The sequence below is a fragment of the Sorex fumeus genome, unplaced genomic scaffold, assembly GCF_029834395.1.
Source record: "Sorex fumeus unplaced genomic scaffold, SorFum_2.1 ptg000043l, whole genome shotgun sequence".
In the NCBI taxonomy this organism is placed as follows: Eukaryota; Metazoa; Chordata; class Mammalia; order Eulipotyphla; family Soricidae; genus Sorex; species Sorex fumeus.
In genome coordinates this window covers 46,877,839-47,022,017 of record NW_026606100.1, presented here as the reverse complement: position 1 = coordinate 47,022,017, position 144,179 = coordinate 46,877,839, and the positions used below count along the sequence as shown (strand labels likewise).

At 41.3% G+C, this 144,179-nt stretch overlaps 1 protein-coding gene and 1 non-coding gene across 2 annotated transcripts; one reads left to right on the top strand and one right to left on the bottom strand.

Moving 5' to 3' along the window:
• The first annotated feature begins 65,357 nt into the window (after positions 1-65,357).
• On the top strand, positions 65,358-108,523 carry RAB11FIP2 (RAB11 family interacting protein 2). The gene is made up of 5 exons (XM_056120527.1): positions 65,358-65,753; positions 71,837-72,279; positions 73,016-73,484; positions 98,307-98,352; positions 104,380-108,523. The coding sequence occupies exons 1-5, from the start codon at positions 65,401-65,403 to the stop codon at positions 104,605-104,607; spliced, it is 1,539 nt and encodes a 512-aa protein (XP_055976502.1). The 5' UTR covers positions 65,358-65,400; the 3' UTR covers positions 104,608-108,523.
• LOC130029958 (small nucleolar RNA SNORA5) lies at positions 101,865-102,001 on the bottom strand. The gene has a single exon (XR_008793407.1). It is a non-coding gene; the product is annotated as a small nucleolar RNA SNORA5 (small nucleolar RNA).
• Positions 108,524-144,179: the final 35,656 nt, after the last annotated feature.

Below are 144,179 nucleotides of genomic sequence, written 5' to 3'. Positions count from 1 at the left end.
GATTGATTTTTCCTTTTAGTGCTTCCACTTGCTTGTTTTGTTTTATTTTTTCAGCCATGTCCGTTGGTGCTCAGGGTCTACTTCTAGCTTTGTGCTCAGAGCTCTCTCCTGATAGTGATGCTTGGGGGACCACGTGATGCAGACCATGTGGGTCAGCTGCCTTCAAGGCAAGTGCCTTAACTCCCATACTGCATCTCAGAGCACCCTATGATGTTTTCCAGTTATTTGATATGACTATCTCCAATGGTTATTTCCAAAATCTAACTCTATATTAGTCTTTGTTGTTTGTTAAATATTTTTACTTTATTTTATAAGTTGATTTTTGATATATGTCAATTTAATTTGTTCCTAAAGAAAACCATTGTCTTCTGGAAAATTTTTCTTTTGGAATTAATTAGTATAAGGGAAGGAATGAGTAATTAGAAAAAAAACAAGAGCTACAAGTGGAAAAGATATTAGTGGGAGACAGGATTTCCCTCCCTTTTTAATATATATGTCTTACATAACAGGAAATCCTCCCATTTATTTTTATAAGGATGTAACATACATGCCTAAAGGAATAACCATAATCTGCTCTTTCATGAGGGTGAGATAAAACCTACTGAAATTCCTAAATACTACATTTTTCTGGAAAGTTCCCAGTAATCACAAAGATAGCCTTGTATGAACAAAACTAACACCATCACTGAATATAGCTACCAGGATCTCTAACTTCAATAATCACCACACTGTCTGTTATTTGAAATTTCTGAAGAGAGGAACAGTCCTTAAATTTAAATGATCCTTATTTTCTAGTTTTTATATCTAACTCCAAGGTGATGATTGCCCAAGTTCATTGATTTCTGTTGCCCCATGCACTCTACTGTAGCATTTGGCACCTTTCCTAATATTTCTTCTGCCTCCCCCTCTATCTAAGCTTTGAGGACTAACTTCCTCCCTTTCCTCCCTCTATTATTCCCTCATTATTAAACATTTATTAACTCTCTGGGGGGGAAACCCAGCATGGCTCCATCCAAAATTATTGATATGTTTTGATATGGCCAAAATGAATGTGAATACGTTTTGCTCCTGCAAAGAATAGAGAACAGCTAGATGATGTGACTAAGTAGAAATTAGACTAGAGCGTCATCATGTTTGATAGTCAACAAATGTTAGCTGTTATTATACGTTACCAAAAAATCATTATTAGAGTATTCGATATGCCAAACACTGTAACAACAAAATCTCCAATGGAGACGTTACTGGGCCCGCTCGAGCAAATCAACGATCAACGGGAGGGCCTGATGATGATGATGATGCCTTTTTTTACTAAATGCTCCAAGAAAGGCAATCTTTCTAGAGCTCATACATCACACATTCTAAACTTTGCGTATGTTATTACTATTACCTAGGGAAATGTAAAACCCACAATCCAATTTACATAGATACATTACCAAAATAAGTTCTGATGGAGAGATGACTGAAGAAACAATTATGGAATAAGTGCCTCTATTGATTTAACAATGTCATGATATAAGAACACTATAAGTCACGTAAGGTCATGGCTTTCATTTCCACTAGGTAGCAAGGCAAAAAAATGTGTGTGTGTGTTTTACACACACACACACACACACACACACACACACACACACACACACACAATTGGTACAAAGTCTGGAGGTCTAGGCCCTAAATCTGACAGTATGATTAACTAGAACTACAACGTTAGGCAAATAATTTTAAATCTGTTTGATTCCATTTTCTTATTTGCAAAATAAATGTATTAATAATCCCTAAATAATTACCTCTGGTGTTAATGTTTACAATGAACAAGAGAGTTTCTGTTTATATATTTATGTGTGTCAAGGCCTCTCCTTTCCTTCTTTACAAAAATTAGTTAAAGGCCTTTTCCCCATTGTCAACAAACATTAAGTGAGCAAGTAACCAATAACATTTTTCAATTTGTCCAATTGAATGACAAAGAAACACTGTGCAGGTATTTATTGTTACCCAAGAAATGCCTGAGAGGTGTAGGAACAGGAAATTTAGGTTTCTCCCTTTCTCAGTCAAACCAAACCCATGAGTAACATTAGATTGACATTATGATAGTGATCTTGGAGTGCTTATTCAGAAAGCTTTGGCAGGAAGAAACAGGAACTATGTGCTTTCCCTTGGGGATCCTTTGCAACAACAGCAGTTTGTTTTGAAAAATTTCTTTTACATTATATACAACCAAGTGAAAATATACAGAAGTGCTCTAGCTACAGAAAGAAATTACACGGGCAATGGAGTAACTTTTCCTGACCCAGGTCAGAGAGAATAGAAATGGAGGCCTCCTTACTCAGAACTGGGTCTTCCTACTGAATGGCACACTGACTCAGTTTCTTGCTGCAAAAGGAAAAGGCTTTTGTAGAGTCTTAGTATATGCTTTATTTTTTTTTAAAAAAAGGCTCTAATAGCCAATAACTTATATTAAAATGCAATGGTTTATGCTGGTGATAGCACAGGGCTTAAGCGCTTACTTTGCCTATGTGAGGTCCTGGATTCAATTCCCAGCTCACCTCACAAAAACTAGTAAGAAAATTAAATCCAAACAAGTATTTAAAGTATAATGAATTTTCCTCTTAAACCAAATGTGTGTAAGAACTTGTCCACACAGATACACCATTGCTGAAATAATCTATATTATTCTGAGCTTCACACATGAGTGAAATCCCATGGAATCCAGGTAATGTGGAACTTTGTGACCTTGGACTCTGGGCTCAATAGGACCCGGGAGCAGAGATCCTCTGCTTGTTTCCTCTAGTCTCCACAACTCAGGGGTCACACCCATAAACTACTTCCTGCCAGCACCAGATAATGTCCTCATTGGTCACCCTCCAGAAATCATGGCTGCTTCTCCCAGAAGGGAGTATAAAATAAGGCCTCCATAACCATGCCACTGAACTCTGCACTAGGCTGTTTTCAATTGTGGCACCCCAGAGGGGGAGTGGGTGAGAGCCCTTCCTGCCCCACCCCCTCCCCATGGCACCAAGCACTGGCAGTGACCTCCACTACCCCATTGCCCCCACACTCTAGGCCGCTTTCCACATGCTTGGGCCGAGCCTCACATATGAGTGAACGTATTCCTGGACCGACACATCATAAGACACTCCCTACCCATTTTCCATAATTACCACACCATATTTGATGGGGTTCGAACAGTAGGCTGGAGCAATAGCACAGTGGTACGGCGTTTGCCTTGCATGCAGCCAGCCCAGCCGAGCCGGGTTCGATTCCTCCGCCCCTCTTGGAGAGCCCGGCAAGCTACTGAGAGTATCTCACTCGCATGGCAAAGCCTGGCAAGCTACCATGATGTATTCAATATGCCAAACACAGTAACAGCAAGTATCATGATGGAGACATTACTGGGCCCGCTCGAACAAATCGATGAACAATGGGAGGACAGTGACACTGATGTCGGAGAGCCCGGCAAGCTACTGAGAGTATCCCGCCTGCACAGCAGAGCCTGGCAAGCTCCCTGTGGCGTATTCAATATGCTGAAAACAGTAACAATAACGGGTTTCATTCCTCTGACCCTGAAAGAGCCTCCAATATGGCAGCATTGGGAAAAACTAGTAAGGAGAGGCTGCTAAAATCTCAGGGCTGGGATGAATGGAGACATTACTGGAGTCCGCTCGAGTAAATCGATGAACAACAGGATGACAGTGATACAGTGATTCTTTGTCATAAGAATGTATAACAGGATTTTTACTCCATTGGAAAAAACATTAAGTTTTTCATTATTATTAAGGGTCACCATCCTTGCTATTTCCTATTTTTCCATACTTCAACTCAACAAGGATTCTCAAGATCTCAGAAGTTTCCACCTAGATTTTTAAGCCTTTTTTTAGGGGAAGGGCAGGGGATTGTTACACCCAGATAAGGTCAGGGCTTACTCCTTGTTCTATGCTTAGGGACCACTTCTAGTAGGGCTTACGGGACTATATACAGTCTGAGGATTGGACTTGGGTTGGCTGTATGCCAGGCAAACACTATTCCTATTACACTATCTCTCTTATTCCACTACAGATTTTCTTATTGAAAAGTGCCTGAGTCAGGTCATGAATTAAGTAAGGTTCCTGTTCCAAAGCTACAGATATGGTAATTATCTATTACAACATAAAAAATTATCCAATCAGCCTATTGTATACTTTAAATTTATACAATGCCATTGTCAACTCTATAGCTGTGAAAAATTTAAGAGTTAAGTAACTTGGGACTGGAGTGATAGCACAGCAGGTAGGGCGTTTGGCTAGCATGTAGCTGACCAGGGTTTGATCCCTGGCATCTCATATGGTCCCCCAAACACTGTCAGAAATAATTCCTGAGTGAAGAGTAAGGAGTGAGCATCACTGGATGTGACCCAAAAAGACCAATAAAAAGAATTAAGTAGCTCTAGTATTTAGAGAATGTGTTGACTTGACTTTTCTGACTTTGCGAGATGGTTAGTGGAAGGAAGATGAGTCTTCCCAAGATGCCCTACAAGTTAACTTACAATCACTGAACTGAGGTTGGTTGGGTAAGGGGAAGGGAAAATGAGAAACGTGGGAAAATGGAGAAGCAAGTCCAGTGGCAGAGGTATGGGAGGCCAGGGGAGGTGAGCTGTCACATCCTTCTCCAAGATGAGCAGCGTGCTTTCAAGCTCCTGCAACATCACCCAATCAGGCAGAATTTGCCTCTTAGTGGATGATTGAGCTTCAGCCAAAGTGTTTAATTCTTGAACGAAATGCAGCCCTACAAAGCATGCGAGTTGGCTTTGTACTTCTGAGCCATATCAAAGATGAGATAGTCCCTGAGTGAAAACAAATACAAGACGTATTTGTTCCAAGGCAGTAGAGAGATTTGACAGACATGGTCACAGAAGCATTTGCTGTGACTGATCACATCTGCCATTTGTAGGGCTTTGGGAAAACAGCTAGGAGCTATCCAAGCTTGGGCTTTCTCTACATTATTCATTTCTTAAAACCTTAAAAATGTGTATCACTCAGTAACGTTCAATAAGTAGTATTAGGAATTGTTAAAAAAAAGGGCAATGAGAAATAAATGGTTTGTTTGGCAAAGTAATAGTAAACAATCTGGTGGATCTAGACAAAGGCTCTATCTCCCTTAATAGTAGGGAATTTGTTCAATGCACTCATCTAATTTTGTCCTGCTTTCAACACAAGTGGACAATTATTTGGGAAGTGTGACCATCTTTACTGCTTGCAAAGATAGTTTGGCTATGGTTTGTAAAGTCATTATTTCCAAGGGCTTTATTCTACCTTGTTTTCTTTGAAAATGTTCAAATTATAAGTCAGTTAATAATAAAGTTCATTAAAAGTTCTATATAAAAAGCAGTTCTTTTTTTTTTGGGGGGGGAGGGTCACTCCCGGCTATGCTCAGGTATTACTCCTGGCTCTTCACTCTGGAATTACTCTTGGCGGTGCTCGGGGGACCATATGGGATGCTGTGGATCGAACTCTGTTTGGCCATGTGCAAGGCAAACGCCCTACCCGCTGTACTATCACTCCAGCTCTTAAAAAGCAGTTCTACAACAAGGAGATAGCACAAAGGTCTGTATCCTGCATGGTATACAGGAGACTCAGGTTCTATCCCTGGCAGTGATCCCTAAACTCCTCTGGGAGCTGCCAGCATCAAGCCTGGAGTAGCCCAGGAATGCTGAAACCAAAATAAAAAGTAGCTCACTTAATCACTTAATCACTTAACTTCCCGTTAGTGGTCGATTTGCTCGAGCAGCGCCAGTAACGTCTCCATTTGTCCCTGTCGCGTGCTAGTGTAGCCCAATGGCATCTGTTCGTTCCGGGAACATGAAGAGCCTCAAACCGATTGTTCATGATCTTGACGAAGAAGTCTGACCATCTGGTAGGTGGGCGGCCACGCCGTCTTTTGACATCCCGTGGAATCCAGTCCGTAACAGCTCTAGTCCAACGGTCGTCTTTAAATCTCATTACGTGACCAGCCCATCTGATTTTCGACACCTTGGCAAATGAGACAGCGCCCCTGATCCTTGATCGTCGACGGATGTCAGAACCTCGGATTCTTTCTCTCATTTGAGTGAAACGTGATATTCCAAGCATAGCTCTTTCTATTCTTCTTTGGGAGACCTGAATAGCTTTCTCATCTTGTTTGCGTAGGGCCCAGGTCTCTGAGGCATATGTTAATGCAGGAAGAACAGTGGAATCAAAGAGATGTGCCCGGAGCCGGAGCTTCTTCGTCCTCTTATTTATTTCTTCGACGTTCTTGAAGGCGTTCCAAGCCGCTCTCTTCCTCCTGCGCAGCTCGGGTGCCAGGTCATTTGTCATGTTGACTTCTCGACCTAGGTACACATAGCTGTTGCATTTGGAGATGGTCGTTCCATTGAAAGCGAATGGGGCGTCAGGAACAAGGCTGTTTCTCATAAACATTGTCTTCGTAAGATTCAGCTGTAGTCCTACATTTCCACACTCATGGTCAAAGTCGGCCAGCATTTGTGCCGCTTGGCTGATGTTTGGTGTTATTAAAACAATGTCATCAGCAACGCGGAGGTGGTGTAATTGCCGACCATCTATCTCAGTAGCTCAAAGATTTATTTATTGTAAACAGAACAACTATTTCTTAAATGAAACCGGAAAATTCTGTCTCCTGGCCCTGGCTTAGATGTTTCTCCTCCTTGACTGCCCACTTGGTACTTAGAGCAGCATAAGCAAATCAGACCAGTGGTCAATGCATTTATTTGTTGGACAAGCATTAGTTGAAATCCTACTAAGTGTAAGTCTAGCTCAAGATGAAAACAAATCGCAAGCTTGCCCTCAGGGAGCTTACATTGCAGGGAAAGCAATGAATCACATGCGTGGATGCAAGCAGCTAGAGAAAGCTGGCTGGCAGGGAGAGAAGACCAGATGTGTGCCCTTGCTTTGGGCTCCATATCTGCCACTGTAGGACCCCCTCACTTTTCGCTGACCCCTGGGACCAACCCTAAGTAACCCGAAAAGGAGGCTGTGTGCCCATCTGGAACCAGCATTTTGTCAACTTCTCTCTTTCCTCTACAGTGAATTTTTTTGGTGGTGATCGATATAAGACACAAAGGTACCTACTCCAAAAGCATCTCCCCAAACCCCTCCAGATGTCCTAGTCTACTCTCTTCTAATCTTCTTCACAAAAGGGCCCCAAACAACAGTGAATCCACTTGCTCCTGCTTTGAAGCTTGTATGTAACCTTTCCCCCTTTTTAATTTAATTTTTATTAGTGAAACACCATGAGGTACAGTTGTAGACTTACAAATTTTTGTGCTTGGGTTTCAATTATACAATGATCAAATACCCATCCCTCCAACATCGCCTATTTTCCACCACCACAGGTCCCAGTATCCCTCCTATCCCCCATTCCCCCAACCCTGCCTCTGTGGCAGGGCGTTCCCTTTTGTTCTCTCTCTCCTTTTGGGTGTTGTGGTTTGCAAAAGAGGCATTGAGTGGTAACCATCTCTTGGGCCAACTCTTTCTCCATGAAAACTGAGCAGTCAAACCCTGTTTACACAACTGTGGCCTCTTAAAGTACCCTGGATGATTTCAGGGCCACCCTTGTTTGGAAGTTATTTCTTTACAGGCCGCTTTACCACCATGGGCCAACCCATCTTTGAACTAAGTCTGACATTTTTTTCTCACAAGTCAGTTGGGTATTCCCCCATCCCTCCATGATGTCATAGGTAAACCTATTTTGTAACAAAATGAAATGGCATGGAGTCTAGAAAATCTGTTTACATAAAATTATTGTGTTGTTTAAGCCTACCTGACCTGATCCCAAAAATGGTCCGTTTCCATCACACAATGAATGGCCTGTGCCCTCCCCACTTGATGACACAGGAGGTCCTGACTATGAAGGACAGTTCCAGTTACACTGTCCCTCCATGTTCCACAGTCAGAGCCTCAGTTTCTACTCAGATTGTGTAGCATCACCAAGAGCTAGTTTGCAAAATACAAGTAGTTCTTATTCAGACAAGCAAGGCCTTGCCCTTAAACCTCAGGCATCTGCAACTACAGCCTCCAAAGAGATTTTCAAAGATGCCAAAGAGATACCTAAATACTGCAGAAGCCTTTCCCTCTGACATGCCTACTCATTCAGCCAGACTAGGGAGAAGTTACACAATGCTTAGGATGGGAAGCAAGGAGAAATCCTCAGCTATTTCAAGCCCTCATCATTTATAGCTAACACCATCTTATCTAACCTAGATAGTCCTCCAAAGAACTGAAGTCTCTAGGGGGCGGGAGCAAGAGTACATTGGTTAGGGCATTTGTCTTGTACTTGGCCGACCCAGGTTTGATCCCTGGCATCCCATATGGTCCTTCAAACACTGTCAGGAATAATAGCTGAGTGCAGAGCTAGGAGTAACCCTTGAGTATTGCTGGATGTGACCCTAAAAGAAATAGATAACTGAAGTCTCTGGGCGTTAGAAGCAAAAGCTTCTGAAAAATAGGCTAGGGGATGTTCAAAAGCAGAGAACTTGAATATTGTGGGAGAGGGGTCAGGGGAGGGCAAGTCAAGCATCTACATGGTCTAACATGTTCCTATAATCCATAAAGTTTGCAAAACAGGCAAAGTGCACAAGGATAGACTAGAGACCATGATCCCTACAAGCTTCAGTCTTTGAAGGTGATTTAGCCACTGCCCCATAAGACGTAGTATTGCTTCTGACTTCCTGTCTTCCTACCACATAAGTCTTACTCCAAAGGTTAGAGAATCTAGGGGAGACTTCTTCATGTTTATTTATTATTTAAGTTTTGGTTTGGAGGTCATAGCTCGTGGTTCTTATGAGTGTTCAGGGATTACTCCTGATGGTGCTTCGTACCATGAGTGGTTCTGGGGATTATACCTGGGCCGCCTGAATGCAAGGCATGTGCTCAGTCATTGACCTGTTTCTTGACTCCCAGGTAAGACTTCTGTCAGCAACTAAGTACTATCCAGTAGCCGGAGGAGAATACTAGAGCCACTGGGCCGTGCAGAGAATTTGGGGCTAAACTCTGTTTTTCACTGAAACTCCATAAGCTCCTCCTTCAAGAGAAGGTTCGTGAGGAGATTTCTCATTGCCAGATATTAGTCTCAGATCATTTTTCCTACCCAAGATCTCAGAAAAGTCTGATTATTCTTCTTTCCCCGTGGCATCTTCTAAAAAGGATTTGGGGAATATTTATCATTTATCTGTGTATATTGCTGTGGCATGGCAGGGACCTTAATGAAGAGCCAAGTTCTCAGCCTCTGCAAGTCTAGGTTTCCATGGTTCCCAGGACCCCAGTTTCACAAATTCTCTCCTTTTATCTTTCCAGCCTACAATGATGGGAAGCTCCTTCCCTCTTCCCTGAGCGAATAGTTTGAAGCCACATTTTGGAAGACTTGGTGATGATCCTGTTCAATTGTATGACCTAGAGTGTTTTTTTCCCCTCCCTCTTCTTGCTTCACTCTTGCCCCATACTCCTGGCTCCTGGGGAACTTATTTCAAAGTAAACTACCTGGATATGGACTTTTGTTTTTGTCTTTTCTTGCTGGAATCCTAGACTTAGATTCTTGGGATCAAGTATGACCGTAGGAAGCTGTCCTCAGAATAGGATGTTGAAGCCTGTTCTCTCTCCTACAACTGAGGATGACAAGATTCCACTGCCAATGCTAAGGGGGGTGTGATCATCTTTGGCATGTAGACACAGGTGCAATGTATCTGCAGTCTCAGTTCTGAGTTTTCAAATTTGGAACACAAGGTTAGGAAGCATTAAACTTACACATGGAAATTCCACCTTCCTTTCTAGGTAGAAACTTTCCTTTCCTTCTCCGATTTTATCTCCTGCCTTCAATAGCTCTGTTCTCAACTCCTTTGCAAACTGATTTCCATCTTGCCCCAACATTGCAGTTACTGCTGCCAAGCTTATTGATGACCTCATGGTTGTTCATGCCAAAGAACATTCTCCTTTCCCTGAACCTCTTTGCAGCATGGGATTCTTTGGTCATTTTCTCCATTCAACAGACTTTCTTTCCATTGTTTCTTTGACATTGTAGTTCCAATCTTTCTCTCCCTCTCTGCATATCCCCCACTTCACCTTCAATGTTTTCTTCCTCCTCTGCCTATTCAAAAAGGTGTTTATAGGCCCCCTTCTCCCTTACTTCTGACTCTGGGTTTCACCTGGAGATCTCAGTCACTCTCCTGAGTTCCATGACTATTTCTCTATGCTATAATCTCCAAATCCATATCTCTAGCCCAGACCTTCCCATGACCCAGTTGGTACCTGCACATACATGTTTTAATTTTTCCTTAAATTTATATGATTCCAAACTGAACTCAAAGTTTGCGTTCAGATGGGTCTGAACCACCACGATTCATCAATCTCACTTTCCCTGCTAAGTTACTTACCTCACTAAGGAACACCACAGTCACTTTCTGGTATTATCTTTGGTCTCTTTCTCTCTCATTTCTCTCATCCAAGCAATGAGCGAAGTAGGCAACTCTAACCTGTTAAATGTCCTGAGATCTATCTGTTCCTTGCCATGTCATAAGAAGAAAATATTTCTGCAGGTATGTGCCAGTATGCCATCTATTTTGATAGGGTTAGTGTCCTTCAGTCATGATATCAACTATCACTATCTAGATGATCCCTGGATACCTCCTCTTTCCTACTCCAGGATGCCACCAGTGGTCGCCATGACTGGAGCTTCTCTCCCTGCCCTTTCTACCAGTCTCAGATTTGTCCGTCATTCACTGGTGAGGTAATTTTTATGAAATGCAGACTTATTTCTGCCACTTTGTTGGTGGTTTCTTATGCTTTCTATGTCTAGAAAAAATTTCTTCCTTCCTTCCTCCTTTCCTTCCCCTCTCCTTCCCTTTCTCCCTCTCTCCTTCCCTTCCTCCCTATCTCTTTCCTTCTTTTCTTTCTTATCCTTCCTTCCTTCTTCTTCTCTTTCTTTCTTTCTTTCTTTCTTTCTTTCTTTCTTTCTTTTTTACTTTCTTTCTTTCTAAGCTACCTTGCATTTAACTTTCAGGCTCAGTTTAGATAAATGTATATTTCTCTTCCTTGAACCCCACTCTAACTTCTTCTTGATTAAGAAAATTCAGACTAAAGCTCTCCCCTTCATATATGATTGGTAATCCATGTTGATAAGACTTTCAGCACCAACATACCAGTGAAATGTTCATTAGACATCATCTTGCCAAACCCTGTGATAAAGCTGCTATTCTCACTTGCCTGGGTTCGCAGTAACTCTCACCATACTTAGACACACTTGTACCTCGAAGCACTTTGCTCTTTTGTTTTCTCTGACACTACACCTGACAGAGTCTTCCCTCCCCTCCCCAAGCAGAGCCCCGGCAGCCAAAGACCTCCAGAACCAGCCACAGCCATGCTGAGACCATTCTCCACACATCCGCATAAGCCTCATGCATGAAGGAACCGGCAGAGGAACCCAGGCATGCTGGTCCCGGGGCTGAGATCTCCAAGCCTGCTTGGATTGGGACTGGGCCTTCTCCACCCAGATCCCCCATCTTCCAGTAGGTAGGCATTACACCCACCAGAGCTGCCGCTGGTGCCAGGTGGTCCCATCAACGGTCAAGACCCAGAGACTATAAAACCCAGCTCCCGAAAGACATCCTATTATCTCGTTTTTACTTTGGAGAACCCGGGAGGCCACCAAAAGTATCCTGCCCGCACGGCAGAGTCTGGCAAACTTCCCGTGTCATACTCAATATGCCAAATACCAGTAACAATGATAGGTCTCATTCTCCTAGCCCTGAAAGAGCATTGAATATGGCTCTTTTAAAATCTCAGGGCTAGGTAGGAGACATTATCGGTGCCTGCTTGAGGCAATCGATGAACAACAGGATAATAATGATTGTGATCATGACACTACACCATCTCAAATTTCTTCCTTCTCACCTCCTTAACTCCCCTATCATAACCTCAAAGTGGTGTTGCCCTCATTCTTCTCATCTCTGTGTTCCTCTCCCTCCAGGCAATGTCATCGATCCCTATGCCTTTAAATACATGAATATGAGAATAACTTTGAAAATATCCATCTCCAGACATGATTTCTCAGCTGAGTTCTAGATATATTAGCCAATTGGTATTTGGCATTTCAATCTGGATGTCTAATAGGCTTCTTTGACTTAATATGTCTATAGTGGGTTAAAAATACAATCCCTCCAAGATATGTCCACATTCTAACCTTCTCTGAAGTTCTAAATATGGATGCGTGGGCAGATTTTATAATTATAAATACATATTTAAAAATTCAAGGTGTGATCATCCTGATTGAACAAAGGCCCTTGTAAGAGAGAGGAGAGACAGAAAGGGGAAGGTTGCACGAAGACAGAGCAGAGGTTGGCATGAGAGAGTCACACACAGTACAGGAACACCAGCCAGTCACCACTGTCACCAGGAGCTGGGAGAGGCCAGGCCCACTCTCCCTCTGGAGTCTCCAGTGAGAACTCCCTCTGGAGTCTCTGCTGCTATCTTCATTTCTAACTGTGGCCTCCAAAACTGGCGGAGTCAAGCTCTGTTTTTGTAAGGGACCAAGTAGGAGGCAATTGTTTGGCTATCTCTAGAAAAGTAATCAAATGTCTAAACAGAGTTTGAGACTTTTCTCCCCCTGATTTCCTTGGTTCAGCCAAGCATAATGGGTACTGGTGGAGGGATGGATATTTGATCATTGTATAATTGAAACCCAAGCACAAAAATTTGTAAGTCTACAACTGTACCTCATGATGTTCACTAATAAAAATTTAAAAAAAAACTATCCAGTTCGGGGCTGAAGCTATAGTACAGCTAATAGGGCATTTGCCTTGCATGTGGCCAACCCAGGTTCGGTCCCCAGCATCTCATACGGTCCCCTAAGCACCACCAGCAGTAATTTCTGAGTACAAAGCCAGGAATAACCCCTGTGCATCGCTGGGTGTAACCCAAGATGAAAAAAATATATCCAGTTCCTTGGATTCCAAACCACAGGCATTCCTGTGCTTCTCTTTCTCTCCCACCTTGTACCTGAGCCATAGACTTTCTCCTCTATTTTAAACAATGACGTGGACCCTATTCAGTCCTCATCAAAGTAATTCTTCTAACATGAGTTTAGACTGCTGTTGATATTTCTCTAGTCTGTCCTATACCCTGATAAAAGGATTTGCTTTCTCCACTGTATAAAAAAATTACATGATTATGTGCTTACTCATTTAAAATATCCCCTACTAGACTATAGGCTTCATGAGAGAAAATACTTATTCCCAGAGGCCAGGACAACACTTGACCTACAGTAGAACCACAATAGTGATCTAGTCCAGGCATTTTAACAGCATTATACCTGCCTCTTGCTCACAGTAGCCTTGAAGGATCTGAGTATAATCAATGAATTCATGAATAAATGAATATTTCCCAGATAACCCCAGCTGGAGGAAATCTCTTCTCTGAACTCATATATGGAGTCACATTATGTGGCAATATACTTTTATTCTCTTTGAGAAATTCCTTTCGACCTGCCAGTCAGGACTCTGATTCTTAGGCTCAACATCAGAATCTCCTTCACGTTTATCTCCCACATCATATATTGTGTCCTATCTGCATATTCGACAGATTTGTGGTAACTGGTCAACTACATATAGAAATACGTGAATGACAAAAATCATAAAGACTCTGTAACTTGAAAACTTCTACAGACCCAAAACTATTGAGTCCTTGATTTTTTTTTCTTTTTGGGTCACACCCAATGATGCTCAGGGGTTACTCCTGGCTCTGCACATAGGAATTACTCCTGGCAGTGCTTGGGGGATCATATGGGATGCCAGGGATTGAACCCATGTCAGCCGTGTGCAAAGCAAATGCCCTACCCGCTGTACTATCACTCCAGCCCCGAGTCCTTGATTCTTATGCCATATCTCCAATAGCTCTCCCCCAAATCCACCACTTGAGGTATTAAAGGATCAAAAACTTTATTTCTTCCCACTGAGCAGTGAACGTAAGAGGCAAGTAGCAGAACACTTATTATACCCAGGGGCCTGTTGGATTGTTTTTTTGGCCACTAACTCACTTAATTTGGTGTCGTTTAGCACATTACAAGACTGTTCAAGAGTACTATAAATGATGTCAGACCTCATCAGACACCACTTCAGAAAAACATTGCCTGTAGCTGGATCAAAAAGGTGAACATCTGTAAGCTAGCAATGGTAGAAAACAAGAATAAATCATTTTTTCTCCTCTATCTCTCAGGGATTCTCACCTTTTACCCTAAAAATGTTAATATTTTTTTAAATGGCAAGCTTCTGAATATATTTATGAAGCATTTGTACAATGATAAAACATCCTGGTACCTGATTAACGAGGAATTATCTGGGATTCTCTCACTCTTCATTGCAATTACTCTGGGTGATGTTGTTCGGGTCATTCTATTTGTTCAGGTTATTTTGTTTTGGTATGATTTTCAGGCAGCAAATTAAACATCAAAATTAAAAATTGAACAAAGCCAGTTATCTGTTATCTCAATCAATGTCTTCATGATCATCCTGAATTTTCATTCCAGAAACTGTATTGGACTTAACTATTCTAGGTTGCCTTGACAAAACAAACGGTACTGTTTGACTACGTTGCCCACAACAATTTTGGCAAAGTGCAGAACTCAGAAGATGGTACTCTTGAATGTTGATTACTTTTGCTTTTCATCTCAGAAGAGAGTTGGGTGGGGGAAAACAGGGGAAGCCAGAAAGTTTGGTCAAACAGAGCTGTTTTATGAAGGATCGTTAGAGCACCCCGAGTTTAGATCCATCACTTATTTATTGGAGAGCTCGGCTACTCAGTGACGTCTCAGATGCTCTTGCCTCAGCGGCCAGGGTGCCAGGGGTGGGTCACTCACCCTACATTGAAAAGATTCAGCTGGCACGCAGGACTGTGGGTATCTGTAGCAGTTTCCCAAGAGACACCAAAGCCAGGCTTTCTTAAAGTAGTGTGGGAAAAGGAAATGAGATGTGGGAAAAATTAAGACTTTTTTCAGTCGTTTTTATAGCATGAACGTGGTCTATCTGAAATTTTGTGAACTTGATATGCTATTGTGTTAATGCATCAAGGCTGCAGAGTTCAAAAAGAGATGGTTTGTTTGAAATTATGGCGCCCAAATGTGTTTCCACTTAGGATTTTACAAAACGAATGCTTTGGAGATTCTGAGAAGGGTACCGCACGGAGAGAAAGAACTTTCCAATTTTATTTTAACATTCAGTTCTCAGCACTCAGAGGAATTTGGGCCCAGCACACCACGACAATCACATCTGTCAAGTCCCTTTTAGATTCATCTCAGCCTTGAATGGGACATTGAAAAATGCACAGGAGGGTTTTGTTCCTGGGGGGCAGGGGGCTCTTCAGCCTGTTTTGCTCTTTGCTCTCTACACTTAAAAGATTGCTCCTTTCTTGAAATATTACTGGACTAAAATATATTATCAAGAATGCATTCGGTTCCTTCGCTCGAAAAAACCGAAAACAACAGAACTAACCAACTGATCAAAAATGTGTTTCCAAGGGGGCAGTTTGAGTTCAACATTTTCTTTCAACTTTTATATTGAGAGGTCAGCAATATAATGAACAAGAAAGACATGTATGGGATGTGTGTGTGTATGTATATGTGTATGAGTGCGCGTGCATGTGTTTATGAGAGGATGTTTTGTGTGGGTAGCATTTCCCACTCTTTCTTGGACCTGAATTTAATAGAATTCATTCATTTGCCATTCTACAACCACGCCATTTGGGGAAGAGTCTAGCCAGAATGTTAACTGTGGAGAGGGGAGGAGAGCACATGAACATGTTAAAGGAACTGGTGCTACACTTTGGATCCAGGACCCCTCACTCCTCTCCAGAATCACTCTCCTACATTATTAAACTTTTAAAAAATCGTGTTGGTGAGCATATAGAGACTCTTATAAAGAGTGAGTCCCTGTAGAGTAGTAGAGATAAGGACCAGGAGGTCTGCTACACAGCTTGGAAACCGTCCTCACACGCTGGGGGAAAAGGCAGCTCAGATAGAGAAGGAAACACCAAGTAAAGGATGTTGGGAGGACCCATTCGGGTTGAAAGATGCGTGCCAAAAGTAGACTATAGACCCAACACGATGGCCGCTCAATACCTCTATTACAAACCACAATACCCAAAAGGAGAGAGAATAAAAGGGAATGCACTGCCGCTGAGGTGGGGTGGGGTGGTGGGTGGTGGGGAATGGGGTGGGGGTGATGGGAGGGATGCTGGGAACATTGGTGGGGAAGAATGGGCACTGGTGGGGAGATGGGTAAATGATCATTGTATGACTGTAATGCAAACATGAAAGTTTGTAAGTTTGTAACTGTACCCCACGGTGATTCACACACACACACACACACACACACACACACACACACACACACACACACATATATATATAGAGAGAGAGGGGGAAAGAGAGAGAGTGCCCCTGAATTTAATCATTCACATACAATTTTCAGACTTCTTGGCATTTTCAAGTCTCACTCTCTGGTACATTGCTAGAAAAATTGATGCTATTTTTTTAAAGTAAAATAAATTAGTTTTGTGAAGGGGAAATTTTTTAAACTACCATTCATAGGTGTGCTGCTAGCACTTTTGGTTTTTTATCCTTCTATATTTCTAAATTTTGCACTTTACATCAGGGATCATAAAATGATTATATATGCTACTAGCATCCTTACATGTGATAGCAAACAATATTGACTCTATCATATGACATGCAGCACACATTTTGACAATTACTATGAAATATACAAATATTCCCCCAAAATTTGTCACCAAAGGCTCTGAGATTTGTTTTCAAAGGCAGTGAGGATATCAATCCCATCAAATGTGGGGAGCACCCAGACTGCTGACTGCTGGGGGGTGTTTTCCAGCACCCCTTCAGTATCCCACCTTCCCTTCCTCCAATTTCTTTCCTTCGAGACCCCACCCAGATTGTTCATGGTCTTGGCTTTTCCCAGAACACAGGTGTGATCCTTTCAGCAATCATTAAGTCTCCCATTCATTTCCTTACCTCCCAATAATTTACATGCCTCCCATGGTATGGCATGTAAATTATACATCACTGTATCACTGTATCACTGTCATCCCATTGTTCATCAATTTACTTGAGCAGGCACCAGTAATGCCTTCGTTCGTCCCAGCCCTGAGATTTTAGCAGCCTCTCCTTATTCGTCTTTCCCAATGCTGCCATATTGGAGGCTCTTTCAGAGTCAGGGGAATGACCCTGAAAGAATTTGATATGCCAAAAGCAGTAACAATAACAGGTCTCATTCCCCTGACCCTTAATTATACATGAAAATCAAAATACTAGAATCAAGAATCATATTTTACAATTAGAGCTAAAATTTAAACCATGGACAAAAATAATGAAAGAAGACAAACTGTTTGATAAAGTGCCTTAGAACTATATCTTGAGATGAAAAGTTTCAAGTCTCAATTTTATTGCAGAAGAACTGATGGACTGACCGAGACTATTTCATGTCAGTGAAGTATGCCGAAGATATGGCTAAGTTTAGAAATATAGTGCTTCCTGAGTATGGAACTTTAAAAAAAATAAAAATCACCAGTTCTATTTCCTTTGAATTCCTCTAGAGAGTGAGTATTCAATAACACAAATAATTTTTGCTTTTTAAAAAAATTTTTATTAGTGAAACACCATGAGGTACAGTTGTAGACTTACAAATTTTTGTGCTTGGGTTTCAATTATACAATGATGAAATACCCATCCCTCCATCAGTGCCCATTTTCCACCACCACGGATCCCAGTATCCCTCCCAACCCCCATCTCCCCTGTCCCACCCTGCCTCTGTGGGACAGAGCCCTTTTGTTCTCTCTCTCCTTTTCGGTGATAATTTTTGCTTTGATTGGATTTGTCTTTAAGATATAGGTCAGACCTAAAAACATGTCAAAGAAAAGCAGCTCTAAAGAACTTTAAACTGGAATACTACTGCACATAATATTTATTTTGTTTTCCAAGCTCACAGAAACTTGGATAATTTGATGCATCACACAGGAAGGGTTGCCAGGATTCCATTTTAAGTAGACACTCGAGAGTATATTCTGCTTATTTTTAAAAAATTCTGGTTCAGTCAGAAGACAACTGACTCTTGTGTTCATTTCCTCATTTGCAAAAGGAGTGGGTCCAATAAATATTCTCCAAACCCCTTTCTCATTTCCAAAACTTCAGCGACCCTCTAAAGTATGCCAAATACTATATTTCAATATTGATAAAGAAGCAGACAAAAGTTAAAATATTAGAAAATCCTATACTACACAATTTATAATGCATTGTAAACCCTAATTATGTAGTTATACATTCACAATTTTCTGCCTTAATAATCCCCAAATCCTGTCACTCTTCAAACCTCTGTTCTCCCCAAGACACATATTTCACCTGCTTATCTCTGTGTGTCTTTGCTTATTTCTACTCTGGAAAAGACTGTGTTCTTTCTTGAGCACATCTTTTTTCTCTTCCTCTCCTCTCACATATTTCTAAGCAACTTTCATTCAATGAAGACTTCATTGCTTCACTTAAAAAAAAAAAAAACCAAAGTCCAGTTACCAGTCCAATTATGTGTCAGACGCTGAAAGTGCATTCTCGGAAGACTGTGGGAGCCAGTTCAAGTGTTGCATCTCCCAAATTTCCATGTAGAACTTGATTCTAGAGATACAAAGGCCTCATACTTCTTTCTTTTTTTTCCGCTTTTTGGGTCACACCTGGCCATGCATAGGGGTTACTCCTGGCTCTTCACTCAGGAATTACTCCTGGTGGTGCTCAGGGGACCATATAGGATGCTGGGAATCGAACCCCGGTCGGCCATGTGCAAGGCAAACACACTACATGCTGTGCTATCGCCCCAGCCCCAGGCCTCATACTTCAAACTAAAAAATAAATTGTAACTCTGCCTCTGTCTGATCTGATTTAAGGTTTTAATGTTAATAGAATATTTTGTAGACAACTTACACTCTAAAATTTAGTCTAACTTTATTTGTCTATTTCTTTGGAGGAAGAGGGACTTGCTTACTTTGTCTCTGTGCTCTGGGATTACGCCTTGTGGTACTTGGCGGGCGGGGCTGGGTGGGGGGAGGGTTTGCATATGTGGTGCAGGGATTAAACCCAGGTCGTATTTATGCAATGTGAGGTGCTAGCTCTCTGACCTCTAGAAAATTTAGTCTAAATAAAATAAAAACTACCAGTCTAGGTGGCTTATCCTGAACAAAAGCAGAGAAGGAAATCATAGTTTGGTCTGGGAAAGGGTAGGCAAGTTGTGTCTGTGTTATGTAAGACAGTCACTTAGTACATGTTTGAGGTGGGACAGAGAGCGGAATGATGTGGATCCCTTATGGCCCAATCCAGGGCCTCAAATTTTTCCTCTAGTGGTTATTTCTCAGACAAAGTCAACAGACTGGATGCACTGTAGCACTGTCCTTCCATTGTTCATCAATTTGCTTGAGCGGACACAGACTGGATAATAAGTACTAATTCATTAAGTAGCACTGTAACACTGTCCTCTGTTGTTCATTGATTTGCTCGAGCGGGCACCAGTTATGTCTCCATTGTGAGACTTGTTGTTACTGTTTTTGGCATATCGAATATGCCACACGGGAAGCTTGCCAAACTCTGCAGTGCAGGTGGGATACTCCCGGGCTCTCCGGAATCGAATCCGGGTTGACCGCATGCAAGACAAATGCCCTACCCTATGTATGATAATTTAAAAGGCACTGGAAGTTAGGAGAAAGGATTTCATCATTTTTATATAATCAGGAAGTTTGGAGAAATGCAAGTGACTTTGGTTGTGGCTTTATTATGGTCTCCTGAATATCTATAGGCCAGTGATGCCCAGAATTCAAGCTCTTGTGAGCTGGGAATGAAGGGAATGAATATATTTGCAAATTCTTATTCTCCAACTATCTATGGAGAGGCAGAAAAGGAGACAAAGTGTGAGAGGTAGAGAGAAGTTTGGGGGCCTCTTTAGGCAGTAATTAACAGTGTTCTTTTAGTCTTTCTATAGGACTACCTATCACAGGGTATTCTGCATTTATTTTTTAAGCAGCAAAAAATTAATTAGCTTATACTCAATAAAGTGAGGCCACAACTGAGATTGCGAAGATAAATGAGGACGCATTTATTTCTCTTAGCTAGTTAACTCTCAAAATCTTTCTCATTTTCAAGACTATTTGTAATAGTAGAAGAAAATTAATGAACATATGAATTTAAGTAAGAAAAACTTTTTTACCTCCCCATCAGTATTATAATAACCGATATGTAAAAGTTGTTGGTTGTGTCCAGTTCATTTCTAAAGATTTCATATGCATCAACTCTAGTAATTCTCACAAGAAACCTGAGAGATTTGCCCTGTTTCTAGATCTATTTGTAATACAGGAAAACTGAGGTACAGGAATGTTATGTGAGTTGATAACTAGCCAGTGATGGAGTCAGGAGTTAAGCCAAAAAGGAGTTTCAGAATTTGTTCTTCAAACCATTCCCTCTACTGCCTGAAACTCAGCAAGGAAATTGTGGCTATTGGTCCTGCTGTCCCTCCCCAAACTTATTTGATCATCAGAGACTTACCAATCCATCTCCAATATAATCTGGGAAGTCATTGATTAGAATGCTCCGTTGGTTCTTTACAAGTCAAAATGTTATAATATGAAAATTAATTATCATAAATGATGTGTTACTTCCAAGCCAAAAGTCTTTAAAGGCTTTTAACAGAGTTTCAAACCCTCTCTCCACTGCCCTGCCACAGAACTTATCTGTCAAACAGGGAAAGGGGAAAGTTATTCTTTTCTTTCTGACAAAAACAACTGAAAAACTTAACTTCTTTGACAGACCTTTGAGTGATACAACTCAAACAGTACAATTAAAATAATTTATTTCTAGTAGAACATGACCAAGGATACCCTCAAGTAGCCATTCCTTTACCTTTCAGACTTGGGGGTGGGTGGGCACCTGGGGACATTGGTGGAGAGAAGGTCACACTGTTGGTAGGATTAGTGTTGGAATATTGTGTGCCTGAAATAACTCTATTATGAACTTTGTAAATCACAGTGTTTTAGTAAAAGAATTTTTTTTTGGTTTTTGTGTCATACCCAGTGGTGCTCAGGGATAACTCCTGGCTCTTCACTCACGAATCACTTCTGGCAGGCTCAGAGACCATATGGGATGTCAGGAACCCAGGTTGAATTGGCTGCATTCAAGGAAAGCACCTTACCCACTGAACGATCTCTTCCATCCCAAAATAATTTTTTTAACTAAAAGAACAAAACAAATGCAAATGTTAACATAGGGGGGAAAATCATTTCTCCAAAGTCATTGGAAGCTAAATTTTTAAAGATGCCTATGAGCCCTGGTCCAGACAGAGCACAGGGCACTTGACCTTTGTAGGTGCAGGAAGTTTGGCTAGGTTTCAGCCCTTCTGAGAGCTATGTGGAGCACACAGCTCATCTATACCGGGCAAAGTGTTTTTGAGAAGACTTAGTTACACTTTAAATTCCTGCTTCCAACTACTAAGGTCAAGTTTCAGGTGGAGAAAGTTAGCGGGCGGGAATGATGCAAGTGCAAGGTGGCCCAGCTGAGAAAGAAGATGCCAAGTCACTGTGTCATCATACCCTGGCATCTGAGATGGATATTGGCTTGGCATCCTCAAGCCAAGCCCTCTTACCACTGCAATAGCACTACTTTCATTTCACTGTTGAGTGGGATGTGGATTTAATATGCTCTCAAAACGAAAGGACACGCACTGGGAACTAAGGCTGTCAGAATTTTCCTTGGAGCTTTTTTTTATTAAAATTCTGATTATTGCTGATCTAAAAATCAGATAGTACCAGAATCCAGAAGTTATGGGCATGCTTTGTAATGCACAGCATGTGAACTCTTCTGCAAACCAAGCTCTTTCACATAATGAATGGGGCAAACTGGGCTTTCATTATTTCACCACTAAGCTTTAAGGTTTATTGGACTAAATAGCACTTTTAATGTTAAGAGTTGACAGAACTTTCAAACAAAGGAAATATCTTACTACGATGACCGTGAAGAATCCCACACACCCCCATTCACATACGTCACCCAAAGTTAAAGGTGCAGTGTGAGATGTATCATTGGAAAAACCATGATGGAATCTTTGAGTGGTCCAATGGATGGCTTGAATTAATAAAAGCATAGGGAAATTATTCTTTAAAACCATGAATTCACAACTACAAAGCCTATTTTTGCTTTGCTATTATTAATACAATAAGAGGTTTGACTTTGACCTTGGAATCACAAACGTGGAAAACATTAGCAGTATTATAGTGACATGCTCTGAGACTCTCTCTTTCTGTATTAAACTGAGGCTTCTGATAAGTTTAGAGGAGTCCCCATGGCACCAAATAAAACTAAACAATTCATACAGGCTGAGATCAAGGAGATCTAGCAAACCAAAAGATTCCCTCTCCTTGATAAAAGGAAGTCTGCTTAAAACTACTGGCAATTATTAATGTCTTAAAACTATGATTTTAGAACTCACTCTTGGTAAAAAATAAACATTAACAGTTTGGAAAACACGTACTTTATAGTAAGCTATATAAGCAGAGTTTTCAAAGGCATTTCAAACTCCTGTTAATAAAAATGTCTTTGTAATCTTAACCCAGTCTTTTCCCATGAATTTGAAGGCAGCAATTGTCTTGAATGTCAGTCATTTAACTTCCTCTGGGATAATAGAGTGACAGTTGATTGCAGCCTGAGTTTTTTTTTTTTTTTTGCAAGGTGCCGCTGTAACACTGTGACAAAGCTGCGAGCCATGTCACAGATGGCACAGGAAGACCTCATGCTGTCATCCCCCTGTTTTTCCATCTAAACAAGCTAAAAGACACGAGTCATGCTTGGGACGGTGCACACTCCAGAGACATGCATGTAACTAAGAACAATGGTGAGGAGCAATTGTCACTGGTCCTCTGGTCATGGACTCTTAAGCAAATATTCAACACTAATTTCTGTCACAATAGGGCAACAGGGTGGAGGCGTGGTGTTCAGCTTTTCACAGCCTGAAAGGCCTTGCAGGAATCCAAGTGCCTGCAACTCCTATTGGCTGCAGGTCAGTGGCTCTTTAGAAGCCCGTTTTGTAGACTTCCGGTCACATGACCTCTCCGGGTGCACTGAATCCTATTTTTTAAAATTAGTTGTCAAAAAATAAGGCAAGGAAATCATTCTTTCAATGTAAAAGTAGATGTGATTCTAAAATAGTATAACATAGTGTGATTCACTCATTATCTAGTGGGCTTTAGGTCTCTCTGATCTTTAGTTATAATACAGAGGCAGCAAGCATGCCAGTAAGGGAGGGCAAATGTTTAGCTTATTTTTTATTTCTAAGCTAAAAATATTGGTAAATGTTTGGTTTCTGGTTTCTTGATGGCCAAGGAGAGCTGTCTCCTTAAAAATAACAACGAAAGAGGCTGGAGTGACAGTGCAGAAGGTAGGGCGTTTGCCTTGCACGTGGCTGACCCGGGTTTGATTCCCAGCATCCCATATGGTCCCCCGAGCATGCCAGGAGCAACTCCTGAGTGCATGAGCTAGGAGTAATCCCTGTGCATCTCTGGGTGTGACCAAAAATGCAAAAAAAAGAAAAAAAACAAATTAAAGACACTCCAACTTCATCTCCTCAAACTCAAAAGGGTTCTAATCCCCCAAATGTGTGCATTTTTCCCAGCTGTTTGGGTGTTCTATTCATTTATTTGGCAAATGTTCATGGACACACTGCCATCAGGATCATTGTATTTCCCATGCTCCCTTAATGAATATGTTTTCAGATAGCCTGGATTTAGTTGATTCAATTTGGGGTCCTCTAGATAAACTTAATAAACCCAAAGTACTCTCTCTACACTTGTTTTTGGTTTGAGCAATTGATATCTACTTCACTTATGAAAAACATTAAATTAAATATTGGCCATGTCAATGCCAATGATATCCGTCTTCCAGATCATTGACTGCTCTTTTCTATGGTAATAAACCCTATGTTCAGGGCTGGAGAAATAGATCAAAGGGTTGAGTGAACATTTGCATACAAGAGGTCAGAAAGCAATAGCCAGCACTATAAGGAGCCCCCAAGGACTGCAAAGAGTGCCCACCCACTATTGCTGGGTATTTCCCCTCCTTAAAATATCATAAACATAAAAAGGACTGAAAAGTTACAATGGCTAAGGCAAGTTGCATGTGGCTAACCCTAGTTCAGTCCCCAGCACTGTATTATTTCTCCCCTAGCCTCAACCCAGCAGAACCAGGAGGAAACCTTGAGCACTGTTAGATCTGACCTACCACCACGCACACACACACACACACACACACACACACACGCACGCACGCACGCACGCACGTGCACACACACGCATGTACAAATTAACTTTATATTCTGCTCACACATCTCCTTAGCCTATAAGTAAATATAGAAAATGTTTTTTTAAAAAAAATTTTTAAGAGAGGGGCTTGAACAATAGCACAGAGGGTAGGGCATTTGTTTTACAGCTTCCCATCCAGGTTCGATTCCCAGCATCCCATATGGTCCCCCAAGCATTGCCAGGAGCAATTCCTGAGTGCAGAAGGAGGAGTAACTCCTGAGCATCGCCAGGTGTGACCCAAAAAGCAAAAAATATATATATCTTTAAGAGAACTGTGGAAATATTTTGTCTCACTCAACACCTTCAAACATTTTAAAGCTTTGTTTATAAATATAATATCTGTTTTAATTACTTACTTTGGTGAGCTGAGCTATACAAATGCCAGTATATGCTAACGTAGCTTTTTACAAACCTACTGCATTGATTTTTAACACCAGCAAAGAGGAGCAATGGCCCCTTGAAAATGCAGACCACCGGTGGCAGATGCCGAAGCAGGCAAGCAGATAGAATAAAGGGACCCCAGGGCCATGGAAATGAATTCTTGGGAAGTAATAAAACCAATTGGCCCTAAGGCTGCTAAAAAACCCACCTGGCAGATACACAGGAACTAAGGCCTAATAAGACCTTTACCTTTACAGAGACAGAGGGTTGGCTGGACTCCTATCTGAGAGAAGCTCCAGCAGGAACAAAGGCCTGAAAAGAAATATCAAAGAATATCAACTGCTCCCAGCTCTACCCCTTGCCAACCACCTGAGCAATGGGCTCTTGCCTAGGAAGAAAGCCCCACATGGAACAGGTTGTGGAAAATCCCAATAAAAGCCAACTTCAGCTAAGAAAACGGTCCCTATGCTTCGGAGCCTATGTGCTTCGGAGCCTATGTGCTGCACAGCGCAGGTGGTGTTCAGGCATGCGTCACCCCTATCTCCTGTCTTGAGAGGTTATGTCATCCTTCAATGCTGGAATATGTAATGGGGCTCTCTCTCCACTTCCAAGAAGCTCGTGTTCACTCTCAGCACTTTCTCTCTCACTCTCTCTCCCCACCTTCCTCAGGACTTCCAGATAAAACCTGTTCTTTTTTTTTTTTCTTCACTGTTCATCTCCTCCTGAAATTCTTTCCTGAGACACAAAGGTAAAGGACCTGGGGCTGGAGTGACAGGACAATGGGTAGGGTGTTTGCCTTGCATGAGGTTGACCCGGCTTCGATTCCCAGCATCCCAGGTGGGCCCCCGAGCACCGCCAGGAATGATTCCCAAGTGCATGAGCCAAAAGTAAACCCCTGTGCATTGCCGGGTGTGACCCAAAATGCAAAAAAAAAAAAAAAAAAAAAAAAAAAAGGCAAAGGACCTGAATGGCCTGAGTAAGGTCTAGGACTGACTTTCCTTTCCTGCAAAGAGCAAGGCTCACCACTGACTCTAATCAGTCCTAGATTCCCAAGACAATCCTGGGTGGCAAAGAGATAGAGAGAAATAGGCAGACTCCCTTCTCCAGGCCACTGCCTTTCTCTTTCACACTTCACCTAAGTGACCCAGAGGACCCTCACCAACATTAACACAGAGCATTACAGTTGCTGAGAGCAGAAACTGAGGCAGGTACAGCCTTCTCTGCAGGAACCAGGGAAAGGTCAAAAACCTGCACCTTCTGTCTCAAACTGCAGAGGCTCAGCGGAGGGTTAAAAACTCTTGATGGCTAGTTTCAGACAGGTAAGCTCACACCTTTATGAGTTGTACCTCCAGAAGCTCTGCCTATTTCTCACAATGCAAATCAGCATTTTTTGTTTCTGGCAGGGGAATAAGGAGAAGAAAAGTTACCATTGGGGACTATGCTAAAACAACTTGTTCTTTCTTCCTCACAATGGCAGATCTCAAGAGAAACTACTAGAATCTAACCAACCAGAGTATTAGCAGAGCCTTGCTGAGCTGGGGACAAAGAAATACCCCAGCCTGTTCTAGTTTTGCTTTGAAGGAAGGGACATGCCCAACTCCAGCCCCCTCTCATCATCCTTTGACACCTCAAGGTGGAAAAACGTAAATGCACACATGAAACTCCAGCCCAGGGCCACAGACTCCCCAGATGACGCGTATTCATGGACTAAAGTACACTCCCTTTCCTGCTGTCACATCTTCATCTTATGTTACTAAACACAGTTCCTTTCACCCAGTGCATAGTATCTGGTATTTAATCAAGAAAAAAACGTTTGAAGAGTTTGAGCAAATGTGAGAACTTGACACAAATACGGAGAAACTGGACTTCATCAGATCAAGAATTAAAACAACTACAATTCATGTGTTCACATGGAAAAGAAAATAAAATAAAAAGAGAGAGATGGGCCCAAAGAGATAGTACATCTGGCAAGATGCCTGCCTTGCATAGTCAACTGGGTTCAATCCCTGGCACCACCTATGGTCCACTGAGCATAACTAGGAGTGAGCCTTGAGCACAGAGCCAGAAGTAAACCTTGAGCACCACTGGGTATGACCTTAAGACAACTGAAAAAGAGAATGAGGAAAGAGAGATAAAGAGAGAATGAGAGAGATTAAAATTTTAAAGATGAATTAAAAGAGATATTTAGAGTTCAAAACCACTGAAAGAATATAAAAAATGTCTTTGATGGAGTCTCCAATTAGGAGTCTGGACATGGTTGAGGAAAGGCCCTCTGAGCTTGAGGGTATATCAATAGAACCTTCTACAACTAAAAAGCAAAGACACGGAACAGAAAATTTACGGATTGAGGGACAACTGCAGAGGAGATAATTTATGCATCCTGGGAATTCCAGAAGAAGAAAGTAAAGAAGGAATTTTTAAACAATCTGACTTAGAATTTCCCCAAATTAATGTCAGACACCAAAGCACAGATACAGAAAGCTCAGAGAACAGAAAGCATGATAAATGCTGACAACACACCTAGGCATGGCATCCCCAACTGCAGAAATCAAAGATAAAGGGGAAAACTCTTGAAAGAAAAAAAAAAACAGGGGGAAAAAAGAAGCACTGATTCATTTATGTGGTAGCATATTTAATATGAAAACATCATGTTAAAAGGGAGAATTCAGTCACAAAAGACTACTTATTTGATGGTTCTATTCATCTGGAAGTCTAGAACATATAAAGACAGAAAATAGGTTACTTAGAACTGAGAGGGGGTGATGGGAAGATAGGGAGTTAGTGGCTAAAAGCCTTGAGTTTCTTTTAGCTTGCTTATAAATTTCCCCCTTTTCACTTCATATAAACACTGTGGTTTACAAAGTTGTTTGTGATGATTTGTTATAGACATTCAATATTCCAATACCAATTCCACCACCATTCTACCTACCCTCCGTCACTGTCTCCAATTTTCCCAACTTCTCCTTAAACCTGTCCCCATAGCAGGCCCTCAATAATTTATTTTATATTGCTTGTTATAAATAATTTGCTAGCAGAAGAATCAACAAATATTTTCTTAGAAGATAGTGAAGATGATTGTATCTCACCATGGTCCCATTAAGTCCTTGTATAAGAGGTTACTAAGATGTTGTTGCAGTATAAGCCTCCTGTGTTTGTATTTTCTTTTTTTTTTTTTTTTTTTTTTTTATTTATTGAATCACTGTGGGAAAGGTTACAAAGCTTTCAGGTTTATGTCTCAGTCATGCAAATATCAAACACATTTCCCTTTACCAATACCCACCTTTTCCCATGAAGAACCCCAATAAAACCCCACCCCCCACCCCTCCCCGTCCCTGTGAGGCAGATGAATTCTAGTTAACACTCTATCCGCTTTGATTAGATTGTTTCAATAAAAGATTCACCACTATTATTTAGAGTTTACCCCCCCCCCCAAATCAGACATGCTGAAAAAGCATTGTGAAGTGATTTGCTTTCTCCAGCTGGGTTCAAGAATTAAATGTTGGTTTTGGATTTCTGCTATTTTACTTATTGACCCTGGAAGTATTTCTACTGAAAGTCAGATAGTTAAGAAATTGGTTTCTGTGTTCTGGAGTCGTGGCCGTGCTGGAGAGCCGCTCGTGGGGGGCAACTGGTGGCCTCGGTAGGGCGTGAAGGGCGGAGCGAAACGCCCCCCTTCCCATGAGGTTTTAGTCGCCCCCACACTCCCGGCTCATACCTGCTGTCCACAAGGCTCCCATGTGGCCGCCATCTTTCTTTCCAGAGAGGAGAGGGCAAATGGGGCAACACCCTTTCCCCTCCGGCAGACTTGATGGGCTGGATCAACGCATAGTCCATTCACTTTTCTGCTCCAAGCTGCTGGGTTCTGCATTAAGTCCTTGTGCTTCTGGGGCCATGGCCGTGCTGGAGAGCCGCTCGTGGGGGGCAACTGGTGACCTCGGTAGGGCATGAAGGACGGACCGGAACGCCCCCCGACCCATGAGGTTTTAGTCGCCCCCACTCCCCCGGCTCATACCTGCTGTCCACAAGGCTCCCATGTGGCCGCCATCTTTCTTTCCAGAGAGGAGAGGGCGAATGGGGCAACACCCTTTCCCCTCCGGCAGACTTGATGGCCTGGATCAATGCATAGTCCGTTCACTTTTCTGCTCCAAGCTGCTGGGTTCTGCATTAAGTCCTTGTGCTTCTGGGGCCGTGGCTGTGCTGGAGAGCCGCTCGTGGGGGGCAACTGGTGACCTCGGTAGGGCGTGAAGGACGGACCGGAACGCCCCCCTTCCCATGAAGTTTTAGTCGCCCCCACACCCCCGGCTCATACCTGCTGTCCACAAGGCTCCCATGTGGCCGCCATCTTTCTTTCCAGAGGGAGGAGGGCGGAAGGGACCAACACCCTTTCCCCTCTGGGCAGAAATGATTGCCTGGATTAACGCATAGTCCTTTCACTTTTCTGCTCCAAGCTGCTGGGTTCTGCATTAAGCCCTTGTGATTCTGGGGCTGTGGCCGTGCTGGAGAGCCGCTCGTGGGGGGCAACTGGTGACCTCGGTAGGGCGTGAAGGACGGACCGGAACGCCCCCCTGCCCATGAGGTTTTAGTCGCCCCCACACCCCCGGCTCATACCTGCTGTCCACAAGGCTCCCATGTGGCCGCCATCTTTCTTTCCAGAGAGGAGAGGGCGAATGGGGCAACACCCTTTCCCCTCCGGCAGACTTGATGGCCTGGGTCAATGCATAGTCCGTTCACTTTTCTGCTCCAAGCTGCTGGGTTCTGCATTAAGTCCTTGTGCTTCTGGGGCCGTGGCTGTGCTGGAGAGCCGCTCGTGGGGGGTGACTGGTGACCTCGGTAGGGCGTGAAGGACGGACCGGAACGCCCCCCTTCCCATGAGGTTTTAGTCGCCCCCACACCCCCGGCCCATACCTGCTGTCCACAAGGCTCCCATGTGGCCGCCATCTTTCTTTCCAGAGGGAGGAGGGCGGAAGGGAGCAACACCCTTTCCCCTCTGGGCAGAAATGATTGCCTGGATTAACGCATAGTCCTTTCACTTTTCTGCTCCAAGCTGCTGGGTTCTGCATTAAGCCCTTGTGCTTCTGGGGCTGTGGCCGTGCTGGAGAGCCGCTCGTGGGGGGCAACTGGTGGCCTCGGTAGGGCGTGAAGGACAGACCGGAACGCCCCCCTTCCCATGAGGTTTTAGTCGCCCCCACACCCCCGGCTCATACCTGCTGTCCACAAGGCTCCCATGCGGCCGCCATCCTTCTTTCCAGAGAAGAGAGGGCGAATGGGGCAACACCCTTTCCCCTCCGGCAGACTTGATGGCCTGGATTAACGCATAGTCCTTTCACTTTTCTGCTCTAAGCTGCTGGGTTCTGCATTAAGTCCTTGTGTTTCTGGGGCTGTGGCCGTGCTCCAAACTTAACTCTGACTTTCAGGGAGAAAGATTGGGTGGTTTACTTCTCATTGATCACTTTGTATATAGAGAGATGTCGCGCGGCCGCATAAGCGGCCGCGCGGTTTTGAGAAAAAGTCCTCGTTCCCGCATACTCGAGCTGTGTTTGTAGAGGCTTCTGGTCACCGGGGTTCCATCTGGGGGAGGCGAGATGCGGCGCCTACCCCATCTGGAACTTGCGGGTGAACTTGGCTCTTTTTGGAACCTGTTTTTTCTTTTTTTTTTTTTTTTTTTCCTCCGGGATCCCGCACTCTCCATGTGTTCTTTCTCTTATGCTTAAGGCTTCAAAGATGGCGCTGGGGGGCGGGCTGTGGGCATGACTTCCGGAATCAGAGGTTACCTGGGAGGTGTAGTTCGGCAGATTTGAGAAAAAGTCCTCGTTCCCGCATACTCGAGCTGTGTTTGTAGAGGCTTCTGGTCACCGGGGTTCCATCTGGGGGAGGCGAGATGCGGCGCCTACCCCATCTGGAACTTGCGGGTGAACTTGGCTCTTTTTGGAACCTGTTTTTTCTTTTTTTTTTTTTTTTTTTCCTCCGGGATCCCGCACTCTCCATGTGTTCTTTCTCTTATGCTGTATTTTCTTAATTGAGATTGATTGCCTTCTACATTACATCCCATCCAACCTGATGTGCCACTGGCCCTGAGATTCTTTTTTGAGACCATGGAAATAAGTACTCTAAAGTTGTCTTTGGTGACAGATGCATATACTCGCAAATATATCCAATGCCACTGGATTGCACATTTAATTTTTGTTTGTTTGTTTGTTTGTTTGGGGGCCACACTCAGTGGTGCTCAGGGATTACTCCTGGCTCTGTGGTCAGGAGTCATTCCTGGTGGTGTTCAGGGGAACAATACAGAGAGCCGGAGATGAAACCCAGGTATAAGACAAGTACCCTACCAGTTATACAATTTCTCCAGCCCTTTTCTACCTCACCAGATGAAATCTCATATTCTTTACTCTTCTCGGATCCGTACAATTATTAGGCATATTTACCATATCATGCATAAAAATAAGAGACCTCCCCTTGCTTGCTGCCACCACAAAGAACCCTAATTCTACCATCAACTGTCATACTGATGTGAATATTTATTCTGAATCATCAATGGCAAAATATATAAAATTTACCAAAATGCTTATTTTAATTATTATTAATTAAAATTAATATTATTAATAATTAAATTAATAATTAATAATTATTAAATTAATTATTAATTATTATTAAATTTACACAAATTGGTAATAGGGAGGACTACTTCTATCACTTAAACAGGAATGTTAAGTTATAATTTAATAACGGATAGTTTTAAAATTGGTCAAAAATTAGAGACTAGAGGATGACTGAGTGTTATGGACATACTCATTAGTTGGCAGAGGAAGCAGACTTTCAGCAATTCATAATGCTGTAATAAATGAATACATGTGACTATGGAATTTCTTAAGTTTGAGTCATATTGAAAATTTGCAGTTCATATTTTTTTATTATAGGCGGAATTATATCCCCCAATTCATGTGCTAACGTTTGATACCTACCTCTAACCCCCTCTCTGTGTAACTAGTTTTGGAGATGGAAGTTTTAAGATGTGGGGAGGTATAACTAAGTTTAGATGAGGTAGTAAAGAAGGAATTCAAATCCAGTTGCATTTGAATCCTTTACTAAAGCACAAGGAATGTCCTATCCAGAGGAGAGATCAAGTGAGAAGGTAGCATCTGCAAGCCCAGAACAAAGGTTTCATCAGAAACCAATCCTGCAGGCACCATGATCCAAAATTCTAGCACCTGGTTCTATGCTCAGGGAATATTCCTGGTGCTGCTAAGAGGACCATATGGGGTGCAGGGGATCAAACTGGGCCAGCTTCATGAAAGGAAACACCTTCCTCCCTGTATTATTTCTCTGCCCCAACACCAATTTTTAGTAATCATGTTGATGACTTTTGATGGTGGTTGGAGGGTGGGGGTGGGTGGACCCACACCCAGCAGTGCTCAGGGCTTACTCCTGGCTCTGTAATCAAGGACTATGTGTGGGTGCTGGAGATTGAATGAATCCAGGATGGCCACATGCAAGACAAGCATTGTAATCATTGTACTATAACTCCAGCATCTTGATGCCCTTTTTCCTATTTTGATAAACATTTTAGTTTTGTAAAAATGATTCTTTTTCCAATTTCCCATCACATAGCAAGTTCAACTTGCTATTCTTATCAGGAATTCAAATGTTAATGAGCAGTACAGTGACCCCTATTGTTTTATCCTATTTCCTACTTGTTTTATGTGATATCACACATATTTAACCTTATTTATTTTATCTTTTAGCATTCTTTACAAATTGGTTACCAGCATGCACTATTTCTATCATAATTCTTTCCTGGCAAAAATATTTAAAGTTTAAGATTCTGCTCACAGTGATTGAAACCCTTTCTCAGATTTTTCACCTCACTACATTCTGCACAAAAACTTACTCTCCAAAGGATGAAACCCAATAGTTCCTGTTAGAAAGCAAGATTCCAGAAGGAGTTAACAGGGTTATCAAAGTCTGAGTTTTAGTTTTGCCTTAGTTTTTCTATATTCCCTTTGCCCTGGCCTTGTCAGTACAATTCAGTTATAAACCAAGTTTATGTGTGTCTGATATGCGGCATTGAGTATTATATTCAAAGTTTGAAACACCTGCAAAATCTTCAGGCTACGTTGGGCTGGTTAATGAATTGGGCTAATCAGCAAATGAATAGACAGGTGGACTGAAAATATGTTCAAAGAATAACTCATCCCATTGTTGTAAAGTCCCAAGACAGTCAATACAAGTGTATTTGCAATTTGAAATCTACAAGATTATTTTTATGCCCTAAAGTCAGAGAATGGTAATACCTATGACATTCTTATTTGGCTAACCAATTCAGTTATAGAAAAACTAAAGCTAAAAGGAAGGTTAGAAAAAACCCAAATCCCTAGGAGCAGTACAGCAAGCCCAAGCCTCATGGTTACTGATAGTATTAGACAAAGTTAATGGAAACTATTTGATTTTCAGCAAATTGCTCATTCGACAAATTGGTTTTCCAGCAAGTTGATTTTCTCCTCTCTATTCTGAACGTGTGAGCCACAAATGCCCAGCTATATAGAAGTTTAAGCAGAAAGGTAAACACGGTCAAATACTGAGTTTTCCATTGTGTATCTTCTCTGCAGTCAAAATCATGGGGCACAAACTCTTCCCTAAGCAAAAAGCAACAAGACTCGTTCGCCATCGAAGAGACAACTTGCCAGACTGAAAAGCTTTTTAAACTTTGCTGAGGCTCCTAGCTACATCAAATTTAATCTCAGTGGAAACATTTGTATGTTATATACTAACCAGAAAGATAGCTTTATTCAGCTGGACTTTTTACAGCACTTAGTAAAACAGCTACTTGACATTTTACTTTTCCCCCTTTTTCAAAACAAATTTATCTTTATAAGGGTTTGAAGTGATAAATACACTGAGTGTAAATGAATACCTCCCCAGGACTTCACAGGGCTATCAACCCTGCACCATTAATGTGTAATAAATAGATGTTTTAAATATTTGCTCCTAGAGGTCTCTTCTTGAACTTAGGCAAAGTTATCTAAACAGTTGAAAAAAGATTTATAGTTATGAAGAGGCCTATATGTCAAGGAAAGTTTTATGATATGTTCCATAATAAATTAGCAATAAATGGATACAGGTGACTGTGGAATTTATGACCTTTAATGCTTTAATACTGCACTAAAGAAAAACTAATTATTAAGGTCCTAGAGGGTAATATAAGAATACCATCTACAAATTGTCAAATTAAGCCGTTAGAGCAAGTTATTTGAGGTAGGTGCTTTTTTTGTGGCTTAACCCAAGAGGCAGATGCATATTATAAATACAAGGAAATCCAGTGTCTTCAAGAATAAAAAAGCAACAGTGGGGCCTTCTAGCTAAAATTAAAGGATTGGTTCTAATTTTTTTTTGCCCTTCTGCTTCAAAATAATCATTCTCTCAGCACTTCTCTGAAGTGCTACTTATACTGTAAAAAAAATACTAATTTCACTAGATTCTCTTAGGTCATTTATTACCCCTTTCTCACATCCTCCAAGGGTCGATGAAGAAGTTTGAAGGCAAGAGGTCCCAGAAAAAAAAGTGATCTGGCTGAAAAATCAAATTTAAGCTACTTGTAGGGTTTTAACTGTCCTTTTCATACGGAATTTCAATTAAAGCGCTCCTTGTGGCGAGGCATCTCCACTTTCATCTTTAGTTTTTATAAGAAAAAAAGAACTCACCCTTTTATTCCTAATTTGAACCTCACCAGGAGGTAGATGAGTTTATTTCCTAGAGGGAAGAGGCTATTGTAAGAGTCCAGGCCTCTAAAGTGATCCTCCAGCTTCCAATCTCTCACCCTTTTAATCCATTCTCCACACTAGTACCAGAATGGTCTTATTTTGAGGGAACCATGTGATTCTATCACATCTCTACTTAAAATCCTTTGACAGGCTCCAACTGCTTAGCCCAGCTCCCCGGCAAGGGGGTCGGCTTTGTGATCTAGTCCTTACCTCTCTCTCCAGTATTATTCCCTTCTGGAACCTTCCGTTCTAGTGCATGGGCTCTGTCTGGCCACAACTCTGAGCCTGAGTCTTTGTCTCTGCACCCTGTTCTTTCTGTCCTTTCTGGAACCAAGTACAATGCCACTTCCCATCACAAATGTAACAATTGTCCTGTCAAAAGCCATTGCTTTTGCCAACTTGCTGTGTCATTACAACCCTTTCTGTTGTACTGTGGTTAATTGTGTAGGTGTCTGCCTTGTCTCCGAATTGGAAGTAGCAGGAGGCAGAGCCCTTATCTGACTTTGCTTCATTTCAGAAAAGGGTCATTTGGCTGAGACACAGGCCAGTCAACTTCCCCACTGGTCGGGTGAAAAGGATAAGCTTGGAGAGAAACAAAGCTAGTCTTCTCCTAAACTCCACAATTTTCTTAAGAGGCTACCAGATGACAGAGTTTGAGAGATGCTTTTGCAAGGGAAAAGTTAAAACGGAGGTTCGAACATTAATAATAAGGAAATGAGAATATACGAGTTCTGTCTCTGGGAGATTGTGTGTTGCAGGGATAGGTGCTTAAAACTCAAATCAGAACTTTAAAGTCAACTTCCACCTCACTTGAATCTAATGAAAAGTGTTTTCTTTTCCTTGTCTTGCTTTCACCTTAGTAAAAATGGAGAGAATACTTACCAGTGTTTTCATTGGGGGAAGGGAGGTATGAAAAAAATATGATAGAAATGAGATGCTGGTAATACCTACCATGTACTGAAGGTCAATGATTTGATAGTTTTGAGTTTGAGATATATTGTCTTTCATTTCACTGGGTAGGTGGACAACATACTTATGCCCATCCTATTCACCAGACAGACATTGGCACTCTTTTCCAAATGGCCATGAGTGGCTCCATTTCTTCAGACTTGTAATTACAGGTTCTTAGCCAGGAGACATGCTTGTGGGATGAACTTAGCTTAGACAGAATCATTCTAAAATGTTTCCAGTGTGTGCTAACAGTTAAGGCTCAGTTAACAGTTCATGGTCATGATCCTCCCGTTGTTCATCGATTTGCTCAAGCGGGCCCAGTAACGTCTCCATCGTGAGACTTGTTTTTCTGTGTTTGGCATATTGAATACCTCAAGGGTAGCTTGCCAGGTCTTGCCATGTGGGCGAGATACTCTCAGTAGCTTGCTGGGCTCTCCGAGAGGGGCAGAGGAATCAAACCCTGCTCAGCCCGGTCAAGTGAGCACAAGGCAAATGCCCTACCGCTGTGCTATTGCTCCATCTAACAGTTAACACTCAGCATTTCTACCTTGTGCTTCCTTAAAAACAAGGCCAAGCAGCTGTTTCCCTGTGGGATCCGGCATTGGAAAGACTGTTGCTTTTTGCCCCAGAATCCTACACAAGGGTATCATGCTGCCTGATGCTTCAAAAATGACCCTTTATACTCCCCTACACCCAGTAAACTCCTGATTCTGGTAAACTCTTGGAACTGAATTCATCCCAAGGCAAGTTGTGGGATGTCTGTTTCATTTGTGAGGTCTCTGTGGACGGGGATTTATGACTTCAAAGTAGGATGCAAATTAATGAGTCTATTTTGTCAAGAGTTCTTTGTTGACAGCCAATCCAGTAGCAGATTCACCATCAATTGATGAAACTTAAACTCTAAAGCTTCTCGTTTGCTTGATTTCCCAAATTGATGCTGTAGGCCCCACAAAACTTGGAATACACTCTAAACAAGCCCTGTTTCAAAGGTTCTGTCATAATTGCTCTCTGCCTGTGGTTTTGCCTCTGGGATTTCTCATGCTCCTGATGTATTTACCTTTGGTGGGTCTGTGCATGGATAGTCTAATAGGGTTGCCACCAAAAATTCCCAATGTTACACTTGCTCTCTAGGACTCAGAGTATACTTCCCTGACCCCCTGCTTCCAACTCAGAAAATTCCCTCCCTCAGTGTATAAGCACACATGTTTATAATCACTCTGTGCTAATTGCACACATTATTTAAAATGTATAACGTAAAGAAGAATTTTGAGTATGCTCTTGTGGTCAGAGAAGAGCTATAGATCGAATAGTGAGGGCAGTTACATGGATCTTTGTCATACAATTTCATGATATATATGTCAAAAAAAAGAGATTGAACATATAAACATCAAATCTGAATGGACCAATAATGTAGTTAGTGGTATTACATCAATATTAGTTTCATAAGAAATTGGGTCATAGAAAAGGCTATACAGTAATTCTACTTTTGAAATTTTTTATGATTTTTAAGTTATTTCAAGATAAGATCTCAAAAACACACAATGAACTCATTCTAAACTCATCTCGGTGACCTTTTCCACTTGAAAACATAGTTTGAAATACTGGTAGAAATGTAGAAACCAGCTTTAGTGCACCAACTCCACAGCTGCACTCTTCCCCAAATGGAAGAATGGAGTAACAGCGTAGAAAAATCTTGGTTTGCCATAGAAACTTACTTTAACATATATATTCAGCACAGAATAAAAAGACAAGCTTTCAAGCCGATTTCATCCAAGGTAGTTTAAAGAGGATGCCCTCATAAATTCCTAAGATAAACTCACTGTGCTAGTACAATAAAGATTTCCATGGTCTAATGCCCAGTGAGAAAAGCAAGAATAATTAACCACATAGGTCACTTTGAAGTTGATGCATCCACTTTGAGAAAGCACCAATCTTTTATCCTAAAATTATATCCTTTCATTTAAAATTAAAAGAAAATTTTGTTCAGGCACTGTGATTAATAAAATCATCCTTTGAATTTTGCTTGCACACTTTAAACTTTATTAAGAAAACCTATTTTGTTTTTTTATACCATTTTATTAAATAATGATGATAGTAGATAATTATTTAAAATTCTTGACAGAATTGAGAGCTGGTGATTCAAAGTCATCCTTCCAATTTTGTCCCTTCTAATTTCTCCAGTTTGTGAAATCCAGCATCCAAGAACTGCTGGATTAAAGTCTCTAAAGTCTCTATAAATTCTAACGGTTTCTCATTCACATATTGATTACTAGCAAAGCACATTCCAAAGGCATTATGGGATTCCGCTCTCCCAAGTCTAAAGACGATGGGGTGCAGAAATAATATTAATACCAGGTCAAGAAGCGAAAAGTGTCGTGCAAAGTTTGGAAAATGAGTTGGAAATTTATTCTGACACCTATAAGCACAGGCCAAAGTGGAAAAGGTGAGAAACGAGATGTCAAGTGGCACGAAATTCATTGGCTAGGCCTTTCACTAGTGAGGGAGTCTCCTAGCAAGACTGACAGGGGGAAAGCTGGAGAAAAGCAAGGACGGTTAAGCTTGAAATAATCATGTACTATCCTAGAGCAAGTTTAAAGGGTCTCAGACATGAACCAGAACACAGACCTCCGGGGTCTCCCCTCAGCACGAAGGAAATATCATTTGTCTCTCTACCCGTAAGCAGTTTAGTCATGACACATTTTTTACATGCTGAATCTGAAAAAAAATCTGAGTCTAACCAGAGAATTATGTGATATAAGATTTTTTAAAGCCTTTGATTTTTTTTTAAACTGCAGTATCCCTATATATAGAGAGAGATTTATAAAAAAATCATGAGGAAAAGAAGAAACATAAGAAAGCGACGGAGGGTCTGGAAAAAAAGAGAAGCCACAGAAGGTTCTTCTGCAAGTTTCTTCTGTCTTCAGGAACAGAGGAAGCAAAGAGAGCCTCGTGATGAAAAGCAGAAATTCCTCCATTGAACACGAGTGTTTGTTTTTGTATTTGGGTAACACCTGGCAGTGCTCAGGGCTTACTTTTTGGCTCTGTGCTCAGGAATCACTCCTGAAGTGCTCGGGGACCAAGAATTGAACTGGTGTTGGCCATATTCAGGGCCAGTGTCTTACCTGCCCTTCTCCAACCCTAACAAGGGTTCGTTTTTTCACTTCTTATTTTCACTTATAGCTTTGTTCATGAAACATAAGCATAGCCGAGAGTTTGAAAGTTCCATTGTCATGGCTGGTTTTGTTTTAACATCTTCAGAGGGGAAATACCAATTATCAAATTAATGGTTATTTATGTGAGGCATCTTGACTAGTATATTTTCTGGACTAAAGTATATTTAAGAGTCTATTCATTTCCCCCATTTCTAAGTATTATTCTCTTACATTAATAATATGAGACCATGTCAATGTGGTGATATCAATAAGGTTACCTTAATACCTTAGTATCAATAAGGTTATGTCAATAATGCTACCACTGTGCTATCGCTCCAGCCCAATAATCTTATAGCAATAAGAAAAGCATAACCATTTCCTATATGTCCAGATATTGTACAGACATCTTTCTATAGATTATTTATAGTGACATAGAATTAATATTTCAATTTTTCTTGTCATTACCACTTAGATGACACGTATCTTCTTACATGCCCAACCCCCACATGACTTAAAAGGTGAAAGTGATATGACAAAATATTTTAATTGCAAGGGAACAGTCACAGAGAAAAAGCAGGCACTTTTTAGCAAACTCAGAAGATAGAAAAGTTTAAGTTTGCACAGCAACAATGCCTTAAATTATATTCTACAGGGGCTGGAGCAATAGCACAGCAGGTAGGGCGTTTGCCTTGCACACAGCCAACCCAGATTTGATTCCCAGAATCCCATAGGGTCTCCCTGAGCACCGCCATGAGTAATTCCTGAATGCAGAGCCAGATGTAACCCCTGAGCATCACCGAGTGTGATTCAAAAAAGAAAAAAGAAAAAGTGATGTCCTACAGAGATTAAGGCACTTGCCTTACATGCTACTGACCTTAGTTCGGTTCCCTGCACCAAATATGGTCTCCTGTGCTTCTCCAGGAGTGATCTTTGAAAAGAGAGGCAGGAATAAGCCCTGAGTACTGCAAGATGTGACCTCCAAAAAGCAAACAAAAATTATGCAAGTAATAATCATGTGGAAAAACAGTAGATAACTGATTCCTCGGAATGTTTGTGTATCAGTTATAATTTTACAGACTCAAATAAGATTCAGAGATATATTAAATTAGAAAAGAAAGCACCACACTGGGAGAAAATATTAACAGCACATAGAATAGAAAGGATTAATGCCTAAGATATATATATGTACATATATATGCTTGGTATATAAAGATATATAAAACCAAAATCCTTCAACCAATCACTAAAGTAAACAATCCCAAAGAAAAATGAATAAAATTCTATATTTTTCAAATTTTTATTTATTTATTTTAACTGAATCACAGTGAGATTCATAATTACAAGGTTGTTCACGACTGAGTCTCCATCATACAATGCTCCAAAATGAACAAAATTGAGTAAGCAGTTTTCAAAGAATATATTCAGTAAGTAGAGACATTGCTCAATTGTCCTTGTAGTTAAGTAGATAGATTATCAAGCCAATAATAAAGTGTAAATGTTCATGCACACAATTCAGTAGAAAGAACAAAAATCATTTGCAATTTCCAGAGCTTTTTTAAAAATTTTTATTAGTGAAACACCATGAAGTACAGTTGTAGACTTACAAATTTTTGTGCCTGGGTTTCAGTTATACAATGTTCAAGTACACATCCCTCCACCAGTGCCCATTCTCCACCACCACTGATCCCAGTATCCCTCCCACCCCACATCCCCCCATCTCGCCCTGCCTCTGTGGCAGGGCATTCCCTTTTGTTCTCTCTCTCCTTTTGGGTGCTGTGGTTTGCAAAAAGAGGCATTGTCCAGAGCTTTTAAGGACATGAGAAAATAGTCACTTGTACATTTAGTGAAAATATAAGCTTTTTAGAAACCAATCTAGCAAAATGATACAATTTTGGAAAGACGATTTGTACCAATATTTTTATTTCTTGGAAACTATCATAAAAAACAATACTCCCACTTCAAAAACAATTAATGCATGAGGATAGTAATTGAAGAATTTTATTACAGTAAACTTCAGGAAATCACTTAATTGACAATAATGAACAACAGAAAGACATTTTACTCATGCTGTGAAATTCTTTGTAGACAATACAAGAAAAATTGCCTTACTTCCCTTAAAAGAGTATCATGACACATTCAGTGAAAAAGCAAAAACAACTATAAAGCGTGTGCACTTGCCTTGCGCAGGGCTGACCTGGGCTTAGTTCTTGGCACAATGTATGGTCCTCAGAGTACTGCCAGGAATGATCCCTGAGTCCTAAGTAACACCCAGTATGGTCCCAAAACAAACAAAAAGAGTGGTGTATATTATGAATCATGTTTGTAAACCATAACATATTTATAGTCAGGTAAATACATGAGAGAAACAGAAAGGGAGCTGAAAAATGTACATTCAACTCTGACCCACTCACACCTTTAACCCTTGGAGATAAGGCAGCTGGACATAGTGATCAGACAGATTCATGGCTTGCTTAGTGAAATGGGGCTTCTCTCTCATGTTCCTGGAGAAGGCAGAAAGAGAACAGAAATAACTGTAGTGCTACCACTTCTACCTTTGCCATTGTAAACTTAAAAAACACACGCACATTTGTCATTAAAAACTAATTTTAAATCAACCATTTAAATGTATTGTTCTTCTTTATGATCCTTTTGTTATCTACTGTATGTGCAAGTCTATGTTATAAAGAGATTTAAAAGAAGTGTAAACCCAAGAATAGCCGAGATAAGTACCAGCAGGTTTACTCCATGGCTTGGAGGCCAGCCGCACAAGCTAGGGGAAAAGGCAGCTCAGATAGAGAAGGGAGCACCAAATAAAGGGTGTTGGGAGGATCCTCCCAGGATGGGAGAAGCATGCTGAAAGTAGACTCTAGACCAAACATGATTGCCACTCAATGCCTCTTTTGCAAACCACAACACCCAAAAGGAGAGAGAGAACAAAAGGGAATGCCCTGCCACAGAGGCAGGGTGGGATTGGGGAGATGGGGGGTGGGAGGGATACTGGGATCCGTGGTGGTGGGAAATGGGCACTGGTGGAGGGATGGGTACTCAATCATTGTATAACTGAAACCCAAGCACAAAAATTTGTAAGTTTACCACTGTACCTCATGGTGTTTCACTAATAAATTTTTTTTTAAAAAGTGTAGAGTTATCACAAGTGGGACTAGAGCAATAGCACAGTGGGTAGGGCATTTGCATTGCACACGAGTGACCTGGGTTCGATTCCCAGCATCCCATATGGTCCCCTGAGCACTGCCAGGGGTATTTCCTGAGTGCAGAGCAAGGAGTAACTCCTGTGCATCACCAGGTGTGACCCAAAAAACAAAGCAAAACAAAAAAAGAGTTATCACAAGTCTACATTTTATTTATCTATCCAAATATATCACAAAAGTCACAAAATCACAAATCATCCTGTTAATCGTCGATTGCCTCGAGCAGGCCCCAGTAACGTCTCCTTCATCCTAGCCCTGAGATTATATTCAAGGCTCTTTAGGAGAATGAGACCCATCATTGTTACTGGTATTTGGCATATTGGGTACGCCATGGGGAGTTGCCTGAGTTAATGAGGTTAATAAACCAAGGTCAAAGGCAGACTCTGCCGTGTGGGCCGGCTACATTCGGTAGCCTGCCAGTTTGTCCAGAGTAGGAATGAGATAATAAGATGTCATAATAGGATGTCGCGCGGCAGCGGGAGCTGGTTTTAAAAAACCAGCTGGCTATAAAAACCAGCTCCAAATATATATTCCATCCTTATTAATCATATTCTCTATTTTACCTAGTTTGCACTCATCTTCATGCAAGTCCTAAAATGTATACCTTCCCCTTCAAAAAAAAGTTTATTTTTCAAAAGACAAGGAATAGCAACAAGAATTACGAGGAGTACGCAACAAAACAAGTTAAGATTGCTGTCAAAGTGCAGCTTTAGAATTTTGCTATACCTAACTGCGTTCAGGACTTACTTCTGTCTCTGTGCTCAGGGATCACTCCTAGAGAGGCTTGGGAGGAACCATTGTGGTGCTGGGTAGCAGGCCTAGTTTAACTGTGCACAAGGTAAATACCTTACTCGCCATATTATCTCTTTGGCTTTCACTTTTTTTTTTCTGGGTCTCACCTAGTGATACCTTAGGGGCTTTCCTGGCTCTACTCTTGTTGGACCATGAGGTACTAAGGGCTAAACTATGTCTTTCCACAAGCGAAGCATATCCTCAGTCCTTTGAGTCATCTCCCCAAACGAACAAGTTTTTAATGTGATTGCATGTCTCATGTGCCTATATGAGTGTTTGTTTTCAAGAGTTGGTATATTTTGTTATAACACCATCTTGACAGCAGCATTAAAAAAATTTAATCCCATGTTTTTACATAAAAAAAGCCAACAACTAAAGAGCTTAAAAATTAAACCAAATATTAAAAACATACGGCTTTGGTCCTTTGCATTTGATTGAGGAAATGTGTATATAAATTATAGTTGGCCCTGGTGATACTCATTGCCCATTCTTCCTTTGTGATTACCTCAAGTCATTGTCGTGGCTTGTAAAACTGTACCTGCACTGCAGTCATTCCATAAACTTTATGAAATAAAACACATCTTTCTGGCTCAGTGAGGTTTGGAAAATCTGGGTCTTTGCTCCTATAAATGTATCATATTGCATTTACTGGCTAATAAAGTCTCAAAGAACAAGCTTGCCCTTCTTTTCACAACTTGATCCTTTACAAATTTACAAATGTAATGCTTTAACCTACTTGAACCCGGCTCTGGCTCCCTGAGGGAAGATGCTGGCTGGAGAAAGTGTCTGTTCTGGGTTAGCTGGACCCAGGCTACCAGCGGCCGATCAGGAGGGGCAGCTGTGAGCTAGAGGGGTACAGCTGGCTTGCAATAGTGGGGTGTGTTGCCTGAGTTAATGAGGTTAATAAACCAAGGTCAAAGCAAGAAGACCAAGGAAGCGCCTGGGCACGGAGAAAGTATGAAACAAGAAACGGCTATCAGAAGGTTAGGTCACCAGGCAAAGAGTCTTGTTATCAGGCTCAAAGCCACCTCCCTGAAACCCAAACAGAACTAAAGTTGAAGTCTAGGTGACGGCAGTTTTTAGGACTCAAAGCATCCACGCGTCCTCAGCTGTCAAGTGCAGAGAGAAAGTTTTCTCTGTATAGTTTCTAGATGCAGATGATCTCAGGCAGTTTGGCTGACTGAATATCACAGGGAATGACCCCTGGTCTCCCTGGGCATTGCTTCAGAGCGAAATGTAATAACCTCACAGAGGGTCAATAAGTTCTGAATGTCTTGAACATTTGATATTAAGCCCATTGACTGAAGATAGTGGATTAACACAGTTATCGGATAAATAACTGGATAAATAACATAAAAAATGATCCATTTTCAACATTACAATGCAGTATGCACATTATCTGAGTTATTTCAAATCAAAGCATTTGTATCTAAAATGATTACTAGTTTTCCATTCCACTTTGCTTCTTGACCTTCACTGGGAAAAGAACAAGTGTATGTGTTTATAGGGGGCAGAGTATAAAATGTAAATAAAATAAATATAGCATACACATTCAATTGTGATGAAGAAGTTTTCAAGGGGGGAAAGGCAGTTATCCATTACTAGTCATTAAAGCCTGCTCTAATTACCTGGAAGAAAAAGGCGACCCGTGGTTGCCAACAAAATTCTGACTTGACATGAAATTTGCCTATAAATGGATGGACATGGAGAGTATCATGCTGAGTGAAATGAGTCAGAAGAGAAGGGACAGATATAGAATGACTGCATTCATTTATGGTGTATAAAATATATATGTATATATATTAGAAGAACATCATATATATATATATATTAGAAGAATAATATCCATGGCCAGGGTAAACAAGGATTAGGAAGACGGAAGACTAGTCAATGGTTGGAACTAAACACAAGTGTATGTGAGACTGATGGTAGGTAAGAGAGAGAAGAGACTGCAATGACAATAATAGCTCTCTCTCTGTCCTCCCTCCCTCTCTCCCTCCCTTCCTCCCTCCCTCCCTCCCTTCCTCACTTCCTCTCTCCCTCTCTCCCTCTCTCCCTTCCTTCCTTCCTTCCTTCCTTCCTTCCTTCCTTCCTTCCTTCCTTCCTTCCTTCCCTTCCTCCCTCCCTCCCTCCCTCCCTCCCTCCCTCCTTCCTTCCTTCTTTCCTTCCTTCCTTTCTTCCCTCCTATTTTTCTTCCCTCCTCCCTCTCTCCCTGACTTCAGAGAGATTTAGGCATAAAATGCAGAATGTTTCTTTCCTCTCTCCCTTCCTTTCTTCTTTATATCCTTTTCCTCTCTTTTATGCCTCTCTCATTCTCTTGGTTTATTTCTTTCACTTTTTTCATTCTTTCTCCGTAAGATTTTGAGCATAAGAGAAAAGCTTTCCAATGGCAAGTCTGTTTGCAGTGGTAATGTGCTTGTTTGAACATTTTGGAAAATATTTGCTTATTCATCACAACAAATATTTGGAACAACTGTGACTTAAATGGCAGCTCAAACTCTGTAGTCGAGTGGTAAACATTTCAATTCTAAGTAATATTAAATCCCTACTCTATGCTTAGCACCCACCAGGTGTTGGAAGATTCTAAAGTGTAAGAAGCAGTTCTAGCTTTTTTTCAAGAGAAAAGTAAATAAGTAAATAAATAAATAAAGGCAGGCTGTGCAAGATGGCCTGTGATTAAGTACCACATTGTGTCATGCCAAGGTTGTACTCCTGTTTTAAGTATTGAAGGAAACAAATAAATGGCATTAAAACTTGGCTAAGAAAAATTGCTAAATCCTACTTTTCTTGGAGGCAGTATGGAACCATGGTGGGTGGGGAAGACATTAAAGCCAGACAGAACAAATGCACATCATCAGCAGGATGAGGGAGATCTTGGCCACGTGAGTTGTATAGATTCTTCACTTAATAGTTTTGTGATTTTAAACCTACTGGAATTCACAGTTCCAAATGAGGATCAAAACATTCTGCAATTCACTCCTAAATCTCTCTGAAGTCAGGTATAGAGAGGAAATAGCTTTGCTTTCTCCCCCCAAACAATGTTTTAAATCTTGTTTTTAGAGAAGTATACCTCTCATTTGAGAATGGAGAACCTGATCATTGGTCCCTAGGTTGAATATTAATAAGATGAGGAGTGATGCTCCGGCATTAAACCATATTGAGACCCAGAGGCTGGAGATGAATCAGAGATGTTACACCTTCCCTGCAGGACTGCCACTCTGTGAGTGTTATCCCTGATTGAGGATCAGCCTTGTAACAAACACATGTTACTTCCTGAAAAACTAGTTGTGTGTGAGCACCACACTGAAGTATACAACAACACTGCCACCAATAATGGGGAGGGACCAATTCATATAACTCTGCTGCTGCATGCAGAAAACAATCTTTCTGGAAGATAAACCCATTATGGAAGATAAGACTCAACTGAACAGTTTGCTGATCAAGATTACCAGCTTGCTCAACAAGATCTGGAGGCAGTATGGAACCATGGTGGGTGGGGAAGACATTAAAGCCAGACAGAACAAATGCACATCATCAGCAGGATGAGGGAGATCTTGGCCACGTGAGTTGTATAGATTCTTCACTTAATAGTTTTGTGACCCTAGTCTTGCTCTGCAAGAATTCAAAGAAATTAGGTCACAAACTTTCCATTTCTCTTGGTGACCCCTGATGCTGCCTTGCAATATCCCTTCAAAACCACAAGCCCAGGTTCTAATACTCTTTCCCATTTTCCCCAAATCAAGATAGCACTGATGTTTTGTTCTGGTGATGTTTTCCTTGAGCATAATAATCCAGTAAACTTAGCCTAACTAGTAGCTTTTTCATATGTGTGTGCGTGTGCGTGCATTTGTGAAGACATTAATGGATTAGTGATTGACATACCCTTTGGCAATGTCTTCAGTAGATTCCATGATATCTTGGCCACTCTAAAATGAAAATGACTGCCTATCTCATCTGGCTAACAAAGTTTCATACTCATCCTCTTCGAAGCACTTGTTCAGCCTTACTCCCCCACCCCCACCCGACACCAAGATTTGTGAGTCAAGGGATTGGGGCACGGAGCCAGCTTGACTTTCTCTTTAAATGGGGGTGGGAGAGGTGAGAGAGGGTATCAGTAGTGAAAAGTGACCCTACATTACTTTAAGGACCTAACCATCTCTGGGAGAAGAATCTTCTTGGTTAACTATCATAAGCAGTGAGGAGAGGTTCTTTCCCATTTTGCCACTCTGGTTAGCTACATATGGTCACAAATTTACCCATATAGTGGCTTCATATAGATGAGGCACATGGAATTCTCTGGGCACAGATGGCATAACTTCAACCCCTCCAGTACTATAATCCCAATAAAAAAGGATCATCTTCCCCATCAATAATTGCTTCCTAAACACCTTTCTTGGTGTCATATTGCACTGTTCTGCCCTCTCATGAACATTGTGCTCCTTTGTATAAATTCCCCAAAACTAAAAAGGAAAAATAAGAATATAATATCATCATAAAAACAAACATCTTTCTAAAAAATGTGGCCCATGAACAATATTTAGCAATTTTTCTTCCCTCCTACCTGTAATGTATTGTTTTGATATTACTACATTTATAATTAAAGAAACATACCAATATTGTATAAATTTATCATTTTGAAGGATATTAATTAAGATTACCAGACATTTTTACTTTTGTGTGTGTGCATGTTAAGAATTTTATTAAAGTATGTGTATTTCTATGTTTGTGCACATACATAAAAAAGACACAAATACGAGTTGTAGAAAGTTCAAATTGTCTACTAACATACTTTTGTATACCAGCAAACATAGGAAACAAAAATCAGAATATTATTAAAACTCAACCCACAATATTGTGCCCCACTAACAATTTGAAAGGAACTTTTAGACCCCTCATGAACATGTAAGTTAGTTTCGCTTAGAAATTTGCTTACATGTAAATTTCAATCTCAGATTTCAATCTCTAGATCTTGTAATCTGAAGTCACCCAGATACAAATTTTGTCAAGCGAAAACCTTTAGCAAACTATGGTGTACTTTTCAGAGACTCCAGAGCACAGTCAGAAACAGCATGAATGTGGGCTTTGGGGTGAACAAAAAATAATATTAAGCTTTTTGTGCCTTGGTGTCTACTTGAGAGACTGAGGTTTTAAATTATCCTCCCTATGATATCTGAGTCTTCTGCCCCCGCGCCTGGCTGTTCCTCGCCGGGGCCCGTTTGAGGGGAGTGGGTTGAGCTTTCCTCCCCGCCCCGACCAGGGCTCCAGCAGCCGAAGACCTCCAGAACCAGCCACCACCATGCTGAGACCACTCTCCACACACATGAAGGTACTGGCAGAGGGACACATCCACGCGGGTTCCGGGGCTGAGATCTCCCAGCCTACTCGGATTGGAGTCGAGCATCCTCCACCCAGATCCTCCAAATTCCAGTAGGCGGGGTTACACCCACCACCTGGCCCCCTGGCGCCGTGTAATCCCATCAGTGACTATAAAATTCAGCTCCCGGAACTGCGTGGCCACGACATCTTATCAAGACATCTTTTTATGACATCTTATTATCTCATCCCTACTTTGACAAACTTGCAGGCTATCGAATGTAGCCTGCCCACAGGGCAGAGTCTGGCAAATTCCCCGTGGCGTACCAAATATGCCAAATACCAGTAACAATGATGGGTCTCATTCTCCTAAAGAGCCTTGAATATAATCTCAGGGTTAGGATGAAAGAGACATTACTGGGGCCTGCTCGAGGCAATCGACGAATAACAGGATGATGAAATGAAATGAAAATGAAAATGATATCTGTAAAATTTGAATAGAGACATTTTCACTTTATTTATTTATTTATTTATTTTATTTATTTTTGCGTTGTGCCTGGGGATGCACAGGGATTACTCCTGTCTATGCACTCAGGAATCACTCCTGGTGGTGCTTGGCGGACCATATGGGATGCTGGGAATTGAACCCGGGTCGGCGTTTGCAAGGCAAATGCCCTACCCGCTGTACTATGGTTCCAGACCTAACATTTTCACTTTAGAACCAAAAAGCAACTTACTTCCAATTTCTCATTGGGACTAGAGTTTTTAAATAAAATGATATTGATGGTTTGCATGTTTACCATCAATATCATGTTATTTAAAAACTCTAGTCCCAATGAGAATAAAGACTATTTTAAGGAAAGAGACACTCTGATTGGACTTGATATTATTGTTATTTTTAAACAGATAATCTTTAATTCGGTGTCTTAACAGTAGATCCTTCATTGTTGATGTGGTTAAGCTCTATTCAAGGTGTGAAATTAATATGTGCCCATACAATAAAGGGATAGTTCTCTTAGCGCATTTTCCATGACAGTCCTGGAAGACTATTGCTATTTGGGACCATTCCAAAAGAGCAGAGTGAGAAATATTTATAGCATATGAGTGTAATAAAAAATGTAATCATGAACAAACAATACATTAAACTGGTAGGACATTGTTTACATTAGATCACAGGAATGAATATCAAAAAATACAGGCAATGTTTTTGAAAAAACAACCAGCAGTGAAAAATTTATTTATAATACAAACCAGACACTCCAAAATAATTTGTGGTTTACTTAATTCTTACCGTTCATCCTATATTCTTTTGAGTAAGCTGAAGGAAGGCACCCGAGTAACTACCTCAGCTGTTTTTGATTTTGATTCTGAATTTTCAGTGAGATGAAAACTCTAGTCTATATAACAAAAAGAGATGGCATGTCAGCTTTAGAAATTTAGATGCTCTTACCCCTCAATGCAGATAACATATGAAAAAGAAATGTATTACAATAGGTTACTATATTTTCAAATTGTCTCATTATTTCTGGAAAAACAATAATTGCATATAAATTCTGAATAAAGGACGATCACATTGCATCTTATGTGTTCTGCAATGTGCACTCAGAGAAAATCATTACAGTACCCAAACCAGCTGCATGTAATAGAAAGCAAATGATTTACAATGTTACTATGTGAAACTACTTTATTTCATATTATCATAAAAAGAGCAGAACTGAGTATTTGCATGACAAACAGAGGAATCCTGGAAATTCAAAATGCAACTCAGTTGTTTTTAAATAGGTATTAATTCTGGAAGGTGATTTGTAAAGCCTTCTACTCTAGAGACTATTAGCAATTATAATTTGCAGTCACTGTTAGTCCAACAACTGAAAGGAAAAAGAAACTACACACATTAATAGAAAATAGAAGTACTTGGGAATAATTTGTGCTTCTATCATATAACATCTACATTACAAGAGTTCATATTTAGTGATTCTGAACACTTATTTCACTTAAACTCAGCAACATACACTTTTGTTCCTACCAAAAGTCTTCAATGTTTGTGGTTTAGGATGTTTTACATGTCAATTATCTCCTAGACCTGCCTAACAGGTGATTGGCACTCCCCATATCCATAATAAAATATACAAAGACCAGGATCTCAGCTCTCTCTCTCTCTCTCTCTCTCTCTCTCTCTCTCTCTCTCCTCAGAAATGACAACCCTAGGTAAAGTAGCTGAACTGAACTCATAGGAGAGAGTCCGACTCAAGGAAAGTTAAACTGCACCAGTAAGACTCCCTCACTCATGGAAGTTAAGTCCTGCTAAAGAGAGAGTGCATTGCCAGGCATGAGTAGACAGAGTCCAGAGGAAGATTGACTGGGAAGATAAATGACTCAAGGAGAAGCCAATGGAGCTGAGTCAGAGACAAATCAATGGTGGAGACACAATACATGAATCCCTGTAGCTGAGAATCCCCAAACCCAAACACAAACTCTGGTCTCCGGGACACCTAAGATAGGACTGGCTCCATCATAAATACCCATGAAATACCATATTACTCACACTGTTCTCCCATTGTTCATTGATTTGCTCACATGGGCCCAGTAATGTCTCCATTTTTTTGAGACTTCTTGTTACTGTGTTTGACATATTGAATACGTCACGGGTAGCTTGCCAGGCTTTGCCGTGCAGGCAAGATACTCTTGATAGCTTGCAGGGCTCTCTGAGAGGGGCAAAGGAATCGAACCTGACTCAGCCGGGCGGGCTGCATGCAAGGCAAACGCCCTACCCACTGTGCTATCGCTCCAGCCCCGTGTTGTTCACATATGTCAATAAAAATAAAAACCATTTCAAGAAAATTAACTGTTAAGAGTCTCAGTTTCCTGCAGCCAAAAAAATCCATAGATTACATATATGTGATTAACATATATTAAGAATGTATAAATTAGCATATAATATTACATAGAATTTAACGTTTTATACTTGTGACATGGCATAGGGCAATATTTATAGATATAATAGGTAAAGGTAAAGGTAAAGGCCCTCCCGTTGTTGGTCGATTTGCTCGAGCGGGCCCAGTAACGTCTCCATTGGAGACTTTGTTGTTACTGTGTTTAGCATATCGAATACTTCACGGGGAGCTTGCCAGGCTCTGCCGTGCGGGCGAAATACTCTCGGTAGCTTGCCGGGCTCTCCGAGAGGGGCAGAGGAATCGAACTCGGGTCGGCCATGTGGGCTGCGTGCAAGGCAAACGCCCTACCGCTGTGCTATCGCTCCAGCACATAGATATAATATATAAACTAAATATATAGCAATCACATGGACGTTATATATCACATTTATAACATTTAAGCTCTTTAATATAGACCACTAAACTAGAGAAAGTCCCAAGTTCTAAAGTATTTATACCGAGAGTCCAAATTCCAAGTCTTTATTAAACTTCTCATAGTGGTATTTTGAATTTAGTTCTCAGTGATAATGATTTTTGGAGAAGGGTGAATACTATATATAAGGGTGTGTGTGTGTGTGTGTGTGTGTGTGTGTGTGTGTGTGTGTGTAAAATGTATCTATCTTATTTTTCTTCTTGGTGCTGGTCTCAAGCACCAAGTGTGTGAACCCAGGGGCTCACACATTCCAAGCAGGAATTCTACCACCGAGATCCATCCCTTATCCTTAAATACACTTTAAATATATCTGAAGAAATACAATAAATAAGTAACTTAGTGCTTGAATTATGCTTTCATAACTTATCACATGTCACAAAGACAAACCCTATAACACAGTGAAACTTTGGGTTCTTCTAAGATGTATTTGCTTTATAAACCTGAGCATCAATTTCACCTAATGGATGAGAAATACAAGAGATTAACTCTATCAAGTGCTGTTAATTGGCCACAGAAGATGAGAACTGGAAATTAACTCTGGCAAGACATTAGGTGCAAAATGGTGAAGGCAAAAACAGAGTTGGTATATGATAACAGAAAACCGGGAAAGCCTGAGAGTGGAAAAATCTTTAAAGAGGCTTTTCTCCAAAAATGAACAGAGAGAATGGTCACAGTAGAGGATGTAGGGCCAAATGAGTGGTACTTTTGTTGTTGATGTTAGTGGTACTATTGTTGTTGATGTTGTAATATGAGAATGTTAGAGAGCACTTTTATGTTGATGAGATTGATCCAGTGGAGGAAAAAATGACCCAATGTTCATGGGGAGAAGAGATAACAGCACATGCTAAATCTTAAGAGGAAAACTAGGGAAGAGCTTTATATTTATGCAGTGACTATTCTCGGAGGGAAACAGCATAGGAGAGAAGAGAGGAGAGGACTGGAACACCTTCCCAAAGTATATTTCCACAACGTATTTTATATTTTCATTAACTTTGCAAGAAGCCACACTACCATGTCAATTTCCACTGTAGTTGGAATCAACCAAGAACTTCTTTTTCTTGTACTTTATTGGTAGGTTATTGACCTCACACAAGACAATTTCTGGGACCAAGTTCACTAGAGTCATCGCTTCAGCTTAGTGCATTTGCAATATATTTTTATAAATGTTAACACATCTTGGCATAAGTTATAATGTACCACCATAAGCTAATAGAATAAACTAACACCATCTCAAAATGTCTTGAAACGGCTTCTCAAAAATCCTCAGATTCTGGCATTCACCCCACTTTTTTATAGTATATTGTTCCTCATAGCAAGTATAGTATTTCTGGCCACACACTCAGGTGACACATGAGAAACATAACTCTGTTTTCCTGCTATTCAAGTTAATCTCTTTTGATCCCCGCAGTTCTGATCCTGTCAAAATTTATTCACAAAACATCATCAGTTGATGCATCCAGTCACTCAGGTGTTAAATGAAGGTGGGGATTTCTGTCTTCATAGCTTGAGAGGAACTGAAACAGAACTGAAGTTTTAAGGGATTTCACGAGGCATACCAGTGTCTACCCCACCTCCTTGTACAGATTGACATGCAGGTCCACAGTGGACAGTCAACCGTCTCTGCCTCTCAGGCCATGGACTACAGTTCTTCCCACCTCTAATTTGGAGGATTACGTATGCCTACCATGGTTTCTTTGTTTTCTTCACACCTTTGGGAGTAAAAAGAAATTCTCCCATGACCGGAGGCTCTGGCTGCTCTGTCAGAGCTTCTTCTGCTGCCCCCTGAAGGCAAGTGTCCCATACCCAACTAATGGTCATGTCCCATGACCATTACTAACACTACTCCCCCAAGCCAGTAAGGCACATTGAATTGCAGAGTTCTCGTGACTTCCCTCATTTTCGAAACTCCTCTTGGGAAACAAGAGATATGTGATCACTGCCTTTGGATGCTCAAATTGATCTGGAGGCCTGGCCAACAGTTTGCCCAATGTCCATGTCCAACAGGGGGTAAGGAGACACAAAAAAGTAGAAAGATTTAGAAACATTCAAAAATATTCAACACTTTCAATCTTTTCTACATCTCTATTTTTTCCTTCTCCCTCATAGGAAAATCTTTGTCAAATGTAGCTCTTGTATCAATTCCAATCTTCCAAAATTATTTATCTATTGGGTGGTGGTTGGTTTTGATTACTGCTTCCCTTATTGTCTTTGAAATAAAGACAAAGCTGAGAAGGAATCCCAGAAAAGGTAGTCTAGCTTTTACAGTTGCTGTGTGAAACTTGGAGAAAGATCATCATGGGGCTTGGATTATTAGGCAAGAGGAACAGTAACTTACTCACATAGGATCAATCTTTCAATCACATCAACTTTGTTAAGGCAAGTTTTTTCAAGAAGTTACTTTTTTTAAATTCTATAATAAATTGAAATTTTGTCTCTTAAATTTATTTAAGAGTAATCAGCAGTCACAGGAGAGTCTGCAATAATCAATCAGTTCTGACCCATCACATGTATTTACCTACTTAGTTATCATGTTCTAGTTTATTCACGACCTTGCCAGGGTGATTGGATTTCACAACCTGAATGACAGAAAACTACAATGTTGTTGCTTTTAAATCCATTTAGCAGCAACCATTGATGTTATAGGGAGATGTGTGAATGTTAATGGTTATACATTGAATAGACATGAGCCTAAAAAAAAGGGTAAGATGTCATATCTGTACAGTCTACAAAAAATACATTCCATAAAAATTGTTTAACAAATGTCATTGGCAGGTTGAGGAGATATGTGAAGCGTGGTCTCTTGCAATTTTCTACAGGAGACAGACAAACACTTGGTTCTCTTGTTATGAAAGATGACAAATTTGGTGACGCCAAAGGTGACTTTTCCTCTACTACTTAAAATACCTACATCAAATCCCTTTGCAGTTTGTCAATGCTGAACTCCACAGTTCTGGTTCTGTAGTCCTGAGTATGCCCTGAGTTACAAACAGATCAATTGTCTTTTGTTTGTCTCTATACTTTCACGAAAGCAGTGATAGTCTCTGGGATTGTATCAAGAATACTGTGATAATGCTTCAAACCAATTGAAGTACAAGAGCCATTCAAAGTAGATGAAGGATAGATCGCCAAGAGTCCTACCACATCTTGAGGTGAACTGAGCTCAGAGAGGAGTCTACTACAAAAGCTTTTGTCATTATTTGGGGTTGTACTGAAAGGACAGATGGGGTGTTGGTGCTTGTAGTGACTTTCCTCTTCCAAACTAAATGAGATTGTTTAGTATAAGGAGAGTACTCAGAAAATGATAGCTATTGTTGTTGTTAAAATGCAGCCAACATGCTTAAAATAGAAGGGGTACTTGACAGTTAGAAAACACTGAATAGACCAGAGGATATTACAGTTTTTTTTTGAAAATCATCATGATTTTCTCCTAAATAAAATAACTAGTATAGTATATTAAAATATTGTTTAGCATGTGATCTATATATTATGTTTCTATTTTAGCTGCTTCTGGATAAAACACTTATCATTAAGAGTCCCATTTCTGCAACTGTAGAATCTGATCCTTATGAAAAGGCTAGAATGATTCCTGATTCATTATTCAATTTTAAGGGAAGATTTGAAGTGTTAGTGGGGGGGGGGGGGGCGGTTAATTTTTGTTTAGGAAAAATGTGCCTAAGAATGTTGTGTGTGAAAACAAAATCAGCTCACTTGCTGGCTTTCACAGTCCCAGAGTCCTACTTAAAAGAACACCCAATGACTGGATAAAGAAACTATGGTATATATACACATGGACACTACTTGGCTATAAGAAAAGAAGAAACCATGCAATTTGCTGCTAAGAACATGGAGCTAGAATGTGTCGTGCTGAGTGAAATAGTCAGGAGAGGTCACAAAAGAAATGATCTCTCTCTTACCTGGGATATAAAGAAACATAGTCACTGTCACTGTCTCTGTCATCCTGTTGTTCATCAATTTGCTCGAGTGGGCACCAGTAACGTCTCCATTCATCCCTTGTCACGTGCTAGTGTAGCCAGATGGTTTATTGGGGGCTCTTTCAGGGTCAGGGGAATGAGACCCATCATTGTCACTGCTTTTGGCATATCAAATACGCCATGGGTAGCTTGCCAGGCTCTGCCATGCGGGGGGTGGAGGGGGAGATACTCTCAGTAGCTTGCCAGTTTCTCTGAGAGGGATGGAGGCTTTTGGGGCAGCCTCTAATCACCTTTACAGGTGTTCCCAGTCCAGGCATATATGTAGGCAGAAAACTTTCGGTAGCCTGCTGGGTTCTCTGAGAGCGAAAAGTAGATAATAAGAGGTCACGTGGCCTCATAGTAAGAAAGAAAGAAAGAAAGAAAGAAAGAAAGAAAGAAAGAAGGAAGGAAGGAAGGAAGGAAGGAAGGAAGGGAAAAAAGAAAGGAAGAAAGTAAGAAACATAGAAAGAAACATAAGAAGAACATAAAATGCGTAATTAAATGCAAAAAAATTAGTAAGAACATAAGAAATGCAACAGAAGCTGAGTATTTGTCTTTAGTAGGAATCTTGCCACAAGGCTGGAGGAAGGATGGGGGGATGGGGACACTGGGACAATGATAGAAGGAAGTTAGGTGGAGGGTGCGGCGCTGAAACGTTTTATGCACTAAACCCTACATCAATGGTATTATAATCCTAGCCCCTAAATAAAAATAAGTTAAACAATAATAAAAATAACAGCCAAGAACAAACTGCCGTTTTGACTTTGCCTTCAGATAGGAGAAAAACATTAAAATTGAAGTAAAATTATGCCAGTGCCCCAGCAGTGACAAATACCTCTTGATATTCAATATGCCAAACACAGTAACAACAAGTCTCACAATGGAGACGTTACTGGGCCCGCTTGAGCAAATAGATGAACAATGGGAGGACAGTGCTACATTGCGGCGCTACTCCCTATGTGCACTCAAAGCAGTGCACTGACTTTTACCTGACCCTTCATTTAATTCTTCCAACAGCCATTTGCAGATGGATAAACCTATGTGCTGCATGTTTCCACAATTTGTCCAAGGTCACATAGGGAGTTATGCCTCAGGATTAAAACTTGTTCTAGGAGGAGGTGAACAACAGCCAAATGAGGATCTCAACCCCAGGAAATTCAGAAAAGATCTTGTTTAAGAAAAATGGTGTGAACTGGTACTTCATGCACCTATTCACTACACTTCACCTATTCACTACAATAACATAAGCTGTTTCCTCCATTCCTTTGTGGTGTCCAAGTGTTAGGAGAAAGGAAAGCACCCTCACACCAAGACAGAAAGTTTACATAGGCTAAACTTCACCTTAGGGGGCTGGAGTGATAGAACAGCAGGTAGGGCATTTGTCTTGAACATGGCCGACCTGGGTTTGATCCCTGGCAACCCATATGGTCCCCCAAGCACCGCCAGGAGTAATTCCTGAGTGCAGAGCCAGGGGTAACTCCTGAGCATCAATGGGTGTCACCCAAAAGCAAAAGATAACAAAAGTAAACAAAAAAAAACCTTCACCTTAGAAGTCATAGAATACATTTCACATTTTGGATAGGAATTTTTTAAGATAACTTTTTCTTATGATCACAAGTTGCAAGAGCACATTTATACAACAAACTACACAACTGACACAGATGTTATTCTTCTACATAAATGACAGTAAGAAAGTTGGTCGTTTATTTCATAGATCTGAGATCTGAGTTTGGAGATAGAGGAAATCACTTCTTTTACTGAGGAAGAACTTAAGTTGCTCAATGTTATTCACACCATAAATTAGTTGAATCAGATGATTTAGCTCAAATTTCCTTCCCTTATACGACTTAACTTACTGGCAGCAGCAAACATTTCTGTTAGTATATTGTCAAGCTGAGTTCTACACTTAGTGTTGGCTATATAGATCATGATTATTCTAATAACTAGAAAATTGTTAACAGTTTCAATACTTTTTCTCTTATCATAACTTACAAATAGTCTGAAGGTGACCTAAGTCAGATGAAACACTCAGGTCTAAGCCAACAATACTTCTATTATAAGATATTCAGATATGAATTAAAACATTGGCAGTCCAGTAGGAAATTGTTTAGGAGAAATGATTTGAAATCTGACCTTGTGTCAGGAGTATAGTTCAGTGGTAGAGTATTTGCAATGCATATGCAAATGTGAAAGTGTAAGGTCTTGGGTTTGATCCCCAGAAACACATGCACACATGAACACACACACACACACACACACACACACACACGCATTCACACACACACACTCACTTTGGTACTGGGATCAATCACAATCACAACCATCCTGTTATTTGTCGATTGCCTCGAGCAGGCCCCAGTAACGTCTCCTTCGTCCTAGCCCTGAGATTTTTTTAAAAAGTGCCATATTCAAGGCTCTTTCAGAATTAGGAGAATGAGACCCTTCATTGTTACTGGTATTTGGCATATTGGGTATGCCACGGGGAGTTTGCCAGACTCTGCCGTGTGGGCAGGTTACATTCGGTAGCCTGCCAGTTTGTCCAAAGTAGGAATGAGATGATAAGATGTCGCGCAGCCGCGAACATACATATACACACATACACACACACACACACACACACATACACATACACATACACACACACACTCTCACTTTGGTACTGGGATAAGAGAAGTTTATGTGCCAAATATCATGTCAAGCACATAAAATTTAGCAAATACTTAAAAAATCTTTTTTTTCCTGTTTAACTCTGCTTATATAAGAAAAAAGAAGAGGTGGTGCACTCATCCTAACAAAGAGAAAAAGCACCACAACAAAAATATACCATTTTCATGCTTTTTGGATACAGATGTATCAGCTGGAATATTGAAATCTGACCTTTGATTTTCATTTAAAAATACTCATCTTGATGTTTAATGGAACATAACTATATATTAGCATATTTTAAAAGGCTCAACGTTTATGTCATTCTAACAAGCATTTCAATAAGTGATAATAAAAATTATTTAGTCTTTGTAAATTTCCACATAAATTCATGCAAGAAGCAGCGGTGTGATGAAACCATTGACACTTGAACATAACTTAAGTATGTGCAAAACCTCCCAGTAACAAAAATAGCTACTTTTCAGTAATTATATCTTTTACATACAAATATATTTTATATAGGAATAAATTATCTTAAATCTTTTCATATTATAGTATACATTATTGTATTTTTCTGTGCTATATATTTAAACTTACATAATTTATATGACATCTGTCATATATACATAGCATATATGAGATAGAATTCATTTATATTAAAGTACTTTTCCAGTTTAGAAAGATGACTTATCAGATTTCCAGCTACTTAGTGGCAGAGTTAGTTAGAACTCAGGTTTCCTAATACTCAGGCCCATAAGTTTATCAAACCCTCACTAAGAAACTTCAAATAATTTCATCGCCATTTGTCAAACAAGATGTGGTTACTCCACCTCCCCCAAATTTCCTTGCTCATGTGCTTAGGATACACACCTACTATCTCTGCTGCATTATGAGTGGAAAACTAGAAATTATGTCAAGGTTCTATGGAGGGAGAAAATGGGGCTTTTTCATGGGTTCCAAAACTATCTCGCGGTTAAAATCAATTTATCTCTATGCATGAAACGTGTTGGTTTTTGTTGTTGGACGAAAAATAGCAAGATATTATAGTATGATACCCATGAGGAGGCAATGAAAAGATTTCCACACAAAGCATTCTTATGTGCAAATATGTATCCTGCTCTATAAATTCCTCTCTTCCCCAGCATGTCTTAATAGTTTGAAATTTTCCACATGGGCCCTTCTTTGATGGTGGTGGGTTGCAGTATCTTTGTATTAATGCTATTATAACCATATCACCTAAACTATATATTTTTAAAAACCTAGGAGCCAGAGAGATAGTACAGGGATTCAGGTACTTGCCTTGCATGTGACTGGCCATGGTTTGATTCTCAGCATCACTTGTGGTCCTCCAAGCACTACTAAGCATTGCCCCTGGAAACAGAACCAGGAGTAAGCCCTGAGCACTGGCAGATGTGCTCCAAACTCCCTCCTTTAAGGTTTTAAAAAGAAATATTTTTCCACATAATATGCATAAAAGTTTTAAGTGAAAATTTTAAGACTTTTCAAAACCTTTTACATTTATATATAGTTTCTTTCTATTCTTGAACTATCAACTATCAATTTCCTCATGAAAATGACTAATAAAAGTTATACCTACTTCCGTTCAGTGATGATCATTTTCGTTCAGGAATGAGAGCTTTCCAAATACTTTATTTTTTAACTGGATAATAAGGCCCCTCCCGTTGATCATCGATTTGCTCAAGCGGGCCCAGTAACGTCTCCATTGGAGACATTGTTGGTACTGTGTTTGGCATATCGAATATATCACAGGTGGCTTGCCAGGCTCTGTCGTGCGGGCGAGATACTCTCGGTAGCTAGCCGGGCTCTCCGAGAGGGGCGGAGGAATCGAACTCAGGTGGGTCATGTTGGCTGTGTGAAAGGCAAACGCCCTACTGCTGTGCTAGAGATTAATCTGATTATGTACTAGTTATCGCCAACTTGACTGGTGCTTTGCCATATGTATGTGTAAATTCTTACATACATTTTAGTATTATATATATGTATATTTGAGGGATATTTTCACGTGTATTTGAACTCTGAAGATCATAAAGGTACTTTGGGAAAGCTTCTTGTCTCTGAACCTCCTCTGAAAAATAATTAATATCTCTTACGTAATGTAACTGGGAGCATTAGCACCTTTGACCCAGTGGGCTACTTAAACACTAAGTGCACTATAATTGTCCTACGATACATTGGCAAGTTGTGTTTGTAGAGATGCTGATACCCAAAGGAACACATCTTTCAAAGAGTTGGAATGAGTCTCCCCGGGGGACTTTGCTTAAAGAGGCAGCACCATTGTAGAAGAAATATTGACTAATTTCACTTCCTGATCAAATCATTCTCATTCACTTACAGGAGGCATTATAACGTTTAAACTTTTGGGAGGGGCAATATTGTCTCCTTTAAAGATACATCATCTTTAACAAGCCGTGGGTGTGCAAATTACATACATATTTCTAGGCATATCAAGTCATAAAATGTTTTTTCAAAAGGAATGCTCTTCAATTTGGTATGTTATCCTGTCCTCAGGCAGGCAATTCTTATTTCCTTTTAAAATCACTACTCATGTATAAGTCACCATTTGCAGAATTTATTTTGGGCCACAGCCAGTGCTGCTGGGCCAGGAAACCTTGTTGTGCTTTGGGAGACAAAGCAATGCCAGGGACTGAACGCAGGGCCCCCACGTGCAAAACACGAGTTCCAGCCCTTTGAACCAGCATTCTCCCCCTGTGAAAGGAATTTTTAAACCGGAAGGCAGTAAACATTTTGTAAAAACCTCTTTGATCCCAGGTCTTACATACTTTCCATTCTTATTCAGTATGAGGCAACCATGTATTTGACACAACTAACATGCTTTCACTCCCTTAATTCAAATAATCAGAAAAGGAAAATGCTCTCTGGAAGGAAATCACTTCATTTTGGTATTGTAATTCTGGATTCTATTTAGCTCATTTATTTTTGTTGTTTGCTCTTATATTTATTTCTCCAGAGGCAAAAACATGCCTTGCTCTCACCAACACGCATTAAGTCATCACTTGATTTTCCAGATAGTGAAACTTAACAATTTTGGCTCTAGCTGGGTTTTGGGAAATCTCAAAAGAAATTCAGGCGCTATAGGATGACATATTAGTAATGCCAGTTGTTCAGCTCTGCCTTTAGAACATTTCCTGAATTGTGCGGGACTGGTGTCACTGCTCTGCTCCTGACTCCGATTGCCAACTCCCACCCTGAAGATGGCAAAATTTCAAGTGAGCGAAAGACTTATAAGCAAATTTATAATCATTCATAAATTTTACAAAATAATTTAATTTTTTTGGAAACAGACATCCACTACTACAATTGCCCCTGCTTTAAAGAGACATGAGGCTTTTTCAAAATGCAATATACAAAAGGTTCTAAACTTAATTACCTTGGCTTTTATGATGCTTTATTTATTTATTTATTGAATCACTGTGGGAAAAGTTAGAAAGCTTTCAGGTTTAAGTCTCGGTCATGCAATCGCTTAATCACTTAATCACTTAACTTCCTGTTAGTCGTCGAGCGGGCGCCAGTAACGTCTCCATTTGCCCCTGTCGCGTGCTAGTGTAGCCCAATGGCATCTGTTCGCTCCGGGAACACGAAGGGCCTCAAACCGATCGTTCATGATCTTGACGAAGAAGTCTGACCATCTGGTAGGTGGGTGGCCACGCGGTCTTTTGACATCCTGTGGAATCCAGTCGGTAACAGCTCTAGTCCAGCGGTCGTCTTTAAATCTCATTATGTGACCAGCCCATCTGATTTTCGACACCTTGGCAAATGAGACAGCCATTTGGCAAATGAGATCAGCTGATTCTTGATCATCGACGGATGTCAGAACTCCGGATTCTTTCTCCGGATTCATGCAATCATCAAACACATTTCCCTTCACCAGTACTTATTTTTCACCACCAAGAACGATGCTTATTTTTTTTAAATTTCAGGAGCCATATTATTTCTCCCTGAAGATACTTGTGTCACTCCGAAGAATGTTTCAATGCTTTAAAAATTCCCGAGAACAGTTTTCTTTAAAGTTGACACACAGTATAATGAATTGTTCTGTTAACACACATGGCCTTTTCTGAGAGCTGAAAAATCACTGTATCACTGTCATCTTGTTGTTCATCCGTTTGTTCGAGTGGGCGCCAGTAACGTCTCCATTCGTCCCTGTCATGTGCTAGTGTAGCCCAATGGCATAGTGGGGGCTCTTTAGGGTCAGGGGAATGAGAACCATCATTGTTATTGTTTTTGGCATATCGAATACGCCACAGGTAGCTTGCCAGGCTCTGCCATGCGGGCAGGATACTCTCAGTAGCTTGCCAGTTTCTCTGAGAGGGATGGAGGCTTTGGGGGCAGCCTCTAATCACCTTTACAGGTGTTCCCAGGCAGGCATATATGCGGGCAGGATACTTTTGGTAGCCTGCCAGGTTCTCTGAGAGCAAAAACTAGACAATAATAAGTCGCGTGGCTGCAAATGCAATATTTCCTTAAAAAAAATCTTTAAGCTTTCATTGGAATGATCTAAATCACGTCTTTTATTGTACATGGTTATCTTGTTATTATGAGTTCTCTATTAGTTCTGCTGAAATAATAGAGAGATATGAGTTGGTAAACTCATACCAACCACAGTGTTGTAAAACTGTTTTTAACCAATGAAAGGAAATCTGCAGATATTGCAAGTGTTATTGTTCCCGAAAGAATGTACTGGAATCTGAGTGGTCTTTGAAATTTGTAGTGTTGTCCTCCAGAGTTGAGAAAATCTCTTCTTTCCATGAGATTAAAAATATGGGGGCTGAAGTGACAGTACACTGGTAGGGCACTTGCCTTGTATGAGGAAGACCTGTGTTCGATCCTGGGCATCCCATATGGTCCCCTGAGCACCGCCAGGAGAGACTCCTGAGTGCAGAGCCAGGAAAAACTCCTTAGCAGTGCCAGGTGTGGCCCAAAAAACTAAAAACCAAAACCAAAACCAAAAAAATCTATAAAGCTATTCTCTGTCCACTAAGGGTTTTCAATTCTGTTTGTTCTGATACAAATATTGGACTCTCAGATACTTCCTTATAAAATATTTCAATGAAAGGACACTCTTCGTTTTCGTTTTTAAGTGTTGCAGTTGGTATCCTGGAAACTTGGAAACACTGAGAAAATCTGGAGAACAGGCTGTCGCCAATGAAAGGTTTTAAACCTAATCCAAAACCAACGAACACAATACCTTCAAGTTTTATGGCCACTTTAAATTGGAAAGGTGTATGTGAACCTATCATATTGTTCACTCTCGAAATTGGTGTAGTAAAGGCACAAAAGGCATGCAGTTGTTCAATAAGTCGAGTGCCCACTGCATACTAAGGCACTGTGGGGGATAATCTATTATCCACAAGGCAAGTCAAAGAGCTTAAGAGTGTCCTTGGCACGCGGGGACAGGAACAGCAACAAATATCACAAAGGCACGATATGCCTCTCTTCGCTGAGAAATCAAGGGACAAAGACTTAGAATTGCGTGCCACACTACACTAGGTCCCACAAAAGACTTCATGGAGAAGGTAACCGAGGCTGCCCCAATATAGCACAGTGGTAGGGCGTTTGCCTTGCATGAGGCCTACTGGGCTGACCTGGGTTCGATTCCTCCGGCCAGGTCGGAGAGCCTGGCAAGTTACTGAGAGTACCTTGCCCACACGGCAAAGCCTGGCAAGCTACCCCGTGACATATTCTATATGCCAAACACAGTAACAAGTCTCACAATGGAGACATTACTGGGCCCGCTCGTGCAAATCGATGAACAACGGGAGGACAGTGCTACAGTGGCAGTGATACAGTGCCTCAGGAAGGAGTTTGGGGCAAAGCCAGGACTTTAAGCAAGGCTTCTGGAGACTTGTCCACCATCACCTGTATTTTCCCACTACATCTGGGCATCCCTGTGTGATTTGCGCAGATGCGCATCTGTGTGTAAGAGTGCTGTACATCCCTTGGCGAAGATCTCTTCCAACAGTTGGGGGGGGGGGGCATCAGACCTTATCCTCAGAGGGGCAGGTGAGGTCACTGTGTGGGTGGCCGTGGTGAAGTGGGTTGTTGGTTTTTCTGTCGAATCAAGGGCAGTTAATCAGTTATTTCTGGGGGCTGCCTTCCACGTGGAGGGGGGCCCAGGGACACCTTTGAACGATGAGCAGCTATCTGACCTCAGACACCCGTGTGAATAAACTGGGTTTCAGGGAGGGGGCTCCATCAGAGGCCCGCGCATGATGGGGAGAGACCAGGGCGCAGGTCCAGAGCCCCTTTGGACCCTCAATTGCTCATTCCCCACTCCTCCGGAGCAGGGTAGGGCATTCCAAGGCCCGCAGGTGATGGGGTCAGAGCAGGGGTCAGGTCCACAACCTCTTTGGAGCCCTCTATTGCTCACTTCTCCCTCCTCCGAGCAGGGTAGGGCATTCCAAGGACCGCCGGTGATGGGGACAGAGCAGGGGGCATTCCAAACCCTCTTCTCCAAACCAGGCGCGGACACGGGCTGGGGAGAGCGTGCTTTGGGGTCAAAGGACCCGAACGCATCCCGCCAGCGCTGTCACCACGCCCGCTCCGGGCCAGATCCAGGCATCCAAGATCCAGCGCCGAACCGGCTCCCGAAATCCGCCACCGGGCAGGTCCCGGAGCCCGAGCGGCGCGTCTCCCCGCAGCCCCCCGCCCGGGTCTGGGCCGAGCCGCCGGCGCTCCAGCGGCCCGCGCGGCCCCCGCCCCGCCCCGCCGCGGCCACGCCCGCGCCGCGCGCCCGCCGTCGCCACGGCAACCGGGGAGGTGCTGACCTCTGACCCCGAGGCCCCGCCCCCTGGCGGTCCCGTGCTCCGCTCGGCGGCCAACCCGGAAGTGCCGCCGCCGCCGCCGCCGCTGCCCGGTGCTAGGAGCCGCCGGCCCGGCCAGGCCGAGCCCCGCGCCCGCCGCCCGCCCCGCGGCCTGAGCCGGCGTCGGGGCGAACGACGCCCCCGCCCGAGAGGAGGAGCCGAGGCCCGGGGGAGGAGGGCGAGGCTGGAGCGCGGGAGCGAGGCCGCGCGAGCCGCCGGCGGTTCGTAGTACCGGGGTCGGGAGGAGGAGCCGGGCCGGCGGGCGGCGCGGAGGCGGCGGCGGCGGCGGCGGGGAGGGAGGCCGAGCGCGGCCCCCCGGGGACCCGCGCGCGTTCGGGGGGGTCGCACCGCGCCCGCGCCCGGGCCCGGTAGGCGCGGCTGACCGGGTGGGGGTCGGGCCCCGGCGCCCCTCGAGAGGAACGGGGACCCCCTCCCCGCCCCGCGGCGGCCTGACAGCGGCCCGGGAGAAGTTGAGCGGCAGCTTGGGACACCCGGCCCGGCCCGGCACCCCCCGAGGATGCTGTGATTGAGGCATCAGGCTCCCCCCTCCCCCCCACCTCCCCGACCCCTCTGACTCCCCCCCTCCACCGGCTGCAACTGCCCGGCTCCGGGGCCGCGACGAGGGGCAGGATGATGCTGTCGGAACAAGCCCAAAAGTGGTTCCCCACCCACGTGCAGGTGACAGTGCTCCAAGCCAAAGACCTGCGGCCCAAAGGCAAAAGTGGCACCAATGACACATACACGATCATTCAGCTGGGCAAGGAGAAGTACTCCACCTCGGTGGCGGAGAAAACCCTGCAGCCAGTCTGGAAGGAAGAGGCCTCTTTCGAGCTCCCCGGCTTGCTCATGCAGGGGAACCCCGAGAAATATATCCTCTTCCTCATAGTGATGCACAGGTCCCTGGTGGGCCTGGATAAGTTTTTAGGGCAGGTGGCAATCAATCTCAATGACATCTTTGAGGACAAAGAAAGAAGGAAAACAGAGTAAGTCATTTATTTTAATTTGGGGTGGGGGGCTTCACGGACAGTTTGACATCTTATTTCTGGTTTTTATTTGTTTTTTTTCTTTATTCTTTATTTTTCCTGGGCTTGGAAATAATCTGTCGAACCGGGCCATTGGTTTTTGCATGGAAAGATATACCCAGTTTGAAGCACCATGTTTGTTTGCATGGATCCGAAGTTTAAACAAAATAATAACCCTCGCGAAGAAACGTTTTAAAAAATGGATCAGCGATCTGTTTTCACGCCTGTTGGAATTAAGCACGTTAAATGATTGGATAGTTTGCGCTGGATTTGTTGTACAAGTTTCACTAACTAGAGGAGGCCATCCAGGCGATTACTTCGTTGACCAGCTAAAGTTGGTGCAGGTAGTTAGGATCTTGAAACATTGTAGTTTTAGGAGACATTTGGTAGATACACACATGTATGTATCTACCTGTGTATATCAACATCTGTATGGGGCACTTAGAATCTCTCCAAGTGAAAGTAACCCCCACTCTTGACGCCAGCCGGGACAAAAATAAGCTTAAAATGTTTTTTTGTTGCATTCTGTATCTTCAGCAACATCATAATTGCAATGCATTTGACTTTTAATATTTTTCTTTTCCCTATTGAAATTCTTCGTACAGAATTGAGTAAAATGACTTTGGGTAGATGCTTACGTGTTCCACAGAAGCTGTTAAAGGATGAAAAACCAAACTAGAACTTAGTTCATTTTACCGAATTATAGTTGGTTGGCCTGTATTTTAGCTCAACCTTTTTTTTTTTTTTAGGTCAGTACATCTTGATAGAGTCTAATGCAATTCAAAGAATGAAAAAGAGTGGGTTGGGTAATGGTAAGAGTACAGCAAACATTATTCACTTTGTCCACACTGACTTTTTCCCTTGAGTCTACAATAATATCGAAACTGGTATATTACTTCAGAAGTAGCCTGTGTGTTTTGACCTTATTAAATGCTGCCAGAATGGACACTGATTAAATTGTGATCAAATGATTTCTCGACACCTTCAATTAAAACATGTCCTTACTAGTAGAACTTTCAAGCAGAGGATACATGTCTTCTACTTGCAAAGTTGTAATGTAGATTAATGCTAGAATATTATGTCTTATGTTGAGAAATACTCTCAGAGATATCCCTTTTAAAACTTTCCAGTTTCTCTAGGCTGAGGGAACTTTAATAGTGATGGAATTTATAAGAAAAATATAGGTGAATTAATAAGAGTACTTCAGTTTTCAAAAATGATGACTTTGGTTTGTTTAATTTATTTTTTTAAGTCATACCTGAAATTTATTTGCCCTTTGAGAAACTTTTTAAATAATGACGACTTTCTTGACATTCATATTCATTTTATCTCTTTTAAAACAACCATCTTACTCTTTTCTGTGTATCTCTTTCTGCAAACTTCTCTTTATTGGAGTTTATGGTTACTTTTTATTTTTAAAAAGTACTTTCATAGAACTTTAATTTCATTTGTTCATTGTCCTTGAATGACATTGGATCTTTTATAGGAATTAAATTGAATCTGTATAAATTCTTTAGGTAAACTGGCCATTTGTTGTGTTTAAAGATGAGTCGTTATGTTTTATTTAATACCAAAACCATGCCTAAAAGGTTACAAAGTATTATTATTTTTTTTAATTGAATCACGGTGAGATACAAATTTACATTACTTTTTAAAATCAGGTCTTTACTGAAGGTTTAATATCATGTAGGGTGAAAAATTCGATGAGAAACAAAGGCTGCCAGAGGAAAATCAGTAAATACTTAAGCTAGTTGAGGAAATGAAAATATTTTGAGGAAAAGGAGAGAAAGTTTTTTAAGTATAAGGTGACTATATCTCAGATTAAATGAAATGTTCCAAGAGTGATGTTTGGTTTCCGCTCGGTTCTTAAGTTAAAATTAAAATTTTGCTTTAAAATGTGAAAAATGGATAATTACCAAAAAATTTGTTTTAAATGACCAGTTTTGGATATAATTTTTAAAGTTTTTTAAAATGTAAACTTTTCAGTTTATTATAGCATCAGATTCCGTGCTACTATAGTTAGTTTTAATGTGTCCTGTATCACACATAGGCCTCTGCAATAGAACCTCTCCAAGTGAAAATAGTTCCAACTGTTGACTCCAGCCGGGACAAAATAAGCTTAAAATGTTTTTTTTTCTTGCATTCTGTATCTTCAGCAACATCATAATTGCAATGCATTTGACTTTTAATATTTTTGTTTTCCCTATTGGAATTCTCCATACAGAATCGAGTAAAATGATTTTGGGTAGATGCTTACGTGTTCCACAGGACTTGTGGCATTATTACAGTCAAAGCTATTTTTTTTTTATTTTATTAAATCCTCAACCTTTTCTTTCTTTGTGGATAAATGGGGACCATATATTTGATGAGATAGCTTTATTGGTAATATTTCTAGTTTTTTAATATATTTAATAGCTTCCTTTTCCAGCACAGCTGTACATGTGGCACTGGAAGAGACACACTCTAGCCACGGGTATATTGCGAGAAAGGTATTAATATTCTGCACGTTGCTGGGCCTCGTAAGCTTATTCCCAAGTGCTTTTCGGAAAGCCAGTAAAAGTGATGAAGGCTTCCAGCTGATTTTGAAGGTCCATGAAAGTGTGGGGAGTGACACTTCTTACTTTTGACACCGAAGACAACTATTTATAGCCTGTCTTCCACCGGGGTCCTGGTGGGCAAAGAAGTGTGCCGACTAAAATGAATATTTCACTTTTACCTTGAAATCAAATCCTCCCCCCCCTTTTTTTTAAAGAAGGGGCCCCCAGGGAAGGACCTGAGCCAGAACACTCTAGAGTGGGGTTGGGAAGGCGACTTCTGTATCTCCCACTTTAATGGCTGTCTGGGTTGCTTTTGGCACGAGATTTAAGGAAATAATACAATGTTTAATAATAGAATGGTAAAATTGTTCATGCTGTTAGGTAATATCTATTGAATTTTTTTTTTTTACTATATAAGTGATGTTGATTGTGTGTGTGTGTGTGTGTGTTTAATGTTCATGAAATGTAATAACCCTCCAAGTCCGCGGAGTTAAGGAGTGACTCAAACGTAGGCCATTTTTAAGACTTCTGTGTGCGTTGCTGTCATGCACCTGCGTCCTGCCCTCTGGCACCCTCAATGCCAATCTTGTCCCATTTCTGACCACACAGCACCAATTGCTTGGGAATAGTTCCCACATGTGTGGTGGTTTTGGAGCATGGACCCGTGCCCACTAAAATCAAGCAGAGGCCGTCGATAGTTAAAATCCAGCACTACCAGAGGCGGGAAAAAAACAAGAACCGAACACACAGCATTCATCCATTAAGCCACCAATGCTGTGTCTTCATTTTTATCTTTCTGAAGTCTGAGAAAACAAGACTATTTCTGGAGTGATTCTTGAAGGTCTCATTAAGACTTCCTGATTATATCACTTTCAAATAAAGCAGCAAAAGCTACTTGTCCTGTCTCTGTATTTTACACCAGTATATTTGCTAAAGACCTTCAGGATTTTACTTTGGGGGGGGGGGGAGAGTAAAATAGATAAAAGCAGTATTTACCGATTGCACTCCAACACTGACTTGCTTTATTCTTTTGAGCTCGTGTCTTCACCTCTTCCAAATCAAAGCAGCACCACACACACACACATACACACCCACCCCCCCCCCCCCCCCACACACACACACAGAAAGAGAGAGTGAGTTGTGGCTCAGTTATTTTAAGAGTATAACTCTAGAAGTATAAATGCTTTCGCCCCCCTGCCTTCAAGGGGCCTGCACTCTAGCAATGGAAAACTGGCGTTACCTTCTGCGTTGGTGTTGCCCGATGAACAGCCTGGAATACTTGGCTGGCACTGGGCTTAACCTTATTAGCACATGTGCTTCACCAATATGAAAGCATCGTTCCTGTGCAGGTGTTACTCATCAGCTTTGGATGTTTTTTTCCCTTATTGGCTTTAATCTGACATCGGGAAGTTAGTTATGCGCTGTTCCTCAATTTCCTCACATTCATATAAAATAAGAACGTTAGCGTAGATGATGTGTTTGGTTTTAGTTTGAAGATTCAATAAATTTTGATGACTCTCTTTCCATTTATTGGATTATTGGTTTAAGATTTTCAGAGATTTCCTTTGATTTGTCATGCGCATGGGTGTTCCACAAGCTTGTGGTGTTTTTTTGTTGTTGTTGTTATTGTTGTTGGTTTTTGTTTAGGTTCTGGTATAGTTTCTTACAAAGTGCATTTGCCTACCTCTGTGCAACTTGAAGTGTTACAGAGTATTTCTGAGGTGCCATTCCTGGGAAGTCTTCCTCCCCATCACGAAAATGGCCATTTTCCAAAACTGAGTTAATAATTAGGTACCTGACCTTTCATTCCCAGGCTTTCGGGATGTTCAGTCTGACATCACAGTTGCCAAAATTTGACTATGAACTGTATTCTTAGTATTGACTCCCAATAAATTTAATAAACTCTCCGGCAGAGTTCATTGCTGTCACTTCCTATTTCTATTCCCTGCATCTTCAGTTTCTGTCATCTGCCCCTGTAAGGGATCTTCTCAGTTAGAGTCTCAGTTTAGTGCTTTCTGTTATAAAATATCTTAGTGTGTCTTCAGTTTTTTTGTTTTGATGCCACTAGATTTTAGATTTGATTGACGGCATACAAATATCCAGACAGCATTTTTCTGTGTATTTGCTGCTAAGATGTAACTGGTGTACTTATTTTGCCATTTTCCCCTCCTGCCGTGAAGGACCCATGACCTACCTTCCACATGACACTTAGTAAAAATGTAAGCTGCTCTGGCCTCTCTGACTGGCAATGATGAGAGAAAGGACTAACTTAAAATTAGATCAGAGTTTCTTTGTAGCTGGAAATTTGTTACACTTGATTGATTAGAGCTTTACTCAAATAATAACTCATCTTCAGGACTGAGTATTTAGGCTTCATTGTTAGGTGCTGTTGAAACACTGGAAACTCTTCTGGATGTGATTGTGATTGCAGCTTTTGGTTTTTGCCCTATAGAATGTCCACTTTGTAACACCAAAAAAGTAGAGACTTTCTCATGAAAGAAAAAGTGACTGTAAGCAAACTAAAATAAGCCTGGCGTTTCAAGTACATCTATTTAAAATGGGAAGTGTGATACATTAAAATGACTAAAAACATAAGATTAATTCCAATTAAATAGTTTGTGTTCATTATTGCCACAGCAGCAGTAGTAAACAAAACAGATTTGTAGCAGAAAGAGCTTAAGTTTTTCCTTCAAAAACTCCTTAAATTTATTGCGGCATGCCACTTAACATCTTACTTATTTTGCATATTTTACTTAGTAAAAGGCTTTGGTTCCTAAGCAGTTTTCATAACTATTAAACTATGATCATCTGCAATATTAACACTTCATTTTACCAAAATAGTTTGGGGTGGGAATTAAATATTATGCTATTTAAAGTAGGGTCGTTGGGCTGGAGTCATTGGGCTGGGGCAATAGTAAAGCAGGTAGGGCACTTGGCTTGCCTGTGGTCAACCAGGATTTGATTCTGGGGATCCCATCTGGTCTCCAGGCCCCACCAGGAGTGGTCCCCGAGTGCAGAGCCAGGAGTGATCCCTGGGTGCAGCCATGTGTGGCCCAAACCAAAAACCAAAGACCAAAAAAAGGTTGTTATCAGTTCCTGGTTTTAAAAATAGTGTATGTTGGTGAATTCTTTGAGAGTCTCCTCGGTGTCTTTATGATGATGAAAGAAACTGTTCTTAGACCATTTTCTACTAATCGCAGATGGAAACACAGTAGTGAGGGTGTTTGGCGATAGGGTTTCTGGTCATGGAGGTGCAGGTTACCTGTCCACACCTTGCAGTCCGACTGCAGCCCCGCCCTGCCCTCCCACCTGTGTCACAGCAGAGGCCCTGATCTGCTTTTTGCATGGGACGGTGAATGGCAGGAACCTGATTGGCAGTCTCGGATCCAATCCTGAATTGCTTGGACGTACAGAGTGGCTTTACCTAAATAGCTGTTTGTTTATAACAATGCTCCATTTCTTCTCTTTGTTCCATATCCAAACCCATGTTTTTCCCTTCTCTTTAAGGTGGTTTAGATTAGAATCCAAACAAGGAAAAAGAGCCAAAAACAGGGGTGAGATAAAGGTCAATATTCAATTTATGAGGAACAATATGACAGCGAGCATGTTTGACTTATCAATGAAGGACAAAACAAGATCTCCTTTTGCAAAATTAAAAGATAAAATGAAAGGTAGAAAGAATGATGGGACCTTTTCCGATACATCTTCTGCGATCATTCCAAGTTCTCATATGCCTGATGCCAATACTGAATTTTCCAGTAGTGAAATGCAGATGAAATCCAAACCAAAAAAGCCTTTCCTTTTGGGTCCTCAGCGACTCTCTTCGGCTCATTCAATGTCTGACTTAACTGGGACCCATGTGTCTTCTGAGAAGCTCAAGTCCGGCGCCATTGGCCAGAGGCTTCTCGTCACACAGCAGTTGGATGCCTTTGGAGCAGTTCCGGAAGGTGGTAAGTGATGTTTTCTTTCCAGCTACGTTCTGAGTGGTCTGAATCAGTAAGATGGAAGTGGCATGCTGCAGTAAATTTAAGGAGTTTTTATTGCATGCTGCAATAAATTTAAGGAGTGGTCTTTACGTTTCAGTTTTCAAATTAGCAAGTAAAAATTGCTATTTCTTGGTGGCATCTTTTATTTGGTCACTGCCTGTGCTTGAAAGTGTGGAGTTCATTGAAGGCAGAAACATATTCAGTATTGTGTTTATATCGTTAGATGAAAACAACAATGAATTTTTTTTTTATGGCCCAACTCCTTTTTTACTGCTCTTTCTCCTGTCTCAGAAAAATGAAAAACTCATCTTCCATTTTATCAGAAAGTTTCTAGAGAAAACTGTCTTCTGTTCTGGAGAAATAAATTCCATGTTAGCGAAGGAGGAGAAGTCTTTGGGAACTTATAGCATTGTCATGCCAAGCCAGAACCTTTAGTTTTGACATTCTAATGTATGCAAGTGTTTCTTATAAACTGAATAAATTACTAATTGCCTCGCAGTATGCTAATTGCTCTTCGCCTCCATACTTCAGTATGCTATACCTGAGCATTTTTGATTGTTTTCCTTGATTATTCTAAAGGTTAATGTCTTTAAATAGCTAATTGCTGTCTTTCTAAAAGCAGCCGTCCGCACACAGAATGTGTCAAGTTGTGTGATGTAATGTGTCACTGATTATGTACTGACTACAAAATTGTTTGCAGGAAGTCTCAAATCTCCACACAGAAGAACATTAAGCTTTGATACTTCTAAAACCAGCCAGCCTGACAGGAGCGTGGATGAAGGTGGACTGTCTCTTGGAAGACAAAATGACCCATTTACAAATGTGACTGCTTCATTACCCCAAAAATTTGCAACACTGCCAAGGAAGAAAAATCCATTTGAAGAGAGCAGTGAATCATGGGACAGCAGCGTGAATTTATTTTCAAAAGCAGTTGAAGTAAGAAAAGAAAATAAGAGGGAAAAAAGGGAGAAAGTTAGCCTCTTTGAACGAGTGACTGGGAAAAAAGATAGCAGAAGATCTGATAAGCTTAACAATGGGGGCTCTGATAGCCCCTGTGACTTGAAATCACCTAATACATTTAGTGAAAACCGTCAGGACTATTTTGATTATGAGTCAACTAATCCGTTTACAGCAAAATTCAGGGCTTCAAATATCATGCCATCTTCAAGGTAAGCTTTCCATGGGGGCAGTTGTGCTAATTTGGAAAATCTTGTACTTGAAAGTATCGAATAGCCCTTTAAATGCTTAATAATATTTTAAATTCCTTTTATGGTACTTGACAGAAAGTTCTTATCTTATTTTTTTTGTAATTAATTATGGAGCCTGGCAACATTGCATGCATCTTTGGAATTTATTTTAGAAGGATTAAAGATTGTTAATCTCCACTCGAGTTTATTTCTACTTAGGTCAGTCAGTCAGAAATTCAGCAGAGAAAAGGGCATACTTTTTGGAGACTTGGTGATAGTGAATTACTAGGGAGTGTTAATTCAAACCAGAAAATTAGGATATACTTTGTTTTTCTAGTTATTATTTTCCAGGGATTCATTCATGGGCTATCTGGAATGGATTAGTGCACCAATGGCGGCCCATAATATTTCAGAAATACTGGCATATGCAAGTTAAGTATGAATTGCTTTTTTATAGGCGGCATCTGTCCTTACTAAATAGCTACTTAGAAATACGTATGTGTGTGTATTGAAATCCAGTGGCCTTTGTGGGTACTAAAACTAGATTAAGTAGTATCTGATTGACGATTTATAGTCATAAAAATATTTTTGTCATGATAAAGATTTTTAAAAAGCTATTCGTATTATGGTACCTTTTAAAATTGTAGTACAAGTTGGAATATCTGTGTTTAAATAAGACCACGGACCTTGCAGATATTAAAGGTAGGATAGCTTACTAAGGAAATTGCAAGCGTAAAATGAGATGAGTTCATTGACTTTTAAGCCGTTGCAGAGGAATACAATAGTAATCGAGAGTATATAGTCTTGAGTGTAGATCCTGGCTAGTAATTTTGTGGCCATGTTTAAACAAGGAAAGTAATGCCTGCTTGAGTAACTAGGTGATGGTAGTGTACATAAACCGACCCAGGACTCAAATGGGAAATCCCTGGATTGCTCCATATTTTTGCATGTGTCACACACATTACACAAAACTATTTCGCCCCACTGTAAGCAGATTGTTGGTTCTGTTTGTCCTCTCTCTGAATCGCTGATGTCTCTTTAATGCTGGCTTTTAAAACTTACAAAGACCAGTGTTTTGGTTTTTTTTGTTTTGTTTTTTAAAGATCAGTAGATACTTGCTGTGTATTTAGGGAGTGTTCCGTTTTCTTTATAGATTATATGCCAAAGAAATAACATTTTATCATAAGATATTAATATTTTATTAAAGAGTCCGTAGTTTTATCTGCTGTTTTCAAGTATGTTATTTTGGTTTTTTGCTTAGCGTACTTTTTATCTTGCTTTAAGTGCTAAATTACAGGCCAGAGGTACTTACTGGTATAAAGTGCTTACCTTACATTGAGCCAACCCTGGTTTGACTCCTAGTACTGCAAATGATCTCACAAGCATAGCAGTGAGGGACCCCTAAGCGCTGCAAGGTATGGACCATAAAAAAAAAATAAGAAAATGATCTTCTAAAAATTGCAGAGATAAGTAGAAAAATACGTATTTTTCCCTCTCTTCGCTGATCTTTTTTTGAAAATTGCTAAAAACATCTGAGGTAACAGAGATTGGGTGACATAACACTTTACAGTCAAAGGCGAGAAATGATAGGAAAATGATATTTCAAAATTCTGGTAGCATTTGGGAAAACAAGTGTCCTCGAATCTTTTTTTGTCATATACTCAGGCTACTTATGCCATGTATGGGCTGCCATGGTTAGTGAGGGAGTGTTTTGGCAGATTTCGATGATGTAAATATTAATGCTTGCTACTTCTATCAGATGAGAGCTATTTCAGTATATATAAAATACACACACATATACAGTGTGTGTATTATGGTGCCTTTTAATATTAATATTAAATATCAATATATTATATATACTCGAGCGGGCCCAGTAACGTCTCCATTGCGAGACTTGTTACTGTTTTTGGCATATCGAATACCTCACGGGTAGTGTACCAGGTTTTGCCGTGCGGGCGAGATGCTCTCGGTAGCTTGCTGGGCCCTCCAAGAGGGACGGATGAATCGAACCTGGATCGGCCTGCTGCGTGGAAGGCAAACGCCCTACTGCTGTGCTATCGTTCCAGCCCTTTATATATAATTACTATATATAATACAATATATGGGCTGGAGTGATAGCACAGTGGGTAGGGTATTTGCCTTGCACGCGGCCGACCCAAGTTTGATTCCTCCGCTCCTCTCGGAGAACCCAGCAAGCTACCCAGAGTATCTCGCCTGCACGGCAAAGCCTGGCAAGCTACCCGTGGCATATTCGATATGCCAAGCACAGTAACAACAAGTCTCACAATGGAGACGTTACTGGGCCCACTTGAGCAAATCGATGAATAACGCGAGGACAGTGCTACAGTGCTACAATATATAATACAACGCAGAATATATTAAAAATAGAATATTAATATTAATAATATTAAAATAAAACGTCTTTAAAAATTTTAAGATTTTCCCTCCAGATGCTAACAGTAAGGACAGACATTTGTAATTCCCAGCCTGAGGTTTGGTAGGTAGTATGTGGTAGAAAAACATGTTCTGAATAAGCCACCGCAGGATAGCAGACCAGTTTCCTATGGCCCTGCTCTCAACTTGCTTCTGGTCCTGCTTCCCAGCCCCATATGGGTGATGAAGATCTTTCTGATGGAATGAAGACGTGCATTGTGGTAAACGAGTGTTTCTTTTGTGGAGGCAGAAAATTAATCATGATTAAAGTGCACGAGTTGGGTAGGGCATCGACTGTAATAAAGCACCTCAGAGGTCAGTGACCTGGTCCCACGCACTGCTCATTGTGGTTACTGTATAATTCACCACAGGCTTGGGGCGAAGCAATGAGTTCTTTCCTTCACAGTCATCCAGGCACCATGTTCTCTTAGAATGCGGCCATATGACATGTGGCAGCCAAGGTTATGAAGCAGGAGAGAGAGAGGATCCCAGATAGGCTGCCCGCAGGTGCCTGGCCTGGGAATGTGCATCAGGACCCCATGTGGGCTCTCTTCAGGTGCCTGTCCTGGCACGTGCATTAGGACCCATGTGGGCTGTCCTTAGGTGCCTGGCCTGGGAATGTGCATTAGGACCCCACGTGGGCTGCCTTCAGGTGCCTGTCCTGGCAGGGTGTATTAGGACCCCATGTGGGCTGTCCTTAGGTGCCTGGCCTGACAGTGTTCTCTTCTTCTTCTCAGTCCTCTCCCAGCCTCAGAGCAGTCCATTCCGTAGTCGGTAGGGTTCAGCTCTGTCCCCAGAGGAAACTGACCTGGCTGTGATGTGTGCACAGTTCTTGTCCCCATTGGTGCCAGTCCTGAGTTGTCTGGACATTACAAGCCTTGGCATGCTGCAGAACTCCTACTTCACACTTCACTCTGCCTCCAAGGAGAGGTAGAATTCTTGTAGTTGTCAGGAAAATGTTTTATCCAGCTATTTATTGATATTGAGCGGTTTGTGTTTTAAAATTGCAATTTGATTTTAAATCACAGGTAGTTTGCCATCATTATCAGTTCACGTGTGGTGGGGTTAACATCACAATTTGTAATTTTTGCCTCATCAGCAGTAAATAATTGCCTGAAACCATATACCTGGGTGTTTGTTGTACCATTTTCAACCTTTCGTTCACAGCCTGTGCCTATGCTTCTGTAACACTCAGCTGTCCTCCCTCCTGAAGCTGGAAAGTGAAAATAGGCAGCTGTGTTCACCAAGCCAGATTTCTTCCTTTTCCTTTTTTCAACAAGGCAGCTAGGCCCTTCATTGATCACATTGTTGGTCAATGAAGCGCTATGAGCCGCTGGTAACCAGAGATGCCTCGTGCAGGTCTGCGTATGCTTCTCTTCCTCCAGAGGTCCGGGCTTAGCACCAGGCTTGGGGGCCGAATCTGGCTTACTGCCTGTTTTTATAAATAATGTTTTATTGGAACGCAGCCCACACTTTTGTTTATGGCTGCTTTTGTGCTATGGTACAGTTGAGACTGTGTGGCATGCAAAGCCAGAAATATTTACTTGGCCTTGGTCCTTGTACTAGCTGGATGGAGATTTTCGGGAGGCAGAACTGTAAGATGGGGGTCTCGGGGTCCTGAATGCATGTGGAGGATCACCTCTGAGTAACTGAGCATTGTCTGGATGATAAATTCTCAGAAGTCCGGTTACTGCAGGTTTTATTTGTATTTATTACAACACTGAACATTGTTTTTATTTAGTGTTCAGGGCACAGAGTCATACATTTTTTTTGTTGTTGTTCCTTTCAAGTAAACCAGTGAAAATCCTAAGAACTAAGGATTTACAATACTACATCTAAACTTTTCAACTTTCAAAGCTTATTTTAAGCTTTTCTTAACTCTCTAACTTTTCATTTATTAATCCTTAACTTTCTGTTCTACGTAAATTACCATCACCACCTCTCTCTCTCTCTCTCTCTCTCTCTCTCTCTCTCTCTCTCTCTCTGTGTGTCTCTCTCTCCCTCTCTCTCCTTCTCCCCTATCTCATTTTCTTTCTCTCTCTCACTCCCTCTTCAAGTGGTGGCGGAGGAGGATGGTGATGGAGAGGTTCTCAAGCTGTGATCAGGGGACCCCAAAGTCTCCTACTCCTAGCAGTATTAAACTGACTGGGTGGGCCATAGCCAGAGATACTTGGGAGCCTCCAGAACTATACCCAGTAATGCTTGGGAGACTTTGTGGTGTGGGGGTCCCACCCAGGTTAGATGCGTGTGAGAGACATGCCCTGATCACCTGCCCCTGTCTCATTTATCCTCAGGCCCTTGTAAGCTTTGCCAAGTCCTTTTTGGGTTCAGTCATGGAGGGGACTCGTAACCCACCTCTGAGTATCCTGACCTCTGTCCTGGGTGCTAAAAGCGCCAATTCCTTTGGGATGTAGATCGGGTGTTTTCCTTCATGGGACTTCTCCTGAAAAAGGACATAATTGCTCTGTGATGCTTCTGTGTCTTGGCAGTCCAGCCTTGAATGCTCGTGCCCAGTGCTCTTGGCTGGCTGCCCCAGAGCCCCACATTAGTGTGTGTGCCTGGTGCTAATCCTCGAGACTCCTAGGGACTTTTTAAAAATTACAGTTTGTGGGGTCCAGGGCTGGAGCAATAGCACAGCGGGTAGGGCGTTTGCCTTGTACGCAGCCAACATAGCCAACCTGGGTTCGATTCCTCTGCCACTCTCAGAGAGCCCGGCAAGCTACTGAGAGTATCTTGCCCGCACGGCAAAGCCTGGCAAGCTCCCTGTGATGTATTCAATATGCCAAAAACAGTAACAACAAGTCTCACAATTTGTTGTGAGACGTTATTGATACCCGCTCGAGCAAATTGATGAACAGTGGGAGGACAGTGCTACAGTGGGGGCCCACCTCACATAGAATTAGAATTGTCAGTAAACGCACCCCGAAATAAACATTTTTAAAAGGTTCTCACTGATCTTTGGGTATAGAAATTTCTACTCTAGGACTTGCGACTTAGGGTAGGTGCAAGGCAGTCAACCCCAGTTCAACCCCCTGCACCGCATAGCTCACTCCTCACTGCCAGGAGCGGCCCGCAGGGTTCCCGGCACTGCAGGATCTGAGTTCCACCTCATCCTGGAGTCCTTGCACACAACCACTTTTCACCTCGTCCAAAAATCACTGCAAGTTGCCCCAGAGCCATTTGAACACTGCTTGGGAATCTCCATCATCAGCTGATCTAAATGTTTCAGTATCGCATCAAAACGCAGACATATAGATGAGTTGGAATTAAGGAGTTAGGCTGGTTTCCTTGTCTTTAAATAGACAACTTAGGCACACGGTTTTGCCTTACAGGTGGGCCCAGTAAGGAGATCAGCTTGATTAAGAGGAGTGAGAGATTTGATGGATTAGCTGAGACACACCTAAATTATTGTAGGCATTTGAAGAGTAGGCAGACATGTCTGACTGCTAAATATTTATGTCATCTATGAATGAATTGTTTTTCAGAGTTCAGGTAAAGCAGGAACTAGTAATGATGAATTGCATGTAAATACTGTGCTGTATTTGTATTTCTATTAAAGGAAGCTCTGTGTTACACACTTTCTAAGGTTCCAGGAGAAGGTTTGGGACAGAGCTCTACGAAGGAAATGTTATTCATCTAAGAATCAAATTGATTGTCTATCTTCTCTGCAGTGAAAAAAGCATTTGTAATGCAGGCATATTCTAATGAGCTAAGTTTGATGTTAGAAGGTCAGTTTATCAGACAACAAGAATTTAGAGAGAGATTTTTACCAGAGAATTTTGTTTTCATCCACATAAAGATGATGCCTTCCTTTTTGCATACCCTCCTTTACTATGGCCTTGTATATCGTGCGACTAACTCCTAGCAGCTCTGTGATACTTAAGGGCATATTTATATATCCAAGCTGTGTTGATTTTATTATACATATATACCTATGTTTGCATTTCTGGTATTTGCTATGAAGAGCCTACATCTTTGGTCAAATGATTATTTTTATTTATTTATTTTTTATTAAAAATTTTTTTTAATAGTGAGACATCATGAGGTACAGTTGCATTCTTACACATTTTTGTGCTTGGGTTTCAATCATGCAATGATCAAACACCCACCCCTCCACCGGTGCCCATTTCCCACCACCATGGATCCCAGTATCCCTCCCACCCCCCATTCCCCCCATCCCACCCTGCCTCTGTGGCAGGGCATTCCCTTTTGTTCTCTCTCTCATTGGGTGTTGTGGTTAGCAAAAGAGGCAATGGGTGACAATCATGTTTAGTCTATAGTCTACTTTCCGCATGCTTCTCCCATCCTGGGAGGATCCTCCCAACACCTTTATTTGGTGTTCCCTTCTTTATCTGAGCTCCCTTTTCCCCTAGTATGTGTGGTTGGCCTCCAAGCCATGGAGTAAAATTCCTGGTACTAATCTCGGCCATTCTTGGGTGTTAGTCTCCTATTTTGTTCCTTTATGTTCCCCAGATGAATGCAGTCTTTCTATGTCTATCCCTTTCTTTCTGAGTCTCAAATGATTATTTTTAAGGACAGTTTAATTTATAGTATTTAGAACCTAGAACTCATGTTTTTCTGATGCTTTATTATTTTACATGACAGTATACCTTTTGCTTCAGGGATTCCATTGACCTTCTTCATGTTTTCCTCCTCTCTCCCGCCTTCTTCTTTCTTTCCTTAGTCAGTTCCTGTCTGCACTTATATCATACTTCTCTTGGAAGCCACAAAAATCTGGTTACCTAGATGAAGTATGGGTCTAGTCTTCACAAATCAAGATAAGCAAATGATCATTACTAGGAAGTTTTATAACTTACTTAAAAAATGGATAGGCAGTTTCCTGTAAGTTCATATTATGGTTTTAAAAGTTAAAGTAAATGATCCTACAGAAATGCTCATTTTTAAGTTGTCCTTTATTTTTCCTGTAGAACCTTTTATTACTTATTGACATAATTTTATTTTAGTAGCATTATTTATTTCCCATTTACATTTTGGTCATATTAAAGATAATATGCTTATTATTCTTGACAAGGTATAAATCTTCACTGCAACTGAAAATTTGTGGTTTCATTTATAAAACAGAAAACAAAAACTTGTGGGATGAGTTTTAAGCCATTAATCCATTAGAGTCCAGGGATTTGCAGAATGTAGCCAATGGAACAATGGTTAGAAACGTGAAATATGCCCGGTGATTAGTTCCCTTAACACTAACTACAACTTTTATGCTTAACTCCCAAGATACTGCTTGAAACTTTTTTACCCTTTGTCATCCTAATACTCATTATAATAGCTCTCATTAATTGGTGCCCATCCCAATGGGTTAATTTGCAGATACCAACCCTGCCATCCTTTTCCTAACTCACTAATGCAAATTGATATTTATAGACTTCAAAATTGAAAACAAAAAAAGCTCTGTAACCAAAAAAAGACAAACTTTGTGGAGTTGTTATTATTTTGAGCTGAGAGATTGAGATACAGAGAAATTCAGTGGAAGAAGGAAAAAAGCCCCCTCAAAATCCACAAAAACTATTGTAGGCTAATAAACTGATGTGAAAATTTCTCAATTTACAGCACTTGACAGGTGCTAAAAGAAAAGCATCTTTAATTTTAATGTGTTGTTAGGACCTCTTTAGAGAGACTGTACAAGTTATTAACAAGGTCCTCTGAGACAGGAGACGGGTAATTAACAAGACCTATGGAGATATAGTTTAGGTAATTAACGAGCTCTTAGGCACTGGACACAGGATAACACATAGCGAGTCCAATACTTAAAGAGAACAGGTTGTTAGGATATGATCAACTATAAGATATAATATGAAAGTCCTCCAGCTTTCTGATAGGAAAGTATTAAGATTATATTCAAGTGATCCAGTGTACTCTTTTCTTAATACGTAAATGTTTGGTTTAACTTTTAAGATAGATACAAGAGGATTATTTCTTTTTAAAACCAGGCAGCAAAGAAACTTGTTAAATGTCGATTAGTCTTTGTTAATTACCATTAATGAACAGGTATGTTTTGAGAGAATTACATTGGAAAGACTTAAAATATGTGATTCTAGGTTGTTTCAGACATTTATTATTCATTTGTTTTTAGCCCTATGGCCTGTAAAATTGTCTGTTCCAAATTAACCTTACTATCTTTAACCTACTTTCAAATGAGCAGGGTCTAGACCAGAGAAGAGACTCTCCTTCACCAATTGCTTTAACATTATTTTCCTCTAGTAATACTCATATTCTACTTTCAAGTTTGAGATTTGATAGTCTCGATTTCAAATCTTTGGTCCAGTAGTTTTCCTCCGTAGGTGTGAAATTGTTGGAGTATAAATCAAATTCTGGTTCAAAAAACACACATTTAGCAAACTCTTTATATAGAGCATTATACTATGAAGGTTAAGAATAGTAAGCCCTTGGATTTCTCTTAAATTATTCCATTGTTCTTAATAGTATGCTATTTTAAGCCATTAGGATGATTTTTTCTAGGGCCAGATTCAATAATTAAATGATATTTTCATCGTTATTACTTTACTTTTACTTACCTTACTTCATCTTTATTAATTTGGAGCGTTTATTGTATACAAAGAAATCAGGTTATAAACATAAAAATCGTGGTGATCACAGTCACGTTTTGGACACATAGCTTTGCTGCTTGCAGGATCTGCTGGGGACAGGAGTCAGGTGGAGGGAGAGGGCGTGGGGCAGGAACACTGGAAATAATTATGGTAAGAATTGATGGGGGTGATAATAGCATGAGGATGTAAAAGAAGGGAGAGTCACTGAGATATTTGAGAGCTAAATTGATGCTTTCCCATTCTACTTTTGTGTGTCTGTATGGAGTGAGTAAAGTGAGAGTATTGATACCATAAGAGAAATGAAGATTGTTTCAATGATGAATCTTCAACTGGTGTCTTAAATTTAATGAAAGACAGCATTGTAAAAATGATTCCAACAATGTCAGGTCTGTAGTCTTTTAATTATATCTGTCATTTTAGCATTGGTTATTTTGATTATTATTTATCCTAAGTAACTTATTTTAGATGTTTGGATTAGGAAATAGAATTAAAGGATTTTTCATTGTTCTAGATAAGCATGGAAGTATCAAAACAGTCTTTGAGAGCTTGTTTTTAAACATTGAAATACATTTTGGCTTTTTTGAACACAAGATTGCCAACTTTGCAATCTTTATGGAGTTACTAATTTATTAGGGTGTGGCTTTGTGGTTCCTGCATGTTTTTCTCTCCAGTGGTTTGGGCTTTTCCAAATCTCCACTCCGTTGAAGTTTGTTAGAATCTCATTTAGGACCTCATCTTCTGTTTCTTTCTCCTTAACCTTTATTTCTGTATACTGATATTTATAAACTACTAATCACAGTGCATATTTCATATTTTGCCACTTTCGTCCACACATCCTCCTCCTGTGGTTAGAACATCTCACATTGGTCCACTTGGGCCACATCAGGTATCCGGTGGCCATGTCATCAGTGTCTGTGGTGTTTTAAATAGCTGCTGGTGATGGGGCTGGAGCGATAGCACAGTGGGTAAGGCGTTTGCCTTGCACGCCGCTGACCTGGGTTCGATTCCCAGCATCCCATATGGTTCCCTGAGCACCTCCAGGAGTAATTCCTGAGTGCAGAGACAGGAGTAACCCCTGTGCATCACCGAGTGTGACCCAAAAAGCAAACAAAATAACTGCTAGTAATAGAAAAGTAAGCAGTGGATTGTATTGTGAAAATTGTGATAGTGAAATATAATTGTGAAACCCTTATGTGATTATCTTTTGGTATAGTTTCTAAGAATGATGGAATCTAGATAATTGACATTTGTCTTAAACTTAATATTTTTTAATTAATATTTTTTAAATGAGTCACCCTGGACTTGGTATCTTGTATTGATACTGTCCATTGTTTGACACCATCAAATACTGTAAGCCTAGTTTTTATTGACCTAAATCACTGGTTATTAATATTCTCAACAAAAATTTAATAAGCATCTGCTAATACCCTGACAGTGTCACATACTAAAACTGAGGTGTTAAATGAGAAACAGTTCCTTCAATGGCTTACAGTAGAGGGGGATGGGGAATCCAGGATTAAGATAGAAAGACCAACTAACCCAGCTGACAAAGTTCATGACTGGGCTTCTGTCAATGTTCCAACACTCATCTCTCTGCCACTGTACTCAAACTAACTTTTTAAGGAAAACTTACTCTTTTTGGATGCACTAAAATAAAACAGTATTCTATGTCATATATTCTATAACATGCAAACATATTCATGAGTCATTATTATATTGTGTATAAAACATTAATTTACTTCATATATTTTAGAAACAACATAAATCTTCCTGCTAAAGATCTAACAAACCAGTTTTTGAGTAAAACTGAGTTCAAGTTCAGTTTTGTTTCTGGACAAACTGGGCTCCTGGCCGCCTCATCCAACCAGGTGGCTCGGTGCAAGGATCCAAGGATGCAGTGCTGGTGCGGGGCTGACCCTGGCTACCCCCGTGGCTCTTGGGGACTTCCAGGACCATACCCAGCGGCTCTCCTGTGCTGCAGGGTTGCATCTCGTGATGGGGATTGAACTGGTGTGAGCTGTGCACAAAGCTTGTGGACTTGTGTACCCTTGAACTTTCTCCATCCCTTCACATTTCATTTTAAAAATTGCTATAACAAATGCGTATGTATTTATTAGGACTGAGAGAGTCCCTTAGAGAGGACTAAATTCTCAGCTGTATGAGCTCGGGAGAGGCCCATAATCAGAGCTGCATGAACCTTGCCGAGGATGGAGTCGGCTGTGGACGGGTAGGCAGCGGTCTCCTAGCGCTAGGACGGGCCTCGTGCAGGACCTTGACCAAGAAGAGGATTTTATAAGCCAGGGAGTGAGTAACAAGACAGTTGTTTTCTTTAATAGCGAGAAAACTCAATAAAAGCTTTTGAGATGTGCTTTGAAGAAATAGTTTACAAGTGGTTTCTATAGACTCTGAGAGCATCTGCGCAACCATGGTGTAGTTTCTCCGTTTCTTTTTCCCTAGCCATGTTGCTCCCCTCTCCATCCTCTGCCTGGTAGCTTCCCGAGGAAGGAAGTAGGCTGCCAGGGAGCCAATTAGCGGGTGCCCAGGGGTGACTGTGTGCACGTGCACGGGGTGGCGGAGACTTTGTTAGCTCGGTGGGGACGGGGACTTTCAGGTGAATCCGTGAATCGCAGAGTTTGTGTACTTGGGGAGCACAGTGTATTTGTTTCTTAATTGGTTTCTTTCATTTTCAAAGACATTAAGAGCCCAAAGGAAATTTTAACTGGAAATAATTATGAATGGAATTTAATAATTCGATTTAGAAGGTGTATTTGATTAATTTCTGCCTAGCAAGAATTTCATGGTCTTAACATGAAAATTAAGAGAGTAATAGTAATAGAATATTCTTAAGGAAGTAAAAGGTTGATATTTATTAAAAGTGTATGTTGAGAGCCCGTCTAGTTTTGTGTTTGTTGAATGCGACTATGGTGTCACTTAACCTTTCTAGGTCTTGAGTTCTTCAGCTGTAAAGTGGGGATTAAGGCCTGAAGTGTTTTGCCACACTGAGCGTGGAAATAGTGACACTTGCTGCCATCTTTTTCCACCACGTCTGCAGAGTATGTCATAGTCACTCTAAGCAAGCTCAGTGGAACTATATCTAAGTAATGAGTCTCCTCAGTGCCCCCCCGAACCATACATAAATGAAAAATTTAGGCGCTCCTGGTTTTCCTCGGCTGATAAAGGTGATACATTCATCAGAAAATAAATCACTGATCACTTAACTTCCCGTTAGTCGTTGATTTGCTCGAGCGGGCGCCAGTAACGTCTCCATTTGTCCCTGTCGCGTGCTAGTGTAAAGAGCCTGGCAAGCTATCCGTTGTGTATTCGATATGCCAAAACCAGTAACTACAACTGGTCTCATTCAGAAAATCAAATTAATAGTTTTTCTAAGGGGCTGGAGCGATAGCACAGCGGGTAGGGCGTTCGCCTTACAAGCGGCCAACATGGCCGACCTGAGTTCGATTCCTCCGCCCCTCTCGGAGAGCCCGGCAAGCTACCGAGAGTATTCGATATGCCAGACACAGTAACAACAAAGTCTCCAATGGAGACGTTACTGGGCCCGCTCGAACTCTTCTGAAGATGTAGTCCAATAATAATCTTTATGAAATAAACAAGTTGAGATTAAAGGTGTCTATATTCATTAGAAAATTAAGGCTATTACCTTATAAGGCAAAGGTTTTATAATTACTCTTACTATAAAGTAGTGATGTTTGTTTTAGAACTTGATTGATTATAAGGACTGCAGTTACTTTTGCTCTTCCTTGATTATTCATTACTTTTCTTTCTCTTACGTGAATGGTATTCCTGTTAAGATACAAAGGATGCATATGGCAATGTCTCTGTCTTTAAGACAGTAGGTAGGTGGATACAAAATATACAATTCTAATTGGTGATACAGTTAATAAATGCTGATGGAGATAAAAAATTTTAAGGGGTGAAATATATATTGCAGAAGGTAGAATTAACAGAATCTCAAAGACCTGGAATATGGAAAGAGAAAGGAAAGAACTTTCATGAATGAAGATTAAAATGGAAAAAGACAGAGGTAAATAGGAGTGAAAATGAGTGTTTTCAGTGCATTTTAGAGGCCCAGCATACCTAAACCTGTTTAGGTTGGAGATAGTAGTTGAAATGGGGACCTGTTATAGCATACCAGAATGAAGAATTTGCACCTAATTCTTTAGAAAATATCAAGATTTTTTAGCCAGTAAGTGAAGTGCTTGAAAACCAATTCAGGGGAAACTCTGAGTAATGACATTACTGCCTACACAATATGAACCTGAATAGGAAGAGATACTCATGAAATCAAAACCAGATGCTAGTGAGACAGTATTTCTGAGTGATTTTCAGTTTAAAATAAAACACTTGAGTGAAAACTAATTTTAATAGCATATAAAGGCAAGTGGGGAAATTGTATCAAGACATGTGTAAATATTACAAGGTCCAGTCTTTAAAATGAGTGGGTATCTATGCGTTAAATGATCTTGAATAGTTGTTTTTTTTTAATCAAGAACTGTTCATAAAGAACATTTAATTTCCAAGACATGTCTTCATCTACTTTTGCTGAAGTATATTTTTATGCAAGGAAATATACTCTGTTTTAAAAACAATTTCAAAGTCCGTGAGACAGAGTTGTGAGTACTGAGAGTGTTTGTAGACCGCATTCTTGGCTGGGGTTGTAGTGACCAGTAGTGTCCGAGTTGCTCGGTCTGTTTTGCTTTCCGAGAGTGAGCTCAGGGGGCTGGGCTAGTAGCACCCAGTGGAAGGACCCTAGGAGGTTTGTGCCCCTCCTTGAAGTCACTTGATGGGGGTAGGGTGATAAGGATCACGGATATTGTGGGCCTTCTCTGCTTTTATACCTAGCATCAAGGGAATCAGATCAGTCTGCACGCCTCCCTCACCCCCAGGAAGCAGTCCTCCTTCAGCCCAGTTTATCCTCAGTCTACCCTCACCAAAAAGACTTATACCTGTGTCAGATCAGCCTGGAACACATGGGCACACAGACCCTGTGTTGGGTCGGTCTGTCTGTCCAGGGGCCTGCTACCTTGTCACTCCACGTTAATGTTGTTTTGTTCCTAAATTTGATTGAGCTTGATCCCTGCTCTGTCTCCCACTTCCAGATAGACTGCAGGTATGCATGGCAGGCAGGTGGGCCAGGTCCTACTCAGCACCAAGATAAATGCAACTCACCAGTATCAATTTTTCCAAAGATCCAGTGAGTGGAGTTTCTTGTTTTGGGAGTAGAGGTAGTGGGGATCCCACCGACAGTGTTCGGGGCTTAGCCCGACTCTGTGCTGTAGGATTACTACTCTGCTGGGGGCTCCATATGTGGTGCCAGGGATCGAACCCAGGCCAGCTGTGTGAAAGGCAAGCTCACTGTACCATCTCTTAAGCCCTGAGTTTCTTTTTCAAGAGAAACATAATTATGGTATGGAATAAAAGGCAAAATTCCACTGGAAATTTTTTTAAGTTAGATTTGAGATGCCCCAGAAATTACATTATTGATGAAACATGTCTTAATTTCCTGGCTACCTTTATACCTTCAAGTGTTAAGGACGTCTTAAAAACAAACAAAAAAAACCCAAACAAACAAAACACACCTTAATTTTTACTCATTGTGAAAGAAAAGCAGTCAGCCCTCCTTTTGCTGTCCATGAGTTTTGGTGTCACTGACCCCCAGTTTTAATTGTTTTGCCTATGAGATCTCATAAAAGATTTTCCTGTGAGAATCTTAATAAGTAAATTACTGCTAGTCCCCATAGACATTTTTGTATGCGGTTCTGTTTTTGCCATCCAGGTATTTGTTCTACATGCCCAGTCCCAGGAGAGAACATAGTATTTTAATTTATAATGGCATTAATCTGATTCAGTGCTGAGTTATTTGCTTTTGGTGAAAAGAAAGAGCACGCCCAACCTTGAGTTGCACCTTGCCTCATGAGCTGTTTGCCTGTGTAGCGAATAGGACACACGTGTATAAAGGTGGGTTTTACTAGTGGAGCCCTCTTGGGACACTTCAGGTTTTAGGGTTTATAAAGAAGAACCATTAAGGAATATTTCCTGAAATGTTTTTAATACTGAGTCTCTTTGTATGCATTGACTTCTTACAGGATTTACCAGAAAAATATCAAATTAATCTGTTAGAAACTTCTTTCTATTGTCAGTGGTAAGTTTTGAAATAATTCTATTTATCTTCTTTTCTTAAGAGAGGTGAAAAAACTTTCACTAATACATTAACTCTGTATTGAGGAAAAGATTTCCTCTGCTCTTTGGGAAGTTGGTATCTTGATGTTAAATCTTGTGTTGATACTGTCTATTGATTGACACCATCAACTATTAGCCTGGTTTGTATTGTTTTAAATCACTCAACAAACATTTTATAAGCATCTGCTAATGCCCTGACAGTGTGTCAAATGCTAAAAATGAGATGTTTAATGAGATAGAGTTCCTTCAGTGACTGACAATAGAGAATCCAGGATTAAGATAGAAAGACCAAATCATCATATATGCATGTGGATTATACATATGTAGTAATAGACCTTTTTTTTTTAGAGTAGTTATAGATTTGTTACTGTTACTGTTTTTGGCATATCGAATACGCCACCCGGAGCTTGCCAGGCTCTGCCCTGTGGGCAGAGCGATAGCACAGCAGGTAGGGCACTTGCCTTGCACACGGCCAACCCGGGTTCGATTCCTTCATCCCTCTCAGAGAGCCTGGCAAGCTACAGAGAGTATCCCACCTGCATGGCAGAGCCTCGCAAGCTCCCCATGGTATATTCCATATGCCAAACACAGTAACCAGAAGTCTCACAATGGAGACGTTACTGGTGCCCGCTCGAGCAAATCGATGAACAATGGGAGGACAGGGCTACAGTGCTGCAGTTGTAAGTTACCACAAAGTTGGGTGGAAGATCAAGATTGCCCATACTCTTCCTCCCCCACTAGACTGTGCACTCAGTTGATAGCCCACATTGACACCATTCTCCCCCAGAACCCAGGGTCTGCATTAGGGCTGACTGGGTGTTGTACGTTCTGTGAGGTTCGACAAATGCTTCCAGACTTGTGTGACCAGCATAGTATCAGACACAGGACTTACACACCTCTCCCTCCCTCTCCCCACCTTTCACCCTCCCACCAGATCCCCTGTGCATGGCCCATGGATTTTCTTCCCTGGCCACCACTGGTCATTTTACTGTCTCCATATTATTACCTTTTCTGAAATGTTACATACTTGGGCTCAAATATCATATGTGGCCTTTTGAGATTGGCCTCTTTCGTTAGTAAAATGTACATTGACGTTTTCTCCATATCTTTTCGTGGCTTGCTAGTTCATTTCTGTGTTAGTACTGACCAGGCTTCCCATGTCTATATCTTAACTTCTTAAACTGGGGGTCATGATGACATGTGAGACCATGTAACTGAATGTGGGGAGGTCACGAGGTTTTATTTAAAAATAAATGTATGATTTACTGTTAGTGATAATGTCTACCAATTTTATATACACAGGGTCATGTCACCTTTTTTTTCATATTAGAAAGGGTATTAAAGAGAAAAGAGAAGCCTTGGTTTCTGTCCACGTATTCATTTGCCCATTCACTGTGAAAGTTGTCTTGGGGTTGGGCTGGTTGTACAGGACTTAGGGAGCTCGCCTTGCGTGTGCCCAACTCTGGCTTGATCTCCTGTTCGATCCTCAACCCCATGACCCCACCACTGCTAGGTGTAGCCCCTAAGAGGTGCTGGTGTGACCCAAGTGGCCACTGGCCTCTGAGCAGCACTGTATCTTGATCTAGTCTCGCATTCAACCCCAAGACCCAGTAGGCCTCTGGACCTCCTGAGAACCACCTTGAGGGTGTTCCCCAAACTTCCATCCCCCCAGTAGAAGAAACTCCGGTTGTTTTCAAATTTTGTCAACTTTGAGTAAAGCTGATGGTAGACATTTGTAGATTTTTGTGTGGACATAAGTTTTCAACATCTCTGAGTAAATAACCAAGGAATATGCCTGCTGGATTCAGTGGTAAGAGTATGTTTAGTTTTTTAAGAAACTTTCCAGCTGACTTCCCAAGTGACTGACCGTTTTGCGTTCCATTCCACAGTGAATGAAAGTTCATGATGCCCCATATCCTGATGCAGATACTGGTGGTGTCTGTGTTCTGGATTTTGACCAGTCTGATAGGTGTGTCATTTTAATTGGAATTTCGATAATAGAGGATGTGAAATATCTTCTCAGAAGCCTGTTTGTTGCCTGTCTCTTTTGGTGAGTTGTTGTTGAGCTCTTTGACCGGTTTTCAATTGGTGAATTTTTTCACGGTTGAACAGTTTTTGTATATTTTAGATAACATTCCTTTATCAGGTATGTTTTTTGCAAGTATTTTCTTTTCTGTCAGTGGTTTGTCTTTTTTCCTTTTCAGCAGAAAAATTTTACTCAATAAAGTTCAGCTAATCAGTTCTTTCATAGATCATGATATATCTAAACTGTTTTCAAACTCAAGGTCATCAAGATTTTTCTCTTATGTTATTTTCCAGTTGTACATTGTATATTAGGCCCGTAGTTGATTTTGAGTTAAATTTTCATGAAAGGTGACAGGTCTAGTTAGTTGTATACTTTATATTTAAATTATACTTTGTCATACAAAACATTGTTGTATTTATTTCATATAATTTTTTTTAATTCCAATTGTGCAAGTATAAAATTTAGAATTAGTCAACAGGTTGTTCCTGGATACCGGCCATGGGTAATCTATCTGAAGTCAAATTCAGTTGGCTTGGGAAGCCAGGCTAAGAAAGGTTATTCTGGAGAAAATGAGAGCCCAGAAGTTTTTTGACAGGTGAATGATAAGATTTGACTGACACTGACCAACTCCATATCCAGCCCCTGGTGTGGGCCCAATTTGACACAGACCTGATAAGAGCTCAGGGTGGGTGGCAGCCTCGGCAGGAGGTAAGGTGTTGGTGAAGAGGGGAACGTGGTGGTGGGGAAACTGATGCATGCCAGGAAGGCGAGTGGGGAGAATCGCAGCTGCGCTGGCTGAAGATTGGAGCTCAATGACTCCGGGGTTTCACCTTTAGCCACCAGTGCACCTGTTGTACCAGGTGGCAGAGAGTAAGGCAGCCGATAAAATGGACAGAATGATGGTTGGCTTTTTAATTTTGAGGTGCAGCTCGGATAACTTACCCAACACATTGTATTGGCATTTATAAAGGCGGTCTTTGAGAGGAGGAAGAAGTGGGATGGAAGATCAGAGGCTTGGCAGTCATCAGTTCCTTGAATGGAGGAATGGAGAATTGCCCTACACAGAGTAGAAAAGGAGTCTGAGAAGAGGACTGTAAGAATATCCTGTGCTTCCCACCTATGAGTGCGAAGAGGAGGATGAAGAGGAAAAGGAGCCATTGGAAACGAGAAATGAGGCTCCCTGTGACACGGCAGGGGAAGAGTTCAGGCCAGTCACTGTTTTTCAGCAGTGGGGAGGGATAGAGAACGAGGCTGTTAGCTTTCGTGGAAATAATTTGTTACTGACCTTCACAAAGGAGAAGAAAGAAGTTTCGGAGGAGATTCAGGTTAGAGGAGGTAAATGAGCAAAGGAACCAACTTGGCAAGGGAGGAGGCATCAGCGGTGGGCAGAATTGAAAGCATTTCTTTTCCTGGTGGAATGACTGAGGGCCAGAGGGCTGTAAATAGGCTCTGGACAGCTGAGAAAATCTCAATGGAGTAGGAGGCAGTGGGGGTACTGGTGGGGACCCACCACCCCGGTCCTGTCCGGAGGGAGGGAAGGGCCAAATGGGAGCTGCGATACTTGAGAGCCTGAGAGCCTGATTTTGATTAAGATCCTGCTCAAGTAACGTTACCCACCTTAGTGATGGCTGTCCCCTTGGGAGCATCTTGAAAGAAATTCTACTGGTCCAGACGTGTTCTCAGCTGTAAGGCAGTCTATGAACATGAGGTGGCATCGTTCCAGTCCAAGTCCCTGTAGGCAGCGACACTGTTTCAGCACTATAAGAGCACCAGCCCTTAGTCATGTCATGCAAAACTAAGAATACATTTGAACATAAAGTACCCTAGCTCTGTGGATGTGGAAAGTGTTTGTTAAAGAGAAGGCCAGGCATTATTTCATGGTCAGCCGTGAATTGTCATTTATATAGTAGGAGAGGATGTATATTTTGAGAAGACAAAATTTAAAAAAAGGAAAAAATCATGTTACGCGAACATGATTTATGTTACGGAGTCCAGAAATAGAAAGGGGAAAGTAGATAATTCACATGAATAATCAGGCTACATTGTTGACTTTGGATCTTTCTTCCGAAAGAGAAAGAGAAAAAGCCTTTGTCTTAACCATGTCAAATTATGCAGTGAAATTGTTGATGACATTTATTGTATTTTCATAGATTAGGATCCCAGCAGGAAATGGATGACAGAGAACAGCAAATGTCAGAGAGATCCGTGAGGAGACCAGTGCTGCAGGGTGGGCTTTCTCCTCCGCTGCCGCCGTGCAGGATGGGGCTGGGCTTGGGGATCAAGCCCACCCGGTGCTGGTGGCGTCCACCTGAGCCATGGGACTTGGGGCCCAAGGAGTGGCCCTCGTCGGCCTCCCAGTTGCAGGGAGGGCTGGCCACAGGGGGAGGGGTGAAGAGGGAAGAACCAGCAGCTCCTTCTTTGGTGGTTTCTGACGGGATGACGGGAGACTCCTTAGCAAGTGTGCGGAGACCTTGGGAGCAGCCGGCCCTGGGCCCACCGTGGGAAGAGGTGTCTCGAGTACTAAACGCAGAGGAAGTAGGATTGGAGGCTCAGGGGCTGGCACCGCGGAGTTTGGCTGCTCTCCTTGCGTCCTGACTTGGACCAGGAGGGGCTGGTTTTCCTTGGTCAGGCTTCTTCTCTAGGCCTGTTTCCTCTTCTGTCCGTGGAAATAAAAGTGGAGAGGATCGTGCTGAGTGAAATGAGTCAGAAGGAGAGGGACAGGTATAGAATGCATTCATTTGTGGGATATAAAATATATATAGTATGAGACTAATACCCAAGGTGAGGGTAAACAGGGGTGGGGAGGGCAGGGGAATGGTTGGAAGCTTGTCACAGAAGTGTGTGTGGGTGAAGGGCATGGGGAAAGGGATAGACCTGACAACCTGACCACCTTTCATTATCTGTATTGCAACTGTAAGGCCCAAGGGGAGGCAGGGAGGAGAGGGAGATGGGGGAGGGGGGAAGAGAGAGAGAGAGAGAGAGGCCTGCTATAGTGGCAGGTGGTGGGATGGGGGGGGGAAGGGAAACTGAGACCATTGGTAGTGGGAAAGTACTCTGGTGAAGGCATGGGTTTTGGAACATTATCAGACTGAAATCCAGTCATGAACAACTTTGTAAATGTGTATATCACTGTTGATTCAATTAAAAACATGAATAAAATGGCGCTCGGTGTACGGGATTGGTCCAAGAACGTGAGTTCCCACTGATCGTGACAGTGCCTGAGGCGGTGGGTTATAGCCCCTTCGGTCCCACTGTGTCAGGCTTGGTGTCCTGTGCCCCCGCCGCCTAGGAAGTGGGTTTTTTTCTGTCTTCAGGCTCTGCAGGTTCTGGTTCCGTTACAACCCTCCACTGACTGCCCGCCTCATCCCTGTTACCGAAGAGAGGTCCCAGGTGTCTAAAATCCACTCTCTCAGTTAAAGAACATCAAGAGGAGAGTCTGTTTTGTAAATAATTTGTCAGCAGCGTTTTTCACGCATGACAGAAGGACTGGAGTGGTGTTGGAAGAAGTTACTCTTCTCTGCATTCCCCTTCTCTGCCGGCCTCCGTAGGATGGACACATCCCAGATTCTGCCAGAAACTGGAATGCACGGAACAAAATGGGCTTGGTGGCAAACCAGAATGGAATTAGCTTTATAATTTCAGCAGCAGTGAATTCACGGGGTTAGAAAAAGATATTGTGGAAATTGTAATAATACGTGCTTTTAACTGCCTCCTAAAGAGTTTCAGGTGTTGTTACGTGAGTTCTCATTGAAAGATTTGAAATCTTAGAGCCAGGAATTTACACAGTTTGCAATATATTATACTAGCAAGATAGCTAATCAGTTGTACTAGATCTTTGTTCTTTTGTGGGTTTTAGTCTTGACCAGTACCTTGTACTTTTTCACTCTTGATAAAAGCTAAGAGACTCAATAGTCTCTTCTCTTTCTTCAGGATTCTCACTGGAAAAGCACAAAGGAAAATCTTGGACCAGTTTTAGCTTTTAACCAGTTTACTTATTTCCTCACTCATTATTTCTTCTGACTTTATAATATAATATGGATAAGTGGGTATTTCAGAAGCAATGCTACTGATTCCTAGAAATAAAATACTTGAATGCTATTCACTTAAAATTTAAAATGTTTGCTAGAAAAAAATTATTTTAATTCGGGAATGTATTGAGTAAAAATATTCCATCTTTAACCTAAAAGCCTTAAAATGCGAAGCATTGTATTGACTGTAAACTTTTTAGTATGAATTTACCAGACTTTTTCTTTAGAATTCTCTGCTACCCTTTACGTTTAAGTTCTGAAATTTACATTTCGCCAAGCTTCTTGAATGCGAGCGTGTCTTAATTTGCTTTATCCGTCACTGAAAATTACCATTTTAAAAAACTCATCAACTCAGTTGAGCAGTCAGACTGTGTTATTCAGTATCTTGTCTGACACGAGGACAGCAGTCCGAAGAGAAAGATGTCACAAATTGGTGCCACACTTCGAGAAAAAGAGACGTTTTATTTTTCACCAGCTAATTCAGTCCAGTTCAGTTCACTCTTTTTTCCCCCCTTAAGGACAGATGAGAACAGGCAGGCCTGAATGACTGAGTTCGTCATGTGTGTGACACGTCAGTGTGTGACTATAAAGGCGGCCCTGAGGGAGGGACTCTGCCTTTAGAGCTCAGACAATGCCCAGTGCCAGAGCCCTGCCCTCAGAGCCGCGCGGCCGCCGCGGAGTGCCAGAGCCCTCCCCGCGCACCCAGGTAGAATGGGGTGGCCGAGGCTTGATGCACGCGACCCTCCTCTCAGTGGATCATTCTTAAGCGCTTTCAGACGTGTTCCAGGTTGTCATTGAGATTCACTGTAGTTCCAGAGGCCGACACCTGTGAATAGAACATACCATTTTGTGCTTTGGATGAAAATCCCTGCCTTGATGTTTCTTACTGTCCTTGTTGCACTAAATATATCGCAAGTATTTCTGTGTCCTGGTGCAAGAATTTATTCCAGAGACAGATTCTGATGGTGGTGAGACTGCCATGCGTGATTTTCTCCTGTAAGACAGTATGATTTGTGAGAGAAGGTGGAATTGTCGGACCCTGCGCATGGCGCTGTGGCGCGGGTCTGGGTCCTTTGTGCTGTGCGTCAGGGCCCACCCTGCTGCCTTCCCTCCGGACTGCCGTGTCTTCCAGGGTCTCCGTTGTCCTGTAGTCCTGCAGGGGGCCACACGAATGCCTTTAGAGTCACGTCTCTCTGGCCTGCACGTCTTCTTGTCATTTTGAGTTCTGCCTTTTCCTTGAATTAGGACTGCCTTGACCAGTTGCTGCTTTTCTCTGTGTGGTATGAAGGTTGTGCTCCGGGAACCCGTCAGCAGCCCCTACAGGTGCAGTTCCTCCTGGTGCGAGTTCAGAACAAGGTGATGTTTGCTCTCTGGTTCAGCCAGGTGGCAGGTGTGTTAGGACTCCCTTGGTGCCCCAGTGCTCCCTGAGTTGATGTCCACGCAGGGGTTGGGGGCTAGACTGTGCTTCACAGTTAGGTCAGTATCTAGAGCCACACGCTCAGCCCCCTCCCTTCCCCCCACCAAGTTAGCCCCTGACTTGTTTCCTTCTTTTGAACATGGGCATCATATATTTCATAGAAGTCATGAAGATGACTTCGAACAGTGTCTGTCACGGACTTAAGTGCTCTGTAAAGGTTTAGTAAGTAAAATAGTTTATTGGGCGTGTTCTCTCTGCTCACCCCTTTACTTGGTGTTGAACATCTTGCACGATGTTAACTCTTGAACCTGTCACAGTGGCTTTAGACAGTAGATATTGTTGTTCTCCCGATTTTACAGATGAGAAACGTAGGCATAAATTTCAGTCTCTTTCTAGAGGGCACACAGCAGGTAGAATGAGAATCTTGGCTTTCATGCCCTAAGCCACTTCCGGGAATCAAAGACAGCCACTTCCAGGAAGATAACGGGGGGGTGAGGGGGGGGCAAAGAGGGCCATCCTATCCCGCTGGACCCTTGTGTTGACCTCCCTGGCTTGGAACCAGGGAGGATGGGTAGCGCATGTGACTGCAGCTGCTGCCATGGCACTCTGGGCTGGGCTGGGCTGGGCTGTGCTCAATGACGAAGTCACTTTTGGATTTTGTTTGGCAGCTTTCTCAATCAGTCACTCTTAAGTTAGACTTCTGAGATTGGTATCGTAAGATGGTGCAACAAGGGGAATGAAGTCAGGTGCGAGTTGTGTTGGTCTGAAATGGCACACTGCAGGTAGAAAAAAATAAACACCTCTGTCCCTCCTTCCCTATCACCCAGCCTTACCGAAATGCCACACCTGTGCCCCAGAGTTCAGCCCAAAGAGGTCAGCATTCAGTGCCAGAAGCTAGGTTGGCCAGTCTTCAGTGTTAGCAAACAACACCGGATCATGCCGGCTGGTCTCCTACAGAGTTTGTGCACCCATGGGTCATAGAGGTAGAGCTTGGGGCACATACCTGAATGATGGGGACTTCTGGAGACTGGCTGGATAGTAACCAGTGTTCAGCTTTTCACACACAGTCAAAAATTTTTAGAAAATATTTCAATTATTTGATAATGCACAGATGATGGAAAAGATACATCTTACAGTTGTATGTTGTTGGTGTTTTGTTTTCATTTTGGGTTTTGTTGGGTAGGGGCACCTCAGCCCCTGCAATGCTCAGAGACTGCTGTCAGCTCTGTGCTTGGGGGTTGCTCTTTGCAGTGCTCAGGGACCATGCCCTGCTGACCAGGGTCAGCTGCATGTAAGGCAAGCACCGTCAGAGCAGTCCTGTCACTGTGTAGTTGTGGTTTTAAACAAAAAGGTTGCTAGGATGGTGATGCTTTGTAGAGGTTCTAATGGTCGGTAATCTTAAGTGCCGGGCAAAAATTAGACATGAGTAGCAACGCTGAAATATTTACTCATCAGGTGGCTTTGAAGTTTCACTTCGTTTGGGTTGTGGCCCCCTTCTTAATGGACATAGTTCAAAGAAGAAAATGTTTCTGGTATTCAGCTGTGATGTTTTCTTACTCTGTGTTTGGAAGAAAACCGTTTCGTTTTGGTCCATTTGGGTATTCTTGAAACCACAATAATGACAAATGTGGTTCGTACAACCCTGAATTTATTCTCACTGAGAAAATAATGTTTAAAAGTAAATTTTCTAATACATAGAGAATTTTAAAAGATTACTGTAAGTCCTTTTATTCTGCATTTCTTCCAGCCTAAAAGTTTACTCAATTTTCCAGCGTTCTGTTTAGAAGGCCCAGGTGAGTTACCTGTGAAAATAAAATGAGTAACTTGTTACAAAATACAGTTTTAGAAATTCTCTCATTGCATACAATCCCTGGTATTTCAGAAACTTCACTTTTCACGGTAGAGTTCTTCAGTTCCATTTAGAACCAAAGGGTTCTTCATCAAAGTCTAACATTTGTAGATGCTTTAGAGTGTTTGGTAAGTGTGTTCTACCAGATCCCAGATTGAATTTCATCAGACTAATTTAGTACTTTAGAAATTGTTATTGCAGTGTTGGTTAAAAATGTCTTTCTATTTCCTCCCACATGGACTGTCATACCCTTGAGACGTTTATGTTTATCTTTTATTTCTCAGTTTTCATGTGAATCCAGCAAGTAGTGAAGACCTCAGGAAAATTCCGGTGAGTCGCCTGTGGGGGCCGGAGAAATACCAGAGACAGGTCGCAGCCGCCAGCCTGTCCTGGGCGTGTTTCCGACCAACCCTGTCTCCTTCAGTGCTGGGGATTAGAGTTTATGGTGATCCCCTGGGGAGACGAGGCAAAGAAAGGTTTGAACTTGGGTTTTATTTAATCTGCCCGCGGTGTTCCTGCCTTGTGATCTAGTGAAGTTGCAGCCAATGTCATTGTAACCGAAGCCAGTCTAGGTTGCATGCACATCGCAGGCTGTTTTCAAGTTTAATATGCAAGCTGTAAGTCAAGGTCAGTTTTAGACTTACGGAATAAGAGCACACGGAAAAACGGACCGTTCTATTGTCATGAAGTAAAAGTAAACCCGCGGTTCCCATTCGACAGAGGAACGGCAGCCCTGGCACACTATTTGGAAGAGCCTTGAGAACATGGCCCTGTCCGGGCACAACGCAGGCCACTGCATCGGCGGGGTTGCTAATCACAGCCGAATTAAGTCACATATTCTATGACATTATTCAGGTATCTTTGTTGTATGAGTTAAAAGTTCAGCTTTGGGTCTCGGTTCAGTGTGTTATTGCTGGTGTAGACTAGATATATTAAGCCTTAGAAAATCAGTTGTTTTAGAAAAATATGGGCACATGTTCTTGGTAGAAAACTAAATTCTCACTGAATAACAGAAATAGAGCCTTTATTCCAAGAGGCTGATGGTTGCTGTTTGAACCATCTGTCCTTAATGTGTGCGATCCAGATGTATAATAAGAATTTTTTTTAAGCAGTAACATAGCAGTTTTCTGTGATGTGATATGCCTAAGAAGAAACCATGGTGAAGTGTAAACCATTCTAAATGCAGTTATTTGTCTTTAAAATTGTAGAAAACATTTTAGAAGTGGAGGATTTTTTTTCCATGTTTTTACTGTTTTATGTAAATGATTTGTAAGTTTTGATGTTTCATAAATGCTCAAATCTTTATAATGTGGCAGTCTGGTGAGATATGTCAGAATATATGAAGTTAGCCTTTGATCAGATAATAAAATGAATTCTGTCAGGCGGTTACTTAATCTCAAACAAAATGCAACATCAAAAAATCGATTTAATGTGCAGCTATTGTTTGTTAAGTAACCTTAATTACAATTTCTCTGTGCTTGTAAATGTACTTTTCCAAATCTTGTAATTTATTGCTATAAAAGCATCCTTAGAATTCTTTAAAGAAATAAAATGTGAAAATTGTTTTAGTTAAAGGATTTAAAGGTGATAAAAGAATCCTTGATGTGTGATTATTTTTCTCCGGAATACTAACTATTCTAAATGACAGTTAAAGGATTACTAGGTGTTGTTAATTTACTTCAAGATACAATTAAGAGGAGAAAGCTCATCCTCATACTGATCGTTATTGAGGGAAAGTATTTGAACAATTTTTATGTTGAAGATTATAAGATGTTTGAAGTAATTTACATTAAGTTCTCCAATAATAGCAATCCACCGAGTTATTTTTTTCCCCTTCTGGACATAGTATTTTATAATTAAGTTTGTATGTCTTATATGCTAGTGCCAACACCTGTCGGTGAAAGCGCTGTGTTTAAACAGGAGCAGTAGCCAGTTGAAAGGGCAGTGTGAGCTCTTTAAAGCCTAATTAAGAACTGAAAGGGAGATGAAGGGAGGAGGACAAAAGATGTGAAAGTAGCTGAGATGATATTCCCAGAGCAAAGTTCCTCATTAGAACAATAATGAGATGATCAGAGAATGCCAAGCCTTCATCTTATCTCTCTCTCTCTCCTCTCGCTGCCTTGGATGTCATTTTGGACCCCACCAATATTTGGTTACCAGGACAACCTTTCTTTAAATCTTCAGTTATTTTGAGTCCCGATAATTTGCTTTTGTTTAAATTTAAATATTGTAAAAAAAAAAAAAAAAGACCATACATTTTCTGGTTTAAAAGGCTAGACTATGTGTAAAGTAAAAATAGTTCACTAATAATTCTCCAAGTCTTTTGCTGGACTAGGTATTTGAAATTCGCAGTAGAAAACTCCAGATAATAATCCTGTTACTCTTTCACCCAATCCCCCATCTTCTTAATCTGCATATGAAAAATTTTAGCAGAGATTGGATAAGAATGAAAAAGGATTGGTTGAGAAGAGGGAAAAGAAAACATTCCTACATTATTTCAGTCTAAGAGGATATCTTCAAAACGTATGTGCTGTTCCGGTGTGCTTCAGGAGACGGAGGAAGGCTTAGGTTCCCGGTGTAGGTCATGAGAATCTTCATCAGGCCGGAGAGCTCTTAATTTTAGAAGTCCTTCCCGAAATAACATCAATAGTGTCTTTTGAAAAATTAATTTTATATTTGAGTTTTTTTATATTCTTATATTTTCAGTTTATATGTTCAAATTTTATATTTGAATTTTGTAGTAGAAAAATATTTTGTTACCTATTAGTAAATATTTTTATTATATCATTAAATATTTTATTTTTATTGTATCAACAGAAGGTGTGCATATATACATATACATACATAGAGTATCAGTTACTTTAAGCATTTTTATGCTTAAAAATTGAAAGGTTTACAGTGATTTTCAAATATGGGATAAAATCTGGAACTGAACATAAAACTTCAATTATTTTATATTTTTAAAGTATTGTTTGTAGTACATGTGTTTCTAATATGTTTTCCTGCCTAGAAAGTTGATGCAGAAATTTGGGGTAAAGTTTTCACATAAAAGGACAAGTGGAAAATGTATCGAGAAAGTCAGAACAGTGTTTCCAGGAAATCTCTATGTACAGTGTTTGATGGTTGGGACGACTCGAAACAGGCCACGTGAGGAACTGTGTCTGTTCTGACTGTGGCTCTAGCGTGTTGAACTAGAGTGGCCCAGGATAAGAAATAGGAATTAAAGAAATTAGATTTTGGATTGGTTTATATCATGACACTAGTTATATCAGTATAGAATTTTCTGACATGTTTTTCATCCACCAAATTAAGAAAATGTTTAAAAAATAACTTTAAGCTATATGTTATGTGGTAAAAATGTGTAGTGTTTGCTACAGCAGTATAAATTATTTTCTAACTGTGTAGTATCAATTAGTTTGGAGAAATCAGTTCATATATGTATAATTTGAGTTAAACTGAAAGACTCACAGATACTATTATGTTAAATTTTTTAAAGAAACCTGTAAAACAGTCAAGTAATCAGTTATGAATCTCATTTGTTTAATTTTATTAATCCCTGCAATTCCCACGTGAGCCCCTGTTTTTCAGTAAATGCTTCCTTAGACACATGAGTTGGGCATTAATATTTTTTAAAAATGCAGCTCAGAAAAGTCGCTTTGCAGCCCAGACATTTTAAAGAGAACTTCTTGTTAATCAGAAAAGGAAAGAAAGGTCCAGATTGGTTTCTTTTTCAATCTGCAGAATTATTTAGTTTACAATGAAAAATATTTGCTTATGTTTAGTAAATTTTAAACAAAATTATCTTTGTAGTGTGCCGTATCATTTCTTTTCTTTTCCCTTAATAGTGTCTGTATACAAATTTATCCCTGTGGTCCAGGGCTGGAGATTAGGGTCATGGGTCATAGTGTCAGTGTCGCAGCCGCCTTCCAGGGCCAGGGTCTGCCTGGGTGGGGTGGGCACTGAATTTGACACAGCCTCAGTATAGTGTGCTTTATCTTTCCTAAGGAAGCCTATTTTAATAGAATAAATACTTTCTAAAGATGTGATTAGAAAATTCTAATGTCTGTGTCTATAAACTCACCAACTAAATATCCCAGTAAATATGAGAGCCTTATCAAATGTTGATCTCAGAGAGGAGAATAAAATATAAACTGACGCATTTCCAGAATTGCCTTTTTACTTGTTGCACAGAAAGATTTGGGATGGTTTTAGAGCATGAAGTTGCATCTCTTCCCAGTTTCTGATAAGTTGTTTCAGCCTTAGAGAACTTCAGCATCTTTGTCCATCCTGTTAAATCCTGAAGACTGCTATTAACTCAATTATTAACTCAGGATTTCAATGTTCGATATTTTATCATTGATCTTAGTCCCTTAAAATGATCTTGCCCACAACTGCCATTTTCGTTTTCCAAGAACATACCTTTAATCACTCCTTTCCTCTGATTAGAAACCTTGAATGATTTCCTAGTCCCACAGCAATTAGTCTAAGTGTCCTTAATAGCACTCATCATCCTTGATGATCTCTTTGGAACCTGCCACTTCAGCCTCTCTCTGCTCCTTCCCTGAGCCCTATTTCCCAGTCACCCTTCACTAACTGGAGGTTACTGACCACCGGGCCTCAACTCTCCTTTCCGCCTTGGAACAAACTGAGCCTTCTGCATGCGCACCTCTGCCTGTTGAATTTCTTCAACAGGCAGAGGTGCACAAACTGTCTTCCCACTAAACCTGAGAGGTCCTGTGCATTAGAGGTTTCTCAGTCTTGATGTTCTTCTTTGCTGCTGGAGAGAGTGTGCCCAAGCATTGGACCCCAGGCCTTCACTTGGTATTTGTACTTCAGTGTCTGCAAAATTGGGTACCTAGGGGAGCGGATAAAAAGTTAAACTTCTGGGGTCATAGTGATAGTACACTGGGTAAGGCGTTTGCCTTGCATGCAGCTCACCCCCCTGTACTGTTCCCTGAGTCCTAAGAGGAGATCAGGAGTAAGACCTAAGTGCTTCTTGGGTATGTGCCACCCCCTCAGGTCCCCCCCCCCTAAAAAAAAAACTAACTTCTACTTTACTGACAAAAACTCTTGCACATAGCAAATTAAAGCAGATCCTGAACCTGAGTAAGGTCAAATGTATTTCCCATTTGAAAAATAAGAAAAGGCCTTTCTGCCTTCACTAGTTCCCATTCCTTACTTTCAGTGATCACCAGGAATACTAGATATGAGTACCAGGAGTCCTTCAGAAAGACGTATTTCCTCAGTGTTGAGCTCAGTTTCCTTAATCTAAGTGGTGGTGTTTTCAAAATAAAGTGATGAAAGCATTTTAGGTTCTGGAGTTTAATTGGCAGTATTGTGGTTATTAAAGTTATCTTCTAATTTTACACTGTGAAAAATACAACTGTTAAATGCTATATACTTCATGTCTTTTCCATTAAATTCCCAAGAAATAGTCAACATTTGAGTGGTAGAATATTTTATAATATAAATGAATTTAACCAATGCCTTCCCCCCCCTTTTTTTTAAATACTTTTGTGTAAAAAGGATATTTACCAGCCAATAAAATTTTTAAAAAAATAAAACAGGAGAGATGATACAAATATACTAATCACGAGTGTTAAAATGTTCATAGTTAAATTCTGAGATTCCTGGTAACCAAGGTGAAAAGGGAAATAAGAAAGCATATAGGTATTTGTACTAGCAGGAGGAAATAGGCAAGAGAGAAAAATCTGTTTGCTTCTAATTTAAAACAGAAGTGACTCCATAGGGGTCTCTTACAAGGATACTCACTGATTTCATTCTGAATGCCTTCAACATTTCATAGCAAATTGGAGAAGCAGATTGGATATTGCTTCTGTTTATAACCATCTTCAATAAAAAGCCAGAGGCATAAAGTTAAAACACAGTTTAATGGAAGCAGTTGCATGAAGACTAAACTAATGTCCAGATGTGTCTTTTTCCACAGCTGCTTAGAGTTCCTCCACATTCATTCTTACAAAGACCTTCAATATTTATGTATTTCAGTTGTATTTATCATACAACATTTTTATCTCTTATTCTTACGAGCAGTTTCCTATATTAGGACCTCACCTCCACTATAAAAATTAAGAAAAATGATTTCCGCAGATTGTAGACTTAACAATCAAAACTCCCATCTATTTTTCATTCTAGAAAAATGGGCACCCAAGGAACTGGACAACTTCGTCCTTGCCTCAGCCCTTCTGGGAGTTAGCCATTAATTCTAGCCAAGAGCAAGGAAATATTTGATTGGGGTTTGAAAAGACCCAAATTGGAGTTTTGAAAAAAAAAAAAAGCAATGATTCATTTTCCCCTGATGTGCTGTCTGCTAAAGTGACGGTCTTGATTCTGTTGTAGGATAGCAACCCTTTTGACGCCACTGCAGGCTACCGCAGTCTGACCTACGAGGAGGTGTTGCAGGAGCTAGTGAAACACAAAGAGCTCCTGAGAAGGAAGGACACCCACATCCGGGAGCTGGAAGACTACATTGACAACCTCCTTGTGAGGGTGATGGAAGAGACGCCCAGTATTCTCCGAGTGCCATACGAGCCGTCCAGGAAAGCTGGCAAATTCGCCAACAGTTAATAACCATTTGTACTTCTAATTGGGGGAAGAAAGAGGAGGAGGGGGAGAGAAGAAGGCGTTCCTGAGAGAACACTATCAAGTTTCATTCCGTACTCCCGTAAATTGTGAAATTTTGATTTTCTTGTAAATATTAGCAAGGACTCTTCATTTAAACGTTTCAGCTGAAAACTGGGCCAGCTTCTCAATGACTGAGAAGCTCTTTAGGATTCACTTAGGTGATGGTGCCAGTCCGATAACCTGCCATAAGCCTAGAAGTAGCTTCAGAAGTCTGTGGTATATTTCTCAGGAACAGATTTCTCATAAAGCAGAAATGATTCTGTGGCTGGTTTCTGAGAAGTCAATCTGTACACTAAGTTAGAGACAGGAATACTGATCACAAACACTACTAAAAGCATTGATATTTTATATATAGGTATACATGGACATAAGTTCATGTATCATTGGATATAAGATACATGCATATACCTCACAAACACACATGTATTTTTAGAACATTCAGAAACAACTGGTTGCCTCTGAAATGATGGTACCAATTTTCTAAACTGAAAATGCGAGTGTGCTCTGACGATGCAAAATGAATCATGATTGCTACTCTAGAGTTTACTCAAGATAAGCTGCTTCAAATCGCCCTGGTCTAGGTGAATGTTGGTTTTAAAACGAGCCACTTTTATTCCAGCATCATTTTTTCCCCAAAAGTCACAATTTCCAAAGTCCTTCTTAAAGGTTGACTTTATTTTAGGAAACTTCCTTAAACCTCTCAACAGCATGCATTTCTTGAATTTTTTTTTTACCTTAACATTTTGTTTAAGATATAAGCAGAAGATAAGCTAATGCAGTTTGTTTTGTTGAGCTTCTGCATGCCTTTAAATCACTAGCAAAGAATGTATTAGGAAGTTGTAGCTGAAGGTAATTTGGTGATGGAGGTCCTGGGGGGCGGGGTGGGGAAGTAGGTGATTGTCTGAGGCCTGATAACTCAAAGCCTTGGGCAGATTCTAGGAATGAAGAATTAGGCTTGGTTTCAAGTTACATAAATAATAGAACAGATGGTTGCATTTGGGTTTTGAATCAAAATAAGAGACACTAGAGGAGGGATATGAGTGTTTAAAACAGACCTTGGCTGGCGTGACGTTATTCACAGTTCTACACATACCCTTCAAGGTTCCATGCATTTATCGCAAAGCCATTAGTTGACTTTCTGAGTCTGCTGCCGAAAATGTTGATCATTTCTAAGAGTTACTTAAGATACTTGTATAAAATTTGCAGTTTAAAATGTTATCTTTTACTTATTTTACATCTAAAACACTGTGAAACTCTTATTTCTGTTTTCTGAGTTTAAAATGTAAACCTGTATATAGAGACTTGTATTCCCGCTTGGATGAGTTACATTTCTGTCTAATATTTGTCTCTGCTAAACACCATTGGTATTTCAGTGTAGCAGATACAATACTGTTCCCTTCAGTGTGTTAAATCAGTTACTACTTGACCAAGCTTGTATTCATAAGCTAAAATCCCATTTTTTTGTACTTTTGCGTGTCTATAGTTTTCCTAAGAAAACCTTTTGGAGTTCTGAAAATTTTTCCCTAGTAAAACAATTTTTAATTGAATAAGAATAATAAATAATAATAGCTCTTGCCAACTTTTCTCTCACTTAGAAATTTCTGTTGTAAATAGTAAAGCCTAGTATAGAACCTTATTTTCACAATTAAGATCTTGATAACTTAGTAACTTATTTTCTGGCCTGGTATTTAACTTTTTAAATAGCATTTACTAAATATTAAAAAATTGTAGCACTTTTTTTTTCTGCTGTTACATAATTGGTACTACTTACACTTTAAAAAAATACCCAGATCCATATGTTTCAGTATTATGACCGTTATCTACATATATTTTCTTATGCTTTGGTCAAATTTGTTCTTTATAGAATAAACCAAGATGTCACTTTTATATTGGGGTCTGTTTTATGTAAATAGAACTCTTAAAATATATGGTTCAAGTCCTGCTATCCTTTTCATGAGGAATTTATTTTTAAGGAGATAGTCTTTGCCTGTGAAATACTATTGAGGAGTAGATACCCATCTATCAGTGATTTGACTTTAATTTTTATCTTTATATTTGGGACTCAGAATTGTGTTGAAAATTAATCTGCTTTTATCACTGCCTGAAAATGTCCTGATGTTTATAAATTTTACTTATGACCTAGAGTAAAGCTAACTATATTTTTACAATTGGTCCATCTAATAGACCATAAACAAACCATAAAAATGAGTTCCCAAGTGATCAGTGTTTTGGGGGTTGGGCAGTGATGCAGAGTAGTTCTAGTCTAGTATTATAAATGAAAAAGTTACAAAGATCACTTTAATTTATTTTTCAAAAATGGAACTGTTGTGTTTTAGTGGCAGATTTTGTTAGTAGCTTAGAAGTAGAAATAAAATATGTGTACTTATTTAATGATTCTGATACCTAGGCTTATAAACAAATTTTACTTCATTTTCATGTTCGGAAATATTTCTACCAATAAAAGGGGAAAATTTTAAGAAAATGATTTTAAGAAAAATCATAGAATTCATAGTTACCTCAAAAGTGTCTTAAATTCTCTTAAACTAACCCCTCTTAATTAAAATGTTTCTGTTATTTTAAAAAGTGTTGTCTTACAGCTTAGTTCCCCTTTTGATCCTAAAATTCACTCTTGTAAGTATTAACACGCTGTCCTACCACTTCTAACTCCATTGAATAACAGTCTTTTCTTAGAATTGTGCATAAAATAATGTCACCCACTTGTGAGAAAGGTTCAAGTATTGCTTTGTGCTGCTGTATTCTGCATAAGACTGGTTGTGTCATCCTCCTGTGAACATAGTATTACCCACATAACTACACCCAATGCTTCTGGCAGTAAGTGAAGACTTGATTGTAGTTTTCCAGCTGTGAAAATGTTGCCTTGTATTTAAAAGGGTCCCGTGAGTGGAAACCTCGGCTCATTAGTGACAGACTGGCTTTCCTCATATCCTTCCGTCATCAGATCCGCCACCCTCACAAATCGGAGCCCGCCAGCCCGCCGGGGGGCCGATTCTTTAGCCAGGATCATCTTCAGAGAAAAGGAACTGCTGTCTCATGTATCTAGGGATTGTTACACGCTGGCTTTTATTTTCCCCCGTAGGTTTTTTAGGAAAAGCAGTCTGCCTTGGATTTATCAACCAAGGGAAGACTTTTTGATGTCCTTGTACACATGTGTCTTAGAGCCGTGGTAGGTGTCACTGTGTGTGGGAGTGAAGTAGAAAGCATGCTTATTCACTCGGTCTCTTTGAAGTCAGATGAGGGTCGCAGAGCCGGGTGGGTTCACTTTGGTAGAGGGGAAGGTCTGTCAGTGCACATGGAAAGCTCCTGTTTTCACAGATTTATAACTCTAAAAATCAGATGCAATCATTGGAAGTATTTAATATGCAATAGATAGCACCTTAACTAATTACACTGCAGATGAAGGGTTTTCTGGTGTATTTAATAAGAAGTGCGGAAGCTCTTCAAGCATTCAACAAGAATTGACATTTTTTCCCTTTCTTTTCTATGTCAGAAAATCCACTCTTGAAATGGAATTGAAGTCTGTAACAAATGATAACACTGGGCCTGGTGTATCTTTGATGCATCCTGGTGGTGTGTGTATTTTGAGGTACAAAAAAATGCTGCAGACCTTGAAATGTATGTATTTAGCAAGTATTTGATACAGGCATTATTTATAACTGAAGAGTATTATACTTTGGAAGTAAAATACTCTGGTAACATGTATATATTGTTGCAGGTACAAACTCAGAAGTATGTGTAAGTTTTGCATAATGTGACATTGTGTAATCTATGTACTGCTGCATGAATCAGAATTTTTATATGAGTATTGATTTGTTATAGTTGATTAAAGTGTTTAATCATACTTACTTGTCATGATTTCTTCCTTCAGGTGAAGCACATGCATTCATACATGAGTTCTTGTCTTTGCATAAATACTTGCAATGCCTTTCATTTGTGTACCACAGAAAGCATCTTTAGGGCCCGCAAACTCACTTTGCCATGAAAATTGTTCCATAAGTTTCTTCAGAACGTGCAAATGCACCAGACATATTTTCTCATTGAGGTCTGTGCGGAGGACTTTGCGTTTACACATTGCTTTTCTTACTCCTCACAACCAGCCTGGTCGGTACAGGTGGCGCCAGTTTTCAGAAGAAACTTTAGGCAACTGATGAAACAACTCTGAAACTCACAGAGGGGGAGCACGCAGGCTGGGCTGGGCAGAGCAGATAACACAGCTCACGGAGACATCACCAGTCTGCATTGAGTGGGCTAGGGCTTCCCTGTGCTGCCCAGTACTCACAGGCAAAGGGGGGATTGGGGCGAGGCAGGGTGTGTGGGGGTTGGGGGGACAGTGTGATCCTCTAGGTTAGCCTGATTTATAGAGCATCATCTCAGACATAGCCTGTGTATCCATTTGGAACAAAGGATTTAGCCAGAAAACGCCTTTCAAGTTTGTTCAAGGCTCCACTCAGCCTGTCCCTATACTTAATAACGGTAGCTTGTTCCCCTTTCCATTTCAAATGTGAAGATCTATTTGCTTTCCTTCGACAAAGGTATTGGGAGTAAAAATTTGATGAAAGTGGCCACTTTTCGCATGGGTTTTGCTTTATGTAGTAGCTGTTTCAGAAACGCTTCTGTTCACTTTTTCTGAGTCATGGACTTGAGACCAGGATGTCCGGCCTCCTGTATATTTCCACAGATAATTTTATGTGATCACACAAATACGTTTTTGCTTCTTTGAGAGTGCTCAGAGTTCACAGGTATGAGCAATACATGTGTAAGACAGAGGTTCTCAAACTTCTGTGGCCTTCTGCCCCCTTTTTAGAACAGATCACCTGGTGCCTCCTAGCTGCACCTAAGGCTCCTAGTTGTACACCCTCGCCTCTCTGGGTCTTAGCACAGCCTCTTCCCCTTTTATCCCCATTGCCCAGTATTACCTCTTTTAGGAAAGACTGGCCTCATTGACAGGAACCAGGAGTGTTGGATTCTACTGTACACTTTTCTGAATTTTGATCCTTAGGGTACTTACTTTTCTTCATTTCTTATGCACACGCAGTAGCTGGGCTTTATACTGGGAAGATGGAGGTCAGATTTCCCTGGTTTCAAGTCCAGGTGCCTGACATAAAAGATGGTCTGGTTTACAACTAATGTTAGTGCCAAAGTTTGCTTTTATTGTTTTTTTTTTAACAAATTACAAATTACTGATACCAAGAGGCCAGATTCTATTGTGCTTTGTTGAGTGATAGGTTTGTGAGTGCAAAATGACTGCAGATTTTTTGCAGTTCCTAATATTGTGGTTACAGCTTTAGTGCAGGGATCACAAACTCAAACTTCCAGAGCTAAGTCAGCGTGGTGGAGAATAGACAGGCCGGGTGTAGATAGAAGGCCTTCCTGGGGATAGTGAGGATCGTGTCTCATCATTCACTCATTCTCCCTGACCCTCAGCTCCAGCTTATTGTCCCAATAGAGGAATGAATGTAGTACCACGGTTGCTGAATTTTATCTTCCAGGAAATACTGAAAAACACAAATTTTTCCACAAAGTATATTTTCCAATTAAGCAATTAAAAACTGAGGTTCACCAATTCGCAATCTGAATCCCCATTTCTCATGTCTTCATCATTGACTTCATCACCCTCAAGCTAAGAACAATCCAGAGTGTGGTAGTTAACTTTCCTCTCACAAATGATCCTGTGTTTAATTAAAAGTTGAATGATTGATTGGCCTGTGGAGTGTGTCAGAATTTCAGCTCCAGACTATCTTGGGGGTGATAAGGGTGGAAGGATATGAATTTATAGAATAAAGTTTTAGATTTGCAAGATGAGTTAAGTTTTAGGGATCTGTTGTTTACGATTGTATCTGTAGACAGTCATACTCCTGTGCCCGCACAAATTGGTTAAGGGAGTAGATCTCATGTTCTGTATTTCTTACTGTGGTTAGGGAAGGTCCAGTGTGCCTGGTCCTGCACCTGACCGCTTCTAGAAGCAATAGTGTAGAAACCCCACGACAGTGAGGATGGCCACAACTCTACAACTCTTCAGAATGTTCAGGATTCATTATCTGCCCCTTCCAGCGGAAAGGTATGGCTTTTCGAATTACTGATGAGAATCTTGCCTTTGGGGAAAGAAATGGACAAAAACCATTAATGTCTCAAAGATCAGCTTGGACCATAATATTTTGCTTTGTTAAGATTAGCATATAGTTCACAATTTCCAGCAACGAAAAGGTAAGGTATCTTTATGGTAAACCACATTCCCGGTTCTCATGTGATTTTGTCTCAGGACATGTATCTCAATTAAAACATAATAATTTTTAAAAACCCACATAATAGCCATTCGTTCCATTTTGCTCACTAGCTGTTTAAAGCTCTATGATACTTTTGGTTTTTCAGTTTGTTTTTGGGTAACTTTGTAGTGCTCAGGGCTTAACTCCTGGCTCTGCCCCTGGAATCTCTCCTGGAAGAGCTTGAAGGACAATATGGAATACCAGGGATCAAACCTAAGTAAGGCAAGTGCCCTGCCTGCCCTTGGGTACCATTTTGACCAGCCACCTTAGGAAAGGAAGGTGGCATGACTCACTGCTCAGACCCTGTCCCAGACCCACGGAAGCCCAAAAAGTAGGGAGAGGACCCAGAAAGCCTTTCAACCAAAACCTCCAAATTCAGGAGCATAACAACTTGCCTGTCAAGGAGGCAGGTAGGGAATGGGAGGCAACCTGGAGACATTGGTACAGGGAAGTTGACACCAGTGGACTGGTGTTGGAACATTGCCTGAAATTCTACTGTGAACAGCTTTGAAAATCACAATGCTCTAAGGAGAAAAAATGCATACACGAAAGTGCAATCATATGTTTCAAATATTTTTTATGTATTAATATATACATTATTTCAGGGCTAGAGCAATGGTACAGTGGGTAGAGTGCTTGCCTTGCATGTGGCTAACCCAGGTTCATCCCTGTCACCCCACATGGTCCCCAGAGTTCCACCAGGAGTGATCGTTGAGTGCAGAGCCAGGAGTAAACCCTGATCACCTCCAGGTGTGTCCACCCCATATATAGATAGGTAAAGGTAAAGGCCCTCCCGTTGATCGTCGATTTGCTCGAGCGGGCCCAGTAACGTCTCCATTGGAGACTTTGTTGTTACTGTGTCTGGCATATCGAATACTCTCGGTAGCTTGCCGGGCTCTCCGAGAGGGGCGAAGGAATCGAACTCGGGTCGGCCATGTTGGCCGCGTGTAAGGCGAACGCCCTACCCGCTGTGCTATCGCTCCAGCCCAATATATAGATAGATACAGACATATTTATAGATACATATATATATATAGCATTATTTGACATTTGAAAACAATACTACCATAAATATTGGTATTTATGGGTAAATATTGGGCTGGAGCGATAGCACAGCGGTAGTGCGTTTGCCTTGCACGCAGCCAACATGGTCGACCCGAGTTCAATTCCTCCGCCCCCCTTGGAGAGCCCGGCAAGCTAACGAGAGTATCTCGCCCACACAGCAGAGGGATTGGGGTGTGGATGAGTCTTGGGCCTTTCTGCAGGGTGGGCTCTTGGTCCATCCCTATCCGGGAAGGCTCCAGAGTTCTCAGCTCTGAGAGAGGCCTGCCTGAGATGATTCAGTGGCTTAGTGTCTCTTTGAGATTAATCCTTAAGAATTGTATTTTATAATGTGTAAATTATATCTTAAATTTTGCCTGAAAATAAAGTTTATTTTTAAAAGTGACCAAAAAAAAAGAATAAGTATTTCCCTTAACTTAATTTTTCCCTTACCTTGATGAAGTTTTGAACATCTTAAAAAATAACAAGAACTCCATATAATTCCTTGCCCGTCTGTTTTTGTTTTTTATGAACCTTTTTTATTATGTAGGAGTACTGCTATTTATTCAGCGACTGATTAGCTGATTGAATTGGTCATGAATTCCACCTTTTTTTCATTTTTTATAATTTTATTTATTGAATCACCATGAGAGCAGTTACAAAGCTTTCAGGTTTAAGTCTCGGTCATACCTTCATACCCATACCTTCACCAGTGCCCATTCTCCACCCCCCAAAACCCCAGTATACCCCCATCCCACACCCTCCCCCTACCTGTGGGGCAGATGATTTCCACATTACTCTCTCTCTACTTTGATTACATTCAGTATTTTGACACCAGACCAACCATTATTATTTGGGATTTTACCCCAACACTCACATCTGCTGAAAAGGCAACAGTAGACAATTTGTTTTCTATTGCTGGTTATGAATAACATATGATGTTGCGTGGCTGCAGCGTTGGCCGCGCAATTTTGAAATTCCAAAATTTTAAGAGTTAAATCTGGAGGGATTTCTGCCAAAACCTGCTGGGTTCCGAGATTTGTTCCTGAGTCTCTTGGATGATGGCCATTAAGCAGCTAGATCAGGAGCCAGAAAAGCCGTTCGTGGGTGGCAACTCGGTATCGTTGGGACGGGGAGGAAAGGGTTGGCTCCACACCCATCCCATGAGGCCCCATGTGTGTCATCACTGAGGGCCCAAACCTGACTGTCCACTAGCCTCTGGAGGATGGCAGCCACTCGGCCGCTAAGGGGAACAGGCCAAGGCATGAAACCTATTCCCACCTGGGGTGACCCAGCGCCTGTAACAAATTTCTGCCAAAAGCCGTTGGGTCTTGAGATTTGTTTCTGAGTCTCTGGGATCATGGCCGTTAAGCGGTTTGATCAGGAACCAGAGAAGCCATGCCTCCAATTATATAGCTGATCCAGAGGTGGTTTGTAGGTGTGTCTCCCACATACCTAACTTTTGACCATTTACTTTCTTGGTAAACTTTGCCCCAAGTTTTTGGGGTCTGGCCAAAGGCACAGCAGCAATTTTGGGGTATCCGGAAGTCTGAAGGCGCCATCAGGCTGCTGATGCACTCGCCTCACAGGTACAGATTGACCTGCTGGCAGCACAATACCCCCTGTTTTAGTTTTTTGATGAGGCAAATAGTTTTTAATTTTAGAGCAGTGGCCTTCCTGTGGCTGTGTCCATAGATGAACAAAAGTTGAAAGCCACTTGTCTATCCTCTTGGCTGTAACTACTGAACTGGTCTGTGGACCACAGTGCAGAACAGGTGTGGTACACAGGTGTGAAAAGATTGAAAATTCCTGGTTTAGAAAATTCCCTTTCTAAAAAGTGCAGAGTTCACAGAGGTCGACATTGATGAGACACGCATGACACCTTCTGCAGAAGGGGTTGGGGCACGTGTAGAGCTGTTGATTTGTCTGAGTTTGTGCTGGTCCATATCCAGGAATCTTCCCTGTAGGTGTCTTTGTGCAGTCTTCACTGTGCCCCATTTGGGTAAGGAGGGCAACTTAGCCACCCAGAGGCCTCCCCCTGAGGTAGGAGATAATTAGTGTGGAAAAGGAAATAGAGAATGCAGCCACATATAGAAAGTGGTAGAATAAAGTTTTGAATATATGTGTGAAATTGTGTAATGAACCTTAATATAACAAATGGAACCAATTTGTGACTTTAGGTGAGAGGTTTTACTTAACAGGCATTTTGTAACTTTGCTAGTTACACTCATTTTTGTCAAATAGTTCATTAAAGGCTTACATTCTTTTCACATTCAAAACTGGGTCAAGTTCTCATTGTTAGGGGAATCTAGAATGAAATTCTAAAGTTGTTAGATCATGCCTCAGATATTAGAATGATTAGGCCAAGGAGTTAGGCATTGGATTAAATAACAGCTTTAAGTAGGGCTGGTAATGAGAGCGAACATTGAAGAGGAAAGAAGTGGGTTCAGAGATGTCTGGACACTGACAAAAGTTGTTGGATGTGGGCTTTTGTTTTATTTTTGTCTGTTTTAATCATAAATATGCCAGCCCCCAATAGAATCAAGAATCCATGAAAGCATCATAGCATGGAGATGAGAGAGCACACATCACTCCATCACTGTTGATTCAGAATTCTCCATTGAACCTGTACTTAAAATTAATTTGGGAAGAAAAGAAATAATTATAGTCTGAAGAATAACAAAATTAGCTTATGGTTTTTGTTTTCTTTTTACCTTTCTTAACAACAAAGCCTCCAATGGAGACGTTACTGGGCCCGCTCGAGCAAATCGATGAACAACGGGAGGACAGTGACAGTAACTTGAGGGAGTCATTACATATAGGGAAATTGCCAAGAAAACCCTCGAGTTGGGTAGAGAAGTTAATTAAAGGCAACGCTCCCAGGTAGAGTAGTTGTCCAAAATCACTGATACAAACTTTAAGATATAAACTACCAAACCCACCAGTAGAAGCACTTAATCACTTAATCACTTAACTTCCCGTTAGTCGTCGCTTTGCTCGAGTGGGCGCCAGTAACGTCTCCATTTGTCCCTGTCGCGTGCTAGTGTAGCCCAATGGCATCTGTTCGCTCTGGGAACATGAAGAACCTCAAACCGATCGTTCATGATCTTGATGAAGAAGTCTGACCATCTGGTAGGTGGGCAGCCACGCGGTCTTTTGACATCCCATGGAATCCAGTTGGTAACAGCTCTAGTCCAGCGGTCATCATTCATAGAAGCACATCTGTTAAGAAATACTTCTTGGGACAGGGAAGATAGCTCTGTAGTCAAGGATACAGGCCTGGCATGTGCAATGCCCTGAGTTCATTCTCCAGCACTTCAAGGTCCACTGAGCATCACTGGATATGGCTTTGATGACCCTCAACATCTCTCAGCCTGAGGAGCACCACATCTCCAAGCTCTCACATTGCACCATTGGCCACATTGGTGAGAACTTCTAGAACTGGTTCCCAGCTCCACTGAGCACTGTTTGGATGATCTTCCCTCTCAGAAAGAAAAAAAAAATGTTCTTTGAGGGATAGAATGATTTGTCGAGGGTTCATTAGGGGGTGGGATAGGAACAGGATCTTGGAAGTGGGTGCTGTGAGTTTTTTGCATATATAGAAGGGGGGCCTTATATCCCTGAAATTTGGTAGTAGTAGCCAACAAAAAATCAATTTCAAAAGGGAAGGGAGACCAGAAATTTTACTGAAAATTTTGAAAAATGTTCTGTCATAAACATTTGGCTAATCGAATAGCATTTTATGTTTTTATGTTTACATTTAAAGATATTTTTATTAATGTACAGTTATTGAACATCTTTCATGATTTATAAGCTGTAAAATATTTCAATCCTTGACTCATTTGTTTACCAAGCTATTCCCTTAATGCTATATAATATGTAGCACTTGAGACCATCTGTTAGGAATATTTGAATAATATGCATGCTGTGAAGATATGTATGGCAAATAAAACACAAAACACATGAAATATTCAGGAAGAGTAGGTGAAGACAATCCATGTATTTTAATTTTCTTTTCCTTTAAAAGCCTGAAATTGAGTGGTATGTCTTTCCAAAAACAAAGCTCACTTATTCCATGCAGGGTACTGTGCAAAGTTGACTATTGCACTTTAACTAAGTAGATTCTAAATAAAAGCCATTGGATTCATACTAACTGGACTTGTGCTTGTCCTAGCTCTACCTTGAGCACGAGATGTCATCCCTGGGAAATTTCAGCAGCTGCACAAGAAATGCACCATGAGACTGGTGTAGGGGTGTCTGACAGCATCTCTAGAGGAAGAATTTGGGCAGGGGCTGTGGGTTAGATGGATGGGCTTGTGTGGACGGTTCTGGAGGATGAAATCAGCAGGGCACCATGAACCTCCCAGACAGAAGCAGGACCTTGGTTTGCTCATCAGAATTGCAGTTTCCTAATTCACTTTGCTGACCACCAACCTGCCAGCCCAGAGTGACTCCAGGGTAGCTGGTCCACCTCAGGAGTCTTGTCACCCACCTGATGAGCAGTAATTGGATACTTTTAATGATGTCTCTTTTAAGAAGGTGCTAGGCACAAGGGCCAAAACTTAGCTCCCACCAGACCCATGGAATGAGCGTTTGTACAGTAAAGGAATCCTGGGTGCCTTGTCTAGCTGCTTTTCATTCTCCAGCTTCAGTGCCTATATCCGATCACGCTGTAATTAAAGTACTCTGTTAGTGCCTATTCCATATTGGTCCCAGAAAGCAGGTGCTGCACCAACATGGGTGTCCTCCAAGTGCACACCTCCTTTGTCAAAACCATACTAAGACCATAGCAACATACGGCATCATATTTCTGCATTTTCCATTTTCGAAAGTCTATTATTTCAACATTTTTTGAACTTTCATCCTCATCGCAGATGCCAGTATTTTTTTTAATTATCCAATTAAAAATTGTGAAACCACCCCTTCTTAGTTCCTATAGACTGGCCAATTATTTTTCTAAATGCCTTTCCCAAGTCTTTATGCTGTGTTCCTCCTATCCTTGGGGTTTGTCACCAGATTGAACAGTTACCCTTTAGTGTCTCTTCAGCTTAACGGTCCACTGTAACTCAGTGTCAGTGTGCATTTCTACATGGCAAATTTGTTCCTACCCTTATAATTTTAATATTCCTACTTCTCTCTGTCCTGGCTCATTTATTTCAGGCTTTTGAACTATCCATCTGTTCAGTCAAATCTTCTGGGGGTGGTGGGGGGGGCTAGGGGGATGGTCATTCATGAATACTTTCCTTTAATCTGACACAGCTTCCAAGGCTGTTCATTCTGCTCCATGCAGTGTCTCACCTGGCCTTTGCTGACATTCAGTCAGCCCCCATAATCTACATTTACTTGTCCTTTGAAGGGGGAGGAACTAAAATGGTTATTTTATAAAAATCCTGGCAAAGAGTTGAAATCCCTAGACACTATAATGCTAATATCTGATACTTCATACAGTGTCTGGTGTGCAGTTAGTACTCAATAACTGCTGGTTGAATTTGTGATCATATTATGTATATGTATTCCATATACATAAATATTATGTTCAATTCCTCCGTCCCTCTTGGAGAGCCCGGCAAGCTACTGAGAGTATCGCGCCCGTATGGCAGAGCCTGGCAAGCTCCCCGTGGCGTATTCACTATGCCAAAAACAGTAACAAGAAGTCTCACAATGGAGACATTACTGGTGTCCGCTCGAGCAAATCGATGAAAAACGGGAGGACAGTGCCACAATGCCACATGTTACTTATAAACATACAAGTAATCAGTGATGCTATAAGGGAAAGCACTTTGAATGAAATGGAGAATAAAAGGTTTTTTTTAAAAAATAGTCTTTGAAAGTTAGATCTAGGGGAAAAATATTTGCCATAAAAATACTGCCAGGGTAAGGAGCAGGCAGGGACAAATGAACATGTGAAGTGATGAACTGCACTGTAGCACTGTAGCATTGTTACTGTGTTTGACATTGAATATGTCACGGGGAGCTTGACAGGCTTTGCCGTGTGGGCAAGATACTCTCGGTAGCTTGCTGGGCTCTCCGAGAGGGGTGGAGGAATTGAACCCAGCTCGGCCAGCTAGCTGCGCGCAAGGGCAAATGCCCTACCACTGTGCTATCGCTCTAGTGATGATCTACCAAAATTTGATAAGCCCAGTCAACTTCTTCAGCCACTCTTCTGGCTTGGTGAGGCCTCACCACGCCTCCTCTACATACTTGCCTACTTGTCCACCATGTGCCTTACTTGTCTGAAGTGCTGAAGCAAAACACCTCTTCATCTTTGCTTCTCTTCCACTGGCAGCTTCCAAGGAGGGCATTCATCTGTCATTGGACATTTGGGTTGTTTCCAAGCCCTGACTAGTACTGCAATGTAGAAAGGCATGCATAAGTCTTTTCAGATTAGTGTTTTTGTGTTTGACAGGATAGATGTCAAGAAAGAGAATTGCTAAGTTGTATGAGAGTTCTATTCTTACTGGGTTTTTTTTTTTTGTTTTAATTTTTTTTTTTGAGAAATGAGTTATTTTTGTAACACGTTCCCACCAACACTGGTTGTTATCAATGTTTTAATATATGCCATTCTTACTGGTGTAGGTGATGTCTTATTGTTTTGTGCTCAGGAATCTGTCCTGGTGGTGGTTGAAGGACCATATATGGAGCCAGGAATTGAACCACTGTGAGGTACATGTTAGGCAAGTGCCTTAACTCTTAGCTCTATGGCCACCTCACTGTTGTTTTGATTTTCATTTCCCTGGCAATAAATAACAACACTTTTTATTATACACCTACTGGCCATCCATATATCTTCAGGGAAGTGTTTGTTCATTTCTTCTCCCTGTTTTTTGATGAGGTTATTGGATTTTTTGTTTGTTTTTTATCTTAGTGCTTTATGTATCTTGGCTTATAGACTTTATCTGATATCCTGTATGCAAATATTTTTTCTCTGTAGATAGATGGATAAGGAAACATATATATATATATATATATATATATACATACATACACACATGGTGGAATACTATACAACTGTAAAAAATGATTAAATCTTGCTGTTCACTGCCGTGTGCATGGGACTAGAGTGCATCATGTTAAACAAGCTAGAAGAAGGACAAATAGGAAAAATACCAGATGATATCACTCATCTGTGGAACAGAGAGACAAAACAAGGGAACAGATGATATAAAATAATGACAAATCTTTTGTCTTGAATTGCAAAACAGATTAGCAAGCAATGTAGAGAGGTGCAGGGAAGTGGTGGGAGCAAGAAGACAAGACTACATGACATAAGGACAGTGTTGAGGGTGGTTGGCACTTTAGTTGTGGCAGGGTGCATTAAATTTGTACATCAATAATATATAGGTTATTATAACCATCTTACCTAAGCTATAATTTAAAAAAATTAAAATATCAAGAAAAGAGGGAAGGGATGAGCTGAGTGAGTCTCCATAATATGAGCCAAGAAGGTTTGACTTTGGGCGACTGATGTGATAGTAAAGCAGATTGGGCACTTGCCTTGCCTGTGACCAACCTAGTGATCCTCAGTACCCCATATGGCTCCCGAAGCCTGCCAGGGGTGATCCCTGAGCCCAAAGCTAGGATTCAGCCCTGAACACTACCCCAGAAAAGAGAAGGTTTGACTTTGGATAGTGGAATGATTAAATTTTGACGGTCTGCACTTGAGAGTGTTCATTATTATGCAAACCCTTTCCAGTCCTTGATGTAAGGAGGTGCTCCTAACTCGACTTAGATTTGGAATTAATGAGAAAGAAAGAGGCTTCTAATGGGCCTTAATCAAAGCAGGGCGTACACCTAACACTTTTTGTTTCAGAGTCTTAGGAAAACTATATAAAACATTTTTTTAACATCATGATACAGAAATAGGTCGTTGATGCTAAAATCCCTAAGCTAGATAGGCTTTCCCAATTATAGTGTTTTTATTTATACAGTGTCTTACATTGAATTGCAGGAGAAATGACTCAGAATAAAACCTCAGTGCCACATGGCAACCGGTCAATCAATCTGTCACTACTTCAGTGTGGATAAAGTTGGTTAAGCCTCATTAGGGTGCTTCCATTCATACATATAATCAGTCCAACTCCCTTCACTCCTTCCATCAAATTGAGTACCTTAAGTGCACTATTGTGAACACTAATAATATGGTACAAGACGGACAGACAGAAATTCTGCCATGATAAACCAATGATTTCTACCACAGACTCGAAAAGTCTATGATTCTCTCTTCATCTATGCACTTCTTTTTCTAGGCACTGTAGCAGGGATGCAGAGGACAGGGTTGGGACCACTCTGATTCTCAGCGTAACTTGAGATGCTGGAAACCAAATTCAGGACATGTTCTTAACCCTTGAGCTATCTTCTCACCCACATCACCCTCATTTTTAAGAAGCATTAAGTCTGAAGGCCTCACATGGGAGGATTTAGTTAAGTACTCTTAACTATATCAACATAATGATATCAACAGATCACTCTTGGGTGTTACTATATTTGGGTGACATAGTTTGATGTCTTAGGATAGGTCCTCATCTTAGATAATGAAATAGATGCTTTGGCAGTATCATGTACCAATGAACTCATGGAATTTTGCCGACTCTTAACCTAAGAGTTTAATATTTTGAAAACTGTAGTTGAGACATAGGAGATGTTTCCAAGCTATACTAAAAAATAAAAATGACACAACCCATACTTCTCTCTAGTACAGAAAAATGAATCTTGAATAATGAAAGGAAAGGGTTTACAAAGCTGCTGTTATTCTCTTCTGAGTTGCAGAGAACTTCTTCTCCATATGGAATTGCAATCATGTCATTTAGAAGGGAAAGGTTAGGGCATTTTTATTTGAAAAAACTTCATCAACATTTATGACACACTTGTTCTTTTGATTTGGAGAAAAGTACCAAACTGATGAATGGATTAAGGTTGTATATAAAAGGATTTCTCACCTGGTCATTTTTAAATGGAGTAACAGAATACTTTCATACCAAGGAAACTAGGGATGTGTGATTTATCATTTTTATTGAGAATAATTTCTCAAAGATGAAAAATTAGCATCAAATTCATAGAAAGAGATAGATAAGTCAATAAACAAACTTAAGCAACTGAACATCATCTGAAAAATTGGCAAATCCAACCCTGCACTTCATTTTGTAATAACAGAATGAATGTCATAGGGATTAAAAATGTAGCCATAAAAGTGTGAGAAGTATTCAACACGTAGGAGTTGTCTTTCTTTCTTTTCTTAATAATCTCAGAGTAGAAATCCAAATTTCTAAATCATGAAAACAAAATACCATAAGGGCACAGGAAATTCTGTTGAATTACATAAAAATTTTGAATCATTTGATCAAAAGACAATGAAGTCAAAAGAAAATAGAGGAAAGATTGTACCACAAATGATAATCAAGTTCTAAATTTTATAGTTCTAGAAATAATATTAATATACTCATAAAAAGACCTTTCAGAAAACGTTTTGGGAGACACACTGGCAGAAGAAATGCAAACAGCTTTAGAAATGTCTGCAAATTAGAAAAAAAACAAATAAAGGTGCCTTGTTTTACTTTTCACATTGCTCAGTGTGATTAATGTACAGTCTTGCATGAGGAAGGGGACAGGTAGGTGCTCTCTCTCTCTCTCTCTCCTCCCCCCCTTTCTCTCTTTCCCCACCCAGAGGTGCTCAGAACTTTCTCCTGACTTTGCATTCAAGGATCACTGCAAAGGCCATACCCCGCTGTACTCTCTCTCTCCCAGTTTCATTGGGAGTCTAAGTTGAGGCAAGATTTCTTTTTCTTTTGGCAATTTCATGATAGCTAATATCTTAAATGTGTATCCATTTTGCTCCATCAATTTTATTATGGAAATTTATTTTACAAATGCTCCGTGATGTATGCAAATAAGCACTTGCCAGGATGTTGAGCATGGTTTTGTTGGTTAGAAAACAAATGAACAAGAACACTGGAAATATGTAATCAGGCAAATAAATTTGGATCTCTGGTGGAGTACCATGCAGCAAGTAAAAAACACAAGGTAGGTCTGTCAACCAATAAGCCCAAATAACTAAGGTGTAGGGTTGAAGAGGATGGAAAAGGTGACAGAGAAGTATGGATGGAGACTTTCCACCATCACTTTCTAATGAAAGCAACTGGATTTAAATGGATCTGCAGAAACTTTCCTGGAAAATATAGAAAAGTTGCTGTTTCTGAAAAGTAGGACTAGGTGTTTGCACAGCAGACAGATTAACTTCTCATAAGCCCCTCTTGGTCTGTTACAAGTTTTCATCAGATGCATTTGAAATTTTCTGAATGAAAGAAGATCTGTCTTTGGGTTCCTTTCAGGAATATTTCACAATGATCTCACTTTAGACGGCATCCACTCTCTCCCTTTGGAGAATGAAGTGCAGAGAGCCTCAGGTAAGTCACTGTGCTGCTGAGCTGAGCAGTTCACCATCTGGCCCAGAAGTGGGGTGAGACCACCCCCCCTTTCCCGACCATTTTCCCTCTCCCACATCTGGCAGCCAGAACTGCGGGCCCCTTCCCTCTCGAGCTCGGAGTGACCCCGGCTCTCCACTAAACCCAAGTCTGCCTCTACTGAAACAGCAGTGAGCACAGTGACCTGCCCCTCATGTTTCTGAGGATCAATTTCCTCTAGAATTCAGTCCTGGGATTTCTTTTGACGTTTTCTGTAGGAGTTGGCTTGACCAAATTGCTTTTTTTGCCTGGAATCTTAGCACCAAGATTGGATTTCCATATTATCTGGGTGTTTAATAACTATTTAAGGATCCGATTGTGATTGAGTCAGTTACTTTTTTTTTTTTGAGAGGAAATCAGGATACATAAGTTGTAGATAAATAAACAGTTCTAATGTACTTTACTGAGAATTTTTCTCCTGGCATGGAAAAGAGATGTTGACCTTGAAGGTAAGTGCTTCTGTCCTTAGGAAGGACGCTTTCTCCTGGGCAGGCTTCTTGTATAAAACCAAGTTTAAACTGAATCATGAGAAAGCCAGGAGATGGATTCAGAAAGAGCCACCTTCTCGTCAGTCATTTTTAAAAACTGCAATGTTGTGAAAAGCAAACATTAAACAAAACAATCCTGGGACCAAATTAATGTAGTCTCAGGAGACAGAGCTAGCTACTGGATTCTGGACTTTGTTTAAAAGATTGCGGGGAGGGGGGCAGATATTTGAAACTCAATTATAAAATGTCATGGCAACTATATATTAAGTCAAATATTAATTTTTCTGGGCAGGCCGGTAGTAATACAACAGAATGGTCTTATTAATGAGGAGGGCGTAATTAAAAAGTATTAGGAAGAGTTTGTTTCCCAGTGGTTCCAGGAACAAGAGTACAGAGCTTGAACACCAAAGCAAGCACTGCCAACCCTAACAGTTTGGGAAACCAAGGTGCAGCTCTAGGGGTACCAAGTGTATGAGCCTTGAGGGTCTTCTGTGAGTTGAAACATTTCAGATGAAAAAAAAGTAGAGCGGAAAAGCAATTGGATTCTCCTCTCATAAAATCACAACTGTCAGTAAACTGATACTTAACCCAAGGGGGGGAAAGTGTTGCAAAGAACCAACTGGTGAGCTACCAGGCCTTTCTTTCTGCCAGCCTTCTGGACGGATTTGGAGGGGAGGGGGCATGAGGGGGGTCTTTCCAGGTGCTGGCTTCTGGAAGGGGCTGTCACTTGTCAGTCTCCTCTCTGCACTGATCTGAGCTATGGACCCCCACCTGAGCCTTCACACCTACCCCAGCAGGGAACATTCCCCATGGGGACTGGCAGGGGTGGGGGGAGAGGGGGGCACTGTTGCTTGTTTTCCTTGACCTTTACCCCCTACCCCTTCATTTGACTCCCCAGGTGTCTCTCCTCTCAGCCCTCACCCCACCCCCAAACCTTTGTCTAATTAAACTGAAGTGGCACCACCTGGCCTGTGCTTCCTTTCTGGACCTCTTGGGGTGGGGGGTGGGGGGTGGGGAGCTCATCCCGCTCTCCCCTCTGGGGGCTGGGTGGGAGGGCTGTTGGAGAGGCTTGTCAGCACCTCTGGCCCTCCTCCTGGCTCTTGGTTGGGCCTGGGGCTGCTCCTTGAGCTGCAGCTCTGGTTGTCATGGAGATTGCCCATGGCTTCAGGGAAACTGGCAAGCCCAGTGGAAACCACCCCTTTCTAGATACACATTCCAAATGCCCCCCACCAAGTTTCCAGACATCTGTCCAAATGAGACCTGAGTTGGGGGGAGGGCAGGTCCCCAGGGCTCCCCACCCCTTTTCACCTTGTGCTGACCTTTTCTCTTGCAGGCCTTGGAATTGATGCTGAAACTGTTGCTGCCTTTACACCAGAATATTAGAACTCCCTTCATTCTCACAGAACACCCCAAATAAAGAAATCTGAAATAGTTGAGACCATGTGCCCATGACTTAGGTTCTGTGTGTGTTGGGGTCGGCAAATGCAAACAGACCGAAGGAGCGGGCCTACCTGCTTCTCCCCGGCTTGAGCCATACATGATCTGGCCAGTGGAGTTGGCTGACGAGAGAAAACGTCTAGAGAAGAGGAATAGCACTGTAGCACTGTCCTCCTGTTGTTCATCGATTTGCTCAAGCGGGCACCAGCAACTTCTCCATTGTGAGACTTGTTGTTACTGTGTTTGGCATATCGAATACACCACGGGGAGCTTGCCAGGCTCGGCTCTTTGGGCGGGATACTCTCGGTAGTTGCTGGGCTTTCCAAGAGGGGCAGAGGAATTGAACCGGGATCATCCGGGTACAAGGCAAACACCCTACCTGCTGTGCTATCGCTCCAGCCCAGAGAAGAGGAATAAAGTGGGAAAATGGTGGAAACCAAGGGCCAGACAGGCGCCTTCAGGTTGACTCAATCCCATTGGCTTCATGGGCCGCACAGAGCCAGGCTGCTCACCTCTGCCTCCTGCAGCTCCTCTGGGCTCCTCCTGAGAGTCTCCCTCAAGTAAAAAGCAGATTATGAAAGACAGAGGGAAGCGCCCCAATGGGAATTATGCCCTCGTGAGACACTCATTGTCTCCCTCTCTGATTTTGTGTCGTTGGCTTCGAGTTCCTAAACTTGTTGGCATCTTTTGTCCCGTTTTTGTACAATGGAAAAATAGGGTGTGTTTGTGTGGGGAGGAATCAACTTGATGACATCACATGTCCCCCAATCCTAAAACTCCACAACTCTGAAATGGAGAGTTCTGGGTTTGGACTTGCGCTCTCTCTCTCTCTCTCTCTCTCTCTCTCTCTCTCTCTCTCTCTCTCTCTTAAAGAACCTGCCATTCAAACATCATCTTAGTGTTTTTCCTAATTTTAGTGGCTCAGTTCTGAGCAGTTGGAGTTGATCTAAGCCCTGGGTTAGGATTGTATCAAACAAACCATGAGAATCAAAGACGGAGCCCGGGAAACACCTGCAGTGCATCAGCATGAGTTGTCCTCCTGCCGCTCTGCACCTCGGGGAGACCCCCCTTATCCCCTTCCCAGTAAACAACTGGGGACGCCAGGCCCCACGTCTGCACACGACACCCCTGCCAGGCCTGGTTTCATCACCTCTCCCCGAGTGTTTGATGATGCTGACTTTGATGTGAGCCCCAAACCCCAAATCAAAGGGATCACTTGTCGAATTTTGGTCACATCCGGAGATTCTAAAACCCCAAACAGAATAGGAAGCACTTGCTGAGGATTTTTTTTTCACTCCAGCCAATTAAGGTCATTATAGAACAGTTTAAAGAGTTGCTAGAGCTTGGAATGACTGGAGTTTCCCCAGCAACAGATCGCAAATGAGAGCAGGCCACATCACCCTGGGGAAGGGAAATGCAGGCAGATAAAGAGAGGCAGGACCCAACCATTCCCTTGGTGAATACCTTCATTTTATCTTACTGAAAGGCAGCTTTAAGGCATGGATCTAAGCAATCGTGTGGATTTTGAAGTTGGTTGCTGGAGTATTGGCCAATTGTAAGACTCTGGTTACCATAAGAACTCTGGCCCTAAAGAAGTTGAGCAGATTAATGGAACATCCAGTTTATTTATTTAGTTTTTTAAAACATTTTATTTTATTTTATTTGCTTTTTGGGTCCCACCCAGCGTTGCTCAGGGGCTATTCCTGGTTCTGCACTAAGGAGTTACTCCTGGCTGTGCTTGGGGGACCATATGGGATGCCAGGGATCAAACCCACGTCAGCCGCGTGCAAGGCAAACGCCCTACCCGCTGTGCTATCGCTCCAGCCCCAGAACATGCAATTTAAACCCTTGAGGTGGGGGGGGGGGAGCTAACTCAAAGGGCTGGAGCCATCTGTGTGTGCTAGAACCCAGGTTCAATCCCGTTGGTTTCCCAGCATTGCTCTGGAGATGGGTCCTGTGCATCACATGCCCTGCCCCTCCCTTCAAAAAACAAAAACAACCATTTTTTTTACTTTACTTTTTTGTTGTTGTTGTTTTGGGGGCCACAAAAAATTGGGGGCCAGCAATGCTCAGGAATTATTCCTGGCTGTGCTCAGGGGATCATATGGCATGCTGAGGATCAAATCTGGCTTGGCCAAGTATAAGGCAAATGTACCTGCTATACTCTCTCCCTCTCTGCCCCCCCAACCCCCACCCTGACATACACACTAAGATGCTCACATCTCTCCCTGTAGCTTTCCAGAGATGAAACACTTTTCAGGGACCGTCTGAAACTCCTCCTTCTTGCTGCCCCCTCTGCAAAGCAGGCAGCGTGGTCACCAGATGGAGCAGTATAGGGAAGGGTGTTGAGTGGCAGGCTGTCCGTGCAATGCCCACATCGTGGGTGTTTTTGTCAGGCACTGAGCTTGCTCTGAGCCCCCATATTTGAGGAACTTGCTGGGCAGAGCACCCCTGGAGGAAGGGCCAATTCCACCTAATCCAGGAGGAAAGACTTAAGAGGCGCTCTGTAGACATCTATGCAGCCAAGTCCTCTAATTCCATTTTGTCTTTTTGTTGTTGTTGTTGGGAGGAGTTTCAGAGGGGTTTGAGCCACACCTGGCGATGCTCGGGGGGCTACTCCCCATTCTGTGCTGTGGGGTCACTCCTGGCAGTACTCGGGACAGTGTGATAGGATGGAAAAAAGGCAGTCAAACAGAAGCTAAGCATCTTGCCCCCCCCCCCCCCCCGCCACTACCTCTCCAACCCTCTGCTTTGTCTCCACAAAAGTGAATTTTTTTTTTCTTTTTGGGTCATACCCAGCGATGCACAGGATTATTACTGGTTCTGCACTCAAGAATTATTCCTGTTAGTGCTCAGTGGACCATATGGGATGCTGGGAATCGTATCCGAGTTGGCCACGTGCAAGGTAAACGGCCCGACTCGCTGTGCTTTCGCTCCAGCCCCAAAAGTGAATCTTTTGGTCTCTAGCGTCTGTTTCCTGCAGGGGTCTGAGGCTGGCAAGGAAGGCCACGGCCACTGCATGGCCAGAAAGCTGAGGGGCTCTTACCGAGGTGAACAGGGCTCCTTCCCAGGAATGGAGTCTCAAAGAAAGCTAGTCTTGGTCCCTGACCTGGGCAGCCTGATCTCCAAGATCATGGCATTCAATTTGGGTTGTAATTGAGGGGAGAGTTCTCTCTGTTTTCTTTTTTTGAGGGAGCACACAACCGTGGTGCTCAGGGGCTACTCCCAGCTTTGTGCTCCAGGGTTACTCCTAGTAGGGCTCAGGGGAACCTGCTATGCCTGGGATGGAGCCAGGGTCAGCCACAGGTGGGGTCAGCACCTTCGGGTCTACGCTACCTTCCAATCCCCTTCCTCACTTTCCCTTGAAACTCTCGGATGTTACTGTTCTGTCTTATACATAAATAGCTGCATGTTTCAAATAGGAATTATGACAGAGCTATTTTGGTTCTCTTTGTATTACTGTTGAGTTCCAGCAGCTCACATAGAACAAATTTGATTGTGTTTATATTTAAACCTTCTTAACAAGGGAAACAGAAGGATTAGATTCAATAAAAACAGGAGCAGCATTCAGAATGTGTTTAAACAAGTTTCCCCCACTGATAAATAGAACTAGCGAGTATCATTTTCAACTAGACAGACAAGGGGAAAAAAATGCATCAGTTCCCCTAAAGAATTTGTACAATGCTCCAGGCAAGTTACAGCTGGATCTTCTTAAGGAAATCAATCTTCCCTAGTAAATGACTCGTAAGACCATTGAAATCTGTGGAGCTTTCCGTAAATTTATTCAATTAAAAGGATTTTTAATATTTTAGCAAATATTAAATTACCCGTAATATTCTTGCCATGTCAGAGTGGAAAACAAAATACACCCTGCCCCCCCGCACACCCCCTCTCCCGAGCCTGTGGCAGCCGGAGCCCGGCTGCAGCTGACAAGCCCCCGCGCGGATGGAAGGGTCTGGGATGCGCTAATGCTGACAAATTGACTTCTCATTCATGATCATCACTCCTGCCGCTTCAGGGAACATTTTTTTAAGTAGCTAAGTATTGGGGGATTACATTACACCCTGGAAAAGAAGGGAGAAAATAACTTCTGTAATGACAAGGCAACATCAGTCAAGATTCTGGACCTGTTAATCATGCTTTTCCCTTCGGAAAGCAGCGACTTCTCTTTGTCCAACGGGCCTGCCATTGTTCACTGGGCTTCTGACTTTTGCCTCTTCTGGACAGAATCACTTTACAGACCACACTTTGAATGTCAACTAAAGTACTTTATTTTTTTAAAATTATTGATAAATATTATAGTAGAAAATACAGCCTCTTATTCTCATCCAGAAAGTAGATTCTATTGCTTAGGATACTGAGGTTAACAGAGAGAAGGACCATGGCTGGAAAGACCATCCTCAGTCCACCTTCTCATGCTGGGAGCTGGAACTGGTGAGATGTGGAAGTCCCAAAGATTTTGAACTTGTCTTTTGAAGTGTAATGAATCAACTGTAAAACGGGGGAGGATGACCTGCCTTCCTGGTCTGAGGATGAACACAAGAGTGTTGTTTTCTTTTTTTTTTTTTCTTCTTGAATCATTCACAGTTTCCAAGAAAAGGAATTGTTAATTCTGAAAAACCTCACTAGATTCTTAGAGCAATGAAATATCTCTCTCTTACTCTGGGAAGAAGGAGTTGGAGGAATCCAGGTGTTGGGCGTGGGGGATGCAGGAAGATATGCATCTTTCTACACAGTTGAAATGAAAGAAAGGGTTATGCATTACTGGTGTACTCTGAAATTCCACCTCTTAGGGTCCACCCCAAGCACATGCTCAATGCAGGATTTTATAGGACTCACACACGAAAAAAGATTATTGCAGTCCTGGTTTTCAAAATATGACCTGGAAGCAGAGGAGTTGTTAAATATGGTGGATGCATCAAGGAGCACCAGAGAAGCTCTGCAACCTTTGCAAGTAACAAGTTTCACACATGTGCTCTGCCATGGAACCATATCCTGGACCTTTTATTCGTCCTCCTTTCCTTCCTCTTTGTTGCTATTGTTGTTGTAATGTACAGGGGTTGCACACTTTTGGAGTACTAGCCCCTTTGACTGCAGTGTACCAGGAAACAGAACACCGATTCAGTGTACTGGTACACTGATTTAGTGTACTGGAATCAGTACCAGGAATCAGTGCCAGAGAGCACATTCTGTAATATGGGCAGGTAGCAGGGACTAAACCCACAGTCTCAGACATGTCAGACACATGCTCCACACTGAACCATATCCCTGGGCCCCTGCAATTAAATTCTTAGTAGTATGTAGCATGGTTGATTTTTATGTCAGCTTGCTTGAGTCATGGGGTGCCCAAGTATTTGGTAAAACAGTCTAGGTGTGTTGTTTCTGGACAAGATGAACACTTAAAGCAGCACACTGGATTAAAATGGGTTTCCCATTGTGTGTGTGCTTCATTCAATCCATTAAAGAACAGAACAGAACAAAAAGGCTGGGAAGACTGCACTTCACTTGCCAGTCTGCTGAGCTGGGACATTGGTCTCCTGTCTTCACACTGGCACTTATATGTAAGGTCATGCTTCTGGGTCTCCAGCTTACTGGTGGCAGAGCATGCAAATTCCTGGCATCTAATATCATCTCCATAAAAATCAATTTCCTTGAAAGAGAGAGGGAAAGAAAGTAAATTTTTAAAAAGTAAAGGGAAGAAGAATAAAAAGAAAAGAGCTTTCAATATTTATGCTATTGGTTTATTATTATTATAAGTAGTAGAGTAGTAGTAGTATTTTGCTTTCAGAATGTTTTGACTAAAACAGAATATAAAAAAGATAGTAGAAGGGAATTAGAGAAAGTACTGACGTAACTAAACATAATGCAAGAAGGAAAACAGAAGTGAGGTATCAAGGAGTGAGATATCAATTTAAAAATCAAATTTTAAAAAAGGACGTGCTACTATACTATCCTCTTTGCTGGAACCAAGAAAACTGTGCCAGTCTACATGTTGTTTATTGTTGATACAATTTCTTTCTTCTCTCAGAGGCATTTTCATAAACGTAGCGTATGAATTTAGCTCAGAATGTCAAAAAATTGCAAAAAAAAGCAAAAAATATTACAAATAGTAATCCTCTGCTATGCTTGTTTTAGCTCTCCAGAAATCTTCCATCTCTGTCATTTTTCCCAATTAGATGTATGGCTCACTGCAATGAGATTTAGACATTTTAACTTCCTATTGTGCAGGGTGAGATTAGTTTGATTCATACTTTCCTTGTCCTCCCTTTCTCCCATACTCAAAACACAGATATCCCACATTTCTAGATAATTCTAGATTTAGCATTTCAATTAGTATTAGTCGAGGAATAGAATAGAAATTTATCCTAAATAACAAGTCTCACAATGGAGATGTTAGTGGGCCGGCTTGAGCAAATCAATGAACAATGGGAGGACAGTGACAGTGACAGTGACCTTAAATAAGAGATTCTGAAGACACACAACCTAGACTTAAAGCCAGTTCTGCCCTAGGTAGTAGTGTAAGATTGAGCCAGTTATATTTCATCTTTCAGAACTTCACAGAACCCAATTGTGTTGGGACAAGAATGATTGAAGTTAACATCATGTGAAGTGCATAGAATATATGTGACTTTTTTTAAAATTCATTTTGATCATTTCTTCAAGTAGAATATTTGGTGCACTCAAGTTTAATTAAATTATCATGTGATTTTAGCAGGTTTTTTGGTTTGTTTGGGGACCAAACCTGGCAGTGCTCAGGGCTTCCTCCTGATGGCTCATGGGATACTTATGATAGGTTCGGGGGACCATAAATGATATCAGAGATCAAACCCAGGCTTGTCGCATGCAACACAAATGGTTTCTCTACTGTAATGTCTTTCCAGTCCCATCTGAGCAGGTCTTTCATTTTACTGATTTTTAAATTGTTATCCAGCTTTTCCCCCCTTCTGTTTCTCCTCTTTTACTATCTTTTCAATGACTTTAATACTTTCTAGAATTCCCTTTTAATTTATTATATTTGTTTATCCATAAATTTTCTTCTTTGGAAGATTTTTAAAATAGTTTTTAAAATTCATCTCTTGCTGATGACAGTCTACCTTGAGTTAAATTTTGCACAATTTCATAAAAATTTGAAAATTCTGTATCCTTTATGGATTCATTTATTCCCTTAAAGTCATAACTAATGATAACATTTTTGGGTTTTCATTTGTTTATATTATAAACTCTACAGTGTTGTGACTTGTTTTTTAAAGTCACGTGTAATTTAAGGAATTTAAGGGGGGAAATGATCTTACTCTTCCAAATGCCTTTCCTTCCTTTTAAAGATCTAAATTCAAGATCTTTTTTGAAGAACCTATCTCTGTAGTACATTTCCATTTTGTTTGAAGAAACTTCCTGTAACTATATGCACAAACAAGTTATAATATAGTTGTTAAGATGTTATCTGGGGTACCTTATATCAAGTCCTTGGTGAATTGATTCTTTCTCTTTTTGTTCTTTTTTGGTTTTATTATTTACCTCTAGTTCAGGGAGTTGATTCTTTAGAATTAGTTCGTAATTAAATCGATTCTTTAAAAATTGTTTTATTTGCAGTCCTGTGATTTACAGTACTGTTAATGATGGGGTTTAGTGTATACAACATTCCAAAACCACACCCTCCACCAGAATGTCCTTGTCCCTTCATCCCTCCGTGTACCCCCCTGGCCCCCCAACCCTCCACCCCCGCCATGGACTGTCACTCTCACTATCCTCCTGCTGTTCACTGATTTGCCAGAGAGGGCACTAGTAATGTCTCCATTGTGAAACTTGTTGTTACTGTTTTTGGCATATCAAATACTCTACGGGTAGCTTGCCAGGCTTTGCCAAGCAGGCAGAATACTCTCAGTAGCTTGCCAGGCTCTCCAAGAGGGGTGCAGAAATCGAACCCAGATTGGCCGCGTGCAAGGCAAAAGCCCTACCCACTATGCTATCGCTCTGATTCCTGCCATGAACTAGTTCTGATTTTCTGTTGCCTTTAGCAATTATATTTTATTTTATTCCACATGACAGAGATCATTCTGTATCTCTCTACTTCTAACTTTACTCAGCATGATACTCTCTAGACCCATCTAGATAGAGGAAAAAAACCTTATAATTTCATCTTTTCTCCTGAGTAGTATTCCACTGTGTATATCTTATTTTCTTTATCAAATTTTCTATTCTTGGACACTTTGTTTCCAGATTTTGGGCATTGTGATCAAATGAATATAGGAACACAGTGTCTTTTCAAAATTGAGTTTTTGGGTCCTTGAGGTAGACGCCAAGAAATAGAATTGCTGGTTCTCATGAAAGCTCAGTTCTTAGATTTTTAGAAGCGTCCATTACCGGGATGGGAATTAATTTTGTTGTAAAATTTAAGATAGCTTGGATTGATCAGTGATGTGTCTCAGCAGTAGAGAGCATAGTGCCTTCCATGTGTGAATCCCTGGCACTGGACTGGAAGAAGACATTCATAAATGAAAGTTCTTTAATTTGTCAAATTCACTGATGGATCATGACTCACCACACATCTATGGTTAAAGTCATGTCTATGGTTTGGAGTCATTTGTGAAGCAAATGTCTTCAGAAGTGACAATAGGGACAGAGTGTTTTCTGTTCTATCAGAGCTTCTAGTCCAGGGACACAGGGGCTGACTGTGAGCACTCAATTGGACAACTTAGTACGTGATTACAAATGGTGGTATGCTTGAGAAGGGAAAGAATAGACCTGTGTACATCAGAGAACTCAGGGAATCTATTGAGAGGAGATGTTTCTAGGGCAGAATCCTCAAGACCGCAGATCTCAGCTCAGCAAGAGGGAACCGCATGTGCAAATATCCAAGTAAGTCAAGGGTTTGGCAAACTTTTCATCCAACACTGTGTGTGAGATTAATGGAAATTCCTAAGACTTGATGGAAACTAATGTAGGAAGCCACTTGGAGAGTGATTTATGCTTTCTCCCCACTTTCCTAGGTTTCCCTTGACAACTGAATTTGTTCGTCATTCTCGATCTTTCTTTGTAGTTGGATCTAATCAAAGATAATGGGGAGAGGTGACCTTGGGATTTATTTTACTTCATATATTCAATGCAGAAAATCACTCCGGCACTCTTTTTTCTAGATGGCACCAGAAAACAATCTTGTCAGTTGCTCTTCATTGAGCGAAGCAACCTAATGATCTCATCAACGGCCAAGATGGTAAGAGGTTTGACTGCCAACTGCATGGGTACAAGGGGAAAGATTTTTACCACATTTTGTCATCAATCCTTTCATATGACTTTGAGCAAATTTCTTCCTAGGAACAAGTTGCTGTGAGTGTACATTAAGAGATGTGGGTTTCACTCAATGCCCCTTTTGCAGACCACAACACCCAAAAGGAGAGAGAGAACAAAGGGGAATGCCCTGCCACAGAGGCAGGGTGGGGGGGGGGGATATTATCCATGGTGGTGGAAAATGGGCACTGGTGGAGGGATGGGTATTTGATCATTGTATGACCGAAACCCAAGCACAAAGATTTGTAAATCTATAACTGTACCTCATGGTGCTTCACTAATAAAATAAAAAAAAAAGAGAGATGTGGGTTTCATCTCTAGACCACAGAAACATCCTTGCATCTCCTCTAGAAGATAAGAAAATTTCCAAAGAAACCTCAAAGGATTTGACAGTAAATTCTCTGCCATCACTACTGAGAACATTGAGTGAGTGAGTGTGTGTGTGTGTGTGTGTGTGTGTGTGTGTGTGCGTGTGCGCGCGCTCGCTCGTACATGCCCTGTCTTGGAGGCTACACTAAAATAGGCCAAGAATTTAGCGAGTTTTCTTTATTTTTATTTGTGAGTATGTGAACAGGCACCAGCCATTCCTGGGAAATTGATGTCATTGAACATCTGTGCTCACCTCCCTTTTAAAAATAAGCAAGCAAATCAAATTCTAAAAGCAAATCTCTTCTCACTAGACTAGTTCTTCTCATTCTTTCTCCTTTGTTGACCTTTCTTTGGATGGATAATTGCCATTTATCAGGACTCTGAGTACTTGTTTTACTCATGCTCAGCCTTCTGATTTTCTCATGATTTTCTGATTTTCCAAATTTTTCTGTAATCTTTATTTGAACTCATTTTTAAAAGCTTCTTCCCATTCGCCATTACCCTGGAATATTTTGTTTTCTGTTTTCTTGGCAGCAGTCTTTCCATTTCTTTCCTTTTGACTGACCTGAACTTTCTGCTCTTATGGTCCCCCTCTAAGTTTCTCTTTATTCTGGCTTTCTTTCTAGTTTACTTTTTCTTTGTGACTTCACTACTTGGAAAGCTGTCAAAGTAGAGCTGATATTCATCCACACCAAGTCTCCTCAATGCGCTTTCAGCTGAAGATAGGTAGACACATTAAGGTCTAATTACTGAGCTAGATCAATTATGATTACGGCTCTACTGCTTTGGTCTGTAACATTTATTTTCGAGAAGGTGAACTCTTTCCACATGAATTTTACAAAGGAGCCAGCACACTCTTCTGCTAAAATAATTATCATTTTTTCATTTGTGTAATATTTATGGAACTTCTATTATATTCTAGGCACTGTGCTAATTACTGAGAACAAGCTGATGATAAGATAAATATAGGCCTCAGGTCCTAAGTGGGGACACAGACACTAACAGGAAAATGTGTCTCAATATCCTTAAAAATTATGATGACTAATGGGGAAAACCAATATGGTGCTGTGGTGGTGAGTATCTCAGGGAACTGCTTGGTTGATTTATAGAACTGAAAGATTTAACAAATGAAAATACAGGGTGAGCAGTTACATTTTCATTTCAGGTACACAATAAATACATTTTTGGTATAAGTTGTTCCTTGCAATACTTAGAACTTCCATAATTTAAAAAAGCATTTGTTATTTATGTGAAATAGAAATTTCCCTAGGTGGTGTGTGCTTTGTCAGTAAGTCAGGTGCCAAGAAGACTGTGTGGAATCAAAGGTCCGAGATTGAGAACTTGGAACACTTGAGTCACTGATTGGGTCGGAGTCTCAGGGAGAGGGGTGAGCATGCAGGCAGCTCAGGATACAGAAAAGAAAGATCAGGTTTATTTCAGATACACTAAAGAGTTCTTGAAACATTTTAAATCCAGGAATGGAATGATTAGTCATATTAGAATAAATATTAAAATTATGATTCTTGCTGCAGTAGGGAGAGGAGATTGTGGTTGTTGGGCATGAGAGGAAGTGAACAGAGACCTGACATAACATTACTGTCATCCATGGAGAGGATAACTGCTTGGGTAGTGGTGTGTTAGATGTTTAATTCCTTCAATTTCCCCATATGCCAGACAATTCTCTATTTGGGGGTCAGTTGCATATCTGGAAGTGCTCAGGGGACCAGGTGTTATGGGGACCACATCTGGGACTCCTCTATGTCAAGCATGTATTCTAGCCTTTTGAGCAATCTCCCTGACCGTGAAAATTTTCAGATGAAAATAGAATGCTGACAGGTGAGAGAGGATGGAATAACAACTAATGAAATTTTGTTAACATAATTAAAAGAAGGAAGAATAAAGGGGGAAAGAATAGAAAGTTCACAGTAAAACAAAGTAATGACATAAATAAGTATTATTCATATAAATAAAACAAGCAGTCCAATTAAAGAGTAAAAAAATGAAACCCTAGATTTTTGCGTCCAAACTCGCAAAGCAGTGCAGAGATGCGATCAAGGAAGACCTCAAAGAGAGAAGAGCAGAAGTGCTCATAGATGCAGCAGAATCTGGGAAAAGCATTCATAATGCCTGCCTGTCCTTTCCCAGCTACAAGACCAAGATGACTGCCCTCCGATGTCCTGATGGATCTATCACATCTTCCAGAAGGGCAATGGAGAAGATTATCCATGACTTCTACTCAGATCTCTTCGATAGCCATGTCCACCTGCCGACATACCAAATTCCACAGAATGGATATGTCATTCCCAATGTTCTCCCTTCCGAAATCCAACACGCCATTTCGTCGGTAAAGAAACAAACAGCACCCAGCACAGACACGGTCAGACCTGAACACCTGAAGAACCTGTCGTCACCACTCATCAATATGCTGGCTCAGCTCTTCACACGCTACCTGTCTGAAGCAAGGTTTTGTCCCAGTGGAAAACCAGCAGGACTGAACTACTGTACAAGAAGGGAGACATCCACAACATTGGCAACTATCGCCCAATCTGCCTATTGTCTGTCAACTACAAGATGTTCACTCGAGTCATCCTGAATAGGATTGGCAGAACACTAGATGAAGGACAACCATGCGAGCAAGCCAGGTTGCGCAAAGGATTCAGCACCATTGACCATATCCACACAATAACCAAGCTCATTGAGGTTTCTCAGGAGTTCAAGATGCCGCTCTGTCTAACGTTCATTGATTTAAAGAAGGCCTTTGATTCTGTTGAGGCAGAAGCGGTCATTGAAGCCCTAGCCAATCAGGGCATTCAAACTCAATACATCAGGATCCTCTGTGAGCTGTATTATGGATTCACTACCAGGATCTCACCATTCTACAAAGAAGTAATCATCGATGTCAAGAGGGGGGTTCGGCAGGGTGATACCATTTCACCAAAACTCTTCAGTGCCACCCTGGAGAACATCATGCGACAACTGGAATGGGAAGGAATGGAAGTGAAGGTAGATGGTCAGCAACAAGCCACCTCCACTTTGCTGATGACATTGTTGTAATAACACCAAACATTAGCCCAGCGCCACAAATGCTGGCCGACTTCGATCATGAGTGTGGTAAGATCGGACTACAGCTGAATCTCACGAAGACAATGTTTATGAGAAGTGGTCTTGTTCCTGATGTTCCATTTGCTCTAAATGGAAAGACCATCTCCGAATGCAACAGTTAGGTGTACCTAGGTCGAGAAGTCAACATGATGAATGACCTGGCAACTGAGTTGCACAAGAGGAAGAGAGTGGCTTGGAATGCCTTCAAGAGTGTCAAAGAAATAGCTAAGAGGACAAAGAACCTCGGGCTCCAGGCACATCTCTTTGATTCCACTATTCTTCCTGCATTAACATACGCCTCAGAGACCTGGACCCTACGCAAACAGGATGAGAATGCTAATTGGGTCTCCCAAAGAGGAATTGAAAGAACTATGGCTGGAGTGATAGCACAGCGGTAGGGCGTTCACCTTACACGCGGCCAACATGGCCGACCCGAGTTCAATTCCTCCGCCCCTCTCGGAGAGCCCAGCAAGCTACCGAGAGTATTCGATATGCCAGACACAGTAACAACAAAGTCTCCAATGGAGACGTTACTGGGTCCGCTCGAGCAAATCGACGATCAACGGGAGGGCCTTTACCTTTACCTTACCTATGCTTGGAGTATTATGTTTCACTCAAATGAGAGACAGACTCCGGAGTTCTGACATCTGTCGACAATCAAGAATCAGGGATGCTGTCTCGTTTGCCAAGGCGTCAAAAATCTGAAAGACTGGACACGTAATGAGATTTGGAGACGACCGCTGGACTAGAGCCGTTACTGACTGGATTCCATGGGACATCAAAAGACCGTGTGACTGCCAGATGGTCAGACTTCTTCATCAAGATCCTGAATGATCGGTCTGGGGCTCTTCATGTTCCTAGAACAAACAGACACTATTGGGCTATACTAACTCGCGACAGGGACAAATGGAGACGTTTCTGGCGCCCACTCGAACAAATCGATGATTAACGGGAAGTCAAGTGATCAAGTGATCAAGATTAAAATAAACCAGAATTATATTGTTTACTAGAGATAATTTGGGGAGGCTGAGTAGAAAAATATTTTAAGTATAATAACAAACGTTTTAAAGGTGAAAGTATAGGGATGGAGCATTAGTATAGCAAGTAAGGTGTTAGCTTCAAACACCACCAACCCCTGCTCAACTCATGGTGCCTTATATGATCCCCTGAGCCCTGCCCAAGAACCAAGAGAAACTTGGTTCCTGAGAACCATGCCAGGAGTAATCCCTGAGCACTGATGGGGTTTACCACCCCTCAAAAAAGATAAGAGATTAAGAAAAGAGAGAGAAGCTTGACTATTGTAATATCAATGTATGCTTTAAGGTTCTCTTCACATCTCAAGCTGAAGAATGTTCAAGATTGAATGACTTAACACCAGAAAGTCATTTCTACCCAATTCCAGAGGCTGTCCACTCTCTTGTAGCAAAACTTTCTGACTTGCAGATGGTTCCATTCTCACTGAATACTCAGTTTTTCATTATTACCTGTACCTGGAAGAGAGTAAGATCTCATGGGTCTCCAGAGTACCAGTCCTCTCATAAGCACTCCACTCTATCCTGCATGATTTAACTAACCCTTATTACCTCCCAACTGTCCCCCTTTCTAATGTTATGATGAGTGTTAAGTTTTTTTGTTTTTCAGGTCATACCCAGGGATGCTCAGGGTTACACCTGGCTCTGCACTCAGGAATTACACCTGGCGGTGCTTGGGGGAACATGGGATGCCGGGGATTGAACGTGGGTCAGCTGTGTGCAAGGCAAATGCCCTATCTGTTGTACTATCGCTCCAGTCCGAGTGGTAAATTTTAATCATATACATTTTGAAGGAACATAAACACTCTATCCCAAACAAAAGTAAAACACATTTCTCAGGGTTAAAGATTCCATTCATCAGGAAGGTTGATGATCCTTAATTTGTAGGTACCTAACAACAGCTTCAAAATATGTAACACGAGGTTGACTTAGCTCAAAAAAGAAATACAAAAAAACCGCAGGCCTAATTTCTTTTTCATGGTACTTTGCAATTACTCTTTTGTTTGCCTTACTAAAAACTAAGTCAAGCTACCTGAAGATTTTCTTTTGAGGGCAGAGAAATAGTACAAGGCTTAAGGCACATTCCTGTTTTCAACCTTGAGTAGTCCTTGGACCTGAACCTAAGCAGTAGCCCTGGCTTGGGTTCCTCACATTTTCCAAGAATCATGGAGAAGGATCCGAGGTCTCCCCATGAGCACTACTTGGGAAATCCCCCAGCCCCAATTTTTCCTTTTGACTTTCTATAGAAAAATATCACCATCACAATCACCCTGTTGTTCGTCAATTTCCTCGAGCAGGCCCCAGTAAGGTCTCCTTCTTCCTAGCCCTGAGATTTTAAAAGAGCCATTTCAATGCTCTTTCAGGATTAGGAGAAAGAGACCCATCATTGTTACTGGTATTTGGCATATTGGGTACGACAGGGGAAGTTTGCCAGACTCTGCCATGCGGGCAGGATACTTTCGGTAGCCTGCCAGGTTCTCCAAAGGAAAAATAAGATAATAAGATGTCCGGGAGCTGGGTTTTATAGTCTCTGCATCCTGGCCATTGATAGGATCAACCCGGCGCTGGCGGCAGCTGGTGGGTGTGATGCCTACCTACTGGAAGATGGGGGGTATGGGTGGAGAAGGCCCAGTCCCAATCCGAGTAGGCTTGGAGACCTCAGCCCCGGGACTCACATGCCTGGGTTCCTCTGCCAGTTTTTTCATGCATGAGGCCCGTCCGGACGTGTGGAGAGTGGTCCCAGCATGGCCGTGGCTGGCTCCGGAGGTCTTCAGTTGCTGGGGCTCTGCTCGGGGCGGGGACAGGGAGAGAAACTCAACCCTCCCCCCTCCAAGGGGCCCCGATGAGGACAGCCAGGTGCGGGGGCAGAAGACTCTATATAGAAAAATATACTATAATATAAATAAGAAAAATGTTATATGTATAGTGGAATAGTAGTCCAAAGCACGGATTGATTTCATTCATATTTGGAATATAAAACAGCACATAAAACCGAACTAAAATAAGATCTTGGCTTCTGACTCCAGAGCAGAGCTATGCAAAGGGGTTTGTGGGTAGGAGCTAACAGTGGACTGTATTGGTAGGGGTTTTGTACTTGGGTGGGTAATATATATTTGAAGAGGCATGAGCTTGTATTCCTAAAAATGAGACAGTTTTGTAATTCAACGTCACTTAATAAGACACAACGGAATAAAACACCAAAGCAGCAATCTATTTGCACACACACAAAAGATTGTCCTCTGATTTCTGGTAGAACATTTCTAGTTTTTATGCTATGTGACTAATTTGAATTCTTAGCTTATCTAGGTTACAGTTCACTGCTCCTATCAAAGTTTTCAAATGTGGCAATTATGCTTTCAAAGTCCCAATATTCTTTCCTGATCTTGGTTCATTACTAGCGATGGATGTTTTAGCCTTTAAAAATTCACTGTGCTCTTGAAATGTCATTCATATGAATTTTTCTCAAGTTTGCTTGTGCTAAGTTTGAATCAGAGAGTGGACTTTGCTAATATTCTTCCAGGCTTGATGCTCCCCATCCAGTAGTCATGGGGTCAAGATAGCCATCTGTCCCCTCACTAGGGCCAACCTGGTTTGATTTTATCCCTGAGTTGAGTCTGTGATCTTCACCCAGGGTGTATCAATAGGTACACATTCAGATAAACCAAATTCCTATCTGGCCATGTTGTGTTCTCACAAGAAGTGGATCTGAGGTATGGTTTTGACTTCTCTTTCTGTCATCTCTAAGTGAAAGAAACCATGGTATGTTTGGTAAGAGAATGGCTTCTCTCTTGTTTCCCCTTTTTCATTTTAGGTTGTTTTTTTTAAAAAATATTGGATCACTGTGAGATATAAAGTTACAAAGTTGTTCATGATTGAGTTTTAGTCGTACAATGTTTGAGCATCCATCCCTTCATCAATGCCCACTTCCTTCCACCAATGTCTCCAGTTTTCCTCTTATCCCTGAGGCTGCCTCTATTTTCTTTTTCCAATTTAGGCACCGAAGTTTGCAATACAGTTACTGAAAAGGTATCATGCATATTGCTTTTCCTCCTTTTAGCACCGAGTTCTTGTCCAAAGTGATCACTTCCCACTATAATAGTGATGATAGTGGTCCCTTCCCTGACCTAACCTCTCTTCCGGTCTTTGTGGCAAGCAAGTTCCTACTAAGGACCAGTCCTCCTCCTGGTCTTCATTTCTATTGTCTGTGGGTATTATTCTCCTATTGTGTTTTATTATATCCCACAAATGAGTGCGATATTCTTTGATTGTCCTTTTCTCTCTAACTTGTTTCACTCAGCATGATGGTCTCCATGTCTGTCCATGTATCAACCCATTTCATGAGTTCATGTTTTTCTTAATGGCTGCACAATATTACATTGTGTAGATGTATATAGTTTCTTTATCTACTTGTCTGTTCTTGGGTACTTGGGGTTGTTTCCAGATTTTAGCTGTTGTGAATAGTGCTGTAATGAACATAGGAATACACATGCCTTTTCTGCATTGTGTTTTGAGGCCCTTAGGGTATATTCCAAGAACTGGAATTGCTAATCATAGGGTCACTTGATCACCTGATCACTTGACATCCTGTTACTCATCGATTTGCTCTAGCAGGTGCCAGTAACGTCTCCATTCGTCCCTGTTGTGTGCTGTAGCCCAATGGTGTCTGCTTACTCCAGGAACACGAAGAACCTAAAACAGATCGTTCAGGGTCTTGATGAAGAAGTCTGACCATCTCGTAGGTATGTGGTCATGTGACCTTTTGACGTCTCGTGGAATCCAGTCAGTAATGGCTCTAGTCCAGCGGTTGTCTCCAAATCGCGTTACGTGTCCAGCCTAATTTTTGAAGACTTGGCAAACAAGACAGCATCCCTGATTCTTGATATCATCGATGGAGATCGGAACTCCAGATTCTTTCTCTCACTTGAGTGAAGCGTGATACTCCAAGCATAGCTCTTTTGATCATAGGGTATTTTTTTATGTTAGGCATCAGAAGGAATGTCTAATGCTAACATTTTAAACATCAAAAGTTTGTTCATTCTTATTTATAAAGCATTTATTGAGTACTAAACACAATTTATAAAGCCTTTATTGAGTAGTAAACACAGTCTGGTTTCTAATTTCTTTCTACAGATCAGTAGACAGGATCGCTAGATCTTTCCCCTAAATGCCACTTACAAGTCACTGCTTTATTTTTGGGGGGAGGGGAGTCACACCCAGTGTTGCTCAGGGGTTACTCCTGGCTCTGAACTCTGGAATTACTCCTGGTGGTGCTGGGGGGGAACATATGGGATGTCAGGGATCAAACCCGGGTTGGCGATGTGCAAGGCAAATGCCCTACCCACTGTACTATGGCAACCTTCTCTCAACCTTGACTCAAACTTCTCTCACTGATTTCTTTTTAGTTCCCAGACGAACTCCCTGTTGAAGGTAGAAATTCAAGAGACTCAAATGTTAATGATGATATGCCACCTTATGTTGCTGCTCATTTTCCCATGAGGGTCATGTTCCCACCACATGAGACCTAGGACCAATTCCTGTGCACCTCCTGGGTTCCCCTCTCAATCACTGAACCTTTGTGCCCTGGTGTAGTAATCCAGATATCTATATATTTTTGTTCTTCCAATGCCAAGTGAATAGCCAAACCCATTATAACCAATGGAAATGACAGAAGTGTCTACTTGAAGCCCTGATATGACAGCTGACTCAACCTTCTCTCCTTAAAGAAGTTTTCTATAGGCAGTGCCTTTGGCCTGCTGGCTAACACCAAGGATACTAGAAACACATGCTTCCCAGTCTTGAGGGAAGAAAATGAGGAATGTAGAAATGGAGGACAGCAGGACCCTGAACAAGCCCATTCATGCCTTTAATAGGTCTCACCACTAAGCTTTTGAATCTTTAGAAGTGCATTGTTAGAATAAGACACACACTGCGGTTGCAACCTTGATGTGAAGGAAAATGACCACACATAATATTGAATTTTACCTACATAATTCTCCTTCAGGCTCATCGGGTTGCCCTGGTGTTTCCATGCTTCTTAATTTTACTAGAGACCCGGGACTGAAGTAGGTGACGTTTCTGAGGGAAACAGACCACTTATTGGTCCCAGGTGGCCCTGAAGCTTTTGATCCTAATACAACATTTTTAAAAGCAATACCCAGGCTTGTAAAATTGGTCATTTTATTACAGAAATACATTATAATCTTGGTTAGCAAATGCCCTTGTGGGGACCTGCCACCTGATTGACCAATGATGCAGCCAACTTTTGCAGTCACTCTCCAACCAAATAACATATCACATTTTAAAAACATCTTTGTAAAAAAAAACCATATTTTATGTATAGTAAAATGCAACTGAGGGGATTGGAACAAGAAAATTATTCAACAAGGCCATAGTTTACCTTAAATGACATCAAGACAGAGATCTGCTAGTTCATAAATCATTATTAACTATCATGCTAATGCTTTACAATGATCATTTATTTATTTATTATTTCACCATCTTGTTTGATCTTCTTAATGGCCAGATGGGATAGGGAAAGGCAAAAGTCACAATGCCATCTGGTCAGGTGAAGAAATTAAAGTTCATAGTTCATAGAAAGTAAAAGTTCATAGTTCGCAGAAAGTAAGTTCATAGAACAGGAATGATCAAGTCTCATACAGCTGGCGAGAGAAGTGGATCTAAAACTATTGGGTGTTCTGCCAATTAACTTTGCAGACCTCTTTCCAATAATATTTCCTCAACATAAAGCTGTTGCCCTGGGAGCATCTTGAGTAGATTCTTAGGATCCCAGAATTTATGGATGAGTTGAGTTGGTGCCTCCTGGGAAAATTTAAGGTGCTAGGCAGAAATATTAGGAAAGGAGACAAAATGGAAAATATGGAACTGCTTTTGATTTATTCTTTATTTGTCCTGTTAGCTGATAAGAGTGGCAAAATCTCCCTATCGGCTGTTGTTCAGCTTACATAGCACCCACTCCTTGGGGTACCCAAGCTCGCTCGATACCCCCATCTTTTCCTGTGGAAA

Coding starts and splice junctions, on each gene's coding strand:
- RAB11FIP2 (XM_056120527.1), top strand. CDS start 65,401: ATGATGCTGTCGGAACAAGCCCAAAAGTGGTTCCCCACCCACGTGCAG. Junction 65,754..71,836: donor AAAGAAAGAAGGAAAACAGA/GTAAGTCATTTA, acceptor CTTCTCTTTAAG/GTGGTTTAGATTAGAATCCA. Junction 73,485..98,306: donor AATATCATGCCATCTTCAAG/GTAAGCTTTCCA, acceptor TTTATTTCTCAG/TTTTCATGTGAATCCAGCAA.